The sequence below is a fragment of the Podarcis erhardii genome, assembly GCF_964252035.2.
Source record: "Podarcis erhardii genome assembly, chromosome: 2".
NCBI classification, from domain to species: Eukaryota; Metazoa; Chordata; class Lepidosauria; order Squamata; family Lacertidae; genus Podarcis; species Podarcis erhardii.
This window is the reverse complement of record NC_138498.1, coordinates 127,005,316-127,146,461: the sequence shown is the minus strand read 5'-3', so window position 1 is coordinate 127,146,461 and position 141,146 is coordinate 127,005,316. Positions and strand designations below refer to the sequence as shown.

The window sequence follows — 141,146 nt, the reverse complement described above, 5'->3', positions numbered from 1 at the left end:
GGCGGTGAAGGTCCTGTGTGAGTGTCTGGAGGCGGTTGGAGGATGGATGGCGGCTAACAGATTGAGGTTGAACCATGACAAGACAGAAGTACTGTTTTTGGGGGACAGGAGGCGGGCAGGTGTGGAGGACTCCCTGGTCCTGAATGGGGTAACTTTGCCCCTGAATGACCAGGTGTGCAGCCTGGGAGTCATTTTGGACTCACAGCTGTCCATGGAGGCACAGGTCAAATCTGTGTCCAGGGCAGCTGTTTACCAGCTCCATCTGGTACGTAGGCTGAGACCCTCCCTGCCCATGTACTGTCTCGCCAGAGTGGTGCACGCTCTGGTTATCTCCCGCTTGGACTACTGCAATGTGCTCTACGTGGGGCTACCTCTGAAGGTGACTCAGAAACTACAACTAATCCAGAATGCGGCGGCTAGACTGGTGACTGGGAGCGGCCACCGAGACCATATAACACCGGTCTTGAAAGACCTACATTGGCTCCCAGTACATTTCCAAGCACAATTCAAAGTGTTGGTGCTGACCTTGAAAGCCCTAAATGGCCTCGGTCCAGTATATCTGAAGGAGTGTCTCCACCCCCATCGTTCTACCCGGACACTGAGGTCCAGCACCGAGGGCCTTCTGGTGGTTCCCCCACTGCGAGAAGCTAAGTTACAGGGAACCAGGCAGAGGGCCTTCTCGGTAGTGGCGCCCTCCCTGTGGGATGCCCTCCCACCAGATGTAAAAGAGGACAACAACTACCAGACTTTAAGAAGACATCGGAAGGCGGCCCTGTTTAGGGAGGCTTTTAATGTTTGATGTAGTACAGTATGTTTTTTTATTTTATTTTTTTGGAAGCTGCCCAGAGTCGCTGGGGAAGCCCAGCCAGATGGGGGGGTATAAATAATAAATTATTATTATTATTATTATTATTATTATTATTATTATTATTATCATCATTATTATTCTTTATGCTGAGCTCTCTGGTCAGGATCCAGCAACGTCCACGCCTCTTCTGTGAAACAACAGCAACATCTTCACCTGAACACTCCCCATCAGAAGTTATCTCAATCTGGTTGGTCTAAATTTAAATTTATATGTAAATCTCTTCACTTTGAACCCCCTCCCTCCCATTTTCATGATGAGACCAACTCTGTATTGTTTCATTGGTAACAGTAGAGGAAAAATGACTATTACTCACTTAATCTAAGCACAACGGCCACAATAGCGTCAGTCTAGGCATTTGGCTCTGTGATGTTGAATGTTCTCTGTTCTCTCCTGTTTCCCCTTTTTTTGTTCCAGTTGAAAGAAATTCATGAACCCAGAACTCATACACTGACCCCTAATGATGAACTATATGTTATAGATATTCCGGCAAATTTATTCTGCTATTTTACATAGAAATGACATGAGAAGACCTGATCCTGCTTTGCAGAGAGGAACCTGATCCTGCTTTGCAGATTGAATGCAGATGAGGCCTCCATGTATTATTCTTTTCTTTTTGGAATAACTTTTTATTTGCTTTTATAAACAAGGAACATAGGAATACTAAAACATGTAGACCAAATGTTCCTTGTTTATAAAAGCAAATAAAAAGTTATTCCAAAAAGAAAAGAATAATACATGGAGGCCTCATCTGCATTCAATCTGCAAAGCAGGATCAGGTTCCTTTCAAGACTCATGGCTTCTAGTACTGCGTGAAGGGGCGGAGGGAAGTTTGAGGATGGAGAAAAGAATAATATGATGGATTGAGGAAATAGAAATGTAAATGTATGGGGGGGATGGGGAGGAAATGGTGTTGGCTTTGGTACATCTGTATTGTAATACAATATGTGAAAACCAATTTTTTTAAAAAAAGAGTCGTGGGTTCTAGTGCTGCGCGACGGATCAGTGTTGGACATTGGTAAGGCATTCAGATCACAGAACTGATTTTAGACCTTTTGAGCTGCCAATACATCACGGTGACTGGGGAGCTGTGATCTACTCCTAGCTCAAATTGCCTGCAGATGACAAAGGAGCAGGCAGGCAGGCAGGTGGGGGAGCCCGAAAAGGTGCCCCCCTTCTCCATCTCCATCCGCCTGCCTGCCTCCCCCCACCCCCTAACTGAGCAAGCCCCAATTCCTCTCTGGCTCCATCCATCCAGGTCCCCATCTCCCCTCCCCTGGGACTCACCAGATCTCTCGGAGGTCCCTGGGAGGGAACTCTCAGAGGTTGTGGGGAGGGATGCGGGAAACAGCCAGACCAGGTCATGCGTCCATCTTCCCTCTTCCATCTCCTCTAGCTTGACAGGATCCGTCTCACTCATCCTTCCTGAAGAGTCAAGGAGCCAAAAGAAGCTGGAGGGTCCTGGGAGAGAGGAAGAAGCAAAGGGAGCCTCAGAGGCCCTGCAGGGATTCTCCTGCCCTAGATATTCTCCTGCCCCTGGAGAAGCACAAATGGGGCAGCCCCTCCCCCACAGAAGCCCCATTTCTAATCATCTCCAGTGCTTGCAGTTTCCCCTGTTTGCTCCTCACTTCGTAAGGCTGACATGTTCTGCACAGTAGTGACCTGAGGGTAGATCCCATTGAATTCAATGGTGCTTATGGACAGAACTTGGTGCCAAAACCAGTCACCATCCTGTCCCCAAGCCTTGGCCGATCATCAAAACTAAACTCCATTTCCTTCCATAGCAATACAGTGAAAGTTTGAGGCTTTAATCCATTTCAATTTTATCACATAGTTTGCTTTTCTGTTGTAATCCATAAATATAATCCCATTCTCTTTTATCTCCTCTTGCTTTTTATCAGTTTGTTAGCATTCGAGGTGTGTGTGCTTCCGAATCATTTATGTTACAAACATGATATATATATATATAAAGAAAGAGTATAGGCTCCCCCTCCCCAACAACACACATTTTCCTTTCCAGTTCAAATTGTTTCGGCTTTCTATCTGTCTAAATTTAGCGATTTATTATCTTGTTCCATCTGTTCCAGCACGCAGCTTTAATTGAGGACAATTACCCTCAAATCATCTGTTTATTCTTTGCTAACGATCTCTGCTATCGTGGGAGCGGCATCCATTAAGGGAGACCGGAACCAGAAGCCTCAAAAGCCCCATTTCTAAACAATTCCAGTGATTCCAATTTCAGCTCTTTGCTCCTCACCCCACTTTGTAAGGCTGGCATGGTCTGTACAGTAGTGACCTGAGAGTAGATCCCATTGAACTCATTGGGGCTTATGGACAGAACTTGGTGCCAAAACGAGTTACCATCCTGTCCCTAAGCCTGAAAACTGCAACCCCAGAGCATGGGCAGAAAACAGACGAGTAGCTAATACATGTAAGTGGCCCCATGCTTGGTGCTTTCGATGGAGAGTCCTGTTGACGCTCTTTGAGCTCTCTCATTGAAAGCCAGGCAGATGTGGCCATATTTGCCTCTTGCATGGGGACCAAATCTTCGGGGAAAGAGGGTTCGTTCTGGTGGGCTGGATCTGGAGCACAAAGGGTCAGGTTTTGCTTGCATGAGCCCTTGTGTTCCTTCTTCAAACTTATTAGGCAGGAATGTCAGAGGTCAAATCTGGAGAATATTTCATTCTGGGCTTCTTATGGCAGAGCACAGAAGACATGCAATCAATTCTTTTCAGTTCTGTCAAGTAGGTCCTTCCCACAGCTGTCTGAGTTATGGGGTTCCTTGGGGTCCAGATCAGCTGACTAGTCAGGATTGTCACCTGCAGAGTATATGTCAACTAAAGGATAATAGTCTGCCTTGAATTGAGGAGTTTTTGGAGGTGTTGCTGAATGTGGAAGCAGAGGAGCTGGTGATGCCACATTTTGGAATAATATTGAGACTAATACACCACTCCTCCATAGATATTCTCTGCGCTTATACACTATATTCACAGACTTTGCGCTCCTCTTGTGAGAAGATACTAGGGTAGCTTGAGAGAAGTAGCTGAAACTAGGATTCCAGAAGGAGAGGTCAAAGCTAGAAACAGAATTGTTAGAACCCAATACTAAGAATTTGTCTAGAATGTACAATCTGCTGCTAAAATGGAACACACAGGATGAAACGGTCAAATCAGCTATGATTAAGTGGGCACAAGACATTGGTCATGATATTATGTTTGCTGACTGGGAGCAGTTATGGACCACAGGTATTAAATTCACGGCATGTAGTGCCTTAAAAGAGAATATAATGAAAATGATCTATAGGTGGTACATGACCCCAGTCAAGCTTGCAAAGATATATCATTTGCCCAATAACAACTGTTGGAAGTGTAATGAATGCGAAGGAACTTTTTATCATCTTTGGTGGACCTGCCCGAAGATTAAGGCCTACTGGGAAATGATCTATAATGAAATTAAGAAAATCCTTAAGTGGACATTTGCAAAGAAACCGGAGGCTTTTCTCTTGGGCATGGTAGGCCAAATGATTCCAAAGAAAGATAGAACATTTTTCATGTATGCAACAACAGCAGCAAGAATTCTTTTGGCAAAGTATTGGAAGACTAAAGAACTACCTACTCTGGAAGAATGGCAGACCAAGGTGACTGAATTTATGGGACTGGCAGAGATGACCGGCAGAATTCGTGACCAGAGGAGAGAGACAGTGGAAGAGGATTGGAAAAAATTTAAAATTTATCTTTAAAATTGTTGTAAAATTTCGGAATGTTAAGATGTCAAGGGATTTGATATAAAGAATTACAGCTGTAAAAATTTAAGCTTAAGAAAATTTTAAAGAGAATTAAATATAAAAATGGATGAAGGATTGCTAAAAAATTTTAAAACAAGGATGCAGTGAAGGGGAGGTATGGGGAAGTCGTGTAAAAAAAAAAAAAGAAAATTGCAAAACAGGTAGTTTCTCGTTAAAATCCATATATTCAAATTTTTCATCCATCCCTAGTGCAAGCCCCACCTGCCACCTTTGGGTAGCAAAGGAGTTGGATCCAGAAAATATATTTGAATTTTATGAAGCCACCTGCCTTCTTAGCCATTTTCTTGGTATGGGTTTATAATGGCTGTTTTAATTGTTACCTTTCTTTTATCTGCTCCCGCTTTTTGTATTGTTATGCTAAACTGTGTGTTTGTAACGTCCCTTGGAATAAGCACTAATGAAAGGTGGAGTTGATTTTTCTCTCTGAAATAAATAAATATAAAAAAAAGAGAGAGAAGTAGCTTATTTTGAGACAGAACCCATTTCCAATTCTTGATTATCAAAACCCTCTCCCTGGTTTGGTTTTGGCTTCTGACCGGACAGCAGAGCATTTGATAACCTTGCATATCGTTTCATATTGATATAAGGATCTGGTGTGCAAATTCCAGTACAGTGGTACCTCGGGTTACATATTATTCAGGTTATATACGCTTCAGTTTACAGACTCCGCTAACCTAGAAATAGTACCTCGGGTTAAGAACTTTGCTTCAGGATGAGAACAGAAATCATGCTCCGGCGGGACGGCAGCAGCAGGAGGCCCCATTAGCTAAAGTGGTGCTTCAGGTTAAGAAAAGTGTCAGGTTAAGAACGGAGCTCTGGAACGAATTAAGTACTTAACCCAAGGTACCACTGTACAGTACAAGCTTCTTAAGTGTTCTGTCTGGACCCAGAGCATGAGCTACTCTTAAGTAAGTTAAAAGGTATTTTTAAGTCAACTTTTTAATATGGCACTATTTTAATTTTTTTAACATTTTTGCTCTTCTTTGTACTTATAGACTTCCTTTTGCCATGTGGACGAATTAAACCTCCCTTATTGATCTATTTCTAATGGTAGGGAAAGAGATATTGTTGTATTATCCGGTTCCACACTCTCTGCCAGACTTTATTCCAGAAGGTTTTACAAGTACCTATCAGGATGGTAAGAATTTTATTAGTGTCAGCCAAAAAGGATTTTATGCATTCTATGTCCCTCGTTAGTAGTCCCTCGTCACCCAGTGACGGATAATTCCTCATTTGCACCAGAGGCTTGGGACAAGGAGTCTTTTAGCCTTCTATTAGCATTTCCTGAGGATAGTTCTGAATTTTTCTTTCAGATTAGTTCCTCTACCGGTTTAGCCTGAATTTGGCCTTGAGTCACTTGAGCTCCTGGTCTCAGTGCCAGAGATGACTTAGCAGTTGAGCTGCCTGGGCCCCAAACCTCTTTCTGCTCATCCTTAGAGCTGCTGAGAGATCCTATAAGGTCAGTAATAGGATCTGGCTCCCGCTGTTTCTTAGCCACCTCCTCGTTTTCCTTATTCACGTAAAATGGAGTAATTTCTGCTTGTGCTTTCTTAGAGAGACTCTCTTTGGAGGAGGGTCTGTGGCACTTGGGGAGAGAACATTAATTTTGTAACTACTCTGGGTCAACACTGTCTTTCCCCTTAATTCCTCATCAAGTTTCCCGATACCAGAAATACCATATGCCTTATACCATTTTCTAAAATTCTGTGATTATCCTTGCTGTGATTTATTGAATGGAAACTGATTTTTTTCCAAACCCTCCCCTGTATGAAGTATCTCATGGGAACTGTGGGTGGAGCTGCGAAGGAAGCTTTTCCCCCATTTCAAGCACTTATTTCTTAGAATAGAATCATAGAATCATAGAATCATAGAATCATAGAGTTGGAAGAGACCACAAGGGCCATCGAGTCCAACCCCCTGCCAAGCAGGAAACACCATCAGAGCACTCCTGACATATGGTTGTCAAGCCTCTGCTTAAAGACCTCCAAAGAAGGAGACTCCACCACACTCCTTGGCAGCAAATTCCACTGTTGAACAGCTCTTACTGTCAGGAAGTTCTTCCTAATGTTTAGGTGGAATCTTCTTTCTTGTAGTTTGGAACCATTGCTCCGTGTCCGCTTCTTCCCCCGTTAGTTCTTTCATGTGAAGTGAGGCTCTCCTTGTGAACGAAGAGCTTTCCTTGATGGGAAGTGGACTGGGAGCTCCGACTAAAGTTCTCTCCACACTCTGAATATTTATATGGTTTCTCCATTGTGTGGATTCTCTTGGTTGTCTCCCTTCTTCTTCCTCTCCAATTCACCACCTACAATCTACTGTTATATGGCAGTATTAGTATTATTATGTTTAGGCTGAGGAAGAAATTGAGCCTGAAATGATTGAACAATGCAAATGACTGCTTGTGAAAGAGGAAGAATGGAAATGAATTACTGCCTTTGTATCTGAAGTGTGTATCTGAAGAAGTGTGCATGCACACGAAAGTTCATACCAAGAACTGACTTAGTTGGTCTTTAAGGTGCTACTGGAAGGAATTTGTTTTGTTTTGCCTTTTTTGAGAAAATCTGCTCCAACTCCAAGCTCAGTCATTTCTTTGCTCAACCCAAAACAGACAGATGCAGAAAGGGAAACAGAAAATTTGACAGGATGTACCTCCACGCCCCTGAGATCTCTGAAGCCTACATGGAAGAAGGCCTGGGCAGCTGAGACCAGCCTCATCCTGGTTGGAAAAGGCAGGACTGGTGGAAGAATATTCCCAGACAGAACAGGAGATGCATCTCCTATGGAGAGTTGTGGGTGTGTTAACATCTCAGATGCTGCAGGTGGCGCTATGGGGCTCCCTCAAAATAGAGGAGGTTTGTCCTTCAGAGATCTGTATGGAATTTCAAAACTGATCTCATGATCCAGCAGGGAGCCTTACCAGAGAGGCCACGATCCCAGGATTCTCCTCCTTGACTTCCTTCTGCAGAGCTCTCTGGTCAGGATCCAGCAAAGCCCAGTCCTCCTCTGTGAAAGGAAGAGCTACGTCTTCAAAGCCCACTGGACCCTAAGGGGAAAAGGGAGAAGAAAGATGATATTTTTCTACACATTGCTCTGTTCTTTTCTGCCTCTTAATAGCTGCATTGTTTTAATACTATTCTTTTCTTGCATGCTTATTTCAGTATCTTAATGGAGGTTTTATGTACTGAGTTGAATAGGATCCAAACTGCAGCAGTCTGATTGGTCCTAGAAGAATAGGATTCAGAATGCAGCAGTCTGATTGGTCCTAGAACAATAGGATTCAGAATGCAGCAGTCTGATTGGTCCTAGAACAGTAGAATTCAGAATGCAGCAGTCTGATTGGTCCTAGAACAATGCAGCAGTATGATTGGTTGGCAGGAACCACCCAATCTTGCTCCAGATATAAGTGAATCCAGAACCTGATTGGCTTACAGTAGAATTCCAGAATTAGCCAATCATGTGCAGCCCATTGTGTCAATAATGTATATAAAGCAGATACTTTGAGGGGACTTTCATTCATTCCTCCTCACCACTATGAGCTGAATAAAGAGCATGAAATCACTTTGCGACTCTGAGTCTATTTCACTGGCAACGAAGGTTGGATCCTGCTGAGCTGACTGCCACACACAGCACCGCAGCACCGCCACCTCCCGCACCGCTGCCTCGCACTGTGTATCCAGGCTTCAGCTCCGGGACACAAGGAACTCAGAATGGCAACTGACAGCAGCTTCTCGCGGTTCAACCCAGCATCTGGAGACTGGGAAGCGGGGAAAATGTCTACTAGGAGTGCCTCAGGTGGACTTTCTGGGATTTATGGTGGACGCAGAAGGGGTCCACCCGACTGGGGACAAGGTACGGGCCATTTGTGATGCCCCAGCGCCCAAGAGCAAGACTGAACTTCCGGCCTTCTTGGGACTATTGAACTTTTACCGTTCCTTCCTTCCCCACAAGGCGGCAGTAGCGGAGCCCCTACACAGACTCCTGGACAAGCGGGCCCCTTGGGTGTGGGGCCAGCGCCAGGAGGCTGCATTCCAGGCAGTCAAGGACTTGCTTGTCTCAAACTCGGTCTTGGCACACTTCAACGAGAGGCTGCCAGTGGTGCTAGCATGCGACGCCTCGCCCTATGGCATTGGCACTGTCCTGGGACACCAACTCCCAGATGGAAGAGAGGTACCGGTAGCATACTTTTCCCAGACACTCAACGCAACCGAGCGGAACTACTCGCAAATAGATGAGGAGGGGCTGGCAATTGTGAAGGGAGTAAAAAAATTCCATGATTTCTTGTACGGGCGGCCCTTCACCGTGGTGACTGACCACAAGCCGTTGCTGGGCTTGTTTGCCCCCGAAAAGCAGACCCCCAAAGTGCTCTCTCCTCGCGTCCTCAGGTGGTCAGTTTTCCTTGCCAGCTACCAGTACACACTGATTCACCGCCCGGGGAAGGCGATGGGCCATGCGGACGCCCTCAGCAGGCTACCACTACCGGAAACAGGCCCCGACCCAGCACCTGCACAAGAGGTTATGAGCCTGGAGCTGCTTCCTGACCGCCCCATTCAGGCACAAGAAGTCGCACACCATTCCAAGAAAGATAGGGTCATCTCCCGGGTCCTGGACTGGGTGTGGAGGGGATGGCCCAGCAGGAGCCCTGGGCCAGAATTTGCTGGCTACACAACCTGCAAACATGAACTGTCGGCCCACAAGGGGTGCCTGTTAGGCAACTTTGTTGTGTATTTTAATGATGGGTCTTAATCCTTGTATAAATGTGGCCAGCATGACTAAGCCACTTCTGGCCAACCAGAGCAGCGCATGGAAACGCCATTTACCTTCCCGCCGGAGTGGTACCTATTTATCTACTTGCATCTGACGCGCTTTTGAACTGCTAGGTGGGCAGGAGCTGGGAACAAGCAACGGGAGCTCACCGCGTCATTGCGGGGATTCGAACCCCCGACCTTCTGATCGGCAAGCCCAAGAGGCTCAGTGGTTTAACCCACAGCGCCCCCCGCATCCCATTCCACATCATCATAATCCCTAAATCTGAAGGGGGTTTCTTTTCCTGCCCAGTTTCCCTTGACCCCAAGCCCCCTCCCCAAAATGAAGGCAGCCTCTGGATCCCAAGGAAGAGCAGAGCTGCAGACCTCCTGCGATCTTGGCAGAGAGGACAAGGGAGGACCCTCTGCTCCCTGACTTGGGGGTCTGCCCCCCCCCCTCTGTATGATCTGAGCAGGGACCCCCACGCCCCCTCCCTGCCCCCCTGGGACCCCCTTCTCCCCATTGCACCCTCAGAGGGAGGAAAGAGGGGACTCACCGGATTCCAGGAGGGGCTTTTGCAAAGGAGAGAAGAAAGCAGGAAGGGAGGGGGGAGGGAGGGAGGGAATTGAGCGATGGAGGACCTTCCCCCCTTCACTTCCCATCCTCTCTAGGAATCCAGCTCTGCTCCTCTTAACCCTTGCCGAGCCTGCCCTCCCCGCCCCCATTGGCCCCAAGGAGCCCAGATCTAGGTCTGAGCAAGTGCCTTGGGCAGCTGAATAGGGAGATCCCAAACCCTGGAGGACCCTGCTCTCCTCTTGCTTTCCATTTGGGACGTGGCAAACATTGATCCGGGGAAGAGTTCAATCTGGACCATCCTGGACATTTATTTGTTCATTTCAGAGATCCGGGGATGATGGGCTCTATTTTGCTGTCACCATCTGCAGCGATCCTGGAGCCCAAGAAAGCAAAATCTCTCACTGCCTCCATCTCTTCCCCTTCTAGTTGCCAGGAGGTGATGGGACCAGTGGCCAGGATCTTCGTTTTTTTGGTGCTGAGCTTCAGACCATATTTTGCGCTCTCCTCTGTCACCCTCAGTAAAAGGTTCTTTAATTCCTCCCCACTTTCTGCCATCAAGGTTGTGTCATCTGCATATCTGAGGTTGTTGATATTTCTTCCGGCCATCTTAATTCCGGCTTCGGATTCATCCAGCCCAGCCTTTCGCATGATGAATTCTGCATATAAGTTAAATAAGCAGGGAGACAAAATACAGCCTCGCCGCACTCCTTTCCCAATTTTGAACCAATCAGTTGTTCCATATCCAGTTGTAACTGTAGCTTCTTGTCCCACATAGAGATTTCTCAGGAGACAGATGAGGTGATCAGGCACTCCCATTTCCCAACCCCCCTAACCGTTATATAATGGCATCCCGGTTACATGTATTCCCCTTTTCCCAAAAGTTGCTCCAAGAAGTTTTCCTCAGTGTTTGACCCACGTTGAGCCTGGAGTGTCCTAGGGAACCTTCTGCCACTGGAGAGTCAGGCTCAGGTGCCTTCTCCTGGCAGCTCATTCAGAAGAACCCCTGAAGCTGAGGCTCTTTTGGGACAAGGGGAATACATATAACTGGGATGCCATTAAATAATGGGAAGGGTGTTGGAGGGAAGGGTCTCCAGCCAGCCTGCCCCTTATTTTGAATTGGGGGGGGGGATGAGGGGCTAAGAAAAGCCCTCCCTGAAAACCAAGCGGGGGGGGGATGTGAGCAGGTGGAGGTGCTGATTTCTTCGTATTTGAGAGTTGCTGCTTCTCAAAATGGTGCTTTTAAAGTGGGGAGGGGGTTGGAGGTGGCGTTGAGCTTGACTTAGAATCATAGAATCATAGAATCATCGAGTTGGAAGAGACCACAAGGGCCATCGCGTCCAACCCCCTGCCAAGCAGGAAACACCATCAGAGCACTCCTGACATATGGTTGTCAAGCCTCTGCTTAAAGACCTCCAAAGAAGGAGACTCCACCACACTCCTTGGCAGCAAATTCCACTGTCCAACAGATCTTACTGTCAGGAAGTTCTTCCTAATGTTTAGGTGGAATCTTCTTTCTTGTAGTTTGGATCCATTGCTCCATGTCCGCTTCTCTGGAGCAGCAGAAAACAACCTTTCTCCCTCCTCTATGTGACATCCTTTTATATATTTGAACATGCCTATCATATCACCCCTTAACCTCCTCTTCTCCAGGCTAAACATGCCCAGCTCCCTTAGCTGTTCCTCATAAGGCATCATTTCCAGGCCTTTGACCATTTTGGTTGCCCTCCTCTGGACACGTTCCAGTTTCTCAGTGTCCTTCTTGAACTGTGGTGCCCAGAACTGGACACAGTACTCCAGGTGTGGTCTGACCAGAGCAGAATACAGTGGCACTATTACTTCCCTTGATCTAGATGCTATACTCCTATTGATGCAGCCCAGAATTGCATTGGCTTTTTTAGCTGCCGCGTCACACTGTTGGCTCATGTCAAGTTTGTGGTCAACCAAGACTCCTAGATCCTTTTCACATGTACTGCTCTCAAGCCAGGTGTCACCCATCTTGTATTTGTGCCTCTCATTTTTTTTGCCCAAGTGCAATACTTTACATTTCTCCCTGTTAAAATTCATCTTGTTTGTTTTGGCCCAGTTCTCTAATCTGTCCAGGTCGTTTTGAAGTGTGATCCTGTCCTCTGGGGTGTTAGCCACCCCTCCCAGACTTGCCCCTGTTTGGGACCCAGCAGGAAAGGAGGGCGTTTCTTATTCCAGAAAGAAGTCTGACAGAGCTGACTCCGGACTCCAGTTCAAAGGAAGAGGGACACCTGCCATCCTGTCCGTGTTTCCTGCCAGAAAACCAGTTTCTACTGGATTCCCAGAACTATCTGACCCCATTTCCCACACCAGAGCAGGGCTGGACCAATCAGAAGCCTCTCCATTGGACAGTCAGCCAATCCCCTTTCAGATTCCCCTGGGCCTCGTCCTCTCCTTCGCCCGGTTTCCTGAGGGAGTTTTCCCCCTGATTTTCCCTCATGGCTGCTCCCCCTCCCAGCTTCTCCTTCATTTCTCCTTCCTTCTCTTCCTTTTCCTCTCCCCCCCCCCCATTGTTTGGGGGCAGATGGATTCCCCCCCCCCCATGGCCAGGCAGGCCCAGGAGGAGCCCATGGAGGCAGTAGGGCCAGGAGAAGGGGTTTCCCGCCCTTTTCCGAAATAGGAGGGAGCGCCATTTTGTTTTTCCCGGAGGCCCCAGCCGCTCCCAGAGACGCCATGGCTCCCCTGTGGGCCTCGGGGGTCCCACGCTCTCGGGGTCTCTCCTCCCGGCTGAAGGAGGGCGGCACCTTTGGTCCTCAGCCGCCTCCCTGCCATGATGGCTTGGCCTCCGCAGGGCAGCCTCTCTCCTCGCCATGTTGGCCCCACAGAGGAGGCCTCTCCCTTGGGAGACGAGGAGGGAAAGCCCCTCTCTGTCTCAGAGGCCCAAGGAGGAGAATAGTAATACAGTGGTACCTCGCGTTACAGACGCTTCAGGTTACAGACTCCGCTAACCCAGAAATATTACCTCAGGTGAAGAACTTTGTTTCAGGATGAGAACAGAAATTGTGTGGTGGCGGCAGCAGGAGGCCCCATTAGCTAAAGTGGTACCTCAGCTTAAGAACAGTTTCAGGTACTTTCAGGCAGAAGTCAACTTCTTGCCTCAACTTGGAGGCTGTCAGGGCATTAAAGGCGGAAGTCCAGGCACAGCTTCTCTTCTCAGGCCGATGTTCCGCTTTCTAGACATGGTGGTCAAATGCTGAACTCCATTTCTGCCCCTTCTTCCCTCTCCTTCCTGGACTGAGTCATGTCCCATTCAGACTTGGGGGGTTCCTGAGCGAGGGGCCCTTTCCCTCTCAGTCCGCCCCCCACACCCAGGGGGCCCCTCAGCCCTCCTTCTTGGGGGTCTTCCTCCCCTCCCCCAGCTTCTCCCCTTGAACTCCCGCCTGACTCCTCTTCCTCTCCTCCCCACCTTCCCCTCCAAGCTCCCCCCTCAGACCATCCCTCAGAAAAGCAGCCTTGCATTTTCCCGCCAAAAGGGCTGGCTCCGCCATCCCTGGTGGCATGGCAGCCAATCAGAGCAAGGCTCCAGGAAATTTCTGAGGGACTAAGTCCGCTGACTGGCCTGGCTCTGCTGTCCATCACAGGCCCAAACAAGGGGGGCATCCAGCAGCTGCCATATATCTAATAATCAATCAATCAATCTTTATTACGGTCCAGAGACCCAACAAATCATTACAAAACAATTTATTAGATATAGCTAATAAATGGGTGGAGGAAAAGTCTGGGAAGGGGCGAGAGGCCCCTCCCTGCCCCCCTCAAGGCTCCTCTCAGGTTCATCCAGGGTCCAAAGCCGCCTGCATTTTTGGGGGGGCCAGGAAGGGAGTGGTCCCTGCAGCTTCGCCTGCTGGAAAGGGGGCGACATGCAAGAGGCCAGCCTGGCAGGGTTGTTGTGGAAGTGATCACGCGAGTGATCATGCTCTTCTGAAGTTTACTATACAGCGGAAAGGAGCAGCCAAGCATACTAGGACTCAATTTCTTGACTTTAAGAAAGCCGACTTCATAAAACTTAGGGAAGTGCTGGGTGAGATCCCATGGACAGTAATACTAAAAGGAAAGGGAGTTCATGATGGCTGGGAGTTTGTTAAGAGGGAGATAGTAAAAGCACAACTTCAGGCAATACCAATGAGACGGAAACATGGAAGGTGCCTAAAGAAGCCAGGGTGGCTATCTAAAGAACTTTTAAGTGAGTTAAGATTTAAAAAGGATGTGTACAAAAAATGGAAAAGGGGGGAAACCACCAAAGAGGAATTCAAACAAATAGCCAGCACGTGTAGACACAAAGTCAGCAAAGCTAAAGCACAGAATGAACTCAGGCTTGCTAGAGAGGTTGAAAGCAACAAAAAAGGCTTTGGTGGGTATGTTCGTAGCAAAAGGAAGAACAAAGAAACCGTGGGGTCACTCAGAGGAGAAGATGGTGAAATGCAAAAAGGGGATACAGAAAGGGTTGAACTCCTCAATGCCTTCTTTGCCTCAGTCTTCTCCGATAAAGAAAACAATGCCCGACCTGAAGAATGTGGAGCAAATGATTCAGCAGAGGAAACACAGCCCAGAATAACTAAGGAGATAGTACAAGAATGCTTGGCTAGTTTAGATGTATTCAAGTCTCCAGGGCCAGATGAACTGCATCCAAGAGTATTAAAAGAACTGGCAGATGTGATCTCAGAACCACTGGCAGTCATCTTTGAGAATTCCTGGAGAACAGGTGAAGTCCCAGCAGACTGGAGAAGGGCAAGTGTTGTCCCTATTTTCAAAAAGGGGGAAAGAGAGGACCCAAATAATTACCGCCCAGTCAGTCTGACATCAATACCAGGGAAGATTCTGGAGCAGATCATTAAGCAAACAGTCTGTGAGCACCTAGAAAGGAATGCTGTGATCACCAATAGCCAGCATGGATTTCTGCAAAACAAGTCATGTCAGACTAACCTGATCTCGTCTTTTGACAGAATTACAAGCCTGGTAGATGATGATGATAATAATAATAATAATAATAATAATAATAATAATAATAATAATATTTTTTTATTTATACCCCGCCCTCCCCAGCCAAGGCCGGGCTCAGAGCGGCTTACAAGCAATAATAAAAACAAGATGAATGATTACAAACTTAAAAACAAAAATAAAATACAACATTAAAATAATGGAACATTAAAATATTAAAATGTAGCCTCATCGCAGGAGGAGAAGGAAAAGAAGGGGGGGGAGAGAGAGAGAGGGAGAGGGAGGGAGGGAGGGAGGGAGGGAATCAAATTGGCTCCAAGCCAAAGGCCAGGCGGAACAACTCTGTCTTACAGGCCCTGCGGAAAGAAATCAGATCCTGCAGGGCCCTGGTCTCATGAGGCAGAGGGTTCCACCAGGCCAGAGCCAGAGTTGAAAAGGCCCTGGCTCTGGTTGAAGCTAATCTAACTTCCTTAGGGCCTGGGACCACTAGGCTGTTGTTATTTATGGACCTTGAGGCTCTCCGTGGGGCATACCAGGAGAGGCGGTCCCGTAGGTACGAGGGTCCTATGCCGTGAAGGGCTTTAAAGGTCAAAAGCAGCACCTTAAATCTGACCCTGTACTCCACCGGGAGCCAGTGCAGCTTAAAAAGCACTGGGTGAATATGCTCCCATGGCAGAGACGCCGTGAGGAGCCTCGCTGCAGCATTCTGCACCCGCTGGAGTGTCTGGGACAGCTTCAAGGGCATCCCCGCGTAGAGCGAATTACAGTAGTCAAGCCTGGATAAAGGGAACACAGTGGATGTAGCCTACCTTGATTTCAGCAAGGCATTTGACAAGGTGCCCCATGATATTCTTATAAAGAAGCTGGTAAAATGCGGACTTGACTATGCTACCACTCAGTGGATTTGTAACTGGCTGACTGACCGAACCCAAAGGGTGCTCATCAATGGTTCCTCTTCATCCTGGAGAAGAGTGACTAGTGGGGTGCTACAGGGTTCTGTCTTGGGCCCGGTCTTATTCAACATCTTTATCAACGACTTGGATGATGGACTCAAGGGCATCCTGATCAAATTTGCAGATGACACCAAACTGGGAGGGGTGGCTAACACCCCAGAGGACAGGATCACACTTCAAAACGACCTTGGCAGATTAGAGAACTGGGACAAAACAAACAAGATGAATTTTAACAGCGAGAAATGTAAAGTATTGCACTTGGGCAAAAAAAATGAGAGGCACAAATACAAGATGGGTGACACCTGGCTTGAGAGCAGTACATGTGAAAAGGATCTAGGAGTCTTGGTTGACCACAAACTTGACATGAGCCAACAGTGTGACGCGGCAGCTAAAAAAGCCAATGCAATTCTATGCTGCATCAATAGGAGTATAGCATCTAGATCAAGGGAAGTAATAGTGCCACTGTATTCTGCTCTGGTCAGACCTCACCTGGAGTACTGTGTCCAGTTCTGGGCACCACAGTTCAAGAAGGACACTGACAAACTGGAACGTGTCCAGAGGAGGGCAACCAAAATGGTCAAAGGCCTGGAAACGATGCCTTATGAGGAACGGCTAAGGGAGCTGGGCATGTTTAGCCTGGAGAAGAGGAGGTTAAGGGGTGATATGATAGGCATGTTCAAATATATAAAAGGATGTCACATAGAGGAGGGAGAAAGGTTGTTTTCTGCTGCTCCAGAGAAGCGGACACGGAGCAATGGATCCAAACTACAAGAAAGAAGATTCCACCTAAACATTAGGAAGAACTTCCTGACAGTAAGAGCTGTTTGACAGTGGAATTTGCTGCCAAGGAGTGTGGTGGAGTCTCCTTCTTTGGAGGTCTTTAAGCAGAGGCTTGACAACCATATGTCAGGAGTGCTCTGATGGTGTTTCCTGCTTGGCAGGGGGTTGGACTCGATGGCCCTTGTGGTCTCTTCCAACGCTATGATTCTATGATTGTATGGTTGCCCTGACCCAACATGGCCTCTGCTCTTTCTGGCCTCCTGGGCAGCGTCAACTCCAGGACGGCCCTCCTCGCGCGGTGAATGGAGGGGAGAAGTCAATTTACACTCAGACTTGGGGCTGTCAGGGCCTGAAGCGCAGCAGGACAGGCCCAGCTTTTCTCCAGCTCCGCTTGCCCAAATGCAGCTGCTCCCCTTCAGGCCGATGTTCCCCTATCTAGAAATGGGGGCCTAATGCTTCCCTCGCTCTCTGCTCCCTTCCCTGAGTACTTTCACCATTCAGTGCTTTGGACGCAGCCCCGCTTCCCTGGCGGAACAGTAGGATTCAGGGCACCAGGAATATCTACCCTTTACGAACTCCAGAGGGGAGCTTCTCGCTCCTCCTGTGACAAGATTCCCAAAGGCTGAGGGTTGCTTGAGAGAACTAGCCTCTTTTGAGACAGCACCAATTTCCATTTCTTCTTGATCAAAACCCACAAACGCTCTGCTAGTTTTCCCCCAGAAGGTTTTACAAGTATCTATATAGGATGGTAAGAATTTTACTAGTGAGCCAAAAAGGATTTTATGTGTTCCATGTCCTCTGTTAGTAGTAGTACAAGGCACCCGCTGACGGATAATCCCTCCTCATTTGTCCCAGAATATTGGGAGAAGGAGTCTTTTATCATTGCTTTAGCATTTCCTGAGGATACACCTGAAATTTGCTTTCACATTAGTTCGTCTACTTGTTTAGCCTGAATAGGGGAGAGACGTGTGTTGTTGCATCTGGGACAGAGGAAGTGGTCCGGTTGTGAAGATGCAGACGGGCTTTTCTTCTCCCTGTTCCCCCCCCCCCCATGTGGGAATGTTCTCGTCTGTCTACATCCTCTGTTCACAAATGTGACTTTTCCCTCAATTTGAAGTGAGTTTATTTCCTTGACCCAAAGCCCCCTCCCCCAAAAGGAAGGCAGCATCTGGATCCCAAGGAAGAACAGCTGCAGTCCTCCTGTAGCCGTATAAGGCTTTGCCCTCGGGTGGGAAAAATATTGCGCCCGGAAAAGGGAAAATGGGAGTCAACAGACACTCAAGGAATAGTTTCGGAGAAAAAGCTTTATTTCTACTATCCATGAACTGGTAGAAGGAGCAAGTGTGATAACTCACAAACAAGCACGAGTTCACAGCCATTTGCACAGAGCATATATTCCCCTTCCAGTTCCCTCCCCTTTCTCCTCCTTCGGAAAAGTTCTGCCCCATGTCTCCTGAGCATGAACAGAAAGTTCCCGTCTTGGGACTATTTTGGACTGTTCCCAGGAAAAGGGGGTGAGAAACCAAAGGGGGTTTCAGAGTGTTCAGATATGTTTCATTCTCCTGTAAGAAAGTTGCAATCTGGTTTTAACAAGGCCACTGGCCTTAGAAACAAAAAGGCTTTGAGAAGCAAAGGACTCTGTTCTCCACCTTCGTTTCAGTCTTTTTGTTGCAGCAAGAGCAATATGCTTAGCTAATGCTTTTAGCCCTAGAGAGAGAAAAAAAGATTTGAGAGTTCCTGAGGCGAGGCTTGGAGGCCTGGCTGGGGGGGGGGGGTTCAGAAACAGTTTTAGGGTTTTTAGGTTAACCTGACTGTCTTTCTTCACTCCTGCGAACTGGCCCCTCCCTGGCTTGGCAGAGAGGACAAAGGAGGACCCTCTCCGCCTGATTTGGGGGTCTCCCCCCATCAGGCATGATCTGAACAGGGACCCCCATGCCCGCTCCCTGCACCCCGGGTAGTGGCATAACAAGGTCAGGGGGTACTTGGTGTGGAAAAGTTTTTGTCACCTCCCCAATATTGACCTCTATTTTTTGCCTGCAAAAATGTTTTGACTTTATTTCACATTTTCTTACAAAGGATTGTGGATTCTGGGCCTCTGATAACAAGTAGGCCACTGTGGAGAGATGCTTAAATCTACAGGATGCATTGTGTTTTGGCTTGTGCTATTTTATTTATATTGATTGTTTATTCCCATCAGATGTCAAAGAGATAAAGAATTACCTGACGTTCAGAAGACATCTTAAGGCAGCCCTGTTCAGGGATGTTTTTAATATGTAATGCTGTATTGTTTTTAATACTGATTGGGAGCCGCCCAGAGTGGCTGGGGAAACTCAGCCAGATGGGCGGGGTATAAATAATAAATTATTATTATTATTATTATTTATTTATTAAAATTTATTTTTAAAAACCTGTAAAGTTGTTTACCAATACAAAAAACAAATAAACAACACCACTGCAGTAAAATCAATAAAAATTAACAAGCCTACTTTAACAAGCCTACTTTTTAAAATTAACAAGCCTACTTTAAAACACAGAAAAGCTAAAATATTAAAAGAGATTAAAATTACTTCAGCGTCCTAAGCATCTGGCTATGCTTGCCTAAACAAGAATGCTTTTAGGCAAGGTGCCAGAAAAGAGTCTAGCAAAGGCACGCGCTTTATTGCAAGAGGTGGGGAGTTCCAAAGGGCAGGTGCTGCCACACTAAACAACGCAGTGCTGGAAAGGGGGTGAAAGGCAAGCGGCCAGCCTGGCAGGGTTGTGGAAGGAGGAGCTCCTGGGAGGAAAGGAGGTGACGTGGAAATGCCATTCTTTTTTTTTTAAAAAAAATAATATTTATTAAAGTTTTAAAGGTTACACAAGAAAAAGAAAAAACACCAAATTAAACAGAAAACAAAACAATACATCACAATAAAAAAGAGCAAAAAAGAAAAATACAAACAATTAAAACAAAAACAGTTCAAACCTTCACATAACTTATCTTTCATTTGCTTGTTTCCTTGACCTCCTCACACCTCCCTTTTTATATTCTAGTTCTAAAAGTCAAGAGCCTCAGTCTCTCACTCCTCTTCCAAACGAGAGCCAGGTGTGTGTGTGTGTGTGTGTGTGTGTGTGTGTGTGTGTGTGAACATATAGAGGAGAGAAAGTATTTGATCCCCTGCTAAATTTGCTTTTTTGCCCTCTGACGAAGAAATGCCTAGTCCACAATATTAATGGTAGGTTTATTGTAGCTGTGAGAGACAGAATAACAACAGAGAAACCCAGAAGACAAAAGTCAAAGATTGACGATGATGATGATTTTTTTTTTGGTTCTTGTTCCTACTTTTCTCTCTTTTATTTATTCCCAATATCATCCCGATCTTAATACTTTTATCTTATGTTGACAACCACTGGCATGCAACTTTAATCATATTCAGATCTATATGTAAATTAGCATGCAAGATGAACATTTTGCTCTTCTTCTTGTTGTCCCTCAACTGTTTTCGGTGCAGTCCCTCCTCAGAAGGCTCTATTTCATTCCACCGTCTTACCTTCCAGGACTCTGGGCTGTCTTCCAGCTTTCCTTTGTTTAGTTAAAATTAAGACACGTGTAATGTATTTTAATGGACTGATATTTTCCCAAACCGAAGAATCTTCTGTAAGAGACCACACTGTGCGATAGATTTCACAGTTAATAATTGTTTGGTTCCTCTAGAATCCAAGCTTGCTCCCCCTGAGCCCTAAGGGAAGCTTGCAAAGATCAAAGATTCATCTTCACTTTTATAAATCCATATATGACAAAAGTCCATGCAAGCAGATGTGGTTTCCTGTGTGAAATATTCCCCAGTTGTAATCTGTCGGTTGTCTTCAGCCCCCTTTGAGAGGGACCCCTTTTTTTCTAATGTGCCATCATTTGCACCATTTTAGCATCCCCAGCCGAAAAAATATTTAATCTTGTACAGTGGTGCCTCGGGTTACATATGCTTCAGGTTACATACGCTTCAGGTTACAGACTCCGCTAACCCAGAAATAGTGCTTCCGGTTAAGAACTCTGGGGCTGCAGTTTTCAGGCTTGGGGACAGGATGATGACTGTTTTTGGCACCAAGTTCTGTCCATAAACCCCACTGAGTACAATGGGATCTACTCTAGGTCATTACTGAGCAGACCATGCCAGCCTTATGAAGTGGGGTGAGGAGCAAAAAAAATGAAATGGAAATCAATGGAGATGTTTAGAAATGGGGCTTCTGGTTCTGGTCTGCCTTAATGGATCCTGCTCCCAAGATAGCAGAGATTGATAGCAAAGAATAAACAAGGAAGCTTTGAGGGTAATTGTCCTTGCAAGCTCCCCCCAGGGCCCGGGGGGAGTGAGCTTCACTCGCAGATTGTCTTGATACCTGGCTCTTTCTCCACCATGGAATCTGAGAGGCAGCAAAATCACTTTGCCTATTGGTAGCCCTCCTACTCGGCCATTAAGAAGCAGAGGTACTTCTGTTTATTAGAGTGAAATTAGAACTAATATACAGACATGTGCTGGAACAGAAGGAACAAGATCATAAACTGCTAAATTGAAGCAGATACAAAGCCAAAACGATTCAAACCGCAAAAAAGACTTCCTTCGATGTAAAATATTTACTCTTTCTTTATATATATCATGTTTGCAACATAAATGATTCAGCAGCACGCACCCCCCCCCCGAATGCTAACAAACTGAGAAAAAGCAAGAGGAGATAAAAGAGAATGGGATTATACTTCTGGATTACAATGAAAAAGAGAACTATATGTGACAAAATTGAAATGGATTTAAAGTCCCAAAGTTTCACTGTATTCCTATGGAAGGAAATGGAGTTTGAGCTTTGATGACCGGCTAAGGCTTTGGCAGGACGCCAGATCGTTATTGAGAGAGTTGGAGAAGCTGGAGTCTTGCCAGAGCTTTGGTGGGACGCCAGATTACTCTCTATCTAGACTCAAACAATAACAAAAAAGGGAGAGAAGATGGCGTGTGACGCAGTTGAAATTACAGCCTCATTCTCTGATAAGACTGTATTTCAACAAAGTCTCTCCATATTTTCAAACAAGCTGATACCTTGCCAATAATAATTAGAGCCCTCCACAAAGGACCGCACCATTAAACATCAAATTCTCAAGTTTTTTTTAATATAGTTTCACTTGCATTCCATTTCATTAATTGACTCTTTCTCCACGAGGCTTGCCAAATCATGAAGTAGCTGGCAGTACTGCAGTGTTTCATTCTATCATTGCACAGTGTGACACTGTGCCTTTAATTGCCTAATTACCTAATGTATCATCGTGTGAGAACGGGAGCTATTTCTATCCCCTCTGGTGCGTGAGTCAGCTCTTCGCTCTGTTGACTTTGTTAGGATATTTCCGTTCCACCTTAAGAAGGGAGCAGGTTGTTGTGTCACAGCCTGCGTATTTCCTGTTCACAGGATGTTTCTGTTTATGTATATAGCTTTTGTTTCTTCTCTCTCTGTGCCTGAACAGCGAAGCAGGCAGTCATGTTTTTCTTTGTTCTGATCAACGCTGAATAAAGTTGTAAATAATGCTCTCCTGAGTGCACCTTTCGTTGTGCGAACTCTGCTGATAGAGCGTGCACGAGCCCTGGAATATGGCAAGCTATTTCTGCAGCTCGTGTCGCTAATTGACTGATACTGTATCTACGGGAGATCGATGGATCGTCCGGAATTGACGTGGGGTCATGATGGCCTTTGTCTCCCTGGCAGTATCCCAACAGACTTCTTATTTTCTTGATGCTGCATTCCAGCCAGAGTCTGCCATAGGCCATCACACCGGAAGTCTTCTCCAAAGTCTTTTTTATATTTTCTCTCTGATAGTAAGAGCTGACAGTGGAAAGGAACTCTCTCAGAAGGGGGTGGACCTTCACTGGGGGGTTTTAAGAAGAAGCTGGATGGTCATGGCTGCTTGAAATGAGATTTCTGGAGGGGGTTGGACTAGATTCTGAATCCATAATTCTATTCTTCACCCTGGTGTGAGATCTTAAATTGACTTTTGAACAAGTGAAATTTTATACACATTCCATGTGCTGATATGCTTTCAATCCTGTATGAATTATTTGGTGGGCCATGAATGAATCTTTTCCCACATTCCAAACACTTTCTCTCTTGTATGGATTCTTTGATGGGAAGTGAGATGGGTCCTTTGACTGAAGCGCTTCCCACATTCTGAGCACTGATAGGGTTTCTCCCCTGTATGAATTCTGTGATGAGAAGTGAGATTCCCCTCGTGACTGAAGCGCTTCCCACATTCCAAGCACTGAAAGGGTTTCTCCCCTGTATGAATTCTGTGATGGGAAGTGAGACTATGCTTCTGATTGAAGCTCTTTCCGCATTCCAAGCACTGATAGGGTTTCTCACCTGTATGAATTCTTTGATGGGAAGTGAGGTGGTAGCCCTCCCGGAAGCTTTTCCCACAATCGAAGCACATATAGGGTTTCTCCCCTGTATGAATTCTTTGATGGGAAGTGAGATCACAACTCAGACGAAAGCTCTTTCCACATTCCAAGCAGTGATACGGTTTCTCTCCTGTATGAATTCTTTGATGGGAAGTCAGATCACCACTCAGGCGAAAACTCTTTCCACATTCCAAGCACTGATAGGGTTTCTCCCCTGTATGAATTCTTTGATGAGAAGTGAGATTCCCCTCGTGACTGAAGCGCTTCCCACATCCTGAGCACTGATAGGGTTTCTCCCCTGTATGAATTCTGTGATGGGAAGAGAGTGTGGCACTTTGACTGAAGCTCTTTCCGCATTCCAAGCACTGATAGGGTTTCTCACCTGTATGAATTCTTTGATGGGAAGTGAGCTTGTGGCCGTCCCGGAAGCTTTTCCCACAATCGAAGCACATATAGGGTTTCTCCCCTGTATGAATTCTTTGATGAGAAGTGAGATTCCCCTCGTGACTGAAGCACTTCCCACATTCCAAGCACTGATAGGGTTTTTCCCCTGTGTGAACTCTTTGATGGCAAGTCAGATCACAACTCCGACGAAAGCTCTTTCCACATTCAAAGCACTGATAGGGTTTCTCTCCTGTATGAATTCTTTGATGGGAAGCCAGATGACCACTCAGACGAAAACCTTTTCCACATTCGAAACACTGATAGGGTTTCTCCCCAGTATGAACTCTTTGATGGGAAGTGAGATTTGTACTTTGACTAAAGCTCTTTCCACATTCGAAGCACTGATAAGGTTTCTCCCCAGTATGAACTCTTTGGTGCAAAGTGAGATTACCCTTCTGATTGAAGCTCTTTCCACATTCTCTGCACTGATACAATTTCTCCCTACTCTGTGTTATTTCGTGTGAAGTGAGGTTATTCCTTTGAACAAAGCTCTTTCTTTGATGGGAGGTGGACTGGGAGCTCTGACAGATCTTCTCTACACACTCTGAATATTTATCTGACTTCTCCGCTATGTGGATTCTGTTGTGCTCCCCCTTGTTCTTCCCTTCCAGTTCATCACCATCTGCAATGAAGAGAGATGCTAATTAGAGTCTCAGGAGGAAATGGGATCTCCAGATTATTGAACAATGTTAATGACAGAGGAATGATGTTGTGACAGAGGAAGAACTGAAGAGAACTGAAGACAATGTTGTGACAGAGGAAGAACTGAAGAGAATGAGATGTGAGGCCGTCCAATAGTTTTCACTTTTTTTGTTTCCTGGTATTAACTGAGATATTGCTTGGCTTTTATCTGGGATGGATATTTTTGTGGCTCAATCATGGAATCCACTCCATCTCCAATCACAACATGTTATGATCCAACAGGGATCCTTACTGAGAGAGTCCATGATCCCACGATTCTCCTCCTTGACTTCTCCTTGACCTCCCCTCTGTGAATGCCTGAGGGCCCTGCTCTTGCCACTCACCACCTGGCCCGGGACGGGGCCTGAAGCCTCAAAAGGACTGCTCTGCTGCCCAGGAGGACTCTCCTGTGTGAGTGCCTGAGGGCCCTGCTCTTGCCACTAACCACCTGGCCCGGGGCGGGGCCTGACAGGCCTCACAACTATGGTTGCTGTTACTGCTGCTGCTGTCCAGAGTTCTTTTAAAAATGTTTTTAAATTTTTCTTTTGAATTTTTTGTATGTGGGGGTGGGGTGGATGTTTGGTTGGGCCTGGGAATTTGTTTGATTTAGGTGTCTTTGTAATTTTTACAGGTTTTTTTGTATTGTTTTATTGTTTTATTTTTTAAAAGGTTTTATTTTGTTCTTAAGGGGAGGGGTCAGGGCTGCTGGGGAGTGGGTCCCAGCCAACAAAATAGCTGGGGCATGTTGCACAGGGGGGGATGCACTGGGATAACCGATCTCAGTGATCACGGGTAGGAGGAGGAGTTACGCTAAGACCAGACCATGTTGTTACAGAGGAGGCAGGTTTAGTCGTTGTCTGAGGACTATCCCTGCCTCCGGGTCTGATCCTGTTGGATGGATACTAGAATCAGCAAGGGATACCCACATGACCTGAAGGTGCTGCTGTGCAATGCCAGGTCAATGATTCATAAAACCACTGCCATCCATGACTTGATCATGGATGGAGGACTTGACCTGGCATGTGTAACAGAGACTTGGTTGGATGAAGCAGATGGGCCTGTCCTTGCCGCTGCTTGTCCACCAGGTTTCTCTTATGCACAGCAACCCAGGCCATGTGGGCGGGGAGGGGGGGGGTTGCAGTGATTTTTAGGAAGTCATTAGTCTGCACCAGGCATCCTATTGGGAAGACTCAGTTTTCTGAGTGCATGTTCTGGAAGTTGGGCAATAGGGGCAGTACAGGATTCCTTTTGGTGTACCGACCTCCCCGCTGCACCAAGGATTCCCTGCCTGAGCTGCTTCAGGTCGTGGCGGATGTTCTCCTGGAGACACCTAGCTTGGTTGTCCTAGGGGATTTTAATATCCATGCCGACACAACCTTACAAGGGGCGGCTCGGGACTTCGTGGAAAGCATGGCCTCCATGGGGCTGTCCCTGAATAAATCTGGCCCAACCCATAGCCACGGACATGCCTTGGACCTGGTGTTTACCTCTATGGATGTTGGTGATCTGACACTAAGTAAAAGTGAAACGAAAGAAGTGCCATGGTCAGATCACTTCCTGGTGCAACTGGACTTCTCCGCGACCCATCCCCTCTGCAGGGAGGTGGGACGTATTCGGATGGTCCGCCCCTGCCACTTAATGGATCCAAATGGTTTCCTGTGAATGGTAGGGGATGTTTTATCCCATGTTGATGGCCTTTCAGCTGATTCCCTGCTGGCCCGCTGGAATGTGGAGTTAACCAGGGCTATTGACTGTTTGGCTCCGAAGTGCCCTCTCCGACTGCATGGAGCCTGGACAGCCCCGTGTTTTTCCACGGATCTGAGGGCAATGAAACAATCATTGAGACGGCTAGAGTGCCGGTGGCAGATAACTCATTCTGAAGCTGACCAGACACAGGTTAGAGCTCAATGTCGAGCCTACCAAGTGGCGGTAGCGACGGCGAAGGAGACTTTCTTCATCGCCTCTATTTAATTTGCAGAAAACAGCAGCAGGAGACTTTTTCAGGTGGTTCGCAATATAGCAGAACCACCTGTTACATCGGGGCCCAGCAAGGGCCACATGATCTCCTGCAATGATTTTGCTAATTTTTTTGCAGATAAAGTCGCTCAGATTCGGGAAGAGGTAGACGCCACCGTGGGAGCAGAGCCGGGGCGGGAGAGTGCTAGAGTCCTGTCTAGTCGAATTGCATGGGATCAATTCCAATCTGTTACCTCCGAGGATGTGGACAGGCTGCTTGGACGAGTGAAGCCAACCACCTGTCTCCTGGATCCTTGCCCATCCTGGCTTATAAAAGCTAGCCGGGAAGGACTGGGCGATGGGCTTCGTGGGGTGGTGAATGCTTCCCTCCGTGAGGGAGCCTTCCAAGACCCGCTGAAAGAGGCAGTTATTAAACCGCTTCTTAAAAAACTATCTTTAGATGCGGCCATAATGGCCAACTATCGCCCAGTCTCAAATCTTCCATTCTTGGGCAAGGTGATGGAGCAAGTGGTTGCTGAACAACTCCAGGCACGCCTGGAAGAAGCGGACCATTTGGATCCCTTCCAGTCGGGATTCAGGCCTCATCATGGGACTGAAACTGCCTTGGTCGCACTGGTTGATGATCTCCGGCGGGCTAGGGACAAAGGTGAGAGCTGCTTCCTAGTTCTGCTGGATCTCTCAGCGGCGTTAGATACCATCGACCATGACATCCTTCTGGACCGTCTTGAGGGGCTGGGAGCTGGGGGAACTGTCATACAGTGGTTCAGCTCCTTCCTCCTGGGCCGTATTCAGAAAGTGGGGGGGGGATGAGTGTTCAGACCCCTGGGCTCTCACTTGTGGGGTGCCTCAGGGTACTGTCCGCTCCCCCATGCTTTTCAACATCTACATGCAGCCGCTGGGAGAGATCATCAGGGGGTCTGGGCTGGGTGTTCATCAGTATGCGGATGATACCCAGCTCTACCACTCTTTTAAATCAGTGAATCACCAGTGAAGGCGGTGAAGGTCCTGTGTGAGTGTCTGGAGGCGGTTGGAGAATGGATGGCGGCTAACAGATTGAGGCTGAACCATGACAAGACAGAAGTACTGTTTTGGGGGGACAGGAGGCAGGCAGGTGTGGGGGACTCCCTGTCCTGAATGGGGTAACTGTGCCCCTGAAGGACCAGGTGCGCAGCCTGGGAGTCATTTTGGACTCACAGCTGTCCATGGAGGCGCAGGTTAACTCTGTGTCCAGGGCAGCTGTCTACCAGCTCCATCTGGTACACAGGATGAGACCCTCCTTGCCCATGGACTGTCTCTCCAGAGTGGTGCATGCTCTGGTTATCTCCCGCTTGGACTACTGCAATGCGCTCTATGTGGGGCTACCTTTGAAGGTGACTCAGAAACTACAACTAATCCAGAATGCGGCGGCTAGACTGGTGACTGGGAGCGGCCACCGAGACCATATAACACCGGTCTTGAAAGACCTACATTGGCTCCCAGTACATTTCCAAGCACAATTCAAAGTGTTGGTGCTGACCTTGAAAGCCCTAAATGGCCTCGGTCCAGTATATCTGAAGGAGTGTCTCCACCCCCATCGTTCTACCCGGACACTGAGGTCCAGCACCGAGGGCCTTCTGGTGGTTCCCTCACTGCAAGAAGCCAAGTTACAGGGAACCAGGCAGAGGGCCTTCTCGGTAGTGGCACCCTCCCTGTGGAATGCCCTCCCACCAGATGTAAAAGAGGACAACAACTACCAGACTTTAAGAAGACATCGGAAGGCGGCCCTGTTTAGGGAGGCTTTTAATGTTTGATGTAGTACAGTATGTTTTTTTATTTTATTTTTTGGGAAGCTGCCCAGAGTCGCTGGGGAAGCCCAGCCAGATGGGGGGGTATAAATAATAAATTATTATTATTATTATTATTATTATTATTCTTTATGCTGAGCTCTCTGGTCAGGATCCAGCAACGTCCACGCCTCTTCTGTGAAACAACAGCAACATCTTCACCTGAACACTCCCCATCAGAAGTTATCTCAATCTGGTTGGTCTAAATTTAAATTTATATGTAAATCTCTTTCTTCACTTTGAACCCCCTCCCTCCCATTTTCATGATGAGACCAACTCTGTATTGTTTCATTGGTAACAGTAGAGGAAAAATGACTATTACTCACTTAATCTAAGCACAACGGCCACAATAGCGTCAGTCTAGGCATTTGGCTCTGCGATGTTGAATGTTCTCTGTTCTCTCCTGTTTCCCCTTTTTTTGTTCCAGTTGAAAGCAATTCATGAACCCAGAACTCATACACTGACCCCTAATGATGAACTATATGTTATAGATATTCTGGCAAATTTATTCTGCTATTTTACATAGAAATGACATGAGAAGACTTGGTCTACATGTTTTATTATTCCTATGTTCCTTGTTTATAAAAGCAAATAAAAAGTTATTCCAAAAAGAAAAGAATAATACATGGAGGCCTCATCTGCATTCAATCTGCAAAGCAGGATCAGGTTCCTTTCAAGACTCATGGCTTCTAGTACTGCGCGACGGGGCGGACGGAAGTTTGAGGATGGAGAAAAGAATAATATGATGGATTGAGGAAATAGAAATGTAAATGTATGGGGGGGGATGGGGAGGAAATGGTGTTGGCTTTGGTACATCTGTATTGTAATAAAATTGTGGGTTCTAGTGCTGCGCGACGGATCAGTGTTGGACATTGGTAAGGCATTCAGATCACAGAACTGATTTTAGACCTTTTGAGCTGCCAATGCATCGCGGTGACTGGGGAGCTGTGACCTATTCCTAGCTGAAATTGCCTGCAGATGACAAAGGAGCAGGCAGGCAGGCAGGTGGGGGAGCCCGAAAAGGTGCCCCCCTTCTCCATCTCCATCCGCCTGCCTGCCTCCCTCCACCCCCTAACTGAGCAAGCCCCAATACCTCTCTGGCTCCATCCATCCATGTCCCCATCTCCCCTCCCCTGGGACTCACCAGATCTCTCGGAGGTCCCTGGGAGGGAACTCTCAGAGGTTGTGGGGAGGGATGCGGGAAACAGCCGGACCAGGTCATGCGTCCATCTTCCCTCTTCCATCTCCTCTAGCTTGACAGGATCCGTCTCACTCATCCTTCCTGAAGAGTCAAGGAGCCAAAAGAAGCTGCAGGGTCCTGGGAGAGAGGAAGAAGCAAAGGGAGCCTCAGAGGCCCTGCAGGGATTCTCCTGCCCTAGATATTCTCCTGCCCCTGGAGAAGCCCAAATGGGGCAGCCCCTTCCCAACAGAAGCCCCATTTCTAAACATCTCCAGTGCTTGCAGTTTCCCCTGTTTGCTCCTCACTTCGTAAGGCTGACATGTTCTGCACAGTAGTGACCTGAGGGTAGATCCCATTGAATTCAATGGTGCTTATGGACAGAACTTGGTGCCAAAACCAGTCACCATCCTGTCCCCAAGCCTTGGCCGATCATCAAAACTAAACTCCATTTCCTTCCATAGCAATACAGTGAAAGTTTGAGGCTTTAATCCATTTCAATTTTATCACATAGTTCGCTTTTCTGTTGCAATCCATAAATATAATCCCATTCTCTTTTATCTCCTCTTGCTTTTTATCAGTTTGTTAGCATTCGAGGTATGTGTGCTTCCGAATCATTTATGTTACAAACATGATATATATATATATAAAGAAAGAGTAAAGGCTCCCCCTCCCCAACAACACACATTTTCCTTTCCAGTTCAAATTGTTTCGGCTTTGTATCTGTCTAAATTTAGCGATTTATTATCTTGTTCCATCTGTTCCAGCACGCAGCTTTAATTGAGGACAATTACCCTCAAATCATCTGTTTATTCTTTGCTAACGATCTCTGCTATCGTGGGAGCGGCATCCATTAAGGGAGACCGGAACCAGAAGCCTCAAAAGCCCCATTTCTAAACAATTCCAGTGATTCCAATTTCAGCTCTTTGCTCCTCACCCCACTTTGTAAGGCTGGCATGGTCTGTCCAGTAGTGACCTGAGAGTAGATCCCATTGAACTCACTGGGGCTTATGGACAGAACTTGGTGCCAAAACGAGTTACCATCCTGTCCCTAAGCCTGAAAACTGCAACCCCAGAGCATGGGCAGAAAACAGACGAGTAGCTAATACATGTAAGTGGCCCCATGCTTGGTGCTTTCGATGGAGAGTCCTGTTGACGCTCTTTGAGCTCTCTCATTGAAAGCCAGACAGATGTGGCCATATTTGCCTCTTGCATGGGGACCAAATCTTCGGGGAAAGAGGGTTCGTTCTGGTGGGCTGGATCTGGAGCACAAAGGGTCAGGTTTTGCTTGCATGAGCCCTTGTGTTCCTTCTTCAAACTTATTAGGCAGGAATGTCAGAGGTCAAATCTGGAGAATATTTCATTCTGGGCTTCTTATGGCAGAGCACAGAAGACATGCAATCAATTCTTTTCAGTTCTGTCAAGTAGGTCCTTCCCACAGCTGTCTGAGTTATGGGGTTCCTTGGGGTCCAGATCAGCTGACTAGTCAGGATTGTCACCTGCAGAGTATATGTCAACTAAAGGATAATAGTCTGCCTTGAATTGAGGAGTTTTTGGAGGTGTTGCTGAATGTGGAAGCAGAGGAGCTGGTGATGCCACATTTTGGAATAATATTGAGACTAATACACCACTCCTCCATAGATATTCTCTGCGCTTATACACTATATTCACAGACTTTGCGCTCCTCTTGTGAGAAGATACTAGGGTAGCTTGAGAGAAGTAGCTTATTTTGAGACAGAAGCCATTTCCAATTCTTGATTATCAAAACCCTCTCCCTGGTTTGGTTTTGGCTTCTGACCGGACAGCAGAGCATTTGATAACCTTGCATATCGTTTCATATTGATATAAGGATCTGGTGTGCAAATTCCAGTACAGTGGTACCTCGGGTTACATATTATTCAGGTTATATACGCTTCAGTTTACAGACTCCGCTAACCTAGAAATAGTACCTCGGGTTAAGAACTTTGCTTCAGGATGAGAACAGAAATCATGCTCCGGCGGCACGGCAGCAGCAGGAGGCCCCATTAGCTAAAGTGGTGCTTCAGGTTAAGAACAGTGTCAGGTTAAGAACGGACCTCTGGAACGAATTAAGTACTTAACCCAAGGTACCACTGTACAGTACAAGCTTCTTAAGTGTTCTGTCTGGACCCAGAGCATGAGCTACTCTTAAGTAAGTTAAAAGGTATTTTTAAGTCAACTTTTTAATATGGCACTATTTTAATTTTTTTTAACATTTTTGCTCTTCTTTGTACTTATAGACCTCCTTTTGCCATGTGGACGAATTAAACCTCCCTTATTGATCTATTTCTAATGGTAGGGAAAGAGATATTGTTGTATTATCTGGTTCCACACTCTCTGCCAGACTTTATTCCAGAAGGTTTTACAAGTACCTATCAGGATGGTAAGAATTTTATTACAGTCAGCCAAAAAGGATTTTAAGCGTTCCATGTCCTCTCTTAGTACTACAAGCCACCAAAGGCTGATAATCCCTCTTTTGTCCCAGAAGTTTGGGAGTAGCAGTCTTTTATACTTGCTTTAATTTTGAAATTTGCTTTCAGATTAGTTCCTCTACCTGTTTAGCCTGAATTTGGCCTTGAGTCGCTTGAGCTCCTGGTCTCAGTGCCAGAGATGACTTAGCAGTTGAGCTGCCTGGGCCCCAAACCTCTTTCTGCTCATCCTTAGAGCTGCTGAGAGATCCTATAAGGTCAGTAATAGGATCTGGCTCCTGCTGTTTCTTAGCCACCTCCTCGTTTTCCTTATTCACGTAAAATGGAGTAATTTCTGCTTGGGCTTTCTTAGAGAGACTCTCTTTGGAGGAGGGTCTGTGGCACTTGGGGAGAGAACATGCATTTTGTAACTACTCTGGGTCAACACTGTCTTTCCCCTTAATTCCTCATCAAGTTTCCCGATACCAGAAATACCATATGCCTTATACCATTTTCTAAAATTCTGTGATTATCCTTGCTGTGATTTATTGAATGGAAACTGATTTTTTTCCAAACCCTCCCCTGTATGAAGTATCTCATGGGAACTGTGGGTGGAGCTGCGAAGGAAGCTTTTCCCCCATTTCAAGCACTTATTTCTTAGAATAGAATCATAGAATCATAGAATCATAGAATCATAGAGTTGGAAGAGACCACAAGGGCCATCGAGTCCAACCCCCTGCCAAGCAGGAAACACCATCAGAGCACTCCTGACATATGGTTGTCAAGCCTCTGCTTAAAGACCTCCAAAGAAGGAGACTCCACCACACTCCTGGGCAGCAAATTCCACTGTTGAACAGCTCTTACTGTCAGGAAGTTCTTCCTAATGTTTAGGTGGAATCTTCTTTCTTGTAGTTTGGAACCATTGCTCCGTGTCCGCTTCTTCCCCCGTTAGTTCTTTCATGTGAAGTGAGGCTCTCCTTGTGAACGAAGAGCTTTCCTTGATGGGAAGTGGACTGGGAGCTCCGACTAAAGTTCTCTCCACACTCTGAATATTTATATGGTTTCTCCATTGTGTGGATTCTCTTGGTTGTCTCCCTTCTTCTTCCTCTCCAATTCACCACCTACAATCTACTGTTATATGGCAGTATTAGTATTATTATGTTTAGGCTGAGGAAGAAATTGAGCCTGAAATGATTGAACAATGCAAATGACTGCTTGTGAAAGAGGAAGAATGGAAATGAATTACTGCCTTTGTATCTGAAGTGTGTATCTGAAGAAGTGTGCATGCACACGAAAGTTCATACCAAGAACTGACTTAGTTGGTCTTTAAGGTGCTACTGGAAGGAATTTGTTTTGTTTTGCCTTTTTTGAGAAAATCTGCTCCAACTCCAAGCTCAGTCATTTCTTTGCTCAACCCAAAACAGACAGATGCAGAAAGGGAAACAGAAAATTTGACAGGATGTACCTCCACGCCCCTGAGATCTCTGAAGCCTACATGGAAGAAGGCCTGGGCAGCTCAGAGCAGCCTCATCCTGGTTGGAAAAGGCAGGACTGGTGGAAGAATATTCCCAGACAGAACAGGAGATGCATCTCCTATGGAGAGTTGTGGGTGGGTTAACATCTCAGATGCTGCAGGTGGCGCTATGGGGCTCCCTCAAAATAGAGGAGGTTTGTCCTTCAGAGATCTGTATGGAATTTCAAAACTGATCTCATGATCCAGCAGGGAGCCTTACCAGAGAGGCCACGATCCCAGGATTCTCCTCCTTGACTTCCTTCTGCAGAGCTCTCTGGTCAGGATCCAGCAAAGCCCAGTCCTCCTCTGTGAAAGGAAGAGCTACGTCTTCAAAGCCCACTGGACCCTATGAGAAAAAGGGAGAATAAAGATGATATTTTTCTACACATTGCTCTGTTCTTTTCTGCCTCTTAATAGCTGCATTGTTTTAATACTATTCTTTTCTTGCATGCTTATTTCAGTATCTTAATGGAGGTTTTATGTACTGAGTTGAATAGGATCCAAACTGCAGCAGTCTGATTGGTCCTAGAACAATAGGATTCAGAATGCAGCAGTCTGATTGGTCCTAGAACAATGCAGCAGTATGATTGGTTGGCAGGAACCACCCAATCTTGCTCCAGATATAAGTGAATCCAGAACCTGATTGGCTTACAGTAGAATTCCAGAATTAGCCAATCATGTGCAGCCCATTGTGTCAATAATGTATATAAAGCAGATACTTTGAGGGGACTTTCATTCATTCCTCCTCACCACTATGAGCTGAATAAAGAGCATGAAATCACTTTGCGACTCTGAGTCTATTTCACTGGCAACGAAGGTTGGATCCTGCTGAGCTGACTGCCACACACAGCACCGCAGCACCGCCACCTCCCGCACCGCTGCCTCGCACCGTGTATCCAGGCTTCAGCTCCGGGACACAAGGAACTCAGAATGGCAACTGACAGCAGCTTCTCGCGGTTCAACCCAGCATCTGGAGACTGGGAAGCGGGGAAAATGTCTACTAGGAGTGCCTCAGGTGGACTTTCTGGGATTTATGGTGGACGCAGAAGGGGTCCACCCGACTGGGGACAAGGTACGGGCCATTTGTGATGCCCCAGCGCCCAAGAGCAAGACTGAACTTCCGGCCTTCTTGGGACTATTGAACTTTTACCGTTCCTTCCTTCCCCACAAGGCGGCAGTAGCGGAGCCCCTACACAGACTCCTGGACAAGCGGGCCCCTTGGGTGTGGGGCCAGCGCCAGGAGGCTGCATTCCAGGCAGTCAAGGACTTGCTTGTCTCAAACTCGGTCTTGGCACACTTCAACGAGAGGCTGCCAGTGGTGCTAGCATGCAACGCCTCGCCCTATGGCATTGGCGCTGTCCTGGGACACCAACTCCCAGATGGAAGAGAGGTACCGGTAGCATACTTTTCCCAGACACTCAAGGCAACCGAGCGGAACTACTCGCAAATAGATGAGGAGGGGCTGGCAATTGTGAAGGGAGTAAAAAAATTCCATGATTTCTTGTACGGGCGGCCCTTCACCGTGGTGACTGACCACAAGCCGTTGCTGGGCTTGTTTGCCCCCGAAAAGCAGACCCCCAAAGTGCTCTCTCCTCGCGTCCTCAGGTGGTCAGTTTTCCTTGCCAGCTACCAGTACGCACTGATTCACCGCCCGGGGAAGGCGATGGGCCATGTGGACGCCCTCAGCAGGCTACCACTACCGGAAACAGGCCCCGACCCAGCACCTGCACAAGAGGTTATGAGCCTGGAGCTGCTTCCTGACCGCCCCATTCAGGCACAAGAAGTCGCACACCATTCCAAGAAAGATAGGGTCATCTCCCGGGTCCTGGACTGGGTGTGGAGGGGATGGCCCAGCAGGAGCCCTGGGCCAGAATTTGCTGGCTACACAACCCGCAAACATGAACTGTCGGCCCACAAGGGGTGCCTGTTAGGCAACTTTGTTGTGTATTTTAATGATGGGTCTTAATCCTTGTATAAATGTGGCCAGCATGACTAAGCCACTTCTGGCCAACCAGAGCAGCGCATGGAAACGCCATTTACCTTCCCGCCGGAGTGGTACCTATTTATCTACTTGCATCTGATGCGCTTTTGAACTGCTAGGTGGGCAGGAGCTGGGAACAAGCAACGGGAGCTCACCGCGTCATTGCGGGGATTCGAACCCCCGACCTTCTGATCGGCAAGCCCAAGAGGCTCAGTGGTTTAACCCACAGCGCCCCCCGCATCCCATTCCACATCATCATAATCCCTAAATCTGAAGGGGGTTTCTTTTCCTGCCCAGTTTCCCTTGACCCCAAGCCCCCTCCCCAAAATGAAGGCAGCCTCTGGATCCCAAGGAAGAGCAGAGCTGCAGACCTCCTGCGATCTTGGCAGAGAGGACAAGGGAGGACCCTCTGCTCCCTGACTTGGGGGTCTGCCCCCCCCCCTCTGTATGATCTGAGCAGGGACCCCCACGCCCCCTCCCTGCCCCCCTGGGACCCCCTTCTCCCCATTGCACCCTCAGAGGGAGGAAAGAGGGGACTCACCAGATTCCAGGAGGGGCTTTTGCAAAGGAGAGAAGAAAGCAGGAAGGGAGGGGGGAGGGAGGGAGGGAATTGAGCGATGGAGGACCTTCCCCCCTTCACTTCCCATCCTCTCTAGGAATCCAGCTCTGCTCCTCTTAACCCTTGCAGAGCCTGCCCTCCCCGCCCCCATTGGCCCCAAGGAGCCCAGATCTAGGTCTGAGCAAGTGCCTTGGGCAGCTGAATAGGGAGATCCCAAACCCTGGAGGACCCTGCTCTCCTCTTGCTTTCCATTTGGGACGTGGCAAACATTGATCCGGGGAAGAGTTCAATCTGGACCATCCTGGACATTTATTTGTTCATTTCAGAGATCCGGGGATGATGGGCTCTATTTTGCTGTCACCATCTGCAGCGATCCTGGAGCCCAAGAAAGCAAAATCTCTCACTGCCTCCATCTCTTCCCCTTCTAGTTGCCAGGAGGTGATGGGACCAGTGGCCAGGATCTTCGTTTTTTTGGTGCTGAGCTTCAGACCATATTTTGCGCTCTCCTCTGTCACCCTCAGTAAAAGGTTCTTTAATTCCTCCTCACTTTCTGCCATCAAGGTTGTGTCATCTGCATATCTGAGGTTGTTGATATTTCTTCCGGCCATCTTAATTCCGGCTTCGGATTCATCCAGCCCAGCCTTTCGCATGATGAATTCTGCATATAAGTTAAATAAGCAGGGAGACAAAATACAGCCTCGCCGCACTCCTTTCCCAATTTTGAACCAATCAGTTGTTCCATATCCAGTTGTAACTGTAGCTTCTTGTCCCACATAGAGATTTCTCAGGAGACAGATGAGGTGATCAGGCACTCCCATTTCCCAACCCCCCTAACCGTTATATAATGGCATCCCGGTTACATGTATTCCCCTTTTCCCAAAAGTTGCTCCAAGAAGTTTTCCTCAGTGTTTGACCCACGTTGAGCCTGGAGTGTCCTAGGGAACCTTCTGCCACTGGAGAGTCAGGCTCAGGTGCCTTCTCCTGGCAGCTCATTCAGAAGAACCCCTGAAGCTGAGGCTCTTTTGGGACAAGGGGAATACATATAACTGGGATGCCATTAAATAATGGGAAGGGTGTTGGAGGGAAGGGTCTCCAGCCAGCCTGCCCCTTATTTTGAATTGGGGGGGGGATGAGGGGCTAAGAAAAGCCCTCCCTGAAAACCAAGCGGGGGGGGGATGTGAGCAGGTGGAGGTGCTGATTTCTTCGTATTTGAGAGTTGCTGCTTCTCAAAATGGTGCTCTTAATGTGGGGAGGGGGTTGGAGGTGGCGTTGAGCTTGACTTGCCCGTTTGGGACCCAGGAGGAAAGGAGGGCGTTTCTTATTCCAGAAAGAAGTCTGACAGAGCTGACTCCGGACTCCAGTTCAAAGGAAGAGGGACACCTGCCATCCTTTCCGTGTTTCCTGCCAGAAAACCAGTTTCTACTGGGTTCCCAGAACTATCTGACCCCATTTCCCACCCCAGAGCAGGGCTGGACCAATCAGAGGCCTCTCCATTGGGCAGCTGGCCAATCCCCTTTCAGATTCCCCTGGGCCTCGTCCTCTCCTTCGCCTGGTTTCCTGAGGGAGTTTTCCCCCTGATTTTCCCTCATGGCTGCTCCCCCTCCCAGCTTCTCCTTCATTTCTCCTTCCTTCTCTTCCTTTTCCTCTCCCCCCCCCCATTGTTTGGGGGCAGATGGATTCCCCCCCCCCATGGCCAGGCAGGCCCAGGAGGAGCCCATGGAGGCAGTAGGGCCAGGAGAAGGGGTTTCCCGCCCTTTTCCGAAATAGGAGGGAGCGCCATTTTGTTTTTCCCGGAGGCCCCAGCCGCTCCCAGAGACGCCATGGCTCCCCTGTGGGCCTCGGGGGTCCCACGCTCTCAGGGTCTCTCCTCCCGGCTGAAGGAGGGCGGCACCTTTGGTCCTCAGCCGCCTTCCTGCCATGATGGCTTGGCCTCCGCAGGGCAGCCTCTCTCCTCGCCATGTTGGCCCCACGGAGGAGGCCTCTCCCTTGGGAGACGAGGAGGGAAAGCCCCTCTCTGTCTCAGAGGCCCAAGGAGGAGAATAGTAATACAGTGGTACCTCGCGTTACAGACGCTTCAGGTTACAGACTCCGCTAACCCAGAAATATTACCTCAGGTGAAGAACTTTGTTTCAGGATGAGAACAGAAATTGTGTGGTGGCGGCAGCAGGAGGCCCCATTAGCTAAAGTGGTACCTCAGCTTAAGAACAGTTTCAGGTACTTTCAGGCAGAAGTCAACTTCTTGCCTCAACTTGGAGGCTGTCAGGGCATTAAAGGCGGAAGTCCAGGCACAGCTTCTCTTCTCAGGCCGATGTTCCGCTTTCTAGACATGGTGGTCAAATGCTGAACTCCATTTCTGCCCCTTCTTCCCTCTCCTTCCTGGACTGAGTCATGTCCCATTCAGACTTGGGGGGTTCCTGAGCGAGGGGCCCTTTCCCTCTCAGTCCGCCCCCCACACCCAGGGGGCCCCTCAGCCCTCCTTCTTGGGGGTCTTCCTCCCCTCCCCCAGCTTCTCCCCTTGAACTCCCGCCTGACTCCTCTTCCTCTCCTCCCCACCTTCCCCTCCAAGCTCCCCCCTCAGACCATCCCTCAGAAAAGCAGCCTTGCATGGCAGCCAATCAGAGCGAGGCTCCAGGAAATTTCTGAGGGACTAAGTCCGCTGACTGGCCTGGCTCTGCTGTCCATCACAGGCCCAAACAAGGGGGGCATCCAGCAGCTGCCATATATCTAATAATCAATCAATCAATCTTTATTACGGTCCAGAGACCCAACAAATCATTACAAAACAATTTATTAGATATAGCTAATAAATGGGTGGAGGAAAAGTCTGGGAAGGGGCGGGAGGCCCCTCCCTGCCCCCCTCCAGGCTCCTCTCAGGTTCATCCAGGGTCCAAAGCCGCCTCCATTTTTGGAGGGCCAGGAAGTGAGTGGTCCCTGCAGCTTCGCCTGCTGGAAAGGGGGCGACATGCAAGAGGCCAGCCTGGCAGGGTTGTTGTGGAAGTGATCACGCGAGTGATCATGCTCTTCTGAAGTTTACTATACAGCGGAAAGGAGCAGCCAAGCATACTAGGACTCAATTTCTCGACTTTAAGAAAGCCGACTTCATAAAACTTAGGGAAGTGCTGGGTGAGATCCCATGGACAGTAATACTAAAAGGAAAGGGAGTTCATGATGGCTGGGAGTTTGTTAAGAGGGAGATAGTAAAAGCACAACTTCAGGCAATACCAATGAGACGGAAACATGGAAGGTGCCTAAAGAAGCCAGGGTGGCTATCTAAAGACCTTTTAAGTGAGTTAAGATTTAAAAAGGATGTGTACAAAATATTGAAAAGGGGGGAAACCACCAAAGAGGAATTCAAACAAATAGCCAGCACGTGTAGACACAAAGTCAGAAAAGCTAAAGCACAGAATGAACTCAGGCTTGCTAGAGAGGTTGAAAGCAACAAAAAAAGGCTTTTATGGGTATGTTCGTAGCAAAAGGAAGAAGAAAGGAACAGTGGGGTCACTCAGAGGAGAAGATGGTGAAATGCAAACAGGGGACACAGAAAGGGCTGAACTCCTCAATGCCTTCTTTGCCTCAGTCTTCTCCGATAAAGAAAACAATGCCCGACCTGAAGAATGTGGAGCAAATGATTCAGCAGAGGAAACACAGCCCAGAATAACTAAGGAGATAGTACAAGAATACTTGGCTAGTTTAGATGTATTCAAGTCTCCAGGGCCAGATGAACTGCATCCAAGAGTATTAAAAGAACTGGCAGATGTGATCTCAGAACCACTGGCAGTCATCTTTGAGAATTCCTGGAGAACAGGTGAAGTCCCGGCAGACTGCAGAAGGGCAAATGTTGTCCCTATTTTCAAAAAGGGGGAAAGAGAGGACCGCCCAGTCAGTCTGACATCAATACCAGGGAAGATTCTGGAGCAGATCATTAAGCAAACAGTCTGTGAGCACCTAGAAAGGAATGCTGTGATCACCAATAGCCAGCATGGATTTCTGAAAAATAAGTCATGTCAGACTAACCTGATCTCGTTTTTTGACAGAATTACAAGCCTGGTAGATAATAATAATAATAATAATAATAATAATAATAATAATAATAATAATAATATATTTTTATTTATACCCCGCCCTCCCCAGCCAAGGCCGGGCTCAGAGCGGCTTACAAGCAATAATAAAAACAAGATGAATGATTACAAACTTAAAAACAAAAATAAAGTACAACATTAAAATAATGGAACATTAAAATATTAAAATGTAGCCTCATCGCAGGAGGAGAAGGAAAAGAAGGGGGGGGGGAAAGAGAGAGAGAGAGAGAGGGAGGGAGGGAGGGAGGGAATCAAATTGGCTCCAAGCCAAAGGCCAGGCGGAACAACTCTGAAATCAGATCCTGCAGGGCCCTGGTCTCATGAGGCAGAGGGTTCCACCAGGCCAGAGCCAGAGTTGAAAAGGCCCTGGCTCTGGTTGAAGCTAATCTAACTTCCTTAGGGCCTGGGACCACTAGGGTGTTGTTATTTATGGACCTTGAGGCTCTCCGTGGGGCATACCAGGAGAGGCGGTCCCGTAGGTACGAGGGTCCTATGCCGTGAAGGGCTTTAAAGGTCAAAAGCAGCACCTTAAATCTGACCCTGTACTCCACCGGGAGCCAGTGCAGCTTAAAAAGCACTGGGTGAATCTGCTCCCATGGCAGAGACGCCGTGAGGAGCCTCGCTGCAGCATTCTGCACCCGCTGGAGTGTCTGGGACAGCTTCAAGGGCATCCCCGCGTAGAGCGAATTACAGTAGTCAAGCCTGGATAAAGGGAACACAGTGGATGTAGCCTACCTTGATTTCAGCAAGGCATTTGACAAGGTGCCCCATGATATTCTTATAAAGAAGCTGGTAAAATGCGGACTTGACTATGCTACCACTCAGTGGATTTGTAACTGGCTGACTGACCGAACCCAAAGGGTGCTCATCAATGGTTCCTCTTCATCCTGGAGAAGAGTGACTAGTGGGGTGCTACAGGGTTCTGTCTTGGGCCCGGTCTTATTCAACATCTTTATCAACGACTTGGATGATGGACTCAAGGGCATCCTGATCAAATTTGCAGATGACACCAAACTGGGAGGGGTGGCTAACACCCCAGAGGACAGGATCACACTTCAAAACGACCTTGGCAGATTAGAGAACTGGGACAAAACAAACAAGATGAATTTTAACAGCGAGAAATGTAAAGTATTGCACTTGGGCAAAAAAAATGAGAGGCACAAATACAAGATGGGTGACACCTGGCTTGAGAGCAGTACATGTGAAAAGGATCTAGGAGTCTTGGTTGACCACAAACTTGACATGAGCCAACAGTGTGACGCGGCAGCTAAAAAAGCCAATGCAATTCTATGCTGCATCAATAGGAGTATAGCATCTAGATCAAGGGAAGTAATAGTGCCACTGTATTCTGCTCTGGTCAGACCTCACCTGGAGTACTGTGTCCAGTTCTGGGCACCACAGTTCAAGAAGGACACTGACAAACTGGAACGTGTCCAGAGGAGGGCAACCAAAATGGTCAAAGGCCTGGAAACGATGCCTTATGAGGAACGGCTAAGGGAGCTGGGCATGTTTAGCCTGGAGAAGAGGAGGTTAAGGGGTGATATGATAGGCATGTTCAAATATATAAAAGGATGTCACATAGAGGAGGGAGAAAGGTTGTTTTCTGCTGCTCCAGAGAAGCGGACACGGAGCAATGGATCCAAACTACAAGAAAGAAGATTCCACCTAAACATTAGGAAGAACTTCCTGACAGTAAGAGCTGTTTGACAGTGGAATTTGCTGCCAAGGAGTGTGGTGGAGTCTCCTTCTTTGGAGGTCTTTAAGCAGAGGCTTGACAACCATATGTCAGGAGTGCTCTGATGGTGTTTCCTGCTTGGCAGGGGGTTGGACTCGATGGCCCTTGTGGTCTCTTCCAACGCTATGATTCTATGATTGTATGGTTGCCCTGACCCAACATGGCCTCTGCTCTTTCTGGCCTCCTGGGCAGCGTCAACTCCGGGACGGCCCTCCTCGCGCGGTGAATGGAGGGGAGAAGTCAATTTACACTCAGACTTGGGGCTGTCAGGGCCTGAAACGCAGCAGGACAGGCCCAGCTTTTCTCCAGCTCCGCTTGCCCAAATGCAGCTGCTCCCCTTCAGGCCGATGTTCCCCTATCTAGAAATGGGGGCCTAATGCTTCCCTCGCTCTCTGCTCCCTTCCCTGAGTACTTTCACCATTCAGTGCTTTGGACGCAGCCCCGCTTCCCTGGCGGAACAGCAGGATTAAGGGCACCAGGAATATCTACCCTTTACGAACTCCAGAGGGGAGCTTCTCGCTCCTCCTGTGACAAGATTCCCAAAGGCTGAGGGTTGCTTGAGAGAACTAGCCTCTTTTGAGACAGCACCAATTTCCATTTCTTCTTGATCAAAACCCACAAACGCTCTGCTAGTTTTCCCCCAGAAGGTTTTACAAGTATCTATATAGGATGGTAAGAATTTTACTAGTGAGCCAAAAAGGATTTTATGTGTTCCATGTCCTCTGTTAGTAGTAGTACAAGGCACCCGCTGACGGATAATCCCTCCTCATTTGTCCCAGAATATTGGGAGAAGGAGTCTTTTATCATTGCTTTAGCATTTCCTGAGGATACACCTGAAATTTGCTTTCACATTAGTTCGTCTACTTGTTTAGCCTGAATAGGGGAGAGACGTGTGTTGTTGCATCTGGGACAGAGGAAGTGGTCCGGTTGTGAAGATGCAGGCGGGCTTTTCTTCTCCCTGTTCCCCCCCCCCATGTGGGAATGTTCTCGTCTGTCTACATCCTCTGTTCACAAATGTGACTTTTCCCTCAATTTGAAGTGAGTTTATTTCCTTGACCCAAAGCCCCCTCCCCCAAAAGGAAGGCAGCATCTGGATCCCAAGGAAGAACAGCTGCAGTCCTCCTGTAGCCGTATAAGGCTTTGCCCTCGGGTGGGAAAAATATTGCGCCCGGAAAAGGGAAAATGGGAGTCAACAGACACTCAAGGAATAGTTTCGGAGAAAAAGCTTTATTTCTACCATCCATGAACTGGTAGAAGGAGCAAGTGTGATAACTCACAAACAAGCACGAGTTCACAGCCATTTGCACAGAGCATATATTCCCCTTCCAGTTCAAACCTTCACATAACTTATCTTTCATTTGCTTGTTTCCTTGACCTCCTCACACCTCCCTTTTTATATTCTAGTTCTAAAAGTCAAGAGCCTCCGTCTCTCACTCCTCTTCCAAACGAGAGCCAGGTGTGTGTGTGTGTGTGTGTGTGTGTGTGAACATATAGAGGAGAGAAAGTATTTGATCCCCTGCTAAATTTGCTTTTTTGCCCTCTGACGAAGAAATGCCTAGTCCACAATATTAATGGTAGGTTTATTGTAGCTGTGAGAGACAGAATAACAACAGAGAAACCCAGAAGACAAAAGTCAAAGATTGACGATGATGATGATTTTTTTTTTGGTTCTTGTTCCTACTTTTCTCTCTTTTATTTATTCCCAATATCATCCCGATCTTAATACTTTTATCTTATGTTGACAACCACTGGCATGCAACTTTAATCATATTCAGATCTATATGTAAATTAGCATGCAAGATGAACATTTTGCTCTTCTTCTTGTTGTCCCTCAACTGTTTTCGGTGCAGTCCCTCCTCAGAAGGCTCTATTTCATTCCACCGTCTTACCTTCCAGGACTCTGGGCTGTCTTCCAGCTTTCCTTTGTTTAGTTAAAATTAAGACACGTGTAATGTATTTTAATGGACTGATATTTTCCCAAACCGAAGAATCTTCTGTAAGAGACCACACTGTGCGATAGATTTCACAGTTAATAATTGTTTGGTTCCTCTAGAATCCAAGCTTGCTCCCCCTGAGCCCTAAGGGAAGCTTGCAAAGATCAAAGATTCATCTTCACTTTTATAAATCCATATATGACAAAAGTCCATGCAAGCAGATGTGGTTTCCTGTGTGAAATATTCCCCAGTTGTAATCTGTCGGTTGTCTTCAGCCCCCTTTGAGAGGGACCCCTTTTTTTCTAATGTGCCATCATTTGCACCATTTTAGCATCCCCAGCCGAAAAAATATTTAATCTTGTACAGTGGTGCCTCGGGTTACATATGCTTCAGGTTACATACGCTTCAGGTTACAGACTCCGCTAACCCAGAAATAGTGCTTCCGGTTAAGAACTCTGGGGCTGCAGTTTTCAGGCTTGGGGACAGGATGATGACTGTTTTTGGCACCAAGTTCTGTCCATAAACCCCACTGAGTACAATGGGATCTACTCTAGGTCATTACTGAGCAGACCATGCCAGCCTTATGAAGTGGGGTGAGGAGCAAAAAAAATGAAATGGAAATCAATGGAGATGTTTAGAAATGGGGCTTCTGGTTCTGGTCTGCCTTAATGGATCCTGCTCCCAAGATAGCAGAGATTGATAGCAAAGAATAAACAAGGAAGCTTTGAGGGTAATTGTCCTTGCAAGCTCCCCCCAGGGCCCGGGGGGAGTGAGCTTCACTCGCAGATTGTCTTGATACCTGGCTCTTTCTCCACCATGGAATCTGAGAGGCAGCAAAATCACTTTGCCTATTGGTAGCCCTCCTACTCGGCCATTAAGAAGCAGAGGTACTTCTGTTTATTAGAGTGAAATTAGAACTAATATACAGACATGTGCTGGAACAGAAGGAACAAGATCATAAACTGCTAAATTGAAGCAGATACAAAGCCAAAACGATTCAAACCGCAAAAAAGACTTCCTTCGATGTAAAATATTTACTCTTTCTTTATATATATCATGTTTGCAACATAAATGATTCAGCAGCACGCACACACACCCCCCCGAATGCTAACAAACTGAGAAAAAGCAAGAGGAGATAACAGAGAATGGGATTATACTTCTGGATTACAATGAAAAAGAGAACTATATGTGACAAAATTGAAATGGATTTAAAGTCCCAAAGTTTCACTGTATTCCTATGGAAGGAAATGGAGTTTGAGCTTTGATGACCGGCTAAGGCTTTGGCAGGACGCCAGATCGTTATTGAGAGAGTTGGAGAAGCTGGAGTCTTGCCAGAGCTTTGGTGGGACGCCAGATTACTCTCTATCTAGACTCAAACAATAACAAAAAAGGGAGAGAAGATGGCGTGTGACGCAGTTGAAATTACAGCCTCATTCTCTGATAAGACTGTATTTCAACAAAGTCTCTCCATATTTTCAAACAAGCTGATACCTTGCCAATAATAATTAGAGCCCTCCACAAAGGACCGCACCATTAAACATCAAATTCTCAAGTTTTTTTTAATATAGTTTCACTTGCATTCCATTTCATTAATTGACTCTTTCTCCACGAGGCTTGCCAAATCATGAAGTAGCTGGCAGTACTGCAGTGTTTCATTCTATCATTGCACAGTGTGACACTGTGCCTTTAATTGCCTAATTACCTAATGTATCATCGTGTGAGAACGGGAGCTATTTCTATCCCCTCTGGTGCGTGAGTCAGCTCTTCGCTCTGTTGACTTTGTTAGGATATTTCCGTTCCACCTTAAGAAGGGAGCAGGTTGTTGTGTCACAGCCTGCGTATTTCCTGTTCACAGGATGTTTCTGTTTATGTATATAGCTTTTGTTTCTTCTCTCTCTGTGCCTGAACAGCGAAGCAGGCAGTCATGTTTTTCTTTGTTCTGATCAACGCTGAATAAAGTTGTAAATAATGCTCTCCTGAGTGCACCTTTCGTTGTGCGAACTCTGCTGATAGAGCGTGCACGAGCCCTGGAATATGGCAAGCTATTTCTGCAGCTCGTGTCGCTAATTGACTGATACTGTATCTACGGGAGATCGATGGATCGTCCGGAATTGACGTGGGGTCATGATGGCCTTTGTCTCCCTGGCAGTATCCCAACAGACTTCTTATTTTCTTGATGCTGCATTCCAGCCAGAGTCTGCCATAGGCCATCACACCGGAAGTCTTCTCCAAAGTCTTTTTTATATTTTCTCTCTGATAGTAAGAGCTGACAGTGGAAAGGAACTCTCTCAGAAGGGGGTGGACCTTCACTGGGGGGTTTTAAGAAGAAGCTGGATGGTCATGGCTGCTTGAAATGAGATTTCTGGAGGGGGTTGGACTAGATTCTGAATCCATAATTCTATTCTTCACCCTGGTGTGAGATCTTAAATTGACTTTTGAACAAGTGAAATTTTATACACATTCCATGTGCTGATATGCTTTCAACCCTGTATGAATTATTTGGTGGGCCATGAATGAATCTTTTCCCACATTCCAAACACTTTCTCTCTTGTATGGATTCTTTGATGGGAAGTGAGATGGGTCCTTTGACTGAAGCGCTTCCCACATTCTGAGCACTGATAGGGTTTCTCCCCTGTATGAATTCTCTGATGAGAAGTGAGATTCCCCTCGTGACGGAAGCGCTTCCCACATTCCAAGCACTGAAAGGGTTTCTCCCCTGTATGAATTCTGTGATGGGAAGTGAGACTATGCTTCTGATTGAAGCTCTTTCCGCATTCCAAGCACTGATAGGGTTTCTCACCTGTATGAATTCTTTGATGGGAAGTGAGGTGGTAGCCCTCCCGGAAGCTTTTCCCACAATCGAAGCACATATAGGGTTTCTCCCCTGTATGAATTCTTTGATGGGAAGTGAGATCACAACTCAGACGAAAGCTCTTTCCACATTCCAAGCAGTGATACGGTTTCTCTCCTGTATGAATTCTTTGATGGGAAGTCAGATCACCACTCAGGCGAAAACTCTTTCCACATTCCAAGCACTGATAGGGTTTCTCCCCTGTATGAATTCTTTGATGAGAAGTGAGATTCCCCTCGTGACTGAAGCGCTTCCCACATCCTGAGCACTGATAGGGTTTCTCCCCTGTATGAATTCTGTGATGGGAAGAGAGTGTGGCACTTTGACTGAAGCTCTTTCCGCATTCCAAGCACTGATAGGGTTTCTCACCTGTATGAATTCTTTGATGGGAAGTGAGCTTGTGGCCGTCCCGGAAGCTTTTCCCACAATCGAAGCACATATAGGGTTTCTCCCCTGTATGAATTCTTTGATGAGAAGTGAGATTCCCCTCGTGACTGAAGCACTTCCCACATTCCAAGCACTGATAGGGTTTTTCCCCTGTGTGAACTCTTTGATGGCAAGTCAGATCACAACTCCGACGAAAGCTCTTTCCACATTCAAAGCACTGATAGGGTTTCTCTCCTGTATGAATTCTTTGATGGGAAGCCAGATGACCACTCAGACGAAAACCTTTTCCACATTCGAAACACTGATAGGGTTTCTCCCCAGTATGAACTCTTTGATGGGAAGTGAGATTTGTACTTTGACTAAAGCTCTTTCCACATTCGAAGCACTGATAAGGTTTCTCCCCAGTATGAACTCTTTGGTGCAAAGTGAGATTACCCTTCTGATTGAAGCTCTTTCCACATTCTCTGCACTGATACAATTTCTCCCTACTCTGTGTTATTTCGTGTGAAGTGAGGTTATTCCTTTGAACAAAGCTCTTTCTTTGATGGGAGGTGGACTGGGAGCTCTGACAGATCTTCTCTACACACTCTGAATATTTATCTGAATTCTCCGCTATGTGGATTCTGTTGTGCTCCCCCTTGTTCTTCCCTTCTGATTCATCACCATCTGCAATGAAGAGAGATGCTAATTAGAGTCTCAGGAGGAAATGGGATCTCCAGATTATTGAACAATGTTAATGAATGCTTGTGACAGAGGAAGAACTGAAGAGAATGAGATGTGAGGCCGTCCAATAGTTTTCACTGTTTTTGTTTCCTGGTATTAACTGAGATATTGCTTGGCTTTTATCTGGGATGGATATTTTTGTGGCTCAATCATGGAATCCACTCCATCTCCAATCACAACATGTTATGATCCAACAGGGATCCTTACTGAGAGAGTCCATGATCCCACGATTCTCCTCCTTGACTTCTCCTTGACCTCCCCTCTGTGAATGCCTGAGGGCCCTGCTCTTGCCACTAACCACCTGGCCCGGGGCGGGGCCTGACAGGCCTCACAACTATGGTTGCTGTTACTGCTGCTGCTGTCCAGAGTTCTTTTAAAAATGTTTTTAAATTTTTCTTTTGAATTTTTTGTATGTGGGGGTGGGGTGGATGTTTGGTTGGGCCTGGGAATTTGTTTGATTTAGGTGTCTTTGTAATTTTTACAGGTTTTTTGGTATTGTTTTATTGTTTTATTTTTTAAAAGGTTTTATTTTGTTCTTAAGGGGAGGGGTCAGGGCTGCTGGGGAGTGGGTCCCAGCCAACAAAATAGCTGGGGCATGTTCCACAGGGGGGGATGCACTGGGATAACCGATCTCAGTGATCACGGGTAGGAGGAGGAGTTACGCTAAGACCAGACCATGTTGTTACAGAGGAGGCAGGTTTAGTCGTTGTCTGAGGACTATCCCTGCCTCCGGGTCTGGTCCTGACTGGATGGATACTAGAATCAGCAAGGGATACCCACATGACCTGAAAGTGTTGCTGTGCAATGCCAGGTCAATGATTCATAAAACCACTGCCATCCATGACTTGATCATGGATGGAGGACTTGACCTGGCATGTGTAACAGAGACTTGGTTGGATGAAACAGATGGGCCTGTCCTTGCCGCTGCTTGTCCACCAGGTTTCTCTTACGCACAGCAACCCAGGTCATGTGGGTGGGGAGGGGGGTTTGCAGTGATTTTTAGGAAGTCATTAGTCTGCACCAGGCGTCCTATTGGGAAGACTCAGTTCTCTGAGTGCATGTTCTGGAAGTTGGGCAATAGGGGCAGTACAGGATTCCTTTTGGTGTACCGACCTCCCCGCTGCACCAAGGATTCCCTGCCTGAGCTGCTTCAGGTCGTGGCGGATGTTCTCCTGAAGACACCTAGCTTGGTTGTCCTAGGGGATTTTAACATCCATGCCGACACGACCTTACAAGGGGCGGCTCGGGACTTCGTGGAAAGCATGGCCTCCATGGGGCTGTCCCTGAATAAGTCTGGCCCAACCCATAGCCACGGACATGCCTTGGACCTGGTGTTTACCTCTATGGATGTTGGTGATCTGACACTAAGTAAAAGTGAAACGAAAGAAGTGCCATGGTCAGATCACTTCCTGGTGCAACTGGACTTCTCCGCGACCCATACCCTCTGCAGGGAGGTGGGACGTATTCAGATGGTCCGCCCCCGCCACTTAATGGATCCAAATGGTTTCCAGAGAATGGTAGGGGATGTTTTATCCCATGTTGATGGCCTTTCAGCTGATTCCCTGCTGGCCCGCTGGAATGTGGAGTTAACCAGGGCTATTGACTGTTTGGCTCCGAAGTGCCCTCTCCGACTGCATGGAGCCTGGACAGCCCCGTGGTTTTCCACGGATCTGAGGGCAATGAAACAATCATTGAGACGGCTAGAGTGCCGGTGGCAGATAACTCATTCTGAAGCTGACCAGACACAGGTTAGAGCTCAATGTCGAGCCTACCAAGTGGCCGTAGCGACGGCGAAGGAGACTTTCTTCACCGCCTCTACTGAATTTGCAGAAAACAGCAGCAGGAGACTTTTTCAGATGGTTCACAATTTAGCAGAACCACCTGTTACATCGGGGCCCAGTAAGGGCCACATGATCTCCTGCAATGATTTTGCAAAATTTTTTGCAGATAAAGTCGCTCAGATTTGGGAAGAGGTAGACACCACCATGGGAGCAGGGCCGGAGCGGGAGAGTGCTAGAGTCCTGTCTAGTCAAATTGTGTGGGATCAATTCCAATCTGTTACCTCCGAGGATGTGGACAGGCTGCTTGGACGAGTGAAGCCAACCACCTGTCTCCTGGATCCTTGCCCATCCTGGCTTATAAAAGCTAGCCGGGAAGGACTGGGCGATGGGCTTCGTGGGGTGGTGAATGCTTCCCTCCGTGAGGGAGCCTTCCCAGACTCGCTGAAAGAGGCGGTTATTAAACCGCTTCTTAAAAAACTATCTTTAGATGCGGCCATAATGGCCAACTATCGCCCAGTCTCAAATCTTCCATTCTTGGGCAAGGTGATGGAGCAAGTGGTTGCTGAACAACTCCAGGCACGCCTGGAAGAAGCGGACCATTTGGATCCCTTCCAGTCGGGATTCAGGCCTCATCATGGGACTGAAACTGCCTTGGTCGCACTGGTTGATGATCTCCGGCGGGCTAGGGACAAAGGTGAGAGCTGCTTCCTAGTTCTGCTGGATCTCTCAGCGGCGTTAGATACCATCGACCATAACATCCTTCTGGACCGTCTTGAGGGGCTGGGAGCTGGGGGAACTGTCATACAGTGGTTCAGCTCCTTCCTCCTGGGCCGTATTCAGAAAGTGGGGGGGGGATGAGTGTTCAGACCCCTGGGCTCTCACTTGTGGGGTGCCTCAGGGTTCCATCCTCTCCCCCATGCTTTTCAACATCTACATGCAGCCGCTGGGAGAGATCATCAGGGGGTTTGGGCTGGGTGTTCATCAGTATGCGGATGATACCCAGCTCTACCACTCTTTTAAATCAGTGAATCACCAGTGAAGGCGGTGAAGGTCCTGTGTGAGTGTCTGGAGGCGGTTGGAGAATGGATGGCGGCTAACAGATTGAGGCTGAACCATGACAAGACAGAAGTACTGTTTTGGGGGGACAGGGGGCGGGGAGGTGTGGGGGACTCCCTGTCCTGAATGGGGTAACTGTGCCCCTGAAGGACCAGGTGCGCAGCCTGGGAGTCATTTTGGACTCACAGCTGTCCATGGAGGCGCAGGTTAACTCTGTGTCCAGGGCAGCTGTCTACCAGCTCCATCTGGTACACAGGATGAGACCCTCCTTGCCCATGGACTGTCTCTCCAGAGTGGTGCATGCTCTGGTTATCTCCCGCTTGGACTACTGCAATGCGCTCTATGTGGGGCTACCTTTGAAGGTGACTCAGAAACTACAACTAATCCAGAATGCGGCGGCTAGACTGGTGACTGAGAGCGGCCACTGAGACCATATAACACCGGTCTTGAAAGACCTACATTGGCTCCCAGTACATTTCCGAGCACAATTCAAAGTGTTGGTGCTGACCTTGAAAGCCCTAAATGGCCTCAGTCCAGTATATCTGAAGGAGTGTCTCCACCCCCATCGTTCTACCCGGACACTGAGGTCCAGCACCGAGGGCCTTCTGGTGGTTCCCTCACTGCAAGAAGCCAAGTTACAGGGAACCAGGCAGAGGGCCTTCTCGGTAGTGGCGCCCTCCCTGTGGAACGCCCTCCCACCAGATGTCAAAGAGAACAACAACTACCAGACTTTAAGAAGACATTGGAAGGCGGCCCTGTTTAGGGAGGCTTTTAATGTTTGATGTAGTACAGTATTTTATTTTATTTTATTTTTTTGGAAGCTGCCCAGAGTCGCTGGGGAAGCCCAGCCAGATGGGGGGGTATAAATAATAAATTATTATTATTATTATTATTATTATTATTATTATTATTATTATTCTTTATGCTGAGCTCTCTGGTCAGGATCCAGCAACGTCCACGCCTCTTCTGTGAAACAACAGCAAGATCTTCACCTGAACACTCCCCATCAGAAGTTATCTCAATCTGGTTGGTCTAAATTTAAATTTATACGTAAATCTCTTTCTTCACTTTGAACCCCCTGCCTCCCATTTTCATGATGAAACCAACTCTGTATGGAAAAATGACTATTACTCACTTAATCTAAGCACAACGGCCACAATAGCGTCAGTCTAGGCATTTGGCTCTGTGATGTTGAATGTTCTCTGTTCTCTCCTGTTTCCCCTTTTTTTGTTCCAGTTGAAAGCAATTCATGAACCCAGAACTCATACACTGACCCCTAATGATGAACTATATGTTATAGATATTCCGGCAAATTTATTCTGCTATTTTACATAGAAATGACATGAGAAGACTTGGTCTACATGTTTTAGTATTCCTATGTTCCTTGTTTATAAAAGCAAATAAAAAGTTATTCCAAAAAGAAAAGAATAATACATGGAGGCCTCATCTGCATTCAATCTGCAAAGCAGGATCAGGTTCCTTTCAAGACTCATGGCTTCTAGTGCTGCGCGACGGGGTGGAGGGAAGTTTGAGGATGGAGAAAAGAATAATATGATGGATTGAGGAAATAGAAATGTAAATGTATGGGGGGGATGGGGAGGAAATGGTGTTGGCTTTGGTACATCTGTATTGTAATACAATATGTGAAAACCAATTTTTTTAAAAAAGAGTCGTGGGTTCTAGTGCTGCGCGACGGATCAGTGTTGGACATTGGTAAGGCATTCAGATCACAGAACTGATTTTAGACCTTTTGAGCTGCCAATGCATCGCGGTGACTGGGGAGCTGTGACCTATTCCTAGCTGAAATTGCCTGCAGATGACAAAGGCGCAAGCAGGCAGGCAGGTGGGGGAGCCCGAAAAAGTGCTCCCCTTCTCCATCTCCATCCGCCTGCCTCCCCCCCCCACCCCCTAGCTGAGCAAGCCCCAATTCCTCTCTGGCTCCATCCATCCAGGTCCCCATCTCCCCTCCCCTGGGACTCACCAGATCTCTCGGAGGTCCCTGGGAGGGAGTGCTCAGAGGTTGTGGGGAGGGACGCGGGAAACAGCCGGACCAGGTCATGCGTCCATCTTCCCCCTTCCATCTCCTCTAGCTTGACAGGATCCGTCTCACTCATCCTTCCTGAAGAGTCAAGGAGCCAAAAGAAGCTGCAGGGTCCTGGGAGAGAGGAAGAAGCAAAGGGAGCCTCAGAGGCCCTGCAGGGATTCTCCTGCCCTAGATATTCTCCTGCCCCTGGAGAAGCCCAAATGGGGCAGCCCCTTCCCAACAGAAGCCCCATTTCTAAACATCTCCAGTGCTTGCAGTTTCCCCTGTTTGCTCCTCACTTCGTAAGGCTGACATGTTCTGCACAGTAGTGACCTGAGGGTAGATCCCATTGAATTCAATGGTGCTTATGGACAGAACTTGGTGCCAAAACCAGTCACCATCCTGTCCCCAAGCCTTGGCCGATCATCAAAACTAAACTCCATTTCCTTCCATAGCAATACAGTGAAAGTTTGAGGCTTTAATCCATTTCAATTTTATCACATAGTTCGCTTTTCTGTTGCAATCCATAAATATAATCCCATTCTCTTTTATCTCCTCTTGCTTTTTATCAGTTTGTTAGCATTCGAGGTGTGTGTGCTGCCGAATCATTTATGTTACAAACATGATATATATATATATAAAGAAAGAGTAAAGGCTCCCCCTCCCTAACAACACACATTTTCCTTTCCAGTTCAAATTGTTTCGGCTTTGTATCTGTCTAAATTTAGCGATTTATTATCTTGTTCCATCTGTTCCAGCACGCAGCTTTAATTGAGGACAATTACCCTCAAATCATCTGTTTATTATTTGCTAACGATCTCTGCTATCGTGGGAGCGGCATCCATTAAGGGAGACCGGAACCAGAAGCCTCAAAAGCCCCATTTCTAAACAATTCCAGTGATTCCAATTTCAGCTCTTTGCTCCTCACCCCACTTTGTAAGGCTGGCATGGTCTGTACAGTAGTGACCTGAGAGTAGATCCCATTGAACTCATTGGGGCTTATGGACAGAACTTGGTGCCAAAACGAGTTACCATCCTGTCCCTAAGCCTGAAAACTGCAACCCCAGAGCATGGGCAGAAAACAGACGAGTAGCTAATACATGTAAGTGGCCCCATGCTTGGTGCTTTCGATGGAGAGTCCTGTTGACGCTCTTTGAGCTCTCTCATTGAAAGCCAGGCAGATGTGGCCATATTTGCCTCTTGCATGGGGACCAAATCTTCGGGGAAAGAGGGTTCGTTCTGGTGGGCTGGATCTGGAGCACAAAGGGTCAGGTTTTGCTTGCATGAGCCCTTGTGTTCCTTCTTCAAACTTATTAGGCAGGAATGTCAGAGGTCAAATCTGGAGAATATTTCATTCTGGGCTTCTTATGGCAGAGCACAGAAGACATGCAATCAATTCTTTTCAGTTCTGTCAAGTAGGTCCTTCCCACAGCTGTCTGAGTTATGGGGTTCCTTGGGGTCCAGATCAGCTGACTAGTCAGGATTGTCACCTGCAGAGTATATGTCAACTAAAGGATAATAGTCTGCCTTGAATTGAGGAGTTTTTGGAGGTGTTGCTGAATGTGGAAGCAGAGGAGCTGGTGATGCCACATTTTGGAATAATATTGAGACTAATACACCACTCCTCCATAGATATTCTCTGCGCTTATACACTATATTCACAGACTTTGCGCTCCTCTTGTGAGAAGATACTAGGGTAGCTTGAGAGAAGTAGCTTATTTTGAGACAGAACCCATTTCCAATTCTTGATTATCAAAACCCTCTCCCTGGTTTGGTTTTGGCTTCTGACCGGACAGCAGAGCATTTGATAACCTTGCATATCGTTTCATATTGATATAAGGATCTGGTGTGCAAATTCCAGTACAGTGGTACCTCGGGTTACATATTATTCAGGTTATATACGCTTCAGTTTACAGACTCCGCTAACCTAGAAATAGTACCTCGGGTTAAGAACTTTGCTTCAGGATGAGAACAGAAATCATGCTCCGGCGGCACGGCAGCAGCAGGAGGCCCCATTAGCTAAAGTGGTGCTTCAGGTTAAGAAAAGTGTCAGGTTAAGAACGGACCTCTGGAACGAATTAAGTACTTAACCCAAGGTACCACTGTACAGTACAAGCTTCTTAAGTGTTCTGTCTGGACCCAGAGCATGAGCTACTCTTAAGTAAGTTAAAAGGTATTTTTAAGTCAACTTTTTAATATTGCATTATTTTAATTTTTTTAACATTTTTGCTCTTCTTTGTACTTATAGACTTCCTTTTGCCATGTGGACGAATTAAACCTCCCTTATTGATCTATTTCTAATGGTAGGGAAAGAGATATTGTTGTATTATCCGGTTCCACACTCTCTGCCAGACTTTATTCCAGAAGGGTTTACAAGTACCTATCAGGATGGTAAGAATTTTATTACAGTGAGCCAAAAAGGATTTTATGCATTCTATGTCCCTCGTTAGTAGTCCCTCGTCACCCAGTGACGGATAATTCCTCATTTGCACCAGAGGCTTGGGAGAAGGAGTCTTTTAGCCTTCTATTAGCATTTCCTGAGGATAGTTCTGAATTTTTCTTTCAGATTAGTTCCTCTACTTGTTTAGCCTGAATTTGGCCTTGAGTCGCTTGAGCTCCTGGTCTCCGTGCCAGAGATGACTTAGCAGTTGAGCTGCCTGGGCCCAAAACCTCTTTCTGCTCATCCTTAGAGCTGCTGAGAGATCCTATAAGGTCAGTAATAGGATCTGGCTCCTGCTGTTTCTTAGCCACCTCCTCGTTTTCCTTATTCACGTAAAATGGAGTAATTTCTGCTTGGGCTTTCTTAGAGAGACTCTCTTTGGAGGAGGGTCTGTGGCACTTGGGGAGAGAACATGCATTTTGTAACTACTCTGGGTCAACACTGTCTTTCCCCTTAATTCCTCATCAAGTTTCCCGATACCAGAAATACCATATGCCTTATACCATTTTCTAAAATTCTGTGATTATCCTTGCTGTGATTTATTGAATGGAAACTGATTTTTTTCCAAACCCTCCCCTGTATGAAGTATCTCATGGGAACTGTGGGTGGAGCTGCGAAGGAAGCTTTTCCCCCATTTCAAGCACTTATTTCTTAGAATAGAATCATAGAATCATAGAATCATAGAGTTGGAAGAGACCACAAGGGCCATCGAGTCCAACCCCCTGCCAAGCAGGAAACACCATCAGAGCACTCCTGACATATGGTTGTCAAGCCTCTGCTTAAAGACCTCCAAAGAAGGAGACTCCACCACACTCCTGGGCAGCAAATTCCACTGTTGAACAGCTCTTACTGTCAGGAAGTTCTTCCTAATGTTTAGGTGGAATCTTCTTTCTTGTAGTTTGGAACCATTGCTCCGTGTCCGCTTCTTCCCCCGTTAGTTCTTTCATGTGAAGTGAGGCTCTCCTTGTGAACGAAGAGCTTTCCTTGATGGGAAGTGGACTGGGAGCTCCGACTAAAGTTCTCTCCACACTCTGAATATTTATATGGTTTCTCCATTGTGTGGATTCTCTTGGTTGTCTCCCTTCTTCTTCCTCTCCAATTCACCACCTACAATCTACTGTTATATGGCAGTATTAGTATTATTATGTTTAGGCTGAGGAAGAAATTGAGCCTGAAATGATTGAACAATGCAAATGACTGCTTGTGAAAGAGGAAGAATGGAAATGAATTACTGCCTTTGTATCTGAAGTGTGTATCTGAAGAAGTGTGCATGCACACGAAAGTTCATACCAAGAACTGACTTAGTTGGTCTTTAAGGTGCTACTGGAAGGAATTTGTTTTGTTTTGCCTTTTTTGAGAAAATCTGCTCCAACTCCAAGCTCAGTCATTTCTTTGCTCAACCCAAAACAGACAGATGCAGAAAGGGAAACAGAAAATTAGACAGGATGTACCTCCACGCCCCTGAGATCTCTGAAGCCTACATGGAAGAAGGCCTGGGCAGCTCAGAGCAGCCTCATCCTGGTTGGAAAAGGCAGGACTGGTGGAAGAATATTCCCAGACAGAACAGGAGATGCATCTCCTATGGAGAGTTGTGGGTGGGTTAACATCTCAGATGCTGCAGGTGGCGCTATGGGGCTCCCTCAAAATAGAGGAGGTTTGTCCTTCAGAGATCTGTATGGAATTTCAAAACTGATCTCATGATCCAGCAGGGAGCCTTACCAGAGAGGCCACGATCCCAGGATTCTCCTCCTTGACTTCCTTCTGCAGAGCTCTCTGGTCAGGATCCAGCAAAGCCCAGTCCTCCTCTGTGAAAGGAAGAGCTACGTCTTCAAAGCCCACTGGACCCTAAGAGAAAAAGGGAGAAGAAAGATGATATTTTTCTACACATTGCTCTGTTCTTTTCTGCCTCTTAATAGCTGCATTGTTTTAATACTATTCTTTTCTTGCATGCTTATTTCAGTATCTTAATGGAGGTTTTATGTACTGAGTTGAATAGGATCCAAACTGCAGCAGTCTGATTGGTCCTAGAACAATAGGATTCAGAATGCAGCAGTCTGATTGGTCCTAGAACAATGCAGCAGTATGATTGGTTGGCAGGAACCACCCAATCTTGCTCCAGATATAAGTGAATCCACAACCTGATTGGCATACAGTAGAATTCCAGAATTAGCCAATCATGTGCAGCCCATTGTGTCAATAATGGATATAAAGCAGATACTTTGAGGGGACTTTCATTCATTCCTCCTCACCACTATGAGCTGAATAAAGAGCATGAAATCACTTTGCGACTCTGAGTCTATTTCACTGGCAACGAAGGTTGGATCCCGCTGAGCTGACTGCCACACACAGCACCGCAGCACCGCCACCTCCCGCACCGCTGCCTCGCACCATGTATCCAGGCTTCAGCTCCGGGACACAAGGAACTCAGAATGGCAACTGACAGCAGCTTCTCGCGGTTCAACCCAGCATCTGGAGACTGGGAAGCGGGGAAAATGTCTACTAGGAGTGCCTCAGGTGGACTTTCTGGGATTTATGGTGGACGCAGAAGGGGTCCGCCCGACTGGGGACAAGGTACGGGCCATTTGTGATGCCCCAGCGCCCAAGAGCAAGACTGAACTTCCGGCCTTCTTGGGACTATTGAACTTTTACCGTTCCTTCCTTCCCCACAAGGCGGCAGTAGCGGAGCCCCTACACAGACTCCTGGACAAGCGGGCCCCTTGGGTGTGGGGCCAGCGCCAGGAGGCTGCATTCCAGGCAGTCAAGGACTTGCTTGTCTCAAACTCGGTCTTGGCACACTTCAACGAGAGGCTGCCGGTGGTGCTAGCATGCGACGCCTCGCCCTATGGCATCCGCACTGTCCTGGGACACCAACTCCCAGATGGAAGAGAGGTACCGGTAGCATACTTTTCCCAGACACTCAACGCAACCGAGCGGAACTACTCGCAAATAGATGAGGAGGGGCTGGCAATCGTGAAGGGAGTAAAAAAATTCCATGATTTCTTGTACGGGCGGCCCTTCACCGTGGTGACTGACCACAAGCCGTTGCTTGGCTTGTTTGCCCCCGAAAAGCAGACCCCCAAAGTGCTCTCCCCTCGCGTCCTCAGGTGGTCAGTTTTCCTTGCCAGCTACCAGTACGCACTGATTCACCGCCCGGGGAAGGCGATGGGCCATGCGGACGCCCTCAGCAGGCTACCACTACCGGAAACAGGCCCCGACCCAGCACCTGCACAAGAGGTTATGAGCCTGGAGCTGCTTCCTGACCGCCCCATTCAGGCACAAGAATTCGCACACCATTCCAAGAAAGATAGGGTCATCTCCCGGGTCCTGGACTGGGTGTGGAGGGGATGGCCCAGCAGGAGCCCTGGGCCAGAATTTGCTGGCTACACAACCCGCAAACATGAACTGTCGGCCCACAAGGGGTGCCTGTTAGGCAACTTTGTTGTGTATTTTAATGATGGGTCTTAATCCTTGTATAAATGTGGCCAGCATGACTAAGCCACTTCTGGCCAACCAGAGCAGCGCATGGAAACGCCATTTACCTTCCCGCCGGAGTGGTACCTATTTATCTACTTGCATCTGACGCGCTTTTGAACTGCTAGGTGGGCAGGAGCTGGGAACAAGCAACGGGAGCTCACCGCGTCATTGCGGGGATTCGAACCCCCGACCTTCTGATCGGCAAGCCCAAGAGGCTCAGTGGTTTAACCCACAGCGCCCCCCGCATCCCATTCCACATCATCATAATCCCTAAATCTGAAGGGGGTTTCTTTTCCTGCCCAGTTTCCCTTGACCCCAAGCCCCCTCCCCAAAATGAAGGCAGCCTCTGGATCCCAAGGAAGAGCAGAGCTGCAGACCTCCTGCGATCTTGGCAGAGAGGACAAGGGAGGACCCTCTGCTCCCTGACTTGGGGGTCTGCCCCCCCCCCTCTGTATGATCTGAGCAGGGACCCCCACGCCCCCTCCCTGCCCCCCTGGGACCCCCTTCTCCCCATTGCACCCTCAGAGGGAGGAAAGAGGGGACTCACCGGATTCCAGGAGGGGCTTTTGCAAAGGAGAGAAGAAAGCAGGAAGGGAGGGGGGAGGGAGGGAGGGAATTGAGCGATGGAGGACCTTCCCCCCTTCACTTCCCATCCTCTCTAGGAATCCAGCTCTGCTCCTCTTAACCCTTGCAGAGCCTGCCCTCCCCGCCCCCATTGGCCCCAAGGAGCCCAGATCTAGGTCTGAGCAAGTGCCTTGGGCAGCTGAATAGGGAGATCCCAAACCCTGGAGGACCCTGCTCTCCTCTTGCTTTCCATTTGGGACGTGGCAAACATTGATCCGGGGAAGAGTTCAATCTGGACCATCCTGGACATTTATTTGTTCATTTCAGAGATCCGGGGATGATGGGCTCTATTTTGCTGTCACCATCTGCAGCGATCCTGGAGCCCAAGAAAGCAAAATCTCTCACTGCCTCCATCTCTTCCCCTTCTAGTTGCCAGGAGGTGATGGGACCAGTGGCCAGGATCTTCGTTTTTTTGGTGCTGAGCTTCAGACCATATTTTGCGCTCTCCTCTGTCACCCTCAGTAAAAGGTTCTTTAATTCCTCCCCACTTTCTGCCATCAAGGTTGTGTCATCTGCATATCTGAGGTTGTTGATATTTCTTCCGGCCATCTTAATTCCGGCTTCGGATTCATCCAGCCCAGCCTTTCGCATGATGAATTCTGCATATAAGTTAAATAAGCAGGGAGACAATATGCAGCCTCGCCGCACTCCTTTCCCAATTTTGAACCAATCAGTTGTTCCATATCCAGTTGTAACTGTAGCTTCTTGTCCCACATAGAGATTTCTCAGGAGACAGATGAGGTGATCAGGCACTCCCATTTCCCAACCCCCCTAACCGTTATATAATGGCATCCCGGTTACATGTATTCCCCTTTTCCCAAAAGTTGCTCCAAGAAGTTTTCCTCAGTGTTTGACCCACGTTGAGCCTGGAGTGTCCTAGGGAACCTTCTGCCACTGGAGAGTCAGGCTCAGGTGCCTTCTCCTGGCAGCTCATTCAGAAGAACCCCTGAAGCTGAGGCTCTTTTGGGACAAGGGGAATACATATAACTGGGATGCCATTAAATAATGGGAAGGGTGTTGGAGGGAAGGGTCTCCAGCCAGCCTGCCCCTTATTTTGAATTGGGGGGGGGATGAGGGGCTAAGAAAAGCCCTCCCTGAAAACCAAGCGGGGGGGGGGATGTGAGCAGGTGGAGGTGCTGATTTCTTCGTATTTGAGAGTTGCTGCTTCTCAAAATGGTGCTCTTAATGTGGGGAGGGGGTTGGAGGTGGCGTTGAGCTTGACTTGCCCGTTTGGGACCCAGGAGGAAAGGAGGGCGTTTCTTATTCCAGAAAGAAGTCTGACAGAGCTGACTCCGGACTCCAGTTCAAAGGAAGAGGGACACCTGCCATCCTTTCCGTGTTTCCTGCCAGAAAACCAGTTTCTACTGGGTTCCCAGAACTATCTGACCCCATTTCCCACCCCAGAGAAGGGCTGGACCAATCAGAGGCCTCTCCATTGGGCAGCTGGCCAATCCCCTTTCAGATTCCCCTGGGCCTCGTCCTCTCCTTCGCCTGGTTTCCTGAGGGAGTTTTCCCCCTGATTTTCCCTCATGGCTGCTCCCCCTCCCAGCTTCTCCTTCATTTCTCCTTCCTTCTCTTCCTTTTCCTCTCCCCCCCCCCATTGTTTGGGGGCAGATGGATTCCCCCCCCCCCATGGCCAGGCAGGCCCAGGAGGAGCCCATGGAGGCAGTAGGGCCAGGAGAAGGGGTTTCCCGCCCTTTTCCGAAATAGGAGGGAGCGCCATTTTGTTTTTCCCAGAGGCCCCAGCCGCTCCCAGAGACGCCATGGCTCCCCTGTGGGCCTCGGGGGTCCCACGCTCTCGGGGTCTCTCCTCCCGGCTGAAGGAGGGCGGCACCTTTGGTCCTCAGCCGCCTTCCTGCCATGATGGCTTGGCCTCCGCAGGGCAGCCTCTCTCCTCGCCATGTTGGCCCCACGGAGGAGGCCTCTCCCTTGGGAGACGAGGAGGGAAAGCCCCTCTCTGTCTCAGAGGCCCAAGGAGGAGAATAGTAATACAGTGGTACCTCGCGTTACAGACGCTTCAGGTTACAGACTCCGCTAACCCAGAAATATTACCTCAGGTGAAGAACTTTGTTTCAGGATGAGAACAGAAATTGTGTGGTGGCGGCAGCAGGAGGCCCCATTAGCTAAAGTGGTACCTCAGCTTAAGAACAGTTTCAGGTACTTTCAGGCAGAAGTCAACTTCTTGCCTCAACTTGGAGGCTGTCAGGGCATTAAAGGCGGAAGTCCAGGCACAGCTTCTCTTCTCAGGCCGATGTTCCGCTTTCTAGACATGGTGGTCAAATGCTGAACTCCATTTCTGCCCCTTCTTCCCTCTCCTTCCTGGACTGAGTCATGTCCCATTCAGACTTGGGGGGTTCCTGAGCGAGGGGCCCTTTCCCTCTCAGTCCGCCCCCCACGCCCAGGGGGCCCCTCAGCCCTCCTTCTTGGGGGTCTTCCTCCCCTCCCCCAGCTTCTCCCCTTGAACTCCCGCCTGACTCCTCTTCCTCTCCTCCCCACCTTCCCCTCCAAGCTCCCCCCTCAGACCATCCCTCAGAAAAGCAGCCTTGCATGGCAGCCAATCAGAGCGAGGCTCCAGGAAATTTCTGAGGGACTAAGTCCGCTGACTGGCCTGGCTCTGCTGTCCATCACAGGCCCAAACAAGGGGGGCATCCAGCAGCTGCCATATATCTAATAATCAATCAATCAATCTTTATTACGGTCCAGAGACCCAACAAATCATTACAAAACAATTTATTAGATATAGCTAATAAATGGGTGGAGGAAAAGTCTGGGAAGGGGCGAGAGGCCCCTCCCTGCCCCCCTCCAGGCTCCTCTCAGGTTCATCCAGGGTCCAAAGCCGCCTCCATTTTTGGAGGGCCAGGAAGTGAGTGGTCCCTGCAGCTTCGCCTGCTGGAAAGGGGGCGACATGCAAGAGGCCAGCCTGGCAGGGTTGTTGTGGAAGTGATCACGCGAGTGATCATGCTCTTCTGAAGTTTACTATACAGCGGAAAGGAGCAGCCAAGCATACTAGGACTCAATTTCTCGACTTTAAGAAAGCCGACTTCATAAAACTTAGGGAAGTGCTGGGTGAGATCCCATGGACAGTAATACTAAAAGGAAAGGGAGTTCATGATGGCTGGGAGTTTGTTAAGAGGGAGATAGTAAAAGCACAACTTCAGGCAATACCAATGAGACGGAAACATGGAAGGTGCCTAAAGAAGCCAGGGTGGCTATCTAAAGACCTTTTAAGTGAGTTAAGATTTAAAAAGGATGTGTACAAAATATTGAAAAGGGGGGAAACCACCAAAGAGGAATTCAAACAAATAGCCAGCACGTGTAGACACAAAGTCAGAAAAGCTAAAGCACAGAATGAACTCAGGCTTGCTAGAGAGGTTGAAAGCAACAAAAAAAGGCTTTTATGGGTATGTTCGTAGCAAAAGGAAGAAGAAAGGAACAGTGGGGTCACTCAGAGGAGAAGATGGTGAAATGCAAACAGGGGACACAGAAAGGGCTGAACTCCTCAATGCCTTCTTTGCCTCAGTCTTCTCCGATAAAGAAAACAATGCCCGACCTGAAGAATGTGGAGCAAATGATTCAGCAGAGGAAACACAGCCCAGAATAACTAAGGAGATAGTACAAGAATACTTGGCTAGTTTAGATGTATTCAAGTCTCCAGGGCCAGATGAACTGCATCCAAGAGTATTAAAAGAACTGGCAGATGTGATCTCAGAACCACTGGCAGTCATCTTTGAGAATTCCTGGAGAACAGGTGAAGTCCCGGCAGACTGCAGAAGGGCAAATGTTGTCCCTATTTTCAAAAAGGGGGAAAGAGAGGACCGCCCAGTCAGTCTGACATCAATACCAGGGAAGATTCTGGAGCAGATCATTAAGCAAACAGTCTGTGAGCACCTAGAAAGGAATGCTGTGATCACCAATAGCCAGCATGGATTTCTGAAAAATAAGTCATGTCAGACTAACCTGATCTCGTTTTTTGACAGAATTACAAGCCTGGTAGATGATAATAATAATAATAATAATAATAATAATAATAATAATAATAATAATATATTTTTATTTATACCCCGCCCTCCCCAGCCAAGGCCGGGCTCAGAGCGGCTTACAAGCAATAATAAAAACAAGATGAATGATTACAAACTTAAAAACAAAAATAAAATACAACATTAAAATAATGGAACATTAAAATATTAAAATGTAGCCTCATCGCAGGAGGAGAAGGAAAAGAAGGGGGGGGGGAAAGAGAGAGAGAGAGAGAGGGAGGGAGGGAGGGAGGGAATCAAATTGGCTCCAAGCCAAAGGCCAGGCGGAACAACTCTGAAATCAGATCCTGCAGGGCCCTGGTCTCATGAGGCAGAGGGTTCCACCAGGCCAGAGCCAGAGTTGAAAAGGCCCTGGCTCTGGTTGAAGCTAATCTAACTTCCTTAGGGCCAGAGACCACTAGGGTGTTGCTATATATGGACCTTGAGGCTCTCCGTGGGGCATACCGGGAGAGGCGGTCCCGTAGGTACGAGGGTCCTAGGCCGTGAAGGGCTTTAAAGGTCAAAAGCAGCACCTTAAATCTGACCCTGTACTCCACCGGGAGCCAGTGCAGCTTAAAAAGCACTGGGTGAATATGCTCCCATGGCAGAGACGCCGTGAGGAGCCTCGCTGCAGCATTCTGCACCCGCTGGAGTGTCTGGGACAGCTTCAAGGGCATCCCCGCGTAGAGCGAATTACAGTAGTCAAGCCTGGATAAAGGGAACACAGTGGATGTAGCCTACCTTGATTTCAGCAAGGCATTTGACAAGGTGCCCCATGATATTCTTATAAAGAAGCTGGTAAAATGCGGACTTGACTATGCTACCACTCAGTGGATTTGTAACTGGCTGACTGACCGAACCCAAAGGGTGCTCATCAATGGTTCCTCTTCATCCTGGAGAAGAGTGACTAGTGGGGTGCCACAGGGTTCTGTCTTGGGCCCGGTCTTATTCAACATCTTTATCAACGACTTGGATGATGGACTCAAGGGCATCCTGATCAAATTTGCAGATGACACCAAACTGGGAGGGGTGGCTAACACCCCAGAGGACAGGATCACACTTCAAAACGACCTTGGCAGATTAGAGAACTGGGACAAAACAAACAAGATGAATTTTAACAGCGAGAAATGTAAAGTATTGCACTTGGGCAAAAAAAATGAGAGGCACAAATACAAGATGGGTGACACCTGGCTTGAGAGCAGTACATGTGAAAAGGATCTAGGAGTCTTGGTTGACCACAAACTTGACATGAGCCAACAGTGTGACGCGGCAGCTAAAAAAGCCAATGCAATTCTATGCTGCATCAATAGGAGTATAGCATCTAGATCAAGGGAAGTAATAGTGCCACTGTATTCTGCTCTGGTCAGACCTCACCTGGAGTACTGTGTCCAGTTCTGGGCACCACAGTTCAAGAAGGACACTGACAAACTGGAACGTGTCCAGAGGAGGGCAACCAAAATGGTCAAAGGCCTGGAAACGATGCCTTATGAGGAACGGCTAAGGGAGCTGGGCATGTTTAGCCTGGAGAAGAGGAGGTTAAGGGGTGATATGATAGCCATGTTCAAATATATAAAAGGATGTCACATAGAGGAGGGAGAAAGGTTGTTTTCTGCTGCTCCAGAGAAGCGGACACGGAGCAATGGATCCAAACTACAAGAAAGAAGATTCCACCTAAACATTAGGAAGAACTTCCTGACAGTAAGAGCTGTTTGACAGTGGAATTTGCTGCCAAGGAGTGTGGTGGAGTCTCCTTCTTTGGAGGTCTTTAAGCAGAGGCTTGACAACCATATGTCAGGAGTGCTCTGATGGTGTTTCCTGCTTGGCAGGGGGTTGGACTCGATGGCCCTTGTGGTCTCTTCCAACGCTATGATTCTATGATTGTATGGTTGCCCTGACCCAACATGGCCTCTGCTCTTTCTGGCCTCCTGGGCAGCGTCAACTCCGGGACGGCCCTCCTCGCGCGGTGAATGGAGGGGAGAAGTCAATTTACACTCAGACTTGGGGCTGTCAGGGCCTGAAACGCAGCAGGACAGGCCCAGCTTTTCTCCAGCTCCGCTTGCCCAAATGCAGCTGCTCCCCTTCAGGCCGATGTTCCCCTATCTAGAAATGGGGGCCTAATGCTTCCCTCGCTCTCTGCTCCCTTCCCTGAGTACTTTCACCATTCGGTGCTTTGGACGCAGCCCCGCTTCCCTGGCGGAACAGCAGGATTAAGGGCACCAGGAATATCTACCCTTTACGAACTCCAGAGGGGAGCTTCTCGCTCCTCCTGTGACAAGATTCCCAAAGGCTGAGGGTTGCTTGAGAGAACTAGCCTCTTTTGAGACAGCACCAATTTCCATTTCTTCTTGATCAAAACCCACAAACGCTCTGCTAGTTTTCCCCCAGAAGGTTTTACAAGTATCTATATAGGATGGTAAGAATTTTACTAGTGAGCCAAAAAGGATTTTATGTGTTCCATGTCCTCTGTTAGTAGTAGTACAAGGCACCCGCTGACGGATAATCCCTCCTCATTTGTCCCAGAATATTGGGAGAAGGAGTCTTTTATCATTGCTTTAGCATTTCCTGAGGATACACCTGAAATTTGCTTTCACATTAGTTCGTCTACTTGTTTAGCCTGAATAGGGGAGAGACGTGTGTTGTTGCATCTGGGACAGAGGAAGTGGTCCGGTTGTGAAGATGCAGGCGGGCTTTTCTTCTCCCTGTTCCCCCCCCCCCCATGTGGGAATGTTCTCGTCTGTCTACATCCTCTGTTCACAAATGTGACTTTTCCCTCAATTTGAAGTGAGTTTATTTCCTTGACCCAAAGCCCCCTCCCCCAAAAGGAAGGCAGCATCTGGATCCCAAGGAAGAACAGCTGCAGTCCTCCTGTAGCCGTATAAGGCTTTGCCCTCGGGTGGGAAAAATATTGCGCCCGGAAAAGGGAAAATGGGAGTCAACAGACACTCAAGGAATAGTTTCGGAGAAAAAGCTTTATTTCTACCATCCATGAACTGGTAGAAGGAGCAAGTGTGATAACTCACAAACAAGCACGAGTTCACAGCCATTTGCACAGAGCATATATTCCCCTTCCAGTTCAAACCTTCACATAACTTATCTTTCATTTGCTTGTTTCCTTGACCTCCTCACACCTCCCTTTTTATATTCTAGTTCTAAAAGTCAAGAGCCTCCGTCTCTCACTCCTCTTCCAAACGAGAGCCAGGTGTGTGTGTGTGTGTGTGTGTGTGTGTGTGAACATATAGAGGAGAGAAAGTATTTGATCCCCTGCTAAATTTGCTTTTTTGCCCTCTGACGAAGAAATGCCTAGTCCACAATATTAATGGTAGGTTTATTGTAGCTGTGAGAGACAGAATAACAACAGAGAAACCCAGAAGACAAAAGTCAAAGATTGACGATGATGATGATTTTTTTTTTGGTTCTTGTTCCTACTTTTCTCTCTTTTATTTATTCCCAATATCATCCCGATCTTAATACTTTTATCTTATGTTGACAACCACTGGCATGCAACTTTAATCATATTCAGATCTATATGTAAATTAGCATGCAAGATGAACATTTTGCTCTTCTTCTTGTTGTCCCTCAACTGTTTTCGGTGCAGTCCCTCCTCAGAAGGCTCTATTTCATTCCACCGTCTTACCTTCCAGGACTCTGGGCTGTCTTCCAGCTTTCCTTTGTTTAGTTAAAATTAAGACACGTGTAATGTATTTTAATGGACTGATATTTTCCCAAACCGAAGAATCTTCTGTAAGAGACCACACTGTGCGATAGATTTCACAGTTAATAATTGTTTGGTTCCTCTAGAATCCAAGCTTGCTCCCCCTGAGCCCTAAGGGAAGCTTGCAAAGATCAAAGATTCATCTTCACTTTTATAAATCCATATATGACAAAAGTCCATGCAAGCAGATGTGGTTTCCTGTGTGAAATATTCCCCAGTTGTAATCTGTCGGTTGTCTTCAGCCCCCTTTGAGAGGGACCCCTTTTTTTCTAATGTGCCATCATTTGCACCATTTTAGCATCCCCAGCCGAAAAAATATTTAATCTTGTACAGTGGTGCCTCGGGTTACATATGCTTCAGGTTACATACGCTTCAGGTTACAGACTCCGCTAACCCAGAAATAGTGCTTCCGGTTAAGAACTCTGGGGCTGCAGTTTTCAGGCTTGGGGACAGGATGATGACTGTTTTTGGCACCAAGTTCTGTCCATAAACCCCACTGAGTACAATGGGATCTACTCTAGGTCATTACTGAGCAGACCATGCCAGCCTTATGAAGTGGGGTGAGGAGCAAAAAAAATGAAATGGAAATCAATGGAGATGTTTAGAAATGGGGCTTCTGGTTCTGGTCTGCCTTAATGGATCCTGCTCCCAAGATAGCAGAGATTGATAGCAAAGAATAAACAAGGAAGCTTTGAGGGTAATTGTCCTTGCAAGCTCCCCCCAGGGCCCGGGGGAGAGTGAGCCTCACTCGCAGATTGTCTTGATACCTGGCTCTTTCTCCACCATGGAATCTGAGAGGCAGCAAAATCACTTTGCCTATTGGTAGCCCTCCTACTCGGCCATTAAGAAGCAGAGGTACTTCTGTTTATTAGAGTGAAATTAGAACTAATATACAGACATGTGCTGGAACAGAAGGAACAAGATCATAAACTGCTAAATTGAAGCAGATACAAAGCCAAAACGATTCAAACCGCAAAAAAGACTTCCTTCGATGTAAAATATTTACTCTTTCTTTATATATATCATGTTTGCAACATAAATGATTCAGCAGCACGCACACACACCCCCCCGAATGCTAACAAACTGAGAAAAAGCAAGAGGAGATAACAGAGAATGGGATTATACTTCTGGATTACAATGAAAAAGAGAACTATATGTGACAAAATTGAAATGGATTTAAAGTCCCAAAGTTTCACTGTATTCCTATGGAAGGAAATGGAGTTTGAGCTTTGATGACCGGCTAAGGCTTTGGCAGGACGCCAGATCGTTATTGAGAGAGTTGGAGAAGCTGGAGTCTTGCCAGAGCTTTGGTGGGACGCCAGATTACTCTCTATCTAGACTCAAACAATAACAAAAAAGGGAGAGAAGATGGCGTGTGACGCAGTTGAAATTACAGCCTCATTCTCTGATAAGACTGTATTTCAACAAAGTCTCTCCATATTTTCAAACAAGCTGATACCTTGCCAATAATAATTAGAGCCCTCCACAAAGGACCGCACCATTAAACATCAAATTCTCAAGTTTTTTTTAATATAGTTTCACTTGCATTCCATTTCATTAATTGACTCTTTCTCCACGAGGCTTGCCAAATCATGAAGTAGCTGGCAGTACTGCAGTGTTTCATTCTATCATTGCACAGTGTGACACTGTGCCTTTAATTGCCTAATTACCTAATGTATCATCGTGTGAGAACGGGAGCTATTTCTATCCCCTCTGGTGCGTGAGTCAGCTCTTCGCTCTGTTGACTTTGTTAGGATATTTCCGTTCCACCTTAAGAAGGGAGCAGGTTGTTGTGTCACAGCCTGCGTATTTCCTGTTCACAGGATGTTTCTGTTTATGTATATAGCTTTTGTTTCTTCTCTCTCTGTGCCTGAACAGCGAAGCAGGCAGTCATGTTTTTCTTTGTTCTGATCAACGCTGAATAAAGTTGTAAATAATGCTCTCCTGAGTGCACCTTTCGTTGTGCGAACTCTGCTGATCAGAGTGTGCACGAGCCCTGGAATATGGCAAGCTATTTCTGCAGCTCGTGTCGCTAATTGACTGATACTGTATCTACGGGAGATCGATGGATCGTCCGGAATTGACGTGGGGTCATGATGGCCTTTGTCTCCCTGGCAGTATCCCAACAGACTTCTTATTTTCTTGATGCTGCATTCCAGCCAGAGTCTGCCATAGGCCATCACACCGGAAGTCTTCTCCAAAGTCTTTTTTATATTTTCTCTCTGATAGTAAGAGCTGACAGTGGAAAGGAACTCTCTCAGAAGGGGGTGGACCTTCACTGGGGGGTTTTAAGAAGAAGCTGGATGGTCATGGCTGCTTGAAATGAGATTTCTGGAGGGGGTTGGACTAGATTCTGAATCCATAATTCTATTCTTCACCCTGGTGTGAGATCTTAAATTGACTTTTGAACAAGTGAAATTTTATACACATTCCATGTGCTGATATGCTTTCAACCCTGTATGAATTATTTGGTGGGCCATGAATGAATCTTTTCCCACATTCCAAACACTTTCTCTCTTGTATGGATTCTTTGATGGGAAGTGAGATGGGTCCTTTGACTGAAGCGCTTCCCACATTCTGAGCACTGATAGGGTTTCTCCCCTGTATGAATTCTCTGATGAGAAGTGAGATTCCCCTCGTGACGGAAGCGCTTCCCACATTCCAAGCACTGAAAGGGTTTCTCACCTGTATGAATTCTTTGATGGGAAGTGAGGTGGTAGCCCTCCCGGAAGCTTTTCCCACAATCGAAGCACATATAGGGTTTCTCCCCTGTATGAATTCTTTGATGGGAAGTGAGATCACAACTCAGACGAAAGCTCTTTCCACATTCCAAGCAGTGATACGGTTTCTCTCCTGTATGAATTCTTTGATGGGAAGTCAGATCACCACTCAGGCGAAAACTCTTTCCACATTCCAAGCACTGATAGGGTTTCTCCCCTGTATGAATTCTTTGATGAGAAGTGAGATTCCCCTCGTGACTGAAGCGCTTCCCACATCCTGAGCACTGATAGGGTTTCTCCCCTGTATGAATTCTGTGATGGGAAGAGAGTGTGGCACTTTGACTGAAGCTCTTTCCGCATTCCAAGCACTGATAGGGTTTCTCACCTGTATGAATTCTTTGATGGGAAGTGAGCTTGTGGCCGTCCCGGAAGCTTTTCCCACAATCGAAGCACATATAGGGTTTCTCCCCTGTATGAATTCTTTGATGAGAAGTGAGATTCCCCTCGTGACTGAAGCACTTCCCACATTCCAAGCACTGATAGGGTTTTTCCCCTGTGTGAACTCTTTGATGGCAAGTCAGATCACAACTCCGACGAAAGCTCTTTCCACATTCAAAGCACTGATAGGGTTTCTCTCCTGTATGAATTCTTTGATGGGAAGCCAGATGACCACTCAGACGAAAACCTTTTCCACATTCGAAACACTGATAGGGTTTCTCCCCAGTATGAACTCTTTGATGGGAAGTGAGATTTGTACTTTGACTAAAGCTCTTTCCACATTCGAAGCACTGATAAGGTTTCTCCCCAGTATGAACTCTTTGGTGCAAAGTGAGATTACCCTTCTGATTGAAGCTCTTTCCACATTCTCTGCACTGATACAATTTCTCCCTACTCTGTGTTATTTCGTGTGAAGTGAGGTTATTCCTTTGAACAAAGCTCTTTCTTTGATGGGAGGTGGACTGGGAGCTCTGACAGATCTTCTCTACACACTCTGAATATTTATCTGAATTCTCCGCTATGTGGATTCTGTTGTGCTCCCCCTTGTTCTTCCCTTCTGATTCATCACCATCTGCAATGAAGAGAGATGCTAATTAGAGTCTCAGGAGGAAATGGGATCTCCAGATTATTGAACAATGTTAATGAATGCTTGTGACAGAGGAAGAACTGAAGAGAATGAGATGTGAGGCCGTCCAATAGTTTTCACTGTTTTTGTTTCCTGGTATTAACTGAGATATTGCTTGGCTTTTATCTGGGATGGATATTTTTGTGGCTCAATCATGGAATCCACTCCATCTCCAATCACAACATGTTATGATCCAACAGGGATCCTTACTGAGAGAGTCCATGATCCCACGATTCTCCTCCTTGACTTCTCCTTGACCTCCCCTCTGTGAATGCCTGAGGGCCCTGCTCTTGCCACTAACCACCTGGCCCGGGGCGGGGCCTGAAGCTGAAAAGGACTGCTCTGCTGCCCAGGAGGACTCCCCTGTGTGAGTGCCTGAGGGCCCTGCTCTTGCCACTAACCACCTGGCCCGGGGCGGGGCCTGAAGCCTCAAAAGGACTGCTCTGCTGCCCAGGAGGACTCTCCTGGGTGAGTGCCTGAGGGCCCTGCTCTTGCCACTAACCACCTGGCCCGGGGCGGGGCCTGACAGGCCTCACAACTATGGTTGCTGTTACTGCTGCTGCTGTCCAGAGTTCTTTTAAAAATGTTTTTAAATTTTTCTTTTGAATTTTTTGTATGTGGGGGTGGGGTGGATGTTTGGTTGGGCCTGGGAATTTGTTTGATTTAGGTGTCTTTGTAATTTTTACAGGTTTTTTTGTATTGTTTTATTGTTTTATTTTTTAAAAGGTTTTATTTTGTTCTTAAGGGGAGGGGTCAGGGCTGCTGGGGAGTGGGTCCCAGCCAACAAAATAGCTGGGGCATGTTCCACAGGGGGGGATGCACTGGGATAACCGATCTCAGTGATCACGGGTAGGAGGAGGAGTTACGCTAAGACCAGACCATGTTGTTACAGAGGAGGCAGGTTTAGTCGTTGTCTGAGGACTATCCCTGCCTCCGGGTCTGGTCCTGACTGGATGGATACTAGAATCAGCAAGGGATACCCACATGACCTGAAAGTGTTGCTGTGCAATGCCAGGTCAATGATTCATAAAACCACTGCCATCCATGACTTGATCATGGATGGAGGACTTGACCTGGCATGTGTAACAGAGACTTGGTTGGATGAAACAGATGGGCCTGTCCTTGCCGCTGCTTGTCCACCAGGTTTCTCTTATGCACAGCAACCCAGGCCATGTGGGCGGGGAGGGGGGGGTTGCAGTGATTTTTAGGAAGTCATTAGTCTGCACCAGGCATCCTATTGGGAAGACTCAGTTTTCTGAGTGCATGTTCTGGAAGTTGGGCAATAGGGGCAGTACAGGATTCCTTTTGGTGTACCGACCTCCCCGCTGCACCAAGGATTCCCTGCCTGAGCTGCTTCAGGTCGTGGCGGATGTTCTCCTGGAGACACCTAGCTTGGTTGTCCTAGGGGATTTTAATATCCATGCCGACACGACCTTACAAGGGGCGGCTCGGGACTTCGTGGAAAGCATGGCCTCCATGGGGCTGTCCCTGAATAAATCTGGCCCAACCCATAGCCACGGACATGCCTTGGACCTGGTGTTTACCTCTATGGATGTTGGTGATCTGACACTAAGTAAAAGTGAAACGAAAGAAGTGCCATGGTCAGATCACTTCCTGGTGCAACTGGACTTCTCCGCGACCCATACCCTCTGCAGGGAGGTGGGACGTATTCAGATGGTCCGCCCCCGCCACTTAATGGATCCAAATGGTTTCCAGAGAATGGTAGGGGATGTTTTATCCCATGTTGATGGCCTTTCAGCTGATTCCCTGCTGGCCCGCTGGAATGTGGAGTTAACCAGGGCTATTGACTGTTTGGCTCCGAAGTGCCCTCTCCGACTGCATGGAGCCTGGACAGCCCCGTGGTTTTCCATGGATCTGAGGGCAATGAAACAATCATTGAGACGGCTAGAGTGCCGGTGGCAGATAACTCATTCTGAAGCTGACCAGACACAGGTTAGAGCTCAATGTCGAGCCTACCAAGTGGCCGTAGCGACGGCGAAGGAGACTTTCTTCACCGCCTCTACTGAATTTGCAGAAAACAGCAGCAGGAGACTTTTTCAGATGGTTCACAATTTAGCAGAACCACCTGTTACATCGGGGCCCAGTAAGGGCCACATGATCTCCTGCAATGATTTTGCAAAATTTTTTGCAGATAAAGTCGCTCAGATTTGGGAAGAGGTAGACACCACCATGGGAGCAGGGCCGGAGCGGGAGAGTGCTAGAGTCCTGTCTAGTCCAATTGCGTGGGATCAATTCCAATCTGTTACCTCCGAGGATGTGGACAGGCTGCTTGGACGAGTGAAACCAACCACCTGTCTCCTGGATCCTTGCCCATCCTGGCTTATAAAAGCTAGCCGGGAAGGACTGGGCGATGGGCTTCGTGGGGTGGTGAATGCTTCCCTCCGTGAGGGAGCCTTCCCAGACTCGCTGAAAGAGGCGGTTATTAAACCGCTTCTTAAAAAACTATCTTTAGATGCGGCCATAATGGCCAACTATCGCCCAGTCTCAAATCTTCCATTCTTGGGCAAGGTGATGGAGCAAGTGGTTGCTGAACAACTCCAGGCACGCCTGGAAGAAGCGGACCATTTGGATCCCTTCCAGTCGGGATTCAGGCCTCATCATGGGACTGAAACTGCCTTGGTCGCACTGGTTGATGATCTCCGGCGGGCTAGGGACAAAGGTGAGAGCTGCTTCCTAGTTCTGCTGGATCTCTCAGCGGCGTTAGATACCATCGACCATAACATCCTTCTGGACCGTCTTGAGGGGCTGGGAGCTGGGGGAACTGTCATACAGTGGTTCAGCTCCTTCCTCCTGGGCCGTATTCAGAAAGTGGGGGGGGGATGAGTGTTCAGACCCCTGGGCTCTCACTTGTGGGGTGCCTCAGGGTTCCATCCTCTCCCCCATGCTTTTCAACATCTACATGCAGCCGCTGGGAGAGATCATCAGGGGGTTTGGGCTGGGTGTTCATCAGTATGCGGATGATACCCAGCTCTACCACTCTTTTAAATCAGTGAATCACCAGTGAAGGCGGTGAAGGTCCTGTGTGAGTGTCTGGAGGCGGTTGGAGAATGGATGGCGGCTAACAGATTGAGGCTGAACCATGACAAGACAGAAGTACTGTTTTGGGGGGACAGGGGGCGGGGAGGTGTGGGGGACTCCCTGTCCTGAATGGGGTAACTGTGCCCCTGAAGGACCAGGTGCGCAGCCTGGGAGTCATTTTGGACTCACAGCTGTCCATGGAGGCGCAGGTTAACTCTGTGTCCAGGGCAGCTGTCTACCAGCTCCATCTGGTACACAGGATGAGACCCTCCTTGCCCATGGACTGTCTCTCCAGAGTGGTGCATGCTCTGGTTATCTCCCGCTTGGACTACTGCAATGCGCTCTATGTGGGGCTACCTTTGAAGGTGACTCAGAAACTACAACTAATCCAGAATGCGGCGGCTAGACTGGTGACTGGGAGCGGCCACCGAGACCATATAACACCGGTCTTGAAAGACCTACATTGGCTCCCAGTACATTTCCGAGCACAATTCAAAGTGTTGGTGCTGACCTTGAAAGCCCTAAATGGCCTCGGTCCAGTATATCTGAAGGAGTGTCTCCACCCCCATCGTTCTACCCGGACACTGAGGTCCAGCACCGAGGGCCTTCTGGTGGTTCCCTCACTGCAAGAAGCCAAGTTACAGGGAACCAGGCAGAGGGCCTTCTCGGTAGTGGCGCCCTCCCTGTGGAACGCCCTCCCACCAGATGTCAAAGAGAACAACAACTACCAGACTTTAAGAAGACATTGGAAGGCGGCCCTGTTTAGGGAGGCTTTTAATGTTTGATGTAGTACAGTATTTTATTTTATTTTATTTTTTTGGAAGCTGCCCAGAGTCGCTGGGGAAGCCCAGCCAGATGGGGGGGTATAAATAATAAATTATTATTATTATTATTATTATTATTATTATTATTATTATTCTTTATGCTGAGCTCTCTGGTCAGGATCCAGCAACGTCCACGCCTCTTCTGTGAAACAACAGCAAGATCTTCACCTGAACACTCCCCATCAGAAGTTATCTCAATCTGGTTGGTCTAAATTTAAATTTATACGTAAATCTCTTTCTTCACTTTGAACCCCCTCCCTCCCATTTTCATGATGAAACCAACTCTGTATTGTTTCTTTGGTAACAGAAGAGGAAAAGCGACTATTACTCACATAATCTAAGCACAACGGCCACAATAGCGTCAGTCTAGGCATTTGGCTCTGCGATGTTGAATGTTCTCTGTTCTCTCCTGTTTCCCCTTTTTTTGTTCCAGTTGAAAGCAATTCATGAACCCAGAACTCATACACTGACCCCTAATGATGAACTATATGTTATAGATATTCCGGCAAATTTATTCTGCTATTTTACATAGAAATGACATGAGAAGACTTGGTCTACATGTTTTATTATTCCTATGTTCCTTGTTTATAAAAGCAAATAAAAAGTTATTCCAAAAAGAAAAGAATAATACATGGAGGCCTCATCTGCATTCAATCTGCAAAGCAGGATCAGGTTCCTTTCAAGACTCATGGCTTCTAGTGCTGCGCGACGGGGTGGAGGGAAGTTTGAGGATGGAGAAAAGAATAATATGATGGATTGAGGAAATAGAAATGTAAATGTATGGGGGGGATGGGGAGGAAATGGTGTTGGCTTTGGTACATCTGTATTGTAATACAATATGTGAAAACCAATTTTTTTTAAAAAGAGTCGTGGGTTCTAGTGCTGCGCGACGGATCAGTGTTGGACATTGGTAAGGCATTCAGATCACAGAACTGATTTTAGACCTTTTGAGCTGCCAATGCATCGCGGTGACTGGGGAGCTGTGATCTACTCCTAGCTCAAATTGCCTGCAGATGACAAAGGAGCAGGCAGGCAGGCAGGTGGGGGAGCCCGAAAAAGTGCTCCCCTTCTCCATCTCCATCCGCCTGCCTCCCCCCCCCACCCCCTAGCTGAGGAAGCCCCAATACCTCTCTGGCTCCATCCATCCAGGTCCCCATCTCCCCTCCCCTGGGACTCACCAGATCTCTCGGAGGTCCCTGGGAGGGAGTGCTCAGAGGTTGTGGGGAGGGACGCGGGAAACAGCCGGACCAGGTCATGCGTCCATCTTCCCCCTTCCATCTCCTCTAGCTTGACAGGATCCGTCTCACTCATCCTTCCTGAAGAGTCAAGGAGCCAAAAGAAGCTGGAGGGTCCTGGGAGAGAGGAAGAAGCAAAGGGAGCCTCAGAGGCCCTGCAGGGATTCTCCTGCCCTAGATATTCTCCTGCCCCTGGAGAAGCCCAAATGGGGCAGCCCCTTCCCAACAGAAGCCCCATTTCTAAACATCTCCAGTGCTTGCAGTTTCCCCTGTTTGCTCCTCACTTCGTAAGGCTGACATGTTCTGCACAGTAGTGACCTGAGGGTAGATCCCATTGAATTCAATGGTGCTTATGGACAGAACTTGGTGCCAAAACCAGTCACCATCCTGTCCCCAAGCCTTGGCCGATCATCAAAACTAAACTCCATTTCCTTCCATAGCAATACAGTGAAAGTTTGAGGCTTTAATCCATTTCAATTTTATCACATAGTTCGCTTTTCTGTTGCAATCCATAAATATAATCCCATTCTCTTTTATCTCCTCTTGCTTTTTATCAGTTTGTTAGCATTCGAGGTGTGTGTGCTGCCGAATCATTTATGTTACAAACATGATATATATATATATAAAGAAAGAGTAAAGGCTCCCCCTCCCTAACAACACACATTTTCCTTTCCAGTTCAAATTGTTTCGGCTTTGTATCTGTCTAAATTTAGCGATTTATTATCTTGTTCCATCTGTTCCAGCACGCAGCTTTAATTGAGGACAATTACCCTCAAATCATCTGTTTATTATTTGCTAACGATCTCTGCTATCGTGGGAGCGGCATCCATTAAGGGAGACCGGAACCAGAAGCCTCAAAAGCCCCATTTCTAAACAATTCCAGTGATTCCAATTTCAGCTCTTTGCTCCTCACCCCACTTTGTAAGGCTGGCATGGTCTGTACAGTAGTGACCTGAGAGTAGATCCCATTGAACTCATTGGGGCTTATGGACAGAACTTGGTGCCAAAACGAGTTACCATCCTGTCCCTAAGCCTGAAAACTGCAACCCCAGAGCATGGGCAGAAAACAGACGAGTAGCTAATACATGTAAGTGGCCCCATGCTTGGTGCTTTCGATGGAGAGTCCTGTTGACGCTCTTTGAGCTCTCTCATTGAAAGCCAGACAGATGTGGCCATATTTGCCTCTTGCATGGGGACCAAATCTTCGGGGAAAGAGGGTTCGTTCTGGTGGGCTGGATCTGGAGCACAAAGGGTCAGGTTTTGCTTGCATGAGCCCTTGTGTTCCTTCTTCAAACTTATTAGGCAGGAATGTCAGAGGTCAAATCTGGAGAATATTTCATTCTGGGCTTCTTATGGCAGAGCACAGAAGACATGCAATCAATTCTTTTCAGTTCTGTCAAGTAGGTCCTTCCCACAGCTGTCTGAGTTATGGGGTTCCTTGGGGTCCAGATCAGCTGACTAGTCAGGATTGTCACCTGCAGAGTATATGTCAACTAAAGGATAATAGTCTGCCTTGAATTGAGGAGTTTTTGGAGGTGTTGCTGAATGTGGAAGCAGAGGAGCTGGTGATGCCACATTTTGGAATAATATTGAGACTAATACACCACTCCTCCATAGATATTCTCTGCGCTTATACACTATATTCACAGACTTTGCGCTCCTCTTGTGAGAAGATACTAGGGTAGCTTGAGAGAAGTAGCTTATTTTGAGACAGAACCCATTTCCAATTCTTGATTATCAAAACCCTCTCCCTGGTTTGGTTTTGGCTTCTGACCGGACAGCAGAGCATTTGATAACCTTGCATATCGTTTCATATTGATATAAGGATCTGGTGTGCAAATTCCAGTACAGTGGTACCTCGGGTTACATATTATTCAGGTTATATACGCTTCAGTTTACAGACTCCGCTAACCTAGAAATAGTACCTCGGGTTAAGAACTTTGCTTCAGGATGAGAACAGAAATCATGCTCCGGCGGCACGGCAGCAGCAGGAGGCCCCATTAGCTAAAGTGGTGCTTCAGGTTAAGAAAAGTGTCAGGTTAAGAACGGACCTCTGGAACGAATTAAGTACTTAACCCAAGGTACCACTGTACAGTACAAGCTTCTTAAGTGTTCTGTCTGGACCCAGAGCATGAGCTACTCTTAAGTAAGTTAAAAGGTATTTTTAAGTCAACTTTTTAATATGGCACTATTTTAATTTTTTTTAACATTTTTGCTCTTCTTTGTACTTATAGACCTCCTTTTGCCATGTGGACGAATTAAACCTCCCTTATTGATCTATTTCTAATGGTAGGGAAAGAGATATTGTTGTATTATCTGGTTCCACACTCTCTGCCAGACTTTATTCCAGAAGGTTTTACAAGTACCTATCAGGATGGTAAGAATTTTATTACAGTCAGCCAAAAAGGATTTTAAGCGTTCCATGTCCTCTCTTAGTACTACAAGCCACCAAAGGCTGATAATCCCTCTTTTGTCCCAGAAGTTTGGGAGTAGCAGTCTTTTATACTTGCTTTAATTTTGAAATTTGCTTTCAGATTAGTTCCTCTACCTGTTTAGCCTGAATTTGGCCTTGAGTCGCTTGAGCTCCTGGTCTCAGTGCCAGAGATGACTTAGCAGTTGAGCTGCCTGGGCCCCAAACCTCTTTCTGCTCATCCTTAGAGCTGCTGAGAGATCCTATAAGGTCAGTAATAGGATCTGGCTCCTGCTGTTTCTTAGCCACCTCCTCGTTTTCCTTATTCACGTAAAATGGAGTAATTTCTGCTTGGGCTTTCTTAGAGAGACTCTCTTTGGAGGAGGGTCTGTGGCACTTGGGGAGAGAACATGCATTTTGTAACTACTCTGGGTCAACACTGTCTTTCCCCTTAATTCCTCATCAAGTTTCCCGATACCAGAAATACCATATGCCTTATACCATTTTCTAAAATTCTGTGATTATCCTTGCTGTGATTTATTGAATGGAAACTGATTTTTTTCCAAACCCTCCCCTGTATGAAGTATCTCATGGGAACTGTGGGTGGAGCTGCGAAGGAAGCTTTTCCCCCATTTCAAGCACTTATTTCTTAGAATAGAATCATAGAATCATAGAATCATAGAATCATAGAGTTGGAAGAGACCACAAGGGCCATCGAGTCCAACCCCCTGCCAAGCAGGAAACACCATCAGAGCACTCCTGACATATGGTTGTCAAGCCTCTGCTTAAAGACCTCCAAAGAAGGAGACTCCACCACACTCCTGGGCAGCAAATTCCACTGTTGAACAGCTCTTACTGTCAGGAAGTTCTTCCTAATGTTTAGGTGGAATCTTCTTTCTTGTAGTTTGGAACCATTGCTCCGTGTCCGCTTCTTCCCCCGTTAGTTCTTTCATGTGAAGTGAGGCTCTCCTTGTGAACGAAGAGCTTTCCTTGATGGGAAGTGGACTGGGAGCTCCGACTAAAGTTCTCTCCACACTCTGAATATTTATATGGTTTCTCCATTGTGTGGATTCTCTTGGTTGTCTCCCTTCTTCTTCCTCTCCAATTCACCACCTACAATCTACTGTTATATGGCAGTATTAGTATTATTATGTTTAGGCTGAGGAAGAAATTGAGCCTGAAATGATTGAACAATGCAAATGACTGCTTGTGAAAGAGGAAGAATGGAAATGAATTACTGCCTTTGTATCTGAAGTGTGTATCTGAAGAAGTGTGCATGCACACGAAAGTTCATACCAAGAACTGACTTAGTTGGTCTTTAAGGTGCTACTGGAAGGAATTTGTTTTGTTTTGCCTTTTTTGAGAAAATCTGCTCCAACTCCAAGCTCAGTCATTTCTTTGCTCAACCCAAAACAGACAGATGCAGAAAGGGAAACAGAAAATTAGACAGGATGTACCTCCACGCCCCTGAGATCTCTGAAGCCTACATGGAAGAAGGCCTGGGCAGCTCAGAGCAGCCTCATCCTGGTTTGAAAAGGCAGGACTGGTGGAAGAATATTCCCAGACAGAACAGGAGATGCATCTCCTATGGAGAGTTGTGGGTGGGTTAACATCTCAGATGCTGCAGGTGGCGCTATGGGGCTCCCTCAAAATAGAGGAGGTTTGTCCTTCAGAGATCTGTATGGAATTTCAAAACTGATCTCATGATCCAGCAGGGAGCCTTACCAGAGAGGCCACGATCGCAGGATTCTCCTCCTTGACTTCCTTCTGCAGAGCTCTCTGGTCAGGATCCAGCAAAGCCCAGTCCTCCTCTGTGAAAGGAAGAGCTACGTCTTCAAAGCCCACTGGACCCTATGAGAAAAAGGGAGAATAAAGATGATATTTTTCTACACATTGCTCTGTTCTTTTCTGCCTCTTAATAGCTGCATTGTTTTAATACTATTCTTTTCTTGCATGCTTATTTCAGTATCTTAATGGAGGTTTTATGTACTGAGTTGAATAGGATCCAAACTGCAGCAGTCTGATTGGTCCTAGAAGAATAGGATTCAGAATGCAGCAGTCTGATTGGTCCTAGAACAATGCAGCAGTATGATTGGTTGGCAGGAACCACCCAATCTTGCTCCAGATATAAGTGAATCCAGAACCTGATTGGCTTACAGTAGAATTCCAGAATTAGCCAATCATGTGCAGCCCATTGTGTCAATAATGTATATAAAGCAGATACTTTGAGGGGACTTTCATTCATTCCTCCTCACCACTATGAGCTGAATAAAGAGCATGAAATCACTTTGCGACTCTGAGTCTATTTCACTGGCAACGAAGGTTGGATCCTGCTGAGCTGACTGCCACACACAGCACCGCAGCACCGCCACCTCCCGCACCGCTGCCTCGCACCGTGTATCCAGGCTTCAGCTCCGGGACACAAGGAACTCAGAATGGCAACTGACAGCAGCTTCTCGCGGTTCAACCCAGCATCTGGAGACTGGGAAGCGGGGAAAATGTCTACTAGGAGTGCCTCAGGTGGACTTTCTGGGATTTATGGTGGACGCAGAAGGGGTCCACCCGACTGGGGACAAGGTACGGGCCATTTGTGATGCCCCAGCGCCCAAGAGCAAGACTGAACTTCCGGCCTTCTTGGGACTATTGAACTTTTACCGTTCCTTCCTTCCCCACAAGGCGGCAGTAGCGGAGCCCCTACACAGACTCCTGGACAAGCGGGCCCCTTGGGTGTGGGGCCAGCGCCAGGAGGCTGCATTCCAGGCAGTCAAGGACTTGCTTGTCTCAAACTCGGTCTTGGCACACTTCAACGAGAGGCTGCCAGTGGTGCTAGCATGCAACGCCTCGCCCTATGGCATTGGCACTGTCCTGGGACACCAACTCCCAGATGGAAGAGAGGTACCGGTGGCATACTTTTCCCAGACACTCAACACAACCGAGCGGAACTACTCGCAAATAGATGAGGAGGGGCTGGCAATCGTGAAGGGAGTAAAAAAATTCCATGATTTCTTGTACGGGCGGCCCTTCACCGTGGTGACTGACCACAAGCCGTTGCTTGGCTTGTTTGCCCCCGAAAAGCAGACCCCCAAAGTGCTCTCTCCTCGCGTCCTCAGGTGGTCAGTTTTCCTTGCCAGCTACCAGTACGCACTGATTCACCGCCCGGGGAAGGCGATGGGCCATGCGGACGCCCTCAGCAGGCTACCACTACCGGAAACAGGCCCCGACCCAGCACCTGCACAAGAGGTTATGAGCCTGGAGCTGCTTCCTGACCGCCCCATTCAGGCACAAGAAGTCGCACACCATTCCAAGAAAGATAGGGTCATCTCCCGGGTCCTGGACTGGGTGTGGAGGGGATGGCCCAGCAGGAGCCCTGGGCCAGAATTTGCTGGCTACACAACCCGCAAACATGAACTGTCGGCCCACAAGGGGTGCCTGTTAGGCAACTTTGTTGTGTATTTTAATGATGGGTCTTAATCCTTGTATAAATGTGGCCAGCATGACTAAGCCACTTCTGGCCAACCAGAGCAGCGCATGGAAACGCCATTTACCTTCCCGCCGGAGTGGTACCTATTTATCTACTTGCATCTGATGCGCTTTTGAACTGCTAGGTGGGCAGGAGCTGGGAACAAGCAACGGGAGCTCACCGCGTCATTGCGGGGATTCGAACCCCCGACCTTCTGATCGGCAAGCCCAAGAGGCTCAGTGGTTTAACCCACAGCGCCCCCCGCATCCCATTCCACATCATCATAATCCCTAAATCTGAAGGGGGTTTCTTTTCCTGCCCAGTTTCCCTTGACCCCAAGCCCCCTCCCCAAAATGAAGGCAGCCTCTGGATCCCAAGGAAGAGCAGAGCTGCAGACCTCCTGCGATCTTGGCAGAGAGGACAAGGGAGGACCCTCTGCTCCCTGACTTGGGGGTCTGCCCCCCCCCTCTGTATGATCTGAGCAGGGACCCCCACGCCCCCTCCCTGCCCCCCTGGGACCCCCTTCTCCCCATTGCACCCTCAGAGGGAGGAAAGAGGGGACTCACCAGATTCCAGGAGGGGCTTTTGCAAAGGAGAGAAGAAAGCAGGAAGGGAGGGGGGAGGGAGGGAGGGAATTGAGCGATGGAGGACCTTCCCCCCTTCACTTCCCATCCTCTCTAGGAATCCAGCTCTGCTCCTCTTAACCCTTGCAGAGCCTGCCCTCCCCGCCCCCATTGGCCCCAAGGAGCCCAGATCTAGGTCTGAGCAAGTGCCTTGGGCAGCTGAATAGGGAGATCCCAAACCCTGGAGGACCCTGCTCTCCTCTTGCTTTCCATTTGGGACGTGGCAAACATTGATCCGGGGAAGAGTTCAATCTGGACCATCCTGGACATTTATTTGTTCATTTCAGAGATCCGGGGATGATGGGCTCTATTTTGCTGTCACCATCTGCAGCGATCCTGGAGCCCAAGAAAGCAAAATCTCTCACTGCCTCCATCTCTTCCCCTTCTAGTTGCCAGGAGGTGATGGGACCAGTGGCCAGGATCTTCGTTTTTTTGGTGCTGAGCTTCAGACCATATTTTGCGCTCTCCTCTGTCACCCTCAGTAAAAGGTTCTTTAATTCCTCCCCACTTTCTGCCATCAAGGTTGTGTCATCTGCATATCTGAGGTTGTTGATATTTCTTCCGGCCATCTTAATTCCGGCTTCGGATTCATCCAGCCCAGCCTTTCGCATGATGAATTCTGCATATAAGTTAAATAAGCAGGGAGACAATATGCAGCCTCGCCGCACTCCTTTCCCAATTTTGAACCAATCAGTTGTTCCATATCCAGTTGTAACTGTAGCTTCTTGTCCCACATAGAGATTTCTCAGGAGACAGATGAGGTGATCAGGCACTCCCATTTCCCAACCCCCCTAACCGTTATATAATGGCATCCCGGTTACATGTATTCCCCTTTTCCCAAAAGTTGCTCCAAGAAGTTTTCCTCAGTGTTTGACCCACGTTGAGCCTGGAGTGTCCTAGGGAACCTTCTGCCACTGGAGAGTCAGGCTCAGGTGCCTTCTCCTGGCAGCTCATTCAGAAGAACCCCTGAAGCTGAGGCTCTTTTGGGACAAGGGGAATACATATAACTGGGATGCCATTAAATAATGGGAAGGGTGTTGGAGGGAAGGGTCTCCAGCCAGCCTGCCCCTTATTTTGAATTGGGGGGGGGATGAGGGGCTAAGAAAAGCCCTCCCTGAAAACCAAGCGGGGGGGGGGGATGTGAGCAGGTGGAGGTGCTGATTTCTTCGTATTTGAGAGTTGCTGCTTCTCAAAATGGTGCTCTTAATGTGGGGAGGGGGTTGGAGGTGGCGTTGAGCTTGACTTGCCCGTTTGGGACCCAGGAGGAAAGGAGGGCGTTTCTTATTCCAGAAAGAAGTCTGACAGAGCTGACTCCGGACTCCAGTTCAAAGGAAGAGGGACACCTGCCATCCTTTCCGTGTTTCCTGCCAGAAAACCAGTTTCTACTGGGTTCCCAGAACTATCTGACCCCATTTCCCACCCCAGAGCAGGGCTGGACCAATCAGAGGCCTCTCCATTGGGCAGCTGGCCAATCCCCTTTCAGATTCCCCTGGGCCTCGTCCTCTCCTTCGCCTGGTTTCCTGAGGGAGTTTTCCCCCTGATTTTCCCTCATGGCTGCTCCCCCTCCCAGCTTCTCCTTCATTTCTCCTTCCTTCTCTTCCTTTTCCTCTCCCCCCCCCCATTGTTTGGGGGCAGATGGATTCCCCCCCCCCCCCATGGCCAGGCAGGCCCAGGAGGAGCCCATGGAGGCAGTAGGGCCAGGAGAAGGGGTTTCCCGCCCTTTTCCGAAATAGGAGGGAGCGCCATTTTGTTTTTCCCGGAGGCCCCAGCCGCTCCCAGAGACGCCATGGCTCCCCTGTGGGCCTCGGGGGTCCCACGCTCTCGGGGTCTCTCCTCCCGGCTGAAGGAGGGCGGCACCTTTGGTCCTCAGCCGCCTTCCTGCCATGATGGCTTGGCCTCCGCAGGGCAGCCTCTCTCCTCGCCATGTTGGCCCCACGGAGGAGGCCTCTCCATTGGGAGACGAGGAGGGAAAGCCCCTCTCTGTCTCAGAGGCCCAAGGAGGAGAATAGTAATACAGTGGTACCTCGCGTTACAGACGCTTCAGGTTACAGACTCCGCTAACCCAGAAATATTACCTCAGGTGAAGAACTTTGTTTCAGGATGAGAACAGAAATTGTGTGGTGGCGGCAGCAGGAGGCCCCATTAGCTAAAGTGGTACCTCAGCTTAAGAACAGTTTCAGGTACTTTCAGGCAGAAGTCAACTTCTTGCCTCAACTTGGAGGCTGTCAGGGCATTAAAGGCGGAAGTCCAGGCACAGCTTCTCTTCTCAGGCCGATGTTCCGCTTTCTAGACATGGTGGTCAAATGCTGAACTCCATTTCTGCCCCTTCTTCCCTCTCCTTCCTGGACTGAGTCATGTCCCATTCAGACTTGGGGGGTTCCTGAGCGAGGGGCCCTTTCCCTCTCAGTCCGCCCCCCACACCCAGGGGGCCCCTCAGCCCTCCTTCTTGGGGGTCTTCCTCCCCTCCCCCAGCTTCTCCCCTTGAACTCCCGCCTGACTCCTCTTCCTCTCCTCCCCACCTTCCCCTCCAAGCTCCCCCCTCAGACCATCCCTCAGAAAAGCAGCCTTGCATGGCAGCCAATCAGAGCGAGGCTCCAGGAAATTTCTGAGGGACTAAGTCCGCTGACTGGCCTGGCTCTGCTGTCCATCACAGGCCCAAACAAGGGGGGCATCCAGCAGCTGCCATATATCTAATAATCAATCAATCAATCTTTATTACGGTCCAGAGACCCAACAAATCATTACAAAACAATTTATTAGATATAGCTAATAAATGGGTGGAGGAAAAGTCTGGGAAGGGGCGAGAGGCCCCTCCCTGCCCCCCTCCAGGCTCCTCTCAGGTTCATCCAGGGTCCAAAGCCGCCTCCATTTTTGGAGGGCCAGGAAGTGAGTGGTCCCTGCAGCTTCGCCTGCTGGAAAGGGGGCGACATGCAAGAGGCCAGCCTGGCAGGGTTGTTGTGGAAGTGATCACGCGAGTGATCATGCTCTTCTGAAGTTTACTATACAGCGGAAAGGAGCAGCCAAGCATACTAGGACTCAATTTCTCGACTTTAAGAAAGCCGACTTCATAAAACTTAGGGAAGTGCTGGGTGAGATCCCATGGACAGTAATACTAAAAGGAAAGGGAGTTCATGATGGCTGGGAGTTTGTTAAGAGGGAGATAGTAAAAGCACAACTTCAGGCAATACCAATGAGACGGAAACATGGAAGGTGCCTAAAGAAGCCAGGGTGGCTATCTAAAGACCTTTTAAGTGAGTTAAGATTTAAAAAGGATGTGTACAAAATATTGAAAAGGGGGGAAACCACCAAAGAGGAATTCAAACAAATAGCCAGCACGTGTAGACACAAAGTCAGAAAAGCTAAAGCACAGAATGAACTCAGGCTTGCTAGAGAGGTTGAAAGCAACAAAAAAAGGCTTTTATGGGTATGTTCGTAGCAAAAGGAAGAAGAAAGGAACAGTGGGGTCACTCAGAGGAGAAGATGGTGAAATGCAAACAGGGGACACAGAAAGGGCTGAACTCCTCAATGCCTTCTTTGCCTCAGTCTTCTCCGATAAAGAAAACAATGCCCGACCTGAAGAATGTGGAGCAAATGATTCAGCAGAGGAAACACAGCCCAGAATAACTAAGGAGATAGTACAAGAATACTTGGCTAGTTTAGATGTATTCAAGTCTCCAGGGCCAGATGAACTGCATCCAAGAGTATTAAAAGAACTGGCAGATGTGATCTCAGAACCACTGGCAGTCATCTTTGAGAATTCCTGGAGAACAGGTGAAGTCCCGGCAGACTGCAGAAGGGCAAATGTTGTCCCTATTTTCAAAAAGGGGGAAAGAGAGGACCGCCCAGTCAGTCTGACATCAATACCAGGGAAGATTCTGGAGCAGATCATTAAGCAAACAGTCTGTGAGCACCTAGAAAGGAATGCTGTGATCACCAATAGCCAGCATGGATTTCTGAAAAATAAGTCATGTCAGACTAACCTGATCTCGTTTTTTGACAGAATTACAAGCCTGGTAGATAATAATAATAATAATAATAATAATAATAATAATAATAATAATATATTTTTATTTATACCCCGCCCTCCCCAGCCAAGGCCGGGCTCAGAGCGGCTTACAAGCAATAATAAAAACAAGATGAATGATTACAAACTTAAAAACAAAAATAAAATACAACATTAAAATAATGGAACATTAAAATATTAAAATGTAGCCTCATCGCAGGAGGAGAAGGAAAAGAAGGGGGGGGGAAGAGAGAGAGAGAGAGAGGGAGGGAGGGAGGGAGGGAATCAAATTGGCTCCAAGCCAAAGGCCAGGCGGAACAACTCTGAAATCAGATCCTGCAGGGCCCTGGTCTCATGAGGCAGAGGGTTCCACCAGGCCAGAGCCAGAGTTGAAAAGGCCCTGGCTCTGGTTGAAGCTAATCTAACTTCCTTAGGGCCTGGGACCACTAGGGTGTTGTTATTTATGGACCTTGAGGCTCTCCGTGGGGCATACCAGGAGAGGCGGTCCCGTAGGTACGAGGGTCCTAGGCCGTGAAGGGCTTTAAAGGTCAAAAGCAGCACCTTAAATCTGACCCTGTACTCCACCGGGAGCCAGTGCAGCTTAAAAAGCACTGGGTGAATATGCTCCCATGGCAGAGACGCCGTGAGGAGCCTCGCTGCAGCATTCTGCACCCGCTGGAGTGTCTGGGACAGCTTCAAGGGCATCCCCGCGTAGAGCGAATTACAGTAGTCAAGCCTGGATAAAGGGAACACAGTGGATGTAGCCTACCTTGATTTCAGCAAGGCATTTGACAAGGTGCCCCATGATATTCTTATAAGGAAGCTGGTAAAATGCGGACTTGACTATGCTACCACTCAGTGGATTTGTAACTGGCTGACTGACCGAACCCAAAGGGTGCTCATCAATGGTTCCTCTTCATCCTGGAGAAGAGTGACTAGTGGGGTGCCACAGGGTTCTGTCTTGGGCCCGGTCTTATTCAACATCTTTATCAACGACTTGGATGATGGACTCAAGGGCATCCTGATCAAATTTGCAGATGACACCAAACTGGGAGGGGTGGCTAACACCCCAGAGGACAGGATCACACTTCAAAACGACCTTGGCAGATTAGAGAACTGGGACAAAACAAACAAGATGAATTTTAACAGCGAGAAATGTAAAGTATTGCACTTGGGCAAAAAAAATGAGAGGCACAAATACAAGATGGGTGACACCTGGCTTGAGAGCAGTACATGTGAAAAGGATCTAGGAGTCTTGGTTGACCACAAACTTGACATGAGCCAACAGTGTGACGCGGCAGCTAAAAAAGCCAATGCAATTCTATGCTGCATCAATAGGAGTATAGCATCTAGATCAAGGGAAGTAATAGTGCCACTGTATTCTGCTCTGGTCAGACCTCACCTGGAGTACTGTGTCCAGTTCTGGGCACCACAGTTCAAGAAGGACACTGACAAACTGGAACGTGTCCAGAGGAGGGCAACCAAAATGGTCAAAGGCCTGGAAACGATGCCTTATGAGGAACGGCTAAGGGAGCTGGGCATGTTTAGCCTGGAGAAGAGGAGGTTAAGGGGTGATATGATAGCCATGTTCAAATATATAAAAGGATGTCACATAGAGGAGGGAGAAAGGTTGTTTTCTGCTGCTCCAGAGAAGCGGACACGGAGCAATGGATCCAAACTACAAGAAAGAAGATTCCACCTAAACATTAGGAAGAACTTCCTGACAGTAAGAGCTGTTTGACAGTGGAATTTGCTGCCAAGGAGTGTGGTGGAGTCTCCTTCTTTGGAGGTCTTTAAGCAGAGGCTTGACAACCATATGTCAGGAGTGCTCTGATGGTGTTTCCTGCTTGGCAGGGGGTTGGACTCGATGGCCCTTGTGGTCTCTTCCAACGCTATGATTCTATGATTGTATGGTTGCCCTGACCCAACATGGCCTCTGCTCTTTCTGGCCTCCTGGGCAGCGTCAACTCCGGGACGGCCCTCCTCGCGCGGTGAATGGAGGGGAGAAGTCAATTTACACTCAGACTTGGGGCTGTCAGGGCCTGAAACGCAGCAGGACAGGCCCAGCTTTTCTCCAGCTCCGCTTGCCCAAATGCAGCTGCTCCCCTTCAGGCCGATGTTCCCCTATCTAGAAATGGGGGCCTAATGCTTCCCTCGCTCTCTGCTCCCTTCCCTGAGTACTTTCACCATTCGGTGCTTTGGACGCAGCCCCGCTTCCCTGGCGGAACAGCAGGATTAAGGGCACCAGGAATATCTACCCTTTACGAACTCCAGAGGGGAGCTTCTCGCTCCTCCTGTGACAAGATTCCCAAAGGCTGAGGGTTGCTTGAGAGAACTAGCCTCTTTTGAGACAGCACCAATTTCCATTTCTTCTTGATCAAAACCCACAAACGCTCTGCTAGTTTTCCCCCAGAAGGTTTTACAAGTATCTATATAGGATGGTAAGAATTTTACTAGTGAGCCAAAAAGGATTTTATGTGTTCCATGTCCTCTGTTAGTAGTAGTACAAGGCACCCGCTGACGGATAATCCCTCCTCATTTGTCCCAGAATATTGGGAGAAGGAGTCTTTTATCATTGCTTTAGCATTTCCTGAGGATACACCTGAAATTTGCTTTCACATTAGTTCGTCTACTTGTTTAGCCTGAATAGGGGAGAGACGTGTGTTGTTGCATCTGGGACAGAGGAAGTGGTCCGGTTGTGAAGATGCAGGCGGGCTTTTCTTCTCCCTGTTCCCCCCCCCCCCCCATGTGGGAATGTTCTCGTCTGTCTACATCCTCTGTTCACAAATGTGACTTTTCCCTCAATTTGAAGTGAGTTTATTTCCTTGACCCAAAGCCCCCTCCCCCAAAAGGAAGGCAGCATCTGGATCCCAAGGAAGAACAGCTGCAGTCCTCCTGTAGCCGTATAAGGCTTTGCCCTCGGGTGGGAAAAATATTGCGCCCGGAAAAGGGAAAATGGGAGTCAACAGACACTCAAGGAATAGTTTCGGAGAAAAAGCTTTATTTCTACCATCCATGAACTGGTAGAAGGAGCAAGTGTGATAACTCACAAACAAGCACGAGTTCACAGCCATTTGCACAGAGCATATATTCCCCTTCCAGTTCAAACCTTCACATAACTTATCTTTCATTTGCTTGTTTCCTTGACCTCCTCACACCTCCCTTTTTATATTCTAGTTCTAAAAGTCAAGAGCCTCCGTCTCTCACTCCTCTTCCAAACGAGAGCCAGGTGTGTGTGTGTGTGTGTGTGTGTGTGTGTGTGTGTGAACATATAGAGGAGAGAAAGTATTTGATCCCCTGCTAAATTTGCTTTTTTGCCCTCTGACGAAGAAATGCCTAGTCCACAATATTAATGGTAGGTTTATTGTAGCTGTGAGAGACAGAATAACAACAGAGAAACCCAGAAGACAAAAGTCAAAGATTGACGATGATGATGATTTTTTTTTTGGTTCTTGTTCCTACTTTTCTCTCTTTTATTTATTCCCAATATCATCCCGATCTTAATACTTTTATCTTATGTTGACAACCACTGGCATGCAACTTTAATCATATTCAGATCTATATGTAAATTAGCATGCAAGATGAACATTTTGCTCTTCTTCTTGTTGTCCCTCAACTGTTTTCGGTGCAGTCCCTCCTCAGAAGGCTCTATTTCATTCCACCGTCTTACCTTCCAGGACTCTGGGCTGTCTTCCAGCTTTCCTTTGTTTAGTTAAAATTAAGATACGTGTAATGTATTTTAATGGACTGATATTTTCCCAAACCGAAGAATCTTCTGTAAGAGACCACACTGTGCGATAGATTTCACAGTTAATAATTGTTTGGTTCCTCTAGAATCCAAGCTTGCTCCCAGTACGCAACAATACGCCCAGTACGCAACAATAATAAATAGGGAAGTAGAATGGAACATAAAAAAACTAAGACAAAGAACGTTTGAGTTTGCGAATAAGTCAGGGAAGCTTTTGGCATGGCAAACCAAGAAAAGAAAGGAACAAAGCACAATAAATAAAATTGTAGCGAACGGAGAAGAAATAACTAACCCCAAGGAAATAAGGAAAGGTTTTCTGGATTATTATAGAGGATTATACAAAAATAGAGAGAGATTTAACCAGAGAAAAATAGAAAGATTCTTGAAAGATAAACAGGTTCAGAAGATTCCAATAGAGAAAAAAGAGCAATTAAACACCCCAATAGAGACAGAAGAAATAAAATCAGCAATTAAAGATTTAAAAAGAGGGAAAGCTCCGGGCCCAGATGGCTTCACGGCAAGTTACTATAAAGAAATGGAAAATACTGTACTGGCACCACTGAGAGAAGTAATGAATAATATTTTGAAAGAAAAAGAAATACCAGATACTTGGAAGGATGCCTTCATTACTTTAATCCCAAAACAAGACTCAGATCTGTCGCAAGTTAAGAACTACAGGCCGATCTCGCTGTTAAATGTCGATTATAAAATTTTCGCAGGAATATTGGCAAGTAGAGTTAAAAACATATGGCTAGAATATATCCATGGAGACCAGGCGGGCTTTCTGCCTGGCAGGCAAATGAGAGATAATATTAGAAATATAATAAATTCCATAGAATACTTGTCTGCCAGGTATGATAAGCAAGCCATAATGATGTTCGTGGATGCAGAGAAAGCATTCGATAATATAGTTTGGGATTTTTTACTAAAACAGTTAGAATATATGGAGGTTGGTACGAACTTCTTCAACGGAATAAAGGCAATCTATACGGAGCAAAAGGCCAAATTAATTATAAACAACGTGGTGTCAGAAGAAATAACGGTAGAAAAGGGTACAAGACAAGGCTGCCCACTCTCCCCGTTGCTATTTATAATAGTACTGGAAGTACTCCTGAACTCAATAAGACAAAACAAGAAAATAAAAGGGATTAGAATCGGTGAAAATGAATATAAAGTTAAAGCATTCGCAGACGATTTAGTAATAACAACAGAAGACCCGCTGAACTCAATAAAAGAGATACTGGAAGAACTGGAACAATTTGGTAAGGTGGCTGGTTTTAAGTTAAACAAAAGGAAGACTAAAATAATGGTGAAGAATTTAGATTCGAAGGCAATCGAGGAATTACAACAACAAACAGAAATAGAAGTGGCCAAAAAGGTAAAATATCTAGGGATATGGATAACCCCGAAAAATATAGACCTATTTAAGAATAACTATGAGCAGGTATGGAAAGAGATAAAAAAGGACTTGGAGAGGTGGGGGAAGCTGAGATTGTCATTCTGGGGTAGGATAGCCTTAATTAAGATGAACGTTCTCCCGAGAATGTTATTTCTGTTCCAGAACTTACCGATAATCAAGGGCACTAAGATATTCAAAGAGTGGCAAAGAGGAATCTCAAAATATGTCTGGCAGGGCAAAAAACCAAGGATTAAGTTTAAATTGTTAACAGAAGCTAAAGAAAGAGGGGGATTCGCCCTGCCAGATCTGAAGTTATACTATGAGGCAGCGTGCCTCTGCTGGGTGAAAACATGGATAAAATTGGAAAATAAGGAACTATTAGACCTGGAGGGGTTCGACAATAGAGCAGGATGGCACGCGTACTTATGGCAGGGGAAGAGGAAGCACAAGGGTTTCGCAACACATATTTTTAAAGGCCCTCTATTGGAAGTTTGGGAGAGGAATAGATTTTTATTAGAACCTAAAGTACCACATTGGCTATCCCCATTGGAAGTTATGAGCGTGAAAAAAGTAAACATGAGAGGTGACTGGATAACTTATGAACAATTGTTAACAAAAGTAGGGGGGACATGGAAATTGAAACCATATGACCAGGTTAAAGGAAAAGTCTATGATTGGTTACACTATTTCCAAATAAACGAAATGTTTAGACAAGACGTTAAAGAGAGAGGATACGCGGATAAAGAATCTAAATTCCAGACTGAAATAATAAACAATGATTACAAAATTCTTTCTAAAACGTATAATATGCTATTAGAGTATAACCTGATAGATGAGGAAGTGAAGTCTGTGATGATTCATTGGGCAAGGGACATCGGCCATAATATATATTATGAAGAATGGGAGAAACTCTGGAAAAAAAACTTTAAATTTACAGCTTGCATAACGTTAAAAGAGAACCTCATGAAGATGTTTTACCGTTGGTATATAACACCTGCAAAATTAGCAAAAATATATAAAACTTGTAATAAATGCTGGAAATGCAGGGAAAAAGAGGGATCCTTCTTCCATATGTGGTGGGACTGCAGAAAGGTCAAAGGCTTTTGGGAAAGTGTATATAATGAAATGAAAAGTATATTAAGATATAACTTTGGGAAAAAGCCGGAGGCTTTTCTGTTAGGCCTAGCAGGAAGAGATATAAAGAACAATGACAGTAAATTCTTCCAATATGCAACAACGGCTGCAAGGGTCTTATTGGCTCAAAATTGGAAACAACAGAACATACCGACGCTTGAGGAATGGAGAGCAAAACTACTAGAATACGCGGAGATGGACAGATTGACGGGGAAAATTAGATATTTAAAAGACCAAAGGTTCATTGAGGACTGGGGGAAATTTGTGGAATATCTGGAAAATGTAAGTGAAGGTCAGATAACGCTAGTTGGGTTTAAAAAAGCTCTGTGAAAAGGTTGGAATATTGTCTAAAGAGAAAAAGAAGGAAAGAGAAAATAATGTCAATATAAGCTAGGATTTGTGTGAATTTGTTAAATTAGGGTATGGATGATTTCAGGGGAAGCTGAAGGAAGTCTTATAGAAAGAAATCTGTGACAACAAGGTGTAAACTGTTTTATTTTCTTGTTTGTTATGATTTAAAAACAATAAAAATTATGCGAGAAAAAAAAAAAAAGGAAATCAATGGAGATGTTTAGAAATGGGGCTTCTGGTTCTGGTCTGCCTTAATGGATCCTGCTCCCAAGATAGCAGAGATTGATAGCAAAGAATAAACAAGGAAGCTTTGAGGGTAATTGTCCTTGCAAGCTCCCCCCAGGGCCCGGGGGGAGTGAGCTTCACTCGCAGATTGTCTTGATACCTGGCTCTTTCTCCACCATGGAATCTGAGAGGCAGCAAAATCACTTTGCCTATTGGTAGCCCTCCTACTCGGCCATTAAGAAGCAGAGGTACTTCTGTTTATTAGAGTGAAATTAGAACTAATATACAGACATGTGCTGGAACAGAAGGAACAAGATCATAAACTGCTAAATTGAAGCAGATACAAAGCCAAAACGATTCAAACCGCAAAAAAGACTTCCTTCGATGTAAAATATTTACTCTTTCTTTATATATATCATGTTTGCAACATAAATGATTCAGCAGCACGCACACCCCCCCCCCCGAATGCTAACAAACTGAGAAAAAGCAAGAGGAGACAAAAGAGAATGGGATTATACTTCTGGATTACAATGAAAAAGAGAACTATATGTGACAAAATTGAAATGGATTTAAAGTCCCAAAGTTTCACTGTATTCCTATGGAAGGAAATGGAGTTTGAGCTTTGATGACCGGCTAAGGCTTTGGCAGGACGCCAGATCGTTATTGAGAGAGTTGGAGAAGCTGGAGTCTTGCCAGAGCTTTGGTGGGACGCCAGATTACTCTCTATCTAGACTCAAACAATAACAAAAAAGGGAGAGAAGATGGCGTGTGACGCAGTTGAAATTACAGCCTCATTCTCTGATAAGACTGTATTTCAACAAAGTCTCTCCATATTTTCAAACAAGCTGATACCTTGCCAATAATAATTAGAGCCCTCCACAAAGGACCGCACCATTAAACATCAAATTCTCAAGTTTTTTTTAATATAGTTTCACTTGCATTCCATTTCATTAATTGACTCTTTCTCCACGAGGCTTGCCAAATCATGAAGTAGCTGGCAGTACTGCAGTGTTTCATTCTATCATTGCACAGTGTGACACTGTGCCTTTAATTGCCTAATTACCTAATGTATCATCGTGTGAGAACGGGAGCTATTTCTATCCCCTCTGGTGCGTGAGTCAGCTCTTCGCTCTGTTGACTTTGTTAGGATATTTCCGTTCCACCTTAAGAAGGGAGCAGGTTGTTGTGTCACAGCCTGCGTATTTCCTGTTCACAGGATGTTTCTGTTTATGTATATAGCTTTTGTTTCTTCTCTCTCTGTGCCTGAACAGCGAAGCAGGCAGTCATGTTTTTCTTTGTTCTGATCAACGCTGAATAAAGTTGTAAATAATGCTCTCCTGAGTGCACCTTTCGTTGTGCGAACTTTGCTGATCAGAGTGTGCACGAGCCCTGGAATATGGCAAGCTATTTCTGCAGCTCGTGTCGCTAATTGACTGATACTGTATCTACGGGAGATCGATGGATCGTCCGGAATCGACGTGGGGTCATGATGGCCTTTGTCTCCCTGGCAGTATCCCAACAGACTTCTTATTTTCTTGATGCTGCATTCCAGCCAGAGTCTGCCTCTGCTGTACTCTGCTACTGCGGGCGAAGTTCCTCACCATTCGGACAAGTGAGGGAGGGCATTGGCCCAACAGCACGAAGTATCAAAAAAGATGAAACGCTCACCTCACATCTTGTGTAGCAGAGCGACAAAAGTCCTTTCAAAGTCCGAATTCAAATCTTTGTTGAAAAACAGGAATGCTCCCGCTCATGGCGTTGGCATCGGAGAGTTTCCAATTCGTGCAATGCTAAACACCCAGCGCCCCTGCCTCCACTGCAGCGAGCGGCAGATACCGGACGACGTGCGGGTGAAGGCACATCCGCCCCATCTCTGCGGGGTTCAACAGGGATAATTACCCCCAGATTCACCTTGTTTAATTGCACGACTGGGGTCCGGTGTCCTGGGAAAGCAGCCAAACGCCATAGGCCATCACACCGGAAGTCTTCTCCAAAGTCTTTTTTATATTTTCTCTCTGATAGTAAGAGCTGACAGTGGAAAGGAACTCTCTCAGAAGGGGGTGGACCTTCACTGGGGGGTTTTAAGAAGAAGCTGGATGGTCATGGCTGCTTGAAATGAGATTTCTGGAGGGGGTTGGACTAGATTCTGAATCCATAATTCTATTCTTCACCCTGGTGTGAGATCTTAAATTGACTTTTGAACAAGTGAAATTTTATACACATTCCATGTGCTGATATGCTTTCAACCCTGTATGAATTATTTGGTGGGCCATGAATGAATCTTTTCCCACATTCCAAACACTTTCTCTCTTGTATGGATTCTTTGATGGGAAGTGAGATGGGTCCTTTGACTGAAGCGCTTCCCACATTCTGAGCACTGATAGGGTTTCTCCCCTGTATGAATTCTGTGATGAGAAGTGAGATTCCCCTCGTGACTGAAGCGCTTCCCACATTCCAAGCACTGAAAGGGTTTCTCCCCTGTATGAATTCTTTGATGGGAAGTGAGACTATGCTTCTGATTGAAGCTCTTTCCGCATTCCAAGCACTGATAGGGTTTCTCACCTGTATGAATTCTTTGATGGGAAGTGAGGTGGTAGCCCTCCCGGAAGCTTTTCCCACAATCGAAGCACATATAGGGTTTCTCCCCTGTATGAATTCTTTGATGGGAAGTGAGATCACAACTCAGACGAAAGCTCTTTCCACATTCCAAGCAGTGATACGGTTTCTCTCCTGTATGAATTCTTTGATGGGAAGTCAGATCACCACTCAGGCGAAAACTCTTTCCACATTCCAAGCACTGATAGGGTTTCTCCCCTGTATGAATTCTTTGATGAGAAGTGAGATTCCCCTCGTGACTGAAGCGCTTCCCACATCCTGAGCACTGATAGGGTTTCTCCCCTGTATGAATTCTGTGATGGGAAGAGAGTGTGGCACTTTGACTGAAGCTCTTTCCGCATTCCAAGCACTGATAGGGTTTCTCACCTGTATGAATTCTTTGATGGGAAGTGAGCTTGTGGCCGTCCCGGAAGCTTTTCCCACAATCGAAGCACATATAGGGTTTCTCCCCTGTATGAATTCTTTGATGAGAAGTGAGATTCCCCTCGTGACTGAAGCACTTCCCACATTCCAAGCACTGATAGGGTTTTTCCCCTGTGTGAACTCTTTGATGGCAAGTCAGATCACAACTCCGACGAAAGCTCTTTCCACATTCAAAGCACTGATAGGGTTTCTCTCCTGTATGAATTCTTTGATGGGAAGCCAGATGACCACTCAGACGAAAACCTTTTCCACATTCGAAACACTGATAGGGTTTCTCCCCAGTATGAACTCTTTGATGGGAAGTGAGATTTGTACTTCGACTAAAGCTCTTTCCACATTCGAAGCACTGATAAGGTTTCTCCCCAGTATGAACTCTTTGGTGCAAAGTGAGATTACCCTTCTGATTGAAGCTCTTTCCACATTCTCTGCACTGATACAATTTCTCCCTACTCTGTGTTATTTCGTGTGAAGTGAGGTTATTCCTTTGAACAAAGCTCTTTCTTTGATGGGAGGTGGACTGGGAGCTCTGACAGATCTTCTCTACACACTCTGAATATTTATCTGAATTCTCCGCTATGTGGATTCTGTTGTGCTCCCCCTTGTTCTTCCCTTCTGATTCATCACCATCTGCAATGAAGAGAGATGCTAATTAGAGTCTCAGGAGGAAATGGGATCTCCAGATTATTGAACAATGTTAATGAATGCTTGTGACAGAGGAAGAACTGAAGAGAATGAGATGTGAGGCCGTCCAATAGTTTTCACTGTTTTTGTTTCCTGGTATTAACTGAGATATTGCTTGGCTTTTATCTGGGATGGATATTTTTGTGGCTCAATCATGGAATCCACTCCATCTCCAATCACAACATGTTATGATCCAACAGGGATCCTTACTGAGAGAGTCCATGATCCCACGATTCTCCTCCTTGACTTCTCCTTGACCTCCCCTCTGTGAATGCCTGAGGGCCCTGCTCTTGCCACTAACCACCTGGCCCGGGGCGGGGCCTGACAGGCCTCACAACTATGGTTGCTGTTACTGCTGCTGCTGTCCAGAGTTCTTTTAAAAATGTTTTTAAATTTTTCTTTTGAATTTTTTGTATGTGGGGGTGGGGTGGATGTTTGGTTGGGCCTGGGAATTTGTTTGATTTAGGTGTCTTTGTAATTTTTACAGGTTTTTTGGTATTGTTTTATTGTTTTATTTTTTAAAAGGTTTTATTTTGTTCTTAAGGGGAGGGGTCAGGGCTGCTGGGGAGTGGGTCCCAGCCAACAAAATAGCTGGGGCATGTTCCACAGGGGGGGATGCACTGGGATAACCGATCTCAGTGATCACGGGTAGGAGGAGGAGTTACGCTAAGACCAGACCATGTTGTTACAGAGGAGGCAGGTTTAGTCGTTGTCTGAGGACTATCCCTGCCTCCGGGTCTGGTCCTGACTGGATGGATACTAGAATCAGCAAGGGATACCCACATGACCTGAAAGTGTTGCTGTGCAATGCCAGGTCAATGATTCATAAAACCACTGTCATCCATGACTTGATCATGGATGGAGGACTTGACCTGGCATGTGTAACAGAGACTTGGTTGGATGAAACAGATGGGCCTGTCCTTGCCGCTGCTTGTCCACCAGGTTTCTCTTATGCACAGCAACCCAGGCCATGTGGGCGGGGAGGGGGGGGGGTTGCAGTGATTTTTAGGAAGTCATTAGTCTGCACCAGGCATCCTATTGGGAAGACTCAGTTTTCTGAGTGCATGTTCTGGAAGTTGGGCAATAGGGGCAGTACAGGATTCCTTTTGGTGTACCGACCTCCCCGCTGCACCAAGGATTCCCTGCCTGAGCTGCTTCAGGTCGTGGCGGATGTTCTCCTGGAGACACCTAGCTTGGTTGTCCTAGGGGATTTTAATATCCATGCCGACACAACCTTACAAGGGGCGGCTCGGGACTTCGTGGAAAGCATGGCCTCCATGGGGCTGTCCCTGAATAAGTCTGGCCCAACCCATAGCCACGGACATGCCTTGGACCTGGTGTTTACCTCTATGGATGTTGGTGATCTGACACTAAGTAAAAGTGAAACGAAAGAAGTGCCATGGTCAGATCACTTCCTGGTGCAACTGGACTTCTCCGCGACCCATACCCTCTGCAGGGAGGTGGGACGTATTCAGATGGTCTGCCCCCGCCACTTAATGGATCCAAATGGTTTCCAGAGAATGGTAGGGGATGTTTTATCCCATGTTGATGGCCTTTCAGCTGATTCCCTGCTGGCCCGCTGGAATGTGGAGTTAACCAGGGCTATTGACTGTTTGGCTCCGAAGTGCCCTCTCCGACTGCATGGAGCCTGGACAGCCCCGTGGTTTTCCACGGATCTGAGGGCAATGAAACAATCATTGAGACGGCTAGAGTGCCGGTGGCAGATAACTCATTCTGAAGCTGACCAGACACAGGTTAGAGCTCAATGTCGAGCCTACCAAGTGGCCGTAGCGACGGCGAAGGAGACTTTCTTCACCGCCTCTATTGAATTTGCAGAAAACAGCAGCAGGAGACTTTTTCAGATGGTTCACAATTTAGCAGAACCACCTGTTACATCGGGGCCCAGTAAGGGCCACATGATCTCCTGCAATGATTTTGCAAAATTTTTTGCAGATAAAGTCGCTCAGATTTGGGAAGAGGTAGACACCACCATGGGAGCAGGGCCGGAGCGGGAGAGTGCTAGAGTCCTGTCTAGTCCAATTGTGTGGGATCAATTCCAATCTGTTACCTCCGAGGATGTGGACAGGCTGCTTGGACGAGTGAAGCCAACCACCTGTCTCCTGGATCCTTGCCCATCCTGGCTTATAAAAGCTAGCCGGGAAGGACTGGGTGATGGGCTTCGTGGGGTGGTGAATGCTTCCCTCCGTGAGGGAGCCTTCCCAGACTCGCTGAAAGAGGCGGTTATTAAACCGCTTCTTAAAAAACTATCTTTAGATGCGGCCATAATGGCCAACTATCGCCCAGTCTCAAATCTTCCATTCTTGGGCAAGGTGATGGAGCAAGTGGTTGCTGAACAACTCCAGGCACGCCTGGAAGAAGCGGACCATTTGGATCCCTTCCAGTCGGGATTCAGGCCTCATCATGGGACTGAAACTGCCTTGGTCGCACTGGTTGATGATCTCCGGCGGGCTAGGGACAAAGGTGAGAGCTGCTTCCTAGTTCTGCTGGATCTCTCAGCGGCGTTAGATACCATCGACCATAACATCCTTCTGGACCGTCTTGAGGGGCTGGGAGCTGGGGGCACTGTCATACAGTGGTTCCGCTCCTTCCTCCTGGGCCGTATTCAGAAAGTGGGGGGGGGATGAGTGTTCAGACCCCTGGGCTCTCACTTGTGGGGTGCCTCAGGGTTCCATCCTCTCCCCCATGCTTTTCAACATCTACATGCAGCCGCTGGGAGAGATCATCAGGGGGTTTGGGCTGGGTGTTCATCAGTATGCGGATGATACCCAGCTCTACCACTCTTTTAAATCAGTGAATCACCAGTGAAGGCGGTGAAGGTCCTGTGTGAGTGTCTGGAGGCGGTTGGAGAATGGATGGCGGCTAACAGATTGAGGCTGAACCATGACAAGACAGAAGTACTGTTTTGGGGGGACAGGGGGCGGGGAGGTGTGGGGGACTCCCTGTCCTGAATGGGGTAACTGTGCCCCTGAAGGACCAGGTGCGCAGCCTGGGAGTCATTTTGGACTCACAGCTGTCCATGGAGGCGCAGGTTAACTCTGTGTCCAGGGCAGCTGTCTACCAGCTCCATCTGGTACACAGGATGAGACCCTCCTTGCCCATGGACTGTCTCTCCAGAGTGGTGCATGCTCTGGTTATCTCCCGCTTGGACTACTGCAATGCGCTCTATGTGGGGCTACCTTTGAAGGTGACTCAGAAACTACAACTAATCCAGAATGCGGCGGCTAGACTGGTGACTGAGAGCGGCCACTGAGACCATATAACACCGGTCTTGAAAGACCTACATTGGCTCCCAGTACATTTCCGAGCACAATTCAAAGTGTTGGTGCTGACCTTGAAAGCCCTAAATGGCCTCAGTCCAGTATATCTGAAGGAGTGTCTCCACCCCCATCGTTCTACCCGGACACTGAGGTCCAGCACCGAGGGCCTTCTGGTGGTTCCCTCACTGCAAGAAGCCAAGTTACAGGGAACCAGGCAGAGGGCCTTCTCGGTAGTGGCACCCTCCCTGTGGAACGCCCTCCCACCAGATGTCAAAGAGAACAACAACTACCAGACTTTAAGAAGACATTGGAAGGCGGCCCTGTTTAGGGAGGCTTTTAATGTTTGATGTAGTACAGTATTTTATTTTATTTTATTTTTTTGGAAGCTGCCCAGAGTCGCTGGGGAAGCCCAGCCAGATGGGGGGGTATAAATAATAAATTATTATTATTATTATTATTATTATTATTATTATTATTCTTTATGCTGAGCTCTCTGGTCAGGATCCAGCAACGTCCACGCCTCTTCTGTGAAACAACAGCAAGATCTTCACCTGAACACTCCCCATCAGAAGTTATCTCAATCTGGTTGGTCTAAATTTAAATTTATACGTAAATCTCTTTCTTCCCTTTGAACCCCCTGCCTCCCATTTTCATGATGAAACCAACTCTGTATGGAAAAATGACTATTACTCACTTAATCTAAGCACAACGGCCACAATAGCGTCAGTCTAGGCATTTGGCTCTGTGATGTTGAATGTTCTCTGTTCTCTCCTGTTTCCCCTTTTTTTGTTCCAGTTGAAAGCAATTCATGAACCCAGAACTCATACACTGACCCCTAATGATGAACTATATGTTATAGATATTCCGGCAAATTTATTCTGCTATTTTACATAGAAATGACATGAGAAGACTTGGTCTACATGTTTTATTATTCCTATGTTCCTTGTTTATAAAAGCAAATAAAAAGTTATTCCAAAAAGAAAAGAATAATACATGGAGGCCTCATCTGCATTCAATCTGCAAAGCAGGATCAGGTTCCTTTCAAGACTCATGGCTTCTAGTGCTGCGCGACGGGGTGGAGGGAAGTTTGAGGATGGAGAAAAGAATAATATGATGGATTGAGGAAATAGAAATGTAAATGTATGGGGGGGATGGGGAGGAAATGGTGTTGGCTTTGGTACATCTGTATTGTAATACAATATGTGAAAACCAATTTTTTTAAAAAAGAGTCGTGGGTTCTAGTGCTGCGCGACGGATCAGTGTTGGACATTGGTAAGGCATTCAGATCACAGAACTGATTTTAGACCTTTTGAGCTGCCAATGCATCGCGGTGACTGGGGAGCTGTGACCTATTCCTAGCTGAAATTGCCTGCAGATGACAAAGGAGCAGGCAGGCAGGCAGGTGGGGGAGCCCGAAAAAGTGCTCCCCTTCTCCATCTCCATCCGCCTGCCTCCCCCCCCCACCCCCTAGCTGAGCAAGCCCCAATTCCTCTCTGGCTCCATCCATCCAGGTCCCCATCTCCCCTCCCCTGGGACTCACCAGATCTCTCGGAGGTCCCTGGGAGGGAGTGCTCAGAGGTTGTGGGGAGGGACGCGGGAAACAGCCGGACCAGGTCATGCGTCCATCTTCCCCCTTCCATCTCCTCTAGCTTGACAGGATCCGTCTCACTCATCCTTCCTGAAGAGTCAAGGAGCCAAAAGAAGCTGCAGGGTCCTGGGAGAGAGGAAGAAGCAAAGGGAGCCTCAGAGGCCCTGCAGGGATTCTCCTGCCCTAGATATTCTCCTGCCCCTGGAGAAGCCCAAATGGGGCAGCCCCTTCCCAACAGAAGCCCCATTTCTAAACATCTCCAGTGCTTGCAGTTTCCCCTGTTTGCTCCTCACTTTGTAAGGCTGACATGTTCTGCACAGTAGTGACCTGAGGGTAGATCCCATTGAATTCAATGGTGCTTATGGACAGAACTTGGTGCCAAAACCAGTCACCATCCTGTCCCCAAGCCTTGGCCGATCATCAAAACTAAACTCCATTTCCTTCCATAGCAATACAGTGAAAGTTTGAGGCTTTAATCCATTTCAATTTTATCACATAGTTCGCTTTTCTGTTGCAATCCATAAATATAATCCCATTCTCTTTTATCTCCTCTTGCTTTTTATCAGTTTGTTAGCATTCGAGGTGTGTGTGCTGCCGAATCATTTATGTTACAAACATGATATATATATATATAAAGAAAGAGTAAAGGCTCCCCCTCCCCAACAACACACATTTTCCTTTCCAGTTCAAATTGTTTCGGCTTTGTATCTGTCTAAATTTAGCGATTTATTATCTTGTTCCATCTGTTCCAGCACGCAGCTTTAATTGAGGACAATTACCCTCAAATCATCTGTTTATTATTTGCTAACGATCTCTGCTATCGTGGGAGCGGCATCCATTAAGGGAGACCGGAACCAGAAGCCTCAAAAGCCCCATTTCTAAACAATTCCAGTGATTCCAATTTCAGCTCTTTGCTCCTCACCCCACTTTGTAAGGCTGGCATGGTCTGTACAATAGTGACCTGAGAGTAGATCCCATTGAACTCACTGGGGCTTATGGACAGAACTTGGTGCCAAAACCAGTCGCCTTCCTCTCCCTGAGCCTGAAAACTGCAACATCAGAGCATGGGCAGAAAACAGACGAGTAGCTAATACATGTAAGTGGCCCCATGCTTGGTGCTTTCGATGGAGAGTCCTGTTGACGCTCTTTGAGCTCTCTCATTGAAAGCCAGGCAGATGTGGCCATATTTGCCTCTTGCATGGGGACCAAATCTTCGGGGAAAGAGGGTTCGTTCTGGTGGGCTGGATCTGGAGCACAAAGGGTCAGGTTTTGCTTGCATGAGCCCTTGTGTTCCTTCTTCAAACTTATTAGGCAGGAATGTCAGAGGTCAAATCTGGAGAATATTTCATTCTGGGCTTCTTATGGCAGAGCACAGAAGACATGCAATCAATTCTTTTCAGTTCTGTCAAGTAGGTCCTTCCCACAGCTGTCTGAGTTATGGGGTTCCTTGGGGTCCAGATCAGCTGACTAGTCAGGATTGTCACCTGCAGAGTATATGTCAACTAAAGGATAATAGTCTGCCTTGAATTGAGGAGTTTTTGGAGGTGTTGCTGAATGTGGAAGCAGAGGAGCTGGTGATGCCACATTTTGGAATAATATTGAGACTAATACACCACTCCTCCATAGATATTCTCTGCGCTTATACACTATATTCACAGACTTTGCGCTCCTCTTGTGAGAAGATACTAGGGTAGCTTGAGAGAAGTAGCTTATTTTGAGACAGAACCCATTTCCAATTCTTGATTATCAAAACCCTCTCCCTGGTTTGGTTTTGGCTTCTGACCGGACAGCAGAGCATTTGATAACCTTGCATATCGTTTCATATTGATATAAGGATCTGGTGTGCAAATTCCAGTACAGTGGTACCTCGGGTTACATATTATTCAGGTTATATACGCTTCAGTTTACAGACTCCGCTAACCTAGAAATAGTACCTCGGGTTAAGAACTTTGCTTCAGGATGAGAACAGAAATCATGCTCCGGCGGCACGGCAGCAGCAGGAGGCCCCATTAGCTAAAGTGGTGCTTCAGGTTAAGAACAGTGTCAGGTTAAGAACGGACCTCTGGAACGAATTAAGTACTTAACCCAAGGTACCACTGTACAGTACAAGCTTCTTAAGTGTTCTGTCTGGACCCAGAGCATGAGCTACTCTTAAGTAAGTTAAAAGGTATTTTTAAGTCAACTTTTTAATATTGCATTATTTTAATTTTTTTAACATTTTTGCTCTTCTTTGTACTTATAGACTTCCTTTTGCCATGTGGACGAATTAAACCTCCCTTATTGATCTATTTCTAATGGTAGGGAAAGAGATATTGTTGTATTATCCAGTTCCACACTCTCTGCCAGACTTTATTCCAGAAGGTTTTACAAGTACCTATCAGGATGGTAAGAATTTTATTAGTGTCAGCCAAAAAGGATTTTATGCATTCTATGTCCCTCGTTAGTAGTCCCTCGTCACCCAGTGACGGATAATTCCTCATTTGCACCAGAGGCTTGGGACAAGGAGTCTTTTAGCCTTCTATTAGCATTTCCTGAGGATAGTTCTGAATTTTTCTTTCAGATTAGTTCCTCTACCGGTTTAGCCTGAATTTGGCCTTGAGTCGCTTGAGCTCCTGGTCTCAGTGCCAGAGATGACTTAGCAGTTGAGCTGCCTGGGCCCAAAACCTCTTTCTGCTCATCCTTGGAGCTGCTGAGAGATCCTATAAGGTCAGTAATAGGATCTGGCTCCCGCTGTTTCTTAGCCACCTCCTCGTTTTCCTTATTCACGTAAAATGGAGTAATTTCTGCTTGTGCTTTCTTAGAGAGACTCTCTTTGGAGGAGGGTCTGTGGCACTCGGGGAGAGAACATGCATTTTGTAACTACTCTGGGTCAACACTGTCTTTCCCCTTAATTCCTCATCAAGTTTCCCGATACCAGAAATACCATATGCCTTATACCATTTTCTAAAATTCTGTGATTATCCTTGCTGTGATTTATTGAATGGAAACTGATTTTTTTCCAAACACTCCCCTGTATGAAGTATCTCATGGGAACTGTGGGTGGAGCTGCGAAGGAAGCTTTTCCCCCATTTCAAGCACTTATTTCTTAGAATAGAATCATAGAATCATAGAATCATAGAGTTGGAAGAGACCACAAGGGCCATCGAGTCCAACCCCCTGCCAAGCAGGAAACACCATCAGAGCACTCCTGACATATGGTTGTCAAGCCTCTGCTTAAAGACCTCCAAAGAAGGAGACTCCACCACACTCCTGGGCAGCAAATTCCACTGTTGAACAGCTCTTACTGTCAGGAAGTTCTTCCTAATGTTTAGGTGGAATCTTCTTTCTTGTAGTTTGGAACCATTGCTCCGTGTCCGCTTCTTCCCCCGTTAGTTCTTTCATGTGAAGTGAGGCTCTCCTTGTGAACGAAGAGCTTTCCTTGATGGGAAGTGGACTGGGAGCTCCGACTAAAGTTCTCTCCACACTCTGAATATTTATATGGTTTCTCCATTGTGTGGATTCTCTTGGTTGTCTCCCTTCTTCTTCCTCTCCAATTCACCACCTACAATCTACTGTTATATGGCAGTATTAGTATTATTATGTTTAGGCTGAGGAAGAAATTGAGCCTGAAATGATTGAACAATGCAAATGACTGCTTGTGAAAGAGGAAGAATGGAAATGAATTACTGCCTTTGTATCTGAAGTGTGTATCTGAAGAAGTGTGCATGCACACGAAAGTTCATACCAAGAACTGACTTAGTTGGTCTTTAAGGTGCTACTGGAAGGAATTTGTTTTGTTTTGCCTTTTTTGAGAAAATCTGCTCCAACTCCAAGCTCAGTCATTTCTTTGCTCAACCCAAAACAGACAGATGCAGAAAGGGAAACAGAAAATTAGACAGGATGTACCTCCACGCCCCTGAGATCTCTGAAGCCTACATGGAAGAAGGCCTGGGCAGCTGAGAACAGCCTCATCCTGGTTTGAAAAGGCAGGACTGGTGGAAGAATATTCCCAGACAGAACAGGAGATGCATCTCCTATGGAGAGTTGTGGGTGGGTTAACATCTCAGATGCTGCAGGTGGCGCTATGGGGCTCCCTCAAAATAGAGGAGGTTTGTCCTTCAGAGATCTGTATGGAATTTCAAAACTGATCTCATGATCCAGCAGGGAGCCTTACCAGAGAGGCCACGATCCCAGGATTCTCCTCCTTGACTTCCTTCTGCAGAGCTCTCTGGTCAGGATCCAGCAAAGCCCAGTCCTCCTCTGTGAAAGGAAGAGCTACGTCTTCAAAGCCCACTGGACCCTAAGAGAAAAAGGGAGAATAAAGATGATATTTTTCTACACATTGCTCTGTTCTTTTCTGCCTCTTAATAGCTGCATTGTTTTAATACTATTCTTTTCTTGCATGCTTATTTCAGTATCTTAATGGAGGTTTTATGTACTGAGTTGAATAGGATCCAAACTGCAGCAGTCTGATTGGTCCTAGAACAATAGGATTCAGAATGCAGCAGTCTGACTGGTCCTAGAACAATGCAGCAGTATGATTGGTTGGCAGGAACCACCCAATCTTGCTCCAGATATAAGTGAATCCAGAACCTGATTGGCTTACAGTAGAATTCCAGAATTAGCCAATCATGTGCAGCCCATTGTGTCAATAATGTATATAAAGCAGATACTTTGAGGGGACTTTCATTCATTCCTCCTCACCACTATGAGCTGAATAAAGAGCATGAAATCACTTTGCGACTCTGAGTCTATTTCACTGGCAACGAAGGTTGGATCCTGCTGAGCTGACTGCCACACACAGCACCGCAGCACCGCCACCTCCCGCACCGCTGCCTCGCACCGTGTATCCAGGCTTCAGCTCCGGGACAGAAGGAACTCAGAATGGCAACTGACAGCAGCTTCTCGCGGTTCAACCCAGCATCTGGAGACTGGGAAGCGGGGAAAATGTCTACTAGGAGTGCCTCAGGTGGACTTTCTGGGATTTATGGTGGACGCAGAAGGGGTCCACCCGACTGGGGACAAGGTACGGGCCATTTGTGATGCCCCAGCGCCCAAGAGCAAGACTGAACTTCCGGCCTTCTTGGGACTATTGAACTTTTACCGTTCCTTCCTTCCCCACAAGGCGGCAGTAGCGGAGCCCCTACACAGACTCCTGGACAAGCGGGCCCCTTGGGTGTGGGGCCAGCGCCAGGAGGCTGCATTCCAGGCAGTCAAGGACTTGCTTGTCTCAAACTCGGTCTTGGCACACTTCAACGAGAGGCTGCCGGTGGTGCTAGCATGCGACGCCTCGCCCTATGGCATTGGCACTGTCCTGGGACACCAACTCCCAGATGGAAGAGAGGTACCATACTTTTCCCAGACACTCAACACAACCGAGCGGAACTACTCGCAAATAGATGAGGAGGGGCTGGCAATCGTGAAGGGAGTAAAAAAATTCCATGATTTCTTGTACGGGCGGCCCTTCACCGTGGTGACTGACCACAAGCCGTTGCTTGGCTTGTTTGCCCCCGAAAAGCAGACCCCCAAAGTGCTCTCTCCTCGCGTCCTCAGGTGGTCAGTTTTCCTTGCCAGCTACCAGTACGCACTGATTCACCGCCCGGGGAAGGCGATGGGCCATGCGGACGCCCTCAGCAGGCTACCACTACCGGAAACAGGCCCCGACCCAGCACCTGCACAAGAGGTTATGAGCCTGGAGCTGCTTCCTGACCGCCCCATTCAGGCACAAGAAGTCGCACACCATTCCAAGAAAGATAGGGTCATCTCCCGGGTCCTGGACTGGGTGTGGAGGGGATGGCCCAGCAGGAGCCCTGGGCCAGAATTTGCTGGCTACACAACCCGCAAACATGAACTGTCGGCCCACAAGGGGTGCCTGTTAGGCAACTTTGTTGTGTATTTTAATGATGGGTCTTAATCCTTGTATAAATGTGGCCAGCATGACTAAGCCACTTCTGGCCAACCAGAGCAGCGCATGGAAACGCCATTTACCTTCCCGCCGGAGTGGTACCTATTTATCTACTTGCACTCTGACGCGCTTTTGAACTGCTAGGTGGGCAGGAGCTGGGAACAAGCAACGGGAGCTCACCGCGTCATTGCGGGGATTCGAACCCCCGACCTTCTGATCGGCAAGCCCAAGAGGCTCAGTGGTTTAACCCACAGCGCCCCCCGCATCCCATTCCACATCATCATAATCCCTAAATCTGAAGGGGGTTTCTTTTCCTGCCCAGTTTCCCTTGACCCCAAGCCCCCTCCCCAAAATGAAGGCAGCCTCTGGATCCCAAGGAAGAGCAGAGCTGCAGACCTCCTGCGATCTTGGCAGAGAGGACAAGGGAGGACCCTCTGCTCCCTGACTTGGGGGTCTGCCCCCCCCCCTCTGTATGATCTGAGCAGGGACCCCCACGCCCCCTCCCTGCCCCCCTGGGACCCCCTTCTCCCCATTGCACCCTCAGAGGGAGGAAAGAGGGGACTCACCAGATTCCAGGAGGGGCTTTTGCAAAGGAGAGAAGAAAGCAGGAAGGGAGGGGGGAGGGAGGGAGGGAATTGAGCGATGGAGGACCTTCCCCCCTTCACTTCCCATCCTCTCTAGGAATCCAGCTCTGCTCCTCTTAACCCTTGCCGAGCCTGCCCTCCCCGCCCCCATTGGCCCCAAGGAGCCCAGATCTAGGTCTGAGCAAGTGCCTTGGGCAGCTGAATAGGGAGATCCCAAACCCTGGAGGACCCTGCTCTCCTCTTGCTTTCCATTTGGGACGTGGCAAACATTGATCCGGGGAAGAGTTCAATCTGGACCATCCTGGACATTTATTTGTTCATTTCAGAGATCCGGGGATGATGGGCTCTATTTTGCTGTCACCATCTGCAGCGATCCTGGAGCCCAAGAAAGCAAAATCTCTCACTGCCTCCATCTCTTCCCCTTCTAGTTGCCAGGAGGTGATGGGACCAGTGGCCAGGATCTTCGTTTTTTTGGTGCTGAGCTTCAGACCATATTTTGCGCTCTCCTCTGTCACCCTCAGTAAAAGGTTCTTTAATTCCTCCCCACTTTCTGCCATCAAGGTTGTGTCATCTGCATATCTGAGGTTGTTGATATTTCTTCCGGCCATCTTAATTCCGGCTTCGGATTCATCCAGCCCAGCCTTTCGCATGATGAATTCTGCATATAAGTTAAATAAGCAGGGAGACAATATGCAGCCTCGCCGCACTCCTTTCCCAATTTTGAACCAATCAGTTGTTCCATATCCAGTTGTAACTGTAGCTTCTTGTCCCACATAGAGATTTCTCAGTAGACAGATGAGGTGATCAGGCACTCCCATTTCCCAACCCCCCTAACCGTTATATAATGGCATCCCGGTTACATGTATTCCCCTTTTCCCAAAAGTTGCTCCAAGAAGTTTTCCTCAGTGTTTGACCCACGTTGAGCCTGGAGTGTCCTAGGGAACCTTCTGCCACTGGAGAGTCAGGCTCAGGCGCCTTCTCCTGGCAGCTCATTCAGAAGACACCCCTGAAGCTGAGGCTCTTTTGGGACAAGGGGAATACATATAACTGGGATGCCATTAAATAATGGGAAGGGTGTTGGAGGGAAGGGTCTCCAGCCAGCCTGCCCCTTATTTTGAATTGGGGGGGGGATGAGGGGCTAAGAAAAGCCCTCCCTGAAAACCAAGCGGGGGGGGGGGGATGTGAGCAGGTGGAGGTGCTGATTTCTTCGTATTTGAGAGTTGCTGCTTCTCAAAATGGTGCTCTTAATGTGGGGAGGGGGTTGGAGGTGGCGTTGAGCTTGACTTAGAATCATAGAATCATAGAATCATCGAGTTGGAAGAGACCACAAGGGCCATCGCGTCCAACCCCCTGCCAAGCAGGAAACACCATCAGAGCACTCCTGACATATGGTTGTCAAGCCTCTGCTTAAAGACCTCCAAAGAAGGAGACTCCACCACACTCCTTGGCAGCAAATTCCACTGTCAAACAGCTCTTACTGTCAGGAAATTCTTCCTAATGTTTAGGTGGAATCTTCTTTCTTGTAGTTTGGATCCATTGCTCTGTGTCCGCTTCTCTGGAGCAGCAGAAAACAACCTTTCTCCCTCCTCTATGTGACATCCTTTTATATATTTGAACATGCCTATCATATCACCCCTTAACCTCCTCTTCTCCAGGCTAAACATGCCCAGCTCCCTTAGCCGTTCCTCATAAGGCATCATTTCCAGGCCTTTGACCATTTTGGTTGCCCTCCTCTGGACACGTTCCAGTTTGTCAGTGTCCTTCTTGAACTGTGGTGCCCAGAACTGGACACAGTACTCCAGGTGAGGTCTGACCAGAGCAGAATACAGTGGCACTATTACTTCCCTTGATCTAGATGCTATACTCCTATTGATGCAGCCCAGAATTGCATTGGCTTTTTTAGCTGCCGCGTCACACTGTTGGCTCATGTCAAGTTTGTGGTCAACCAAGACTCCTAGATCCTTTTCACATGTACTGCTCTCAAGCCAGGTGTCACCCATCTTGTATTTGTGCCTCTCATTTTTTTTGCCCAAGTGCAATACTTTACATTTCTCCCTGTTAAATTTCATCTTGTTTGTTTTGCCCCAGTTCTCTAATCTGTCAAGGTCGTTTTGAAGTGTGATCCTGTCCTCTGGGGTGTTAGCCACCCCTCCCAGACTTGCCCCTGTTTGGGACCCAGCAGGAAAGGAGGGCGTTTCTTATTCCAGAAAGAAGTCTGACAGAGCTGACTCCGGACTCCAGTTCAAAGGAAGAGGGACACCTGCCATCCTGTCCGTGTTTCCTGCCAGAAAACCAGTTTCTACTGGATTCCCAGAACTATCTGACCCCATTTCCCACACCAGAGCAGGGCTGGACCAATCAGAAGCCTCTCCATTGGACAGTCAGCCAATCCCCTTTCAGATTCCCCTGGGCCTCGTCCTCTCCTTCGCCCGGTTTCCTGAGGGAGTTTTCCCCCTGAGTTTCCCTCATGGCTGCTCCCCCTCAGGGAGAAGAACTTTGTTTCAGGATGAGAACAGAAATTGTGTGGTGGCGGCAGCAGGAGGCCCCATTAGCTAAAGTGGTACCTCAGCTTAAGAACAGTTTCAGGTACTTTCAGGCAGAAGTCAACTTCTTGCCTCAACTTGGAGGCTGTCAGGGCATTAAAGGCGGAAGTCCAGGCACAGCTTCTCTTCTCAGGCCGATGTTCCGCTTTCTAGACATGGTGGTCAAATGCTGAACTCCATTTCTGCCCCTTCCTCCCTCTCCTTCCTGGACTGAGTCGTGTCCCATTCAGACTTGGGGGGTTCCTGAACGAGGGGCCCTTTCCCTCTCAGTCCGCCCCCCACACCCAGGGGGCCCCTCAGCCCTCCTTCTTGGGGGTCTCCCTTCCTTCCCCCCCTCAGTCCGCCCCCCACACCCAGGGGGCCCCTCAGCCCTCCTTCTTGGGGGTCTCCCTCCCCTCCCACAGCTTCTCCCCTTGAACTCCCGCCTGACTCCTCTTCCTCTCCTCCCCACCTTCCCCTCCAAGCTCCCCCCTCAGACCATCCCTCAGAAAAGCAGCCTTGCATTTTCCCGCCAAAAGGGCTGGCTCCGCCATCCCTGGTGGCATGGCAGCCAATCAGAGCGAGGCTCCAGGAAATTTCTGAGGGACTAAGTCCGCTGACTGGCCTGGCTCTGCTGTCCATCACAGGCCCAAACAAGGGGGGCATCCAGCAGCTGCCATATATCTAATAATCAATCAATCAATCTTTATTACGGTCCAGAGACCCAACAAATCATTACAAAACAATTTATTAGATATAGCTAATAAATGGGTGGAGGAAAAGTCTGGGAAGGGGCAAGAGGCCCCTCCCTGCCCCCCTCAAGGCTCCTCTCAGGTTCATCCAGGGTCCAAAGCCGCCTCCATTTTGGGGGGGCCAGGAAGTGAGTGGTCCCTGCAGCTTCGCCTGCTGGAAAGGGGGCGACATGCAAGAGGCCAGCCTGGCAGGGTTGTTGTGGAAGTGATCACGCGAGTGATCATGCTCTTCTGAAGTTTACTATACAGCGGAAAGGAGCAGCCAAGCATACTAGGACTCAATTTCTTGACTTTAAGAAAGCCGACTTCATAAAACTTAGGGAAGTGCTGGGTGAGATCCCATGGACAGTAATACTAAAAGGAAAGGGAGTTCATGATGGCTGGGAGTTTGTTAAAAGGGAGATAGTAAAAGCACAACTTCAGGCAATACCAATGAGACGGAAACATGGAAGGTGCCTAAAGAAGCCAGGGTGGCTATCTAAAGAACTTTTAAGTGAGTTAAGATTTTAAAAGGATGTGTACAAAAAATGGAAAAGGGGGGAAACCACCAAAGAGGAATTCAAACAAGGACCCTGTTGCCTGTGGCTCCCACAATTGTCACTGCTTGGTTGCTTTTTGCCTTTAATGGCTTCGTGAGCACCGAAAATTGCGCTCCAGTGTCTATCATGAAATTTACTAAACGGCTCCCCAGTTTAACCGAGACCATGGGCTCCTGGGAGCCTAAAGAAAGAGTTGAGCCCGGTCTATCCTATGCATTCTCATTCTCATATTCCTCCAATTGCGCTAATCCAACAAAATCTCTGCTACTTCCTCTGTTTCTCACATATCTTCCTGCTTGCATCCTTCCTCTCTGCGATCCCCATTCACGTCCACGTTCCCTCTGATCCCTGAATCCACCTTCTCCCTCTGCTTCCCTTGCATCAGGGCACTCTTGCTTCCAATGACCTTCCTTCCTGCAAATTGCACATTGATTCCTTCCCAATGGCAGTCCTCTTCCCCTTCCACTTCTACCTCCACGTGCCCTACTTGAACCTCTCCCTTGGGCACCTGCATCAAATGCCGATCCTTGGCTGATGGCTGCAGCCAAAAACACTGCCTTTTGCTTCATTTCCCGAACTCTGTCCTTCTTAACCTCATTCTCTCTGTTCAAGAAAACCTTTTGAGCGATTGCTAGGAGCTGATCCATTTGCAATGTTTCAAAAGCGTCTAACTTTTGTAATTTCCTCTTAATGTCCGTAGCACTCTGAGCCACAAATGCCGCATTTACCATTTGCTTACTTTCTGGGGTTTATGGATCAAAGGCCTGAATCTGTAATTGCATCCATTAATTTCCATTATTTTGAACTGTCATGGCTTCCTGGGGTTCTTAATGAATTAATTTGTTCCCCCCATGCTCCAGACATTTGAAATGTACTGGTTCCTCCTTCCGCTCCCTCTGTCTGTGTCTGCCTGACTGACATGTCCTGGTTGAATTTTTCCTCGGGAGGGGAGGGTAACATGCTTTGATCTAAGGCAGCCGCTTGATTTGGCTGGGAAGGCAAATCTGGAAGGCTAGGCACATCCAGCGTTGCTTGAAAAGGTGGGGCTGCCTGAGAAGCTTGTTGTGAGTTATTTACCGCCAGCTGAGATGGGCTGGGCACAGGTATCTGTTGGGCTTGTCCTGCCATTGCATTGTGAGTTGGCAACACTTGCCCTGAAGGCGGCTGCATTGCTTGATTTGTGCTGCTATAATTGTATGGCGGTGGAGGGATTCCCTCCTCCTCTGGCGGAGCAACATAAATTTTTCTGTCAGCTGCAGAAGAATTTGTGGTTTTCCTGGCTTCCTGTCTTACAGCAAAAATCTCACAGCTGCTATTATTTCCTTTTATTCTGAGCCAGTCCAGATTTTTTAAACAAATAGTAGTCCATTTTGAAATATAATAAAACTGCTCCTTAAGCAAATCCGGTTTCTGCATTATTGAGTCCATAACTGCTTGACATAGCTCAATCCTGAAGGTACCTCCCCGTGGCCAATTTTTGACCTGTTGGGGCCAAATCTGCTGGCAATATTTCTTTAAAACCTCCTTACTTGGTTTGACCTCTCCTTGTTCTTCTGGGAAAACTCTTTTAAAATTTTCTAACATGCATTCTAGGGGTGTACAGGCTTGAACTGGTTTTGAACATTTTCCCCCCATAGTTGTTCTTTGCAAAAACTTTCCCTCTTCGCCAGGCAAGCTTTTAGCTAGGCAGTTTCAAAAATAGGACAAGGAAACCCACAGCACACTTCCCCTTTTTTTTCCTTGCCTTTCTGCACTCATTCAGAACCCCTTTCTTCTTTTTTTTTTCTTTCAAACACTCTTCCTTTTATATATATCACAGTCCTTACTCATTCAACCACAAGTCCCGGGACACTCTTCCATTCGATCATACACATACACACCGCCCTTTTCGCCCCCCTTTGCCTGCGGCGAAACAACTTTGGCAGAGAAACACACACACACACACACACAGCTGTTTTGTTTCTTGTTTTTCCTAACCTTTTCCTGCAGAAACTCCCTTATTCCCTCCTTTGGGCTCACCCAGCTTCTCCTCCCTTTCCCTTCTGGGAATCCTTTCCCCTTTAACGGGAGGTTACTAGTGGGTCGCCCGAGTGTTGATCAAGCACTCATTTTTATCTCAACTCACCGTGAGTTCCTTCCGTGGCGCGCTTTTCCTGTTGGCTCACGTTCAGGTTCTCCTTCCTCGGTCCTTGCCTCCGTCTTGCCGGGGATCCGGGCCGAGGCGATTGCCCCCCTCCTTCGGAAATGATGTCCGAGTGGCGCCTGGAGTGAGCAAGGTCCCCGACACGCGCCCCCCCCCCGCAAGAACCGAGCGAGGCTCTTTTGGGTTAAAAAACCCTACTGGCCTGTCTGATCCAGTCACGGCACCAAATGAAGCAAAGGTACTCGCGATGTGTTAAAAATAGATCAGCCAGACAGCAATGGAGAATAAGAAGGTGAGGTTTATTGCCAGGCAATAAGGTACCCAGTTGGAATATTTTCCAAAGAACTGGGGACCCCGATTGACAGAAATCCAGAGGTCTTTATACCTGAGCAGAACACAGCAAATCATTGATCATGAGACAATCAGGAAGGATTCACAATATTGTCAGCGAGAATCAGCCAATCAGCAAGCGGTTGTCACGCTACTTGACCCCCGGTCAAACCTTGGTCGGCACCGGATTCTACTTCTGCTTTCCGATGCTTGTAGTGACGCTCTGTCTAACCTTTCCCCCAGTAATGACAGGACAGGGAGCTTGGACATTTTGTGGTTTTGCTCTTCCTGTTCTGTGGATTAATTTAGCCTGTATCTGAGGGGATTTTGTACCAGAATCTCTGATTCATGTCTTTCCCCCTTGTCCGGGGTGCACAGATATTTAGGGGAAAGGTCGGCTCTAACTTTTTGCCGTTTCAAGCAGTTTGCAGCACAGCTTCCCTTTTGATTCAAAATGAATTATAAAGTACTGTAATCCTTGATTTGTATAAGCATATGCGGATATATATTGAATATATTGAATATATTGGTTTCTGATAACTGATTATGTGGATAGCATAGGGGTAGCCCTTCTCCCTTGCCTCAAAACCACCAAAGAGGAATTCAAACAAATAGCCAGCACGTGTAGACACAAAGTCAGAAAAGCTAAAGCACAGAATGAACTCAGGCTTGCTAGAGAGGTTGAAAGCAACAAAAAAGGCTTTGGTGGGTATGTTCGTAGCAAAAGGAAGAACAAAGAAACCGTGGGGTCACTCAGAGGAGAAGATGGTGAAATGCAAACAGGGGACACAGAAAGGGCTGAACTCCTCAATGCCTTCTTTGCCTCAGTCTTCTCCGATAAAGAAAACAATGCCCGACCTGAAGAATGTGGAGCAAATGATTCAGCAGAGGAAACACAGCCCAGAATAACTAAGGAGATAGTACAAGAATACTTGGCTAGTTTTTTTTTTTTTTTTTTTTTTTTTTACAATACTTCTATAACATAGCTATTTCTTTCAGGACTTCCTTCAGCTTGGCCGCAAATCATTCGAAGCAATAAAAAGGAGGTTACACGTTCCATCATTTATATTGTCATTGTTTCTAATTTTGTTTTCTATTTACTTTAAACAATAACCCATATTCTTTCACAGTGCATCTTTGAAACCCTTTAGCGTTATTTGACCTTCACTAATACATTCCAGATAATCTACATACTTTCCCCAATCTTTGATAAACACTTGGTCTTTCCTATATCTAATTTTCCCCGTTAATTTATCAAGCTCTGCATATTCCGATAGTTTGAATCTCCACTCTTCCACTGTTGGAATTTCTTGCTGTTTCCACCTCTGGGCTATTAACACCCTTGCCGCAGTTACCGCATAGTATACCAATTTGTTATCTTCTTTCTTAATCTCTTGTTGTAATATTCCTAATAGAAAGATTTCGGGTTTCTTTAAAAACGTGTATTTTAGTATCTTTTTTAATTCCGTATAGACTTTCTCCCAGAACTGCTTGACCCTTCCACACTCCCACCACATGTGGTAAAAGGAGCCCTCAACATCTTTACACCTCCAACATTTGTTGTTTACCTTATACATTTTTGCAAGTTTCATGGGTGTCAAGTGCCATCTGTAGAACATTTTCATAACATTCTCCCTTATCGTAATGCACGCCGTGAAATTCAACCCGTCCTTCCAAAATCTTTCCCAATCCTCAAATTGTATATTATGTCCTATATCCTTTGCCCAGCGGATCATCACAGATTTGACCTCCTCATCTCCTAAATTCCAATTTAACAACATCTTATACATCTTTGATATAGTTTTCGTTTTGCTATTTATTATCTCCGTCTGAAAGTTAGAGTCTTTATCCGCATAACCTCTTTCTCTAATATCTTTATTGAACATCTGATTCACTTGTTGATGGTGAAGCCAATCATAAACATGTTCTTTTATTTGTTCATAAGATTTGGTTCTCCATTTCCCATCTACCTTCGTTACTAGCTGATTGTATGTCGCCCAGTTTTTCCTCATGTTAGTAGTTTTTATACTTGTTATTTCAAGAGGTGATAGCCAGTGTGGTGTTTTCGGCTCTAACACGTTTTTATATCTTTCCCACACTTCAATTAGCGGCCCTCTGAAGATATGATTACCAAACCCCTTGTGTGCTTTCATCTTATCCTTCCATAAGTAGGCGTGCCAACCGAAAAAGTTGTCGAAGCCCTCGAGGTCGAGTAGCTCCGTATTCTCCAACTTAACCCAGTCTTTTAGCCAACTTAGGCATGATGCCTCGTAATATAATCTCAGATCCGGCAGGGCAAAGCCCCCCCTTTCCTTTACATCTGTCAATAGTTTAAATTGTATTCTGGGTCTTTTGCCCTGCCATATATATCTCGAGACTGTCCTCTGCCACTCCTTAAAGATCTTATTCCCCTTTATTATAGGGATGGTCTGAAATAAAAACATTAGTCTTGGGAGTACATTCATCTTAATTATATTAATTCTTCCCCACAATGACAGATTCAACCGTCCCCATTTTTCTAAATCTCTCTTTATTTCCCTCCCTATCGGCTCGTAGTTATTTTTGTATAAGTCTATATTTTTGGGTGTTAGCCAGATACCGAGGTATTTAACTTTTTTGGCGATCTCTATCTGTGATTGCTGTTGAATTAATTCTATTGTTCTTGAATCTATATTTTTACCTATCATCTTTGTTTTCGTTTTATTTAGTTTAAACCCTGCAACCTCTCCGAATGCTTCTATTTCTTTCAATATCTCTCTCATTGAAGTTACTGGATCTTCTGTCAATACTACTAGATCATCTGCGAATGCTTTTGTTTTGTAGGTATTCTGACCTAAGATCACTCCCTTTATGTTCTCGTTTTGCCTTATTGAATTAAGGAGCACTTCTAACACTGTTATAAATAACAGCGGGGAGAGCGGACATCCCTGTCTCGTTCCTTTCTGTATTTTTATCTCTTCTGTTAGCATATTATTCACGATCAGTTTGGCCCTCTGTTCTGTGTATATTGCCCTTACCCCATTGAAGAAGTCGTAGCCTACATCCATATGTTCTAGATTTTTTAACATAAACTTCCAAATCACATTATCAAACGCCTTTTCGGCATCAATGAACATCATTATAACTTGTTTATCAATCCTGACAGACAAGAATTCTAGCATGTCGACAATAATTCTTGTATTATCCCTCATCAACCGGCCTGGCAGGAATCCTGCCTGGTCCTTATGTATAATATCTACTAACACCTTTTTTAGCCTTCTTGCCAGAATCCCTGCAAAGATCTTATAGTCCGTGTTTAATAATGAGATTGGTCTATAATTTTTAACTTGGGTTAAGTCCGCATTCTGTTTTGGAATGAACGTGATGTACGCCTCTTTCCAAGTTTCTGGGACTTCTCCTTCCTTTAAAATGTTGTTCATGGTTTTTTTCAGAGGTCCCGCCAAAATAGTTTTCATTTCCTTGTAGTATCCAGCAGTGAATCCATCAGGGCCTGGTGCTTTGCCCCTCTTTAAATCTCTAATTGCCTCCTCTATTTCCTCATATTCAATTGGAGTGTTCAGTTTTTGTTTTCCCTCTTTTGGGATTTTTTGTCCCCCTTTATCCTTTATAAATCTCTCTATCTTTCTTGGACCAACTCTCTCTTGGTCTTTATACAAATTTCTGTAGTAGTTAAGGAATTCGCTCCTAATTCCTTTGGGGTCAGTTCTCTCTTCTCCCTCTCTTGTTATTTTGTTAATTGTACCTTGCTCTTTCCTTCTTTTTGTTTGCCAGGCAAGCCATTTGCCTGGTTTGTTCGCGAATTCAAAATACTTTTGCTTAAGTCTTTTAATATTCCACTCTATCTCTCTATTTATTATTATAGCAAACTGGGTTTGTAAAATTTTTATTTTTTCCTTTGTTTTTAAACAATTAGGGTTCTGGGATAGTTTCTGTTCGTTTTCCATTATCTGTCTTAGGATCTCCTCTTTGCTTTTCTCTCTGTTCTTATTCTTGATTGCATTCTGTTGGATGAAGAACCCTCTCATTACCGCCTTTCCTGCATCCCAAACTACATTATCCTTTGTTCCCTTACCACAATTATCTTTGAAATAATCTGACAGTTTTTCTTTTGCCATTTCCACTACCTTCTGATCTTCCAGGAGGTAGTCTTTTAATCTCCATCTAAAGGTTCTTGCCTCTAAATTTTCTAATTCTAATTCTATTGGGTTGTGGTCTGATATTATTTTTGGTCTTATTTCTATTAGTTTAACTCTTGGGCATAATTCATTTGAGATCCAGATCTGGTCTATTCTTGAAAGTGATTGGTTAGGTTCGGAGTAAAATGTAAATTGTTTTTCAAGAGGGTGCCTAAGCCGCCATATATCCACCAAGTTGCAATTCTCTACTATGGAGAAGAAGGATTTTGGTAGCTTTCCTTCTTTATTTGCTCCTTCTCTAAGCCTGTCTATCCCCAACGAAACAACAGCGTTCATATCTCCCATCAAGATTATTTTTTGATCTGCATGTTCCATTAGTATTTCTTCTAGTCTTTTAAAAAACTCAGTTTTGCTGCCGTTCGGGGCATAAATCCCCACAATCATCAGCTTTTCCCCTTGCCAGTTGATGTTAACCCCTATCATCCTCCCCTCCTCATCCTTGAACACTGTCTTGGCTTCTATTTTATTTCTAATATACAATACTACCCCTCTTTTCTTCACCTTATCCAAGGCTTCAAATTCATTTCCCAACCGTTTATTAATTAATATCTTTCTGTGTTTTCTAGCGACGTGCGTCTCCTGCAGACAGATAATGTCTAGATTTTTCTTTTTTAAGCATTGTTCGATTTTATTTCTCTTATTTTTGTTGTTCATTCCATTAATGTTCCAGCTCCAAATTTTTAACCCCATAGTGCTTGATTTTTCTTTTAGTTATTTTGTGGTCTTTCCGTCTATTGTATGTTCTCTGTATCTTCTGTTTCCTCTTCCTCCTCTTCTCCTGACCCACTCCCGCCCTCCTCCTCCCCCTCTACCGCTCTTGATTCTCCTGGTGAGGATCCCTCTACTCTTCCTGCTCCATATACCTCCACTTTAAGCTCTTTATATTTTCTAAGGAATTTCCCGGTTTCCTCTTGGTTTGTCAGTTTATGTCTTTTACCCCTGTAAGCAAAGGAAATCCCTTCAGGAAATTCCCACCTGAACTCAATCTTATTTTTCTTTAGTGTCTGCGTCAAAGATTTGTAAGAATCTCTCCTTTTGAGTAATCTGATTGGGATGTCTTTGAAAATAATTATATAATTACCATCTATGTTCAGTCTCTTTTCTCTATTCCTCTGGAGTATCCTGTCTCTCATTTGTTTATCTTTGAAGGTAACCAAACAGTCACCTATAAGTTTCTTTGCTTTTATTGCATTAGTCCGCATTCTAAATGCGTTCAGGATACTGTTATCCATTTCCTCTACTGTTAGGCCCATCCAATCCGCCAGCTCTCTCGTCAATCTTTCTCTAATATTTTCATTTTGTATCTCTGCTATCGCTCTGAACCTCAGATTCACCTGCCTCTGTCTTAGTTCATTCATCGCTATAATATCTTTCATTTCTTCCTGTGCCTTATTTAACTCCAACACTTCTGATTTGATCTTTTCTTTGTCTCTTTTCATATCCCTTAGTTCTATCTTTGTCTTTTTAAGTCCTTCCTCTGTGAGCTGTGTCCTTCTAAATATTTCTTTTATTTGGCCCTTTAGTTCGTTCACTGTTTCCTCCATTTTTTTGTCTATTTTCCCAATCCTATTATCCACCAATTCAAGCTTGTGTTCTACATTCGCTTGGCTTTGTTTTATCTCCGCAAACATCTTCAGAATATCTGACTTAAAATCAATCTCCTGTTTGGAGCCTCTCCTATCTCCGGGGGTCCCCCCATTCGTTCCCTTCTTGCCTGTATACGACATCACGTTTGATTTTTTTTTTTTTTTGTTGTTGTTTTTTCACTCCTTCTCCCCAATAGTTCCTTTTACCCCTTCTTTGTATTCACTTATATTCACTTACTCCTTGTCAATGTTTACAGTCTTTAAATTCACTTATTCCTTATCAGTATTTACATTTCCTACCTCTGTTTACTTCCCTTGAGTGCTCTAACCAATAATGTTCTAAACAATCGTTTCTCCCAACCCTTTAACAATTTCCAGTTGTAGGACGGAGTTCAAAGAATTTGGTAGAGTAGGAGGGTTAAACAGGAAAGAGGGATTACACACAAAAACAAGCTAAGAGGGGAGGAGGGAGGGGCAGGAGCGGATATCAGTCTGTTTCACACCCACTCCATTTTGTCCTCGGCGTTCATCCAATCAACTCTCTCACACTCCCGCTGGATCTTTGGAATGTTCTCAAAGTTCTTCACAAATTCAGAGTTTTTAGTCCCCCGTCTCCACGTATATGAAGGAGGAGACGGTCTCTCATATACAGTTCTCAGTGTGATATTAGTGGAGATCACAAAACCTTTTCTCGCTGCCTCTACACTCCTTATTCAGTCTCTAAATGGCGGCGGAGGGGGGGGGTTTCTCTTCCGGGTTTTCTAACTCGTCGAAATTCTGACTCGTCCCTTCCTTACTCCACACTCCGTGCTCAAATTGTAAATGACGGCGGGAGTCTCCCCTCCAGATTTTAAAAAAAAACAACAGCAAAGCGTCCCTTCTTTACACCTCCTGTTCACCAAAGAGGTTCCAGTTGTCACTCAGCCCTGGACCCTGTCCGAGCCCCTCCACCTCTCAAGGCTCACTTTATTCTATGTTTCTCCGGGAGGGATATTCTTGAAAGGGAACCGCGTTACCGCCCGGGCAGACTACTCACTTTCTCCTGCACTGGTTTCTCACCGCGTCTTATTTGATTCCGACTATCCGCTGAACTCCGTTGACTTCTCTCTGCTGCTCCGAGGCATTATTTTCTACTCTTTGCTACTAAGTTGCAAGCGTCGGAGTCCTTTTTTTGAAAGCGAGCCGCTCTTCCTGCAAGCACAGGGCTTCGCTATCTGAAGGTGAGAAATGGCTCCCCTCGACCCTCTAGACCTCTCCGCCGCGCTCTTCGCCTCTTACGAGGTTACCTGGCGGCCGGTTCGGTCTTTTTTTCGGTCAAGCCGGGACTAGACTCCTTGAATATCCTTCACAGGAGTTTTGGGGGGTCTCCGCGCCCTGGAGTTGCCCCTATAAGAATACTTGGCTAGTTTAGATGTATTCAAGTCTCCGGGGCCAGATGAACTGCATCCAAGAGTATTAAAAGAACTGGCAGATGTGATCTCAGAACCACTGGCAGTCATCTTTGAGAATTCCTGGAGAACAGGTGAAGTCCTGGCAGACTGGAGAAGGGCAAATGTCCCTATTTTCAAAAAGGGGGAAAGAGAGGACCCAAATAATTACCGCCCAGTCAGTCTGACATCAATACCAGGGAAGATTCTGGAGCAGATCATTAAGCAAACAGTCTGTGAGCACCTAGAAAGGAATGCTGTGATCACCAATAGCCAGCATGGATTTCTGCAAAATAAGTCATGTCAGACTAACCTGATCTCGTTTTTTGACAGAATTACAAGCCTGGTAGATAATAATAATAATAATAATAATAATAATAATAATAATAATTTTTTATTTATACCCCGCCCTCCCCAGCCAAGGCCGGGCTCAGAGGGGCTTACAAGCAATAATAAAAACAAGATGAATGATTACAAACTTAAAAACAAAAATAAAATACAACATTAAAATAATGGAACATTAAAATATTAAAATGTAGCCTCATCGCAGGAGGAGAAGGAAAAGAAGGGGGGGGAGAGAGAGAGAGAGGGAGGGAGGGAGGGAGGGAGGGAGGGAGGGAATCAAATTGGCTCCAAGCCAAAGGCCAGGCGGAACAACTCTGTCTTACAGGCCCTGCGGAAAGAAATCAGATCCTGCAGGGCCCTGGTCTCATGAGGCAGAGGGTTCCACCAGGCCAGAGCCAGAGTTGAAAAGGCCCTGGCTCTGGTTGAAGCTAATCTAACTTCCTTAGGGCCTGGGACCACTAGGCTGTTGTTATTTATGGACCTTGAGGCTCTCCGTGGGGCATACCAGGAGAGGCAGTCCCGTAGGTACGAGGGTCCTAGGCCGTGAAGGGCTTTAAAGGTCAAAAGCAGTACCTTAAATCTTACCCTGTACTCCACCGGGAGCCAGTGCAGCTTAAAAAGCACTGGGTGAATATGCTCCCATGGCAGAGACCCCGTGAGGAGCCTCGCTGCAGCATTCTGCACCCGCTGGAGTGTCTGGGACAGCTTCAAGGGCATCCCCGCGTAGAGCGAATTACAGTAGTCAAGCCTGGATAAAGGGAACACAGTGGATGTAGCCTACCTTGATTTCAGCAAGGCATTTGACAAGGTGCCCCATGATATTCTTATAAAGAAGCTGGTAAAATGCGGACTTGACTATGCTACTACTCAGTGGATTTGTAACTGGCTGACTGACCAAACCCAAAGGGTGCTCATCAATGGTTCCTCTTCATCCTGGAGAAGAGTGACTAGTGGGATGCCACAGGGTTCTGTCTTGGGCCCGGTCTTATTCAACATCTTTATCAACGACTTGGATGATGGACTCAAGGGCATCCTGATCAAATTTGCAGATGACACCAAACTGGGAGGGGTGACCCCCTCCCCCAAAAGGAAGGCAGCATCTGGATCCCAAGGAAGAACAGCTGCAGTCCTCCTGTAGCCGTATAAGGCTTTGCCCTCGGGTGGGAAAAATATTGCGCCCGGAAAAGGGAAAATGGGAGTCAACAGACACTCAAGGAATAGTTTCGGAGAAAAAGCTTTATTTCTACCATCCATGAACTGGTAGAAGGAGCAAGTGTGATAACTCACAAACAAGCACGAGTTCACAGCCATTTGCACAGAGCATATATTCCCCTTCTAGTTCCCTCCCCTTTCTCCTCCTTCGGAAAAGTTCTGCCCCATGTCTCCTGAGCATGAACAGAAAGTTCCCGTCTTGGGACTATTTTGGACTGTTCCCAGAAAAAGGGGGTGAGAAACCAAAGGGGGTTTCAGAGTGTTCAGATATGTTTCATTCTCCTGTTCTGGCATAGTTCCCAGAAAGAAAGTTGCAATCTGGTTTTAACAAGGCCACTGGCCTTAGAAACAAAAAGGCTTTGAGAAGCAAAGGACTCTGTTCTCCACCTTCGTTTCAGTCTTTTTGTTGCAGCAAGAGCAATATGCTTAGCTAATGCTTTTAGCCCTAGAGAGAGAAAAAAAGATTTGAGAGTTCCTGAGGCGAGGCTTGGAGGCCTGGCTGGGGGGAGGGGGGGGATTCACAAAGAGTTTTAGGGTTTTTAGGGTAACCTGACTGTCTTTCTTCACTCCTGCGAACTGGCCCCTCCCTGGCTTGGCAGAGAGGACAAAGGAGGACCCTCTCTGCCTGACTTGGGGGTCTCCCCCCATCAGGCATGATCTGAACAGGGACCCCCATGCCCCCTCCCTGCACCCCGGGTAGTGGCATAACAAGGTCAGGGGGTACCTGGTGTGGAAAAGTTTTTGTCACCTCCCCAATATTGACCTCTATTTTTTGCCTGCAAAAATGTTTTGACTTTATTTCACATTTTCTTACAAAGGAATGTGGATTTTGGGCCTCTGATAACAAGTAGGCCACTGTGGAGAGATGCTTAAATCTACAGGATGCATTGTGTTTTGGCTTGTGTTGTTTTATTTATATTGATTGTTTATTTATTTATTAAAATTTATTTTTAAAAACCTGTAAAGTTCTTTACCAATACAAAAAACAAATAAACAACACCACTGCAGTAAAATCAATAAAAATTAACAAGCCTACTTTAACAAGCCTACTTTTTAAAATTAACAAGCCTACTTTAAAACACAGAAAAGCTAAAATATTAAAAGACATTAAAATTACTTCAGCGTCCTAAGCATCTGGCTATGCTTGCCTAAACAAGAATGCTTTTAGGCAAGGTGCCAGAAAAGAGTCTAGCAAAGGCACGCGCTTTATTGCAAGAGGTGGGGAGTTCCAAAGGGCAGGTGCTGCCACACTAAACAACGCAGTGCTGGAAAGGGGGTGAAAGGCAAGCGGCCAGCCTGGCAGGGTTGTGGAAGGAGGAGCTCCTGGGAGGAAAGGAGGTGACGTGGAAATGCCATTCTTTTTTTTTAAAAAAATAATATTTATTAAAGTTTTAAAGGTTACACAAGAAAAAGAAAAAACACCAAATTAAACAGAAAACAAAACAATACATCACAATAAAAAAGAGCAAAAAAGAAAAATACAAACAATTAAAACAAAAACAGTTCAAACCTTCACATAACTTATCTTTCATTTGCTTGTTTCCTTGACCTCCTCACACCTCCCTTTTTATATTCTAGTTCTAAAAGTCAAGAGCCTCCGTCTCTCACTCCTCTTCCAAACGAGAGCCAGGTGTGTGTGTGTGTGTGTGTGTGTGTGTGTGTGTGTGTTGTGTGTGTGTGTGTGAACATATAGAGGAGAGAAAGTATTTGATCCCCTGCTAAATTTGCTTTTTTGCCCTCTGACGAAGAAATGCCTAGTCCACAATATTAATGGTAGGTTTATTGTAGCTGTGAGAGACAGAATAACAACAGAGAAACCCAGAAGACAAAAGTCAAAGATTGACGATGATGATGATTTTTTTTTTTTTGGTTCTTGTTCCTACTTTTCTCTCTTTTATTTATTCCCAATATCATCCCGATCTTAATACTTTTATCTTATGTTGACAACCACTGGCATGCAACTTTAATCATATTCAGATCTATATGTAAATTAGCATGCAAGATGAACATTTTGCTCTTCTTCTTGTTGTCCCTCAACTGTTTTCGGTGCAGTCCCTCCTCAGAAGGCTCTATTTCATTCCACCGTCTTACCTTCCAGGACTCTGGGCTGTCTTCCAGCTTTCCTTTGTTTAGTTAAAATTAAGACACGTGTAATGTATTTTAATGGACTGATATTTTCCCAAACCGAAGAATCTTCTGTAAGAGACCACACTGTGCGATAGATTTCACAGTTAATAATTGTTTGGTTCCTCTAGAATCCAAGCTTGCTCCCCCTGAGCCCTAAGGGAAGCTTGCAAAGATCAAAGATTCATCTTCACTTTTATAAATCCATATATGACAAAAGTCCATGCAAGCAGATGTGGTTTCCTGTGTGAAATATTCCCCAGTTGTAATCTGTCGGTTGTCTTCAGCCCCCTTTGAGAGGGACCCCTTTTTTTCTAATGTGCCATCATTTGCACCATTTTAGCATCCCCAGCCGAAAAAATATTTAATCTTGTACAGTGGTGCCTCGGGTTACATATGCTTCAGGTTACATACGCTTCAGGTTACAGACTCCGCTAACCCAGAAATAGTGCTTCCGGTTAAGAACTCTGGGGCTGCAGTTTTCAGGCTTGGGGACAGGATGATGACTGTTTTTGGCACCAAGTTCTGTCCATAAACCCCACTGAGTACAATGGGATCTACTCTAGGTCATTACTGAGCAGACCATGCCAGCCTTATGAAGTGGGGTGAGGAGCAAAAAAAATGAAATGGAAATCAATGGAGATGTTTAGAAATGGTTCTGGTCTGCCTTAATGGATCCTGCTCCCAAGATAGCAGAGATTGATAGCAAAGAATAAACAAGGAAGCTTTGAGGGTAATTGTCCTTGCAAGCTCCCCCCAGGGCCCGGGGGGAGTGAGCTTCACTCGCAGATTGTCTTGATACCTGGCTCTTTCTCCACCATGGAATCTGAGAGGCAGCAAAATCACTTTGCCTATTGGTAGCCCTCCTACTCGGCCATTAAGAAGCAGAGGTACTTCTGTTTATTAGAGTGAAATTAGAACTAATATACAGACATGTGCTGGAACAGAAGGAACAAGATCATAAACTGCTAAATTGAAGCAGATACAAAGCCAAAACGATTCAAACCGCAAAAAAGACTTCCTTCGATGTAAAATATTTACTCTTTCTTTATATATATCATGTTTGCAACATAAATGATTCAGCAGCACGCACACACCCCCCCCCCCGAATGCTAACAAACTGATAAAAAGCAAGAGGAGATAAAAGAGAATGGGATTATACTTCTGGATTACAATGAAAAAGAGAACTATATGTGACAAAATTGAAATGGATTTAAAGTCCCAAAGTTTCACTGTATTCCTATGGAAGGAAATGGAGTTTGAGCTTTGATGACCGGCTAAGGCTTTGGCAGGACGCCAGATCGTTATTGAGAGAGTTGGAGAAGCTGGAGTCTTGCCAGAGCTTTGGTGGGACGCCAGATTACTCTCTATTTAGACTCAAACAATAACAAAAAAGGGAGAGAAGATGGCGTGTGACGCAGTTGAAATTACAGCCTCATTCTCTGATAAGACTGTATTTCAACAAAGTCTCTCCATATTTTCAAACAAGCTGATACCTTGCCAATAATAATTAGAGCCCTCCACAAAGGACCGCACCATTAAACATCAAATTCTCAAGTTTTTTTTAATATAGTTTCACTTGCATTCCATTTCATTAATTGACTCTTTCTCCACGAGGCTTGCCAAATCATGAAGTAGCTGGCAGTACTGCAGTGTTTCATTCTATCATTGCACAGTGTGACACTGTGCCTTTAATTGCCTAATTACCTAATGTATCATCGTGTGAGAACGGGAGCTATTTCTATCCCCTCTGGTGCGTGAGTCAGCTCTTCGCTCTGTTGACTTTGTTAGGATATTTCCGTTCCACCTTAAGAAGGGAGCAGGTTGTTGTGTCACAGCCTGCGTATTTCCTGTTCACAGGATGTTTCTGTTTATGTATATAGCTTTTGTTTCTTCTCTCTCTGTGCCTGAACAGCGAAGCAGGCAGTCATGTTTTTCTTTGTTCTGATCAACGCTGAATAAAGTTGTAAATAATGCTCTCCTGAGTGCACCTTTCGTTGTGCGAACTTTGCTGATCAGAGTGTGCACGAGCCCTGGAATATGGCAAGCTATTTCTGCAGCTCGTGTCGCTAATTGACTGATACTGTATCTACGGGAGATCGATGGATCGTCCGGAATCGACGTGGGGTCATGATGGCCTTTGTCTCCCTGGCAGTATCCCAACAGACTTCTTATTTTCTTGATGCTGCATTCCAGCCAGAGTCTGCCTCTGCTGTACTCTGCTACTGCGGGCGAAGTTCCTCACCATTCGGACAAGTGAGGGAGGGCATTGGCCCAACAGCACGAAGTATCAAAAAAGATGAAACGCTCACCTCACATCTTGTGTAGCAGAGCGACAAAAGTCCTTTCAAAGTCCGAATTCAAATCTTTGTTGAAAAACAGGAATGCTCCCGCTCATGGCGTTGGCATCGGAGAGTGTCCAATTCGTGCAATGCTAAACACCCAGCGCCCCTGCCTCCACTGCAGCGAGCGGCAGATATCGGACGACGTGCGGGTGAAGGCACATCCGCCCCATCTCTGCGGGGTTCAACAGGGATAATTACCCACAGATTCACCTTGTTTAATTGCACGACTGGGGTCCGGTGTCCTGGGAAAGCAGCCAAACGCCATAGGCCATCACACCGGAAGTCTTCTCCAAAGTCTTTTTTATATTTTCTCTCTGATAGTAAGAGCTGACAGTGGAAAGGAACTCTCTCAGAAGGGGGTGGACCTTCACTGGGGGGTTTTAAGAAGAAGCTGGATGGTCATGGCTGCTTGAAATGAGATTTCTGGAGGGGGTTGGACTAGATTCTGAATCCATAATTCTATTCTTCACCCTGGTGTGAGATCTTAAATTGACTTTTGAACAAGTGAAATTTTATACACATTCCATGTGCTGATATGCTTTCAATCCTGTATGAATTATTTGGTGGGCCATGAATGAATCTTTTCCCACATTCCAAACACTTTCTCTCTTGTATGGATTCTTTGATGGGAAGTGAGATGGGTCCTTTGACTGAAGCGCTTCCCACATTCTGAGCACTGATAGGGTTTCTCCCCTGTATGAATTCTGTGATGAGAAGTGAGATTCCCCTCGTGACTGAAGCGCTTCCCACATTCCAAGCACTGAAAGGGTTTCTCCCCTGTATGAATTCTTTGATGGGAAGTGAGACTATGCTTCTGATTGAAGCTCTTTCCGCATTCCAAGCACTGATAGGGTTTCTCACCTGTATGAATTCTTTGATGGGAAGTGAGGTGGTAGCCCTCCCGGAAGCTTTTCCCACAATCGAAGCACATATAGGGTTTCTCCCCTGTATGAATTCTTTGATGGGAAGTGAGATCACAACTCAGACGAAAGCTCTTTCCACATTCCAAGCAGTGATACGGTTTCTCTCCTGTATGAATTCTTTGATGGGAAGTCAGATCACCACTCAGACGAAAACTCTTTCCACATTCCAAGCACTGATAGGGTTTCTCCCCTGTATGAATTCTTTGATGAGAAGTGAGATTCCCCTCGTGACTGAAGCGCTTCCCACATCCTGAGCACTGATAGGGTTTCTCCCCTGTATGAATTCTGTGATGGGAAGAGAGTGTGGCACTTTGACTGAAGCTCTTTCCGCATTCCAAGCACTGATAGGGTTTCTCACCTGTATGAATTCTTTGATGGGAAGTGAGCTTGTGGCCGTCCCGGAAGCTTTTCCCACAATCGAAGCACATATAGGGTTTCTCCCCTGTATGAATTCTTTGATGAGAAGTGAGATTCCCCTCGTGACTGAAGCACTTCCCACATTCCAAGCACTGATAGGGTTTTTCCCCTGTGTGAACTCTTTGATGGCAAGTCAGATCACAACTCCGACGAAAGCTCTTTCCACATTCAAAGCACTGATAGGGTTTCTCTCCTGTATGAATTCTTTGATGGGAAGCCAGATGACCACTCAGACGAAAACCTTTTCCACATTCGAAACACTGATAGGGTTTCTCCCCAGTATGAACTCTTTGATGGGAAGTGAGATTTGTACTTTGACTAAAGCTCTTTCCACATTCGAAGCACTGATAAGGTTTCTCCCCAGTATGAACTCTTTGGTGCAAAGTGAGATTACCCTTCTGATTGAAGCTCTTTCCACATTCTCTGCACTGATACAATTTCTCCCTACTCTGTGTTATTTCGTGTGAAGTGAGGTTATTCCTTTGAACAAAGCTCTTTCTTTGATGGGAGGTGGACTGGGAGCTCTGACAGATCTTCTCTACACACTCTGAATATTTATCTGACTTCTCCGCTATGTGGATTCTGTTGTGCTCCCCCTTGTTCTTCCCTTCTGATTCATCACCATCTGCAATGAAGAGAGATGCTAATTAGAGTCTCAGGAGGAAATGGGATCTCCAGATTATTGAACAATGTTAATGACAGAGGAATGATGTTGTGACAGAGGAAGAACTGAAGAGAATGAGATGTGAGGCCGTCCAATAGTTTTCACTTTTTTTGTTTCCTGGTATTAACTGAGATATTGCTTGGCTTTTATCTGGGATGGATATTTTTGTGGCTCAATCATGGAATCCACTCCATCTCCAATCACAACATGTTATGATCCAACAGGGATCCTTACTGAGAGAGTCCATGATCCCACGATTCTCCTCCTTGACTTCTCCTTGACCTCCCCTCTGTGAATGCCTGAGGGCCCTGCTCTTGCCACTCACCACCTGGCCCGGGGCGGGGCCTGACAGGCCTCACAACTATGGTTGCTGTTACTGCTGCTGCTGTCCAGAGTTCTTTTAAAAATGTTTTTAAATTTTTCTTTTGAATTTTTTGTATGTGGGGGTGGGGTGGATGTTTGGTTGGGCCTGGGAATTTGTTTGATTTAGGTGTCTTTGTAATTTTTACAGGTTTTTTTGTATTGTTTTATTGTTTTATTTTTTAAAAGGTTTTATTTTGTTCTTATGGGGAGGGGTCAGGGCTGCTGGGGAGTGGGTCCCAGCCAACAAAATAGCTGGGGCATGTTGCACAGGGGGGGATGCACTGGGATAACCGATCTCAGTGATCACGGGTAGGAGGAGGAGTTACGCTAAGACCAGACCATGTTGTTACAGAGGAGGCAGGTTTAGTCGTTGTCTGAGGACTATCCCTGCCTCCGGGTCTGATCCTGTTGGATGGATACTAGAATCAGCAAGGGATACCCACATGACCTGAAGGTGCTGCTGTGCAATGCCAGGTCAATGATTCATAAAACCACTGCCATCCATGACTTGATCATGGATGGAGGACTTGACCTGGCATGTGTAACAGAGACTTGGTTGGATGAAGCAGATGGGCCTGTCCTTGCCGCTGCTTGTCCACCAGGTTTCTCTTATGCACAGCAACCCAGGCCATGTGGGCGGGGAGGGGGGGGGGTTGCAGTGATTTTTAGGAAGTCATTAGTCTGCACCAGGCATCCTATTGGGAAGACTCAGTTTTCTGAGTGCATGTTCTGGAAGTTGGGCAATAGGGGCAGTACAGGATTCCTTTTGGTGTACCGACCTCCCCGCTGCACCAAGGATTCCCTGCCTGAGCTGCTTCAGGTCGTGGCGGATGTTCTCCTGGAGACACCTAGCTTGGTTGTCCTAGGGGATTTTAATATCCATGCCGACACAACCTTACAAGGGGCGGCTCGGGACTTCGTGGAAAGCATGGCCTCCATGGGGCTGTCCCTGAATAAGTCTGGCCCAACCCATAGCCGCGGACATGCCTTGGACCTGGTGTTTACCTCTATGGATGTTGGTGATCTGACACTAAGTAAAAGTGAAACGAAAGAAGTGCCATGGTCAGATCACTTCCTGGTGCAACTGGACTTCTCCGCGACCCATCCCCTCTGCAGGGAGGTGGGACGTATTCGGATGGTCCGCCCCTGCCACTTAATGGATCCAAATGGTTTCCTGTGAATGGTAGGGGATGTTTTATCCCATGTTGATGGCCTTTCAGCTGATTCCCTGCTGGCCCGCTGGAATGTGGAGTTAACCAGGGCTATTGACTGTTTGGCTCCGAAGTGCCCTCTCCGACTGCATGGAGCCTGGACAGCCCCGTGTTTTTCCACGGATCTGAGGGCAATGAAACAATCATTGAGACGGCTAGAGTGCCGGTGGCAGATAACTCATTCTGAAGCTGACCAGACACAGGTTAGAGCTCAATGTCGAGCCTACCAAGTGGCGGTAGCGACGGCGAAGGAGACTTTCTTCACCGCCTCTATTTAATTTGCAGAAAACAGCAGCAGGAGACTTTTTCAGGTGGTTCGCAATATAGCAGAACCACCTGTTACATCGGGGCCCAGCAAGGGCCACATGATCTCCTGCAATGATTTTGCTAATTTTTTTGCAGATAAAGTCGCTCAGATTCGGGAAGAGGTAGACGCCACCGTGGGAGCAGAGCCGGGGCGGGAGAGTGCTAGAGTCCTGTCTAGTCGAATTGCATGGGATCAATTCCAATCTGTTACCTCCGAGGATGTGGACAGGCTGCTTGGACGAGTGAAGCCAACCACCTGTCTCCTGGATCCTTGCCCATCCTGGCTTATAAAAGCTAGCTGGGAAGGGCTGGGCGATGGGCTTCGTGGGGTGGTGAATGCTTCCCTCTGTGAGGGAGCCTTCCAAGACCCGCTGAAAGAGGCAGTTATTAAACCGCTTCTTAAAAAACTATCTTTAGATGCGGCCATAATGGCCAACTATCGCCCAGTCTCAAATCTTCCATTTTTGGGCAAGGTGATTGAGCGAGTGGTTGCTGAACAACTCCAGGCACGCCTGGAAGAAGCGGACCATTTGGATCCCTTCCAGTCGGGATTCAGGCCTCATCATGGGACTGAAACTGCCTTGGTCGCACTGGTTGATGATCTCCGGCGGGCTAGGGACAAAGGTGAGAGCTGCTTCCTAGTTCTGCTGGATCTCTCAGCGGCGTTAGATACCATCGACCATGACATCCTTCTGGACCGTCTTGAGGGGCTGGGAGCTGGGGGAACTGTCATACAGTGGTTCCGCTCCTTCCTCCTGGGCCGTATTCAGAAAGTGGGGGGGGGGATGAGTGTTCAGACCCCTGGGCTCTCACTTGTGGGGTGCCTCAGGGTTCCATCCTCTCCCCCATGCTTTTCAACATCTACATGCAGCCGCTGGGAGAGATCATCAGGGGGTCTGGGCTGGGTGTTCATCAGTATGCGGATGATACCCAGCTCTACCACTCTTTTAAATCAGTGAATCACCAGTGAAGGCGGTGAAGGTCCTGTGTGAGTGTCTGGAGGCGGTTGGAGAATGGATGGCGGCTAACAGATTGAGGCTGAACCATGACAAGACAGAAGTACTGTTTTGGGGGGACAGGGGGCGGGGAGGTGTGGGGGACTCCCTGTCCTGAATGGGGTAACTGTGCCCCTGAAGGACCAGGTGCGCAGCCTGGGAGTCATTTTGGACTCACAGCTGTCCATGGAGGCGCAGGTTAACTCTGTGTCCAGGGCAGCTGTCTACCAGCTCCATCTGGTACACAGGATGAGACCCTCCTTGCCCATGGACTGTCTCTCCAGAGTAGTGCATGCTCTAGTTATCTCCCGCTTGGACTACTGCAATGCGTTCTACGTGGGGCTACCTTTGAAGGTGACTCAGAAACTACAACTAATCCAGAATGCGGCGGCTAGACTGGTGACTGGGAGCGGCCACCGAGACCATATAACACCGGTCTTGAAAGACCTACATTGGCTCCCAGTACATTTCCAAGCACAATTCAAAGTGTTGGTGCTGACCTTGAAAGCCCTAAATGGCCTCGGTCCAGTATATCTGAAGGAGTGTCTCCACCCCCATCGTTCTACCCGGACACTGAGGTCCAGCACCGAGGGCCTTCTGGTGGTTCCCTCACTGCAAGAAGCCAAGTTACAGGGAACCAGGCAGAGGGCCTTCTCGGTAGTGGCACCCTCCCTGTGGAATGCCCTCCCACCAGATGTAAAAGAGGACAACAACTACCAGACTTTAAGAAGACATCGGAAGGCGGCCCTGTTTAGGGAGGCTTTTAATGTTTGATGTAGTACAGTATGTTTTTTTATTTTATTTTTTGGGAAGCTGCCCAGAGTCGCTGGGGAAGCCCAGCCAGATGGGGGGGTATAAATAATAAATTATTATTATTATTATTATTATTATTATTATTATTATTATTATTATTCTTTATGCTGAGCTCTCTGGTCAGGATCCAGCAACGTCCACGCCTCTTCTGTGAAACAACAGCAACATCTTCACCTGAACACTCCCCATCAGAAGTTATCTCAATCTGGTTGGTCTAAATTTAAATTTATATGTAAATCTCTTTCTTCACTTTGAACCCCCTCCCTCCCATTTTCATGATGAGACCAACTCTGTATTGTTTCATTGGTAACAGTAGAGGAAAAATGACTATTACTCACTTAATCTAAGCACAACGGCCACAATAGCGTCAGTCTAGGCATTTGGCTCTGCGATGTTGAATGTTCTCTGTTCTCTCCTGTTTCCCCTTTTTTTGTTCCAGTTGAAAGCAATTCATGAACCCAGAACTCATACACTGACCCCTAATGATGAACTATATGTTATAGATATTCTGGCAAATTTATTCTGCTATTTTACATAGAAATGACATGAGAAGACTTGGTCTACATGTTTTATTATTCCTATGTTCCTTGTTTATAAAAGCAAATAAAAAGTTATTCCAAAAAGAAAAGAATAATACATGGAGGCCTCATCTGCATTCAATCTGCAAAGCAGGATCAGGTTCCTTTCAAGACTCATGGCTTCTAGTACTGCGCGACGGGGCGGACGGAAGTTTGAGGATGGAGAAAAGAATAATATGATGGATTGAGGAAATAGAAATGTAAATGTATGGGGGGGGATGGGGAGGAAATGGTGTTGGCTTTGGTACATCTGTATTGTAATAAAATTGTGGGTTCTAGTGCTGCGCGACGGATCAGTGTTGGACATTGGTAAGGCATTCAGATCACAGAACTGATTTTAGACCTTTTGAGCTGCCAATGCATCGCGGTGACTGGGGAGCTGTGACCTATTCCTAGCTGAAATTGCCTGCAGATGACAAAGGAGCAGGCAGGCAGGCAGGTGGGGGAGCCCGAAAAGGTGCCCCCCTTCTCCATCTCCATCCGCCTGCCTGCCTCCCCCCACCCCCTAACTGAGCAAGCCCCAATTCCTCTCTGGCTCCATCCATCCAGGTCCCCATCTCCCCTCCCCTGGGACTCACCAGATCTCTCGGAGGTCCCTGGGAGGGAACTCTCAGAGGTTGTGGGGAGGGATGCGGGAAACAGCCGGACCAGGTCATGCGTCCATCTTCCCTCTTCCATCTCCTCTAGCTTGACAGGATCCGTCTCACTCATCCTTCCTGAAGAGTCAAGGAGCCAAAAGAAGCTGCAGGGTCCTGGGAGAGAGGAAGAAGCAAAGGGAGCCTCAGAGGCCCTGCAGGGATTCTCCTGCCCTAGATATTCTCCTGCCCCTGGAGAAGCACAAATGGGGCAGCCCCTCCCCCACAGAAGCCCCATTTCTAATCATCTCCAGTGCTTGCAGTTTCCCCTGTTTGCTCCTCACTTCGTAAGGCTGACATGTTCTGCACAGTAGTGACCTGAGGGTAGATCCCATTGAATTCAATGGTGCTTATGGACAGAACTTGGTGCCAAAACCAGTCACCATCCTGTCCCCAAGCCTTGGCCGATCATCAAAACTAAACTCCATTTCCTTCCATAGCAATACAGTGAAAGTTTGAGGCTTTAATCCATTTCAATTTTATCACATAGTTTGCTTTTCTGTTGTAATCCATAAATATAATCCCATTCTCTTTTATCTCCTCTTGCTTTTTATCAGTTTGTTAGCATTCGAGGTGTGTGTGCTTCCGAATCATTTATGTTACAAACATGATATATATATATATAAAGAAAGAGTATAGGCTCCCCCTCCCCAACAACACACATTTTCCTTTCCAGTTCAAATTGTTTCGGCTTTGTATCTGTCTAAATTTAGCGATTTATTATCTTGTTCCATCTGTTCCAGCACGCAGCTTTAATTGAGGACAATTACCCTCAAATCATCTGTTTATTCTTTGCTAACGATCTCTGCTATCGTGGGAGCGGCATCCATTAAGGGAGACCGGAACCAGAAGCCTCAAAAGCCCCATTTCTAAACAATTCCAGTGATTCCAATTTCAGCTCTTTGCTCCTCACCCCACTTTGTAAGGCTGGCATGGTCTGTCCAGTAGTGACCTGAGAGTAGATCCCATTGAACTCACTGGGGCTTATGGACAGAACTTGGTGCCAAAACGAGTTACCATCCTGTCCCTAAGCCTGAAAACTGCAACTCCAGAGCATGGGCAGAAAACAGACGAGTAGCTAATACATGTAAGTGGCCCCATGCTTGGTGCTTTCGATGGAGAGTCCTGTTGACGCTCTTTGAGCTCTCTCATTGAAAGCCAGGCAGATGTGGCCATATTTGCCTCTTGCATGGGGACCAAATCTTCGGGGAAAGAGGGTTCGTTCTGGTGGGCTGGATCTGGAGCACAAAGGGTCAGGTTTTGCTTGCATGAGCCCTTGTGTTCCTTCTTCAAACTTATTAGGCAGGAATGTCAGAGGTCAAATCTGGAGAATATTTCATTCTGGGCTTCTTATGGCAGAGCACAGAAGACATGCAATCAATTCTTTTCAGTTCTGTCAAGTAGGTCCTTCCCACAGCTGTCTGAGTTATGGGGTTCCTTGGGGTCCAGATCAGCTGACTAGTCAGGATTGTCACCTGCAGAGTATATGTCAACTAAAGGATAATAGTCTGCCTTGAATTGAGGAGTTTTTGGAGGTGTTGCTGAATGTGGAAGCAGAGGAGCTGGTGATGCCACATTTTGGAATAATATTGAGACTAATACACCACTCCTCCATAGATATTCTCTGCGCTTATACACTATATTCACAGACTTTGCGCTCCTCTTGTGAGAAGATACTAGGGTAGCTTGAGAGAAGTAGCTGAAACTAGGATTCCAGAAGGAGAGGTCAAAGCTAGAAACAGAATTGTTAGAACCCAATACTAAGAATTTGTCTAGAATGTACAATCTGCTGCTAAAATGGAACACACAGGATGAAACGGTCAAATCAGCTATGATTAAGTGGGCACAAGACATTGGTCATGATATTATGTTTGCTGACTGGGAGCAGTTATGGACCACAGGTATTAAATTCACGGCATGTAGTGCCTTAAAAGAGAATATAATGAAAATGATCTATAGGTGGTACATGACCCCAGTCAAGCTTGCAAAGATATATCATTTGCCCAATAACAACTGTTGGAAGTGTAATGAATGCGAAGGAACTTTTTATCATCTTTGGTGGACCTGCCCGAAGATTAAGGCCTACTGGGAAATGATCTATAACGAAATTAAGAAAATCCTTAAGTGGACATTTGCAAAGAAACCGGAGGCTTTTCTCTTGGGCATGGTAGGCCAAATGATTCCAAAGAAAGATAGAACATTTTTCATGTATGCAACAACAGCAGCAAGAATTCTTTTGGCAAAGTATTGGAAGACTAAAGAACTACCTACTCTGGAAGAATGGCAGACCAAGGTGACTGAATTTATGGGACTGGCAGAGATGACCGGCAGAATTCGTGACCAGAGGAGAGAGACAGTGGAAGAGGATTGGAAAAAATTTAAAATTTATCTTAAAAATTGTTGTAAAATTTCGGAATGTTAAGATGTCAAGGGATTTGATATAAAGAATTACAGCTGTAAAAATTTAAGCTTAAGAAAATTTTAAAGAGAATTAAATATAAAAATGGATGAAGGATTGCTAAAAAATTTTAAAACAAGGATGCAGTGAAGGGGAGGTATGGGGAAGTCGTGTAAAAAAAAAAAAAGAAAATTGCAAAACAGGTAGTTTCTCGTTAAAATCCATATATTCAAATTTTTCATCCATCCCTAGTGCAAGCCCCACCTGCCACCTTTGGGTAGCAAAGGAGTTGGATCCAGAAAATATATTTGAATTTTATGAAGCCACCTGCCTTCTTAGCCATTTTCTTGGTATGGGTTTATAATGGCTGTTTTAATTGTTACCTTTCTTTTATCTGCTCCCGCTTTTTGTATTGTTATGCTAAACTGTGTGTTTGTAACGTCCCTTGGAATAAGCACTAATGAAAGGTGGAGTTGATTTTTCTCTCTGAAATAAATAAATATAAAAAAAAAAGAGAGAGAAGTAGCTTATTTTGAGACAGAACCCATTTCCAATTCTTGATTATCAAAACCCTCTCCCTGGTTTGGTTTTGGCTTCTGACCGGACAGCAGAGCATTTGATAACCTTGCATATCGTTTCATATTGATATAAGGATCTGGTGTGCAAATTCCAGTACAGTGGTACCTCGGGTTACATATTATTCAGGTTATATACGCTTCAGTTTACAGACTCCGCTAACCTAGAAATAGTACCTCGGGTTAAGAACTTTGCTTCAGGATGAGAACAGAAATCATGCTCCGGCGGCACGGCAGCAGCAGGAGGCCCCATTAGCTAAAGTGGTGCTTCAGGTTAAGAAAAGTGTCAGGTTAAGAACGGACCTCTGGAACGAATTAAGTACTTAACCCAAGGTACCACTGTACAGTACAAGCTTCTTAAGTGTTCTGTCTGGACCCAGAGCATGAGCTACTCTTAAGTAAGTTAAAAGGTATTTTTAAGTCAACTTTTTAATATTGCATTATTTTAATTTTTTTAACATTTTTGCTCTTCTTTGTACTTATAGACTTCCTTTTGCCATGTGGACGAATTAAACCTCCCTTATTGATCTATTTCTAATGGTAGGGAAAGAGATATTGTTGTATTATCCGGTTCCACACTCTCTGCCAGACTTTATTCCAGAAGGTTTTACAAGTACCTATCAGGATGGTAAGAATTTTATTAGTGTCAGCCAAAAAGGATTTTATGCATTCTATGTCCCTCGTTAGTAGTCCCTCGTCACCCAATGACGGATAATTCCTCATTTGCACCAGAGGCTTGGGAGAAGGAGTCTTTTAGCCTTCTATTAGCATTTCCTGAGGATAGTTCTGAATTTTTCTTTCAGATTAGTTCCTCTACTTGTTTAGCCTGAATTTGGCCTTGAGTCACTTGAGCTCCTGGTCTCAGTGCCAGAGATGACTTAGCAGTTGAGCTGCCTGGGCCCCAAACCTCTTTCTGCTCATCCTTAGAGCTGCTGAGAGATCCTATAAGGTCAGTAATAGGATCTGGCTCCTGCTGTTTCTTAGCCACCTCCTCGTTTTCCTTATTCACGTAAAATGGAGTAATTTCTGCTTGGGCTTTCTTAGAGAGACTCTCTTTGGAGGAGGGTCTGTGGCACTTGGGGAGAGAACATGCATTTTGTAACTACTCTGGGTCAACACTGTCTTTCCCCTTAATTCCTCATCAAGTTTCCCGATACCAGAAATACCATATGCCTTATACCATTTTCTAAAATTCTGTGATTATCCTTGCTGTGATTTATTGAATGGAAACTGATTTTTTTCCAAACCCTCCCCTGTATGAAGTATCTCATGGGAACTGTGGGTGGAGCTGCGAAGGAAGCTTTTCCCCCATTTCAAGCACTTATTTCTTAGAATAGAATCATAGAATCATAGAATCATAGAATCATAGAGTTGGAAGAGACCACAAGGGCCATCGAGTCCAACCCCCTGCCAAGCAGGAAACACCATCAGAGCACTCCTGACATATGGTTGTCAAGCCTCTGCTTAAAGACCTCCAAAGAAGGAGACTCCACCACACTCCTGGGCAGCAAATTCCACTGTTGAACAGCTCTTACTGTCAGGAAGTTCTTCCTAATGTTTAGGTGGAATCTTCTTTCTTGTAGTTTGGAACCATTGCTCCGTGTCCGCTTCTTCCCCCGTTAGTTCTTTCATGTGAAGTGAGGCTCTCCTTGTGAACGAAGAGCTTTCCTTGATGGGAAGTGGACTGGGAGCTCCGACTAAAGTTCTCTCCACACTCTGAATATTTATATGGTTTCTCCAATTTTGTGGATTTTTCTTGTTGTCTCCTTCCTTCTTCCTTTCCAATTCACCACCTACAACCTACAATCTACTGTTATATGGCAGTATTATTATCATTAATAGTAATAATAATAATAATCCTAGCCGGAGGAAGAAACTGAGCCTGAAATGACTGAACAATGCAAATGAATGTTTGTGAAAGAGGAAGAAGGGAAGGGAGTTACTGCCTTTTTTGGCTGATATTATCTAACTTATTTATGGGACCCGGAGATTCGAAAAGCCTGGCTCTTTCCAGGGATGGATTTAATTTGGCTCAGTCGTGGAATCCGCTCCATCTCCAAGCTCAGTCATTTCTTTGCTCAACCAAAAACAGAGAGATGCAGAAAGGAAAATAGAAAATTAGACAGGATGTACCTCCACGTCCCTGAGATCTCTGAAGCCTACATGAAAGAAGGCCTGGGCAGCTGAGAACAGCCTCATCCTGGTTTGAAAAGACAGGACTGGTGGAAGAATATTCCCAGACAGAACAGGAGATGCATCTCCTATGGAGAGTTGTGGGTGGGTTAACATCTCAGATGCTGCAGGTGGCGCTATGGGGCTCCCTCAAAATAGAGGAGGTTTGTCCTTCAGAGATCTGTATGGAATTTCAAAACTGATCTCATGATCCAGCAGGGAGCCTTACCAGAGAGGCCACGATCCCAGGATTCTCCTCCTTGACTTCCTTCTGCAGAGCTCTCTGGTCAGGATCCAGCAAAGCCCAGTCCTCCTCTGTGAAAGGAAGAGCTACGTCTTCAAAGCCCACTGGACCCTATGAGAAAAAGGGAGAATAAAGATGATATTTTTCTACACATTGCTCTGTTCTTTTCTGCCTCTTAATAGCTGCATTGTTTTAATACTATTCTTTTCTTGCATGCTTATTTCAGTATCTTAATGGAGGTTTTATGTACTGAGTTGAATAGGATCCAAACTGCAGCAGTCTGATTGGTCCTAGAAGAATAGGATTCAGAATGCAGCAGTCTGATTGGTCCTAGAACAATGCAGCAGTATGATTGGTTGGCAGGAACCACCCAATCTTGCTCCAGATATAAGTGAATCCAGAACCTGATTGGCTTACAGTAGAATTCCAGAATTAGCCAATCATGTGCAGCCCATTGTGTCAATAATGTATATAAAGCAGATACTTTGAGGGGACTTTCATTCATTCCTCCTCACCACTATGAGCTGAATAAAGAGCATGAAATCACTTTGCGACTCTGAGTCTATTTCACTGGCAACGAAGGTTGGATCCTGCTGAGCTGACTGCCACACACAGCACCGCAGCACCGCCACCTCCCGCACCGCTGCCTCGCACCGTGTATCCAGGCTTCAGCTCCGGGACACAAGGAACTCAGAATGGCAACTGACAGCAGCTTCTCGCGGTTCAACCCAGCATCTGGAGACTGGGAAGCGGGGAAAATGTCTACTAGGAGTGCCTCAGGTGGACTTTCTGGGATTTATGGTGGACGCAGAAGGGGTCCACCCGACTGGGGACAAGGTACGGGCCATTTGTGATGCCCCAGCGCCCAAGAGCAAGACTGAACTTCCGGCCTTCTTGGGACTATTGAACTTTTACCGTTCCTTCCTTCCCCACAAGGCGGCAGTAGCGGAGCCCCTACACAGACTCCTGGACAAGCGGGCCCCTTGGGTGTGGGGCCAGCGCCAGGAGGCTGCATTCCAGGCAGTCAAGGACTTGCTTGTCTCAAACTCGGTCTTGGCACACTTCAACGAGAGGCTGCCGGTGGTGCTAGCATGCGACGCCTCGCCCTATGGCATTGGCACTGTCCTGGGACACCAACTCCCAGATGGAAGAGAGGTACCATACTTTTCCCAGACACTCAACACAACCGAGCGGAACTACTCGCAAATAGATGAGGAGGGGCTGGCAATCGTGAAGGGAGTAAAAAAATTCCATGATTTCTTGTACGGGCGGCCCTTCACCGTGGTGACTGACCACAAGCCGTTGCTGGGCTTGTTTGCCCCCGAAAAGCAGACCCCCAAAGTGCTCTCTCCTCGCGTCCTCAGGTGGTCAGTTTTCCTTGCCAGCTACCAGTACGCACTGATTCACCGCCCGGGGAAGGCGATGGGCCATGCGGACGCCCTCAGCAGGCTACCACTACCGGAAACAGGCCCCGACCCAGCA

General features: G+C 46.8%; 6 protein-coding genes and 2 long non-coding RNA genes across 13 annotated transcripts in view; 1 reads left to right on the top strand and 7 right to left on the bottom strand.

Annotated features, from left to right (window-relative positions):
- The window catches only part of LOC309334691 (uncharacterized protein), a 16,453-nt gene extending 6,384 nt beyond the window's left edge, over nt 1–10,069 (bottom strand). Inside the window, exons 1-3 of one of the 2 annotated variants that reach the window (XM_081849248.1) lie at nt 9,967–10,069; nt 7,585–7,710; nt 2,153–2,326 (exon numbers count right to left, since the gene is read on the bottom strand). In XM_081849248.1, coding sequence (XP_081705374.1) covers nt 2,153–2,285 — 133 coding nt within the window. In that variant the 5' untranslated portion in view covers nt 2,286–2,326; nt 7,585–7,710; nt 9,967–10,069. The remainder of the gene's footprint in view (nt 1–2,152; nt 2,327–7,584; nt 7,711–9,966) is intronic. The other variant, XM_081849249.1, reaches the window with a different exon arrangement.
- Nucleotides 10,070–22,449: 12,380 nt separating this feature from the next.
- On the bottom strand, nt 22,450–45,609 carry LOC309334695 (uncharacterized protein). Of its 2 annotated transcripts, XM_081849267.1 has the most exons (4): nt 45,117–45,609; nt 33,347–33,472; nt 29,155–29,328; nt 22,450–24,151 (listed from the first exon to the last, which is right to left on the bottom strand). In XM_081849267.1, the coding sequence occupies exons 3-4, from the start codon at nt 29,285–29,287 to the stop codon at nt 22,743–22,745; spliced, it is 1,542 nt and encodes a 513-aa protein (XP_081705393.1). In that variant the 5' UTR covers nt 29,288–29,328; nt 33,347–33,472; nt 45,117–45,609; the 3' UTR covers nt 22,450–22,742. The 2 variants fall into 2 exon arrangements, with proteins under 2 accessions (XP_081705393.1, XP_081705394.1); XM_081849268.1 differs by lacking the exons at nt 29,155–29,328; nt 33,347–33,472; nt 45,117–45,609 and adding an exon at nt 24,464–24,541.
- Nucleotides 45,610–45,619: 10 nt separating this feature from the next.
- LOC309334696 (uncharacterized protein) lies at nt 45,620–68,567 on the bottom strand. Of its 3 annotated transcripts, none has more exons than XM_081849270.1 (4): nt 68,172–68,567; nt 56,395–56,520; nt 52,194–52,367; nt 45,620–47,318 (listed from the first exon to the last, which is right to left on the bottom strand). In XM_081849270.1, the coding sequence occupies exons 3-4, from the start codon at nt 52,324–52,326 to the stop codon at nt 45,910–45,912; spliced, it is 1,542 nt and encodes a 513-aa protein (XP_081705396.1). In that variant the 5' UTR covers nt 52,327–52,367; nt 56,395–56,520; nt 68,172–68,567; the 3' UTR covers nt 45,620–45,909. The 3 variants fall into 3 exon arrangements, with proteins under 3 accessions (XP_081705396.1, XP_081705395.1, XP_081705397.1); XM_081849269.1 differs by lacking the exon at nt 68,172–68,567 and adding an exon at nt 58,697–58,841; XM_081849271.1 differs by lacking the exons at nt 52,194–52,367; nt 56,395–56,520; nt 68,172–68,567 and adding an exon at nt 47,583–47,642.
- Nucleotides 68,568–68,678: 111 nt separating this feature from the next.
- LOC309334706 (uncharacterized protein) lies at nt 68,679–75,544 on the bottom strand. The gene is made up of 2 exons (XM_081849293.1): nt 75,386–75,544; nt 68,679–70,290 (listed from the first exon to the last, which is right to left on the bottom strand). Exons 1-2 carry the CDS (start codon nt 75,516–75,518, stop codon nt 68,966–68,968), a joined length of 1,458 nt encoding a protein of 485 aa, XP_081705419.1. The 5' UTR covers nt 75,519–75,544; the 3' UTR covers nt 68,679–68,965.
- An 18,152-nt stretch (nt 75,545–93,696) lies between these two features.
- On the bottom strand, nt 93,697–110,703 carry LOC309334694 (uncharacterized protein). 2 transcript variants are annotated; one of them, XM_081849265.1, is made up of 4 exons: nt 110,414–110,703; nt 105,535–105,660; nt 101,334–101,507; nt 93,697–96,461 (listed from the first exon to the last, which is right to left on the bottom strand). In XM_081849265.1, the coding sequence occupies exons 3-4, from the start codon at nt 101,464–101,466 to the stop codon at nt 95,053–95,055; spliced, it is 1,542 nt and encodes a 513-aa protein (XP_081705391.1). In that variant the 5' UTR covers nt 101,467–101,507; nt 105,535–105,660; nt 110,414–110,703; the 3' UTR covers nt 93,697–95,052. The 2 variants fall into 2 exon arrangements, with proteins under 2 accessions (XP_081705391.1, XP_081705392.1); XM_081849266.1 differs by lacking the exon at nt 110,414–110,703 and having other exon boundaries at nt 101,334–101,497; nt 105,535–105,781.
- Nucleotides 110,704–125,686: 14,983 nt separating this feature from the next.
- LOC309334764 overlaps nt 125,687–141,146 on the top strand; it is a 27,812-nt gene continuing 12,352 nt past the window's right edge. The window contains exon 1 of the long non-coding RNA XR_014153258.1: nt 125,687–126,355. This is a non-coding gene — a long non-coding RNA (uncharacterized lncRNA). The remainder of the gene's footprint in view (nt 126,356–141,146) is intronic.
- LOC309334714 (uncharacterized protein) lies at nt 126,571–129,648 on the bottom strand. Its single transcript, XM_081849310.1, has 2 exons — nt 129,609–129,648; nt 126,571–129,335 (listed from the first exon to the last, which is right to left on the bottom strand). Exons 1-2 carry the CDS (start codon nt 129,619–129,621, stop codon nt 127,927–127,929), a joined length of 1,422 nt encoding a protein of 473 aa, XP_081705436.1. The 5' UTR covers nt 129,622–129,648; the 3' UTR covers nt 126,571–127,926.
- On the bottom strand, nt 133,618–134,309 carry LOC309334756. Its single transcript, XR_014153250.1, has 2 exons — nt 134,219–134,309; nt 133,618–133,769 (listed from the first exon to the last, which is right to left on the bottom strand). It is a non-coding gene; the product is annotated as an uncharacterized lncRNA (long non-coding RNA).

What these genes read in the sequence shown, in the direction of transcription:
- LOC309334695 (XM_081849267.1), bottom strand. Translation starts at nt 29,287, where the DNA reads ATGAGTGAGACGGATCCTGTCAAGCTAGAGGAGATGGAAGAGGGAAGA. An exon ending in AGGGACCTCCGAGAGATCTG is followed by an intron (nt 24,152 to 29,154) that starts GTGAGTCCCAGG and finishes TCTTCATTGCAG; the next exon opens with ATGGTGATGAACTGGAAGGG.
- LOC309334696 (XM_081849270.1), bottom strand. Translation starts at nt 52,326, where the DNA reads ATGAGTGAGACGGATCCTGTCAAGCTAGAGGAGATGGAAGGGGGAAGA. An exon ending in AGGGACCTCCGAGAGATCTG is followed by an intron (nt 47,319 to 52,193) that starts GTGAGTCCCAGG and finishes TCTTCATTGCAG; the next exon opens with ATGGTGATGAATCAGAAGGG.
- LOC309334706 (XM_081849293.1), bottom strand. Translation starts at nt 75,518, where the DNA reads ATGAGTGAGACGGATCCTGTCAAGCTAGAGGAGATGGAAGGGGGAAGA. An exon ending in AGGGACCTCCGAGAGATCTG is followed by an intron (nt 70,291 to 75,385) that starts GTGAGTCCCAGG and finishes TCTTCATTGCAG; the next exon opens with ATGGTGATGAATCAGAAGGG.
- LOC309334694 (XM_081849265.1), bottom strand. Translation starts at nt 101,466, where the DNA reads ATGAGTGAGACGGATCCTGTCAAGCTAGAGGAGATGGAAGGGGGAAGA. An exon ending in AGGGACCTCCGAGAGATCTG is followed by an intron (nt 96,462 to 101,333) that starts GTGAGTCCCAGG and finishes TCTTCATTGCAG; the next exon opens with ATGGTGATGAATCAGAAGGG.